The sequence below is a fragment of the Muscardinus avellanarius genome, assembly GCF_963383645.1.
Source record: "Muscardinus avellanarius genome assembly, chromosome: 18".
Lineage (NCBI taxonomy): Eukaryota > Metazoa > Chordata > Mammalia > Rodentia > Gliridae > Muscardinus > Muscardinus avellanarius.
The window spans coordinates 41,691,713-41,829,129 of record NC_137804.1 but is presented as its reverse complement, the minus strand read 5'-3'; the positions used below and the strand labels follow the sequence as shown (position 1 = coordinate 41,829,129).

General features: G+C 55.2%; 7 protein-coding genes across 12 annotated transcripts; 4 read left to right on the top strand and 3 right to left on the bottom strand.

Moving 5' to 3' along the window:
• Positions 1-2,425: 2,425 nt before the first annotated feature.
• UBA52 (ubiquitin A-52 residue ribosomal protein fusion product 1) lies at positions 2,426-5,701 on the bottom strand. Its single transcript, XM_080715307.1, has 4 exons — positions 5,679-5,701; positions 3,054-3,164; positions 2,801-2,887; positions 2,426-2,659 (listed from the first exon to the last, which is right to left on the bottom strand). Exons 2-4 carry the CDS (start codon positions 3,154-3,156, stop codon positions 2,463-2,465), a joined length of 387 nt encoding a protein of 128 aa, XP_080571433.1. The 5' UTR covers positions 3,157-3,164; positions 5,679-5,701; the 3' UTR covers positions 2,426-2,462.
• A 1,887-nt stretch (positions 5,702-7,588) lies between these two features.
• Positions 7,589-16,839, bottom strand: KXD1 (KxDL motif containing 1; the record flags this gene model as incomplete). 2 transcript variants are annotated; one of them, XM_080715306.1, is made up of 5 exons in its annotated part: positions 7,589-7,803; positions 8,478-8,524; positions 10,065-10,217; positions 12,448-12,572; positions 16,807-16,839. In XM_080715306.1, the coding sequence occupies 4 exons, from the start codon at positions 12,546-12,548 to the stop codon at positions 7,589-7,591; spliced, it is 516 nt and encodes a 171-aa protein (XP_080571432.1). The 2 variants fall into 2 exon arrangements, with proteins under 2 accessions (XP_080571432.1, XP_080571431.1); XM_080715305.1 differs by having other exon boundaries at positions 16,731-16,814.
• Positions 16,840-28,703: 11,864 nt separating this feature from the next.
• FKBP8 (FKBP prolyl isomerase 8) lies at positions 28,704-36,588 on the top strand (the record flags this gene model as incomplete). 2 transcript variants are annotated; one of them, XM_080715296.1, is made up of 8 exons in its annotated part: positions 28,704-29,010; positions 34,611-34,780; positions 34,855-34,943; positions 35,040-35,257; positions 35,437-35,609; positions 35,796-35,873; positions 36,202-36,333; positions 36,502-36,588. In XM_080715296.1, the coding sequence occupies 8 exons, from the start codon at positions 28,704-28,706 to the stop codon at positions 36,586-36,588; spliced, it is 1,254 nt and encodes a 417-aa protein (XP_080571422.1). The 2 variants fall into 2 exon arrangements, with proteins under 2 accessions (XP_080571422.1, XP_080571421.1); XM_080715295.1 differs by having other exon boundaries at positions 35,037-35,257.
• An 11,633-nt stretch (positions 36,589-48,221) lies between these two features.
• On the top strand, positions 48,222-97,689 carry ELL (elongation factor for RNA polymerase II; the record flags this gene model as incomplete). 2 transcript variants are annotated; one of them, XM_080715292.1, is made up of 12 exons in its annotated part: positions 48,222-48,413; positions 78,179-78,226; positions 85,641-85,762; positions 85,885-86,048; positions 87,359-87,624; positions 89,522-89,646; positions 93,436-93,532; positions 94,381-94,851; positions 96,277-96,374; positions 96,471-96,642; positions 97,291-97,335; positions 97,573-97,689. In XM_080715292.1, the coding sequence occupies 12 exons, from the start codon at positions 48,279-48,281 to the stop codon at positions 97,687-97,689; spliced, it is 1,860 nt and encodes a 619-aa protein (XP_080571418.1). The 2 variants fall into 2 exon arrangements, with proteins under 2 accessions (XP_080571418.1, XP_080571417.1); XM_080715291.1 differs by having other exon boundaries at positions 48,279-48,413; positions 94,381-94,867; positions 96,308-96,374.
• A 2,643-nt stretch (positions 97,690-100,332) lies between these two features.
• Positions 100,333-103,004, top strand: ISYNA1 (inositol-3-phosphate synthase 1; the record flags this gene model as incomplete). The annotated part of the gene is made up of 10 exons (XM_080715297.1): positions 100,333-100,490; positions 100,687-100,848; positions 100,981-101,113; positions 101,199-101,392; positions 101,517-101,666; positions 101,749-101,964; positions 102,047-102,211; positions 102,286-102,399; positions 102,501-102,718; positions 102,797-103,004. Exons 1-10 carry the CDS (start codon positions 100,371-100,373, stop codon positions 103,002-103,004), a joined length of 1,680 nt encoding a protein of 559 aa, XP_080571423.1. The 5' UTR covers positions 100,333-100,370.
• Positions 103,005-103,492: 488 nt separating this feature from the next.
• SSBP4 (single stranded DNA binding protein 4) lies at positions 103,493-114,741 on the bottom strand (the record flags this gene model as incomplete). 3 transcript variants are annotated; one of them, XM_080715299.1, is made up of 17 exons in its annotated part: positions 103,493-103,522; positions 103,851-103,958; positions 104,026-104,054; positions 104,148-104,226; positions 104,304-104,371; positions 104,442-104,493; positions 104,562-104,597; positions 104,688-104,733; positions 104,961-105,028; positions 105,108-105,175; positions 105,264-105,333; positions 105,407-105,466; positions 105,867-105,941; positions 107,952-108,036; positions 108,106-108,167; positions 108,271-108,343; positions 114,683-114,741. In XM_080715299.1, 17 exons carry the CDS (start codon positions 114,739-114,741, stop codon positions 103,493-103,495), a joined length of 1,068 nt encoding a protein of 355 aa, XP_080571425.1. The 3 variants fall into 3 exon arrangements, with proteins under 3 accessions (XP_080571425.1, XP_080571426.1, XP_080571424.1); XM_080715300.1 differs by lacking the exon at positions 105,407-105,466; XM_080715298.1 differs by lacking the exon at positions 103,493-103,522 and having other exon boundaries at positions 103,746-103,958.
• A 20,072-nt stretch (positions 114,742-134,813) lies between these two features.
• On the top strand, positions 134,814-135,602 carry LRRC25 (leucine rich repeat containing 25; the record flags this gene model as incomplete). The annotated part of the gene is made up of 1 exon (XM_080715440.1): positions 134,814-135,602. One exon carries the CDS (start codon positions 134,814-134,816, stop codon positions 135,600-135,602), a length of 789 nt encoding a protein of 262 aa, XP_080571566.1.
• Between the last annotated feature and the right edge of the window lie 1,815 nt (positions 135,603-137,417).

Here is a 137,417-nt window from a genome sequence, read left to right as displayed (position 1 = left end):
GCAGCCCCGCCCGCCCCGGAGCGCCGCGCGCTGCGCCCCCTGCAGGCCTGGAGGTCCCTTGTTCCCAACAGAGACCCAGGCCCCAGAGCCAGGACCTGCTCAGGTCCAGCTGGTCCCCGTAGGTCAGGGCTTGAACCCTTAGTCTCGTCCTCACATCCCGGCCCCACCGGAATAAGTCACTGCCCAGCTGCAGCCCAAGGACCCAATGCTGAGCAGGGAGCTCGATCCGGACAGTTTGAAGCCGGCCCCAGACCCAACCACACTTCACAGAGCCACAGGCTGAGTTGGCAGTGTCTGGCCAGAAGCCCCCTGACTCACTCACCCTGCGTAAGGCTTAGGTAGTAGCGACAGCAAGACTTTGGACTTCCTGGGGGACACACAGCCAGACTGCTATGGAAGGCATCCTCCTCCAGGACCACACCAGGAGAGGACGCCGGCGCCTACCTTAGGGAGAGGCGGCTGAAGGATGCAGACTGGGCTGCGTGGCCAGGACTGTGGACTTCCCATGACATCCAGGAAGGGTGCTTGCTGCTCAGGGGTCCCTGGCTTAGACACCGAGCCCCAGCCAAAACGCCACACTGGCCAAGCACCTGTCTGGCACACCTGGGATTCCACCCCCAGCACCACAGAGCAAAACACAGGCTGATGGCAGTAGTCTCCTATGTGCCAACGCTTGTTCAAAACTGAAGAACTGCTGGGCGTGGTGGCGCACGCCTGTGACCCCCGCGCTCGGGAGGCTGAGACGGGAGCCTCAGCTACTGAGTGAGGCTCTCAGCAACTTAGTGAGACCCTGTTTCCAAATAAAATATAAAAAAGGTCTGGGAGTACAGCCCAGAGGTAGAAAGCCCCTGGGTTCCAAAATAAATAAATAAATAAATAAATAAATAAATAAATAAATAAATAAACCAGGCGTGGTGGCGCACGCTTGTAATCCCAGCCAGCATTTGGGAGGCTGAGACAGGAGGATCACGATTTGCAGACCGCCTCAGCTACTCAGTGAGGCCCTCTGCAACTGAGACTGTTTCAAATTAAAGAAAAAATTGGGCAGGGGCTGTAGCTTGGAGGTCAAATGCCTCTGGGTTACATCCCCAGACCCACAAAAAAAAAAAAAAGTAAGTAGAAGCTGAGCGTGGTGGCACTTGCTTATAATCCCAGTACTTGGGAGGCAAGCCAGCCTCAGTTTAGTGAGGCTCTCAGCAACTTAGACTTTGATTCCAAATAAAACACAAAAGACACATCTGGGAGTATAGCTTAGCGGTAGAAAGCCCCTGGGTTCCACCTCCAGTGCCAAAAAAAAAAAAAAAAAAAAAAAAGGGCTGGGGTGTGGCTCAGAGGTAGAATGCCTGTGGGTTGTACCCCCAGTACCACTGAGAAGCCGGCGTAGCAATGCACACCTATAATCCCAACACCTGGGAGGCTGAGAAATTACGGAAGTTTGCAGGTTCAAAAAAACCTCAGCATCATAGTAGGACTGAGTTCAGCTTTTCTCGTTCCCCAGCCATCTTGGCGGCTGCTTGTGGTTGGGGGCCAACCCGGGCCTAAGGCAGGAAGATAGCGGCCACAGAGAAGACGAAGCTGTCCCTGGAGTCGATCAACTCCAGCTTGTCGTGAGAAGTGGCAAGTACGTGCTGGGGTACAAGCGCACTCTGAAGATGACCAGACAGGGAAGAGCGGAACTGGTCATCCTCGCCCACAGCTGCCCGGCTCTAAGGAAATCTGAAATGGAATACTATGCCATGTTGGCCAAACAGGTGTTCATCACTACAGTAGCAGTGACACAGAACTGGGCACAGCATGCGGAAAACCCTCAAGTGTGCACACTGGCTATCGCCGATCCAGGAGATTCTGCTATCATTAGGACCATGCCAGAACACACTGGTGAAAAGGAAACCATGCAACATTTTTCTTCAATAAAACTTGCCAGAGCTTGTTTAAAAAAAAAAAAGGACTGAGTTCAATCCCCAGCACTAAAAACAAAGGGCTGGGCACAATGGCATATAGCAGGTTTGAAACTATAGCCATAGTAATTCCAAGGCTCTCAGCAACCTAGTGGAACCGGTTCAAAAATCTATCTATGGGCTGGAGGTGTAGCTCAGAAGCGTAAGGTCCCTGGGTTCAGTACCCAGTACCACACAAGACAAAGTGTGCCCTGAAAAGGGCATGTAACACCAGGTGGGCAAGCCTACCTTTGTACCCACTCACAGACGCCTCCACCTGCCAACCTAGATCCTAAACGACTCGGCCGGCCTTCAGGCTCCAACCCCAGTCAACTGCTGCAGACAGACAGACCCCGAGGCAGCAGGCCGGATGCCAGAGAGGGCCTCAGGGGCAGCCAGCCTTCAGTCCCCGCCCCGGACAGAAGAGCCACACGGACACCAGTTGCTGCTCCAGTCGAGGTAGGGGAAGCTTTATTGAGGTCCCGAGGCCACCGTGGGGCGCAGGCGGGAGGCCTGCGGAGGGCTTTACTTGACCTTCTTCTTGGGGCGCAGGTTGTTGGTGTGGCCGCACTTCTTCTTGCGGCAGTTGACGGCGCGCGGGTGCAGGCGGGCGTAACACTTGCGGCAGATCATCTTGTCGCAGTTGTACTTCTGGGCGAGCTGGCGCAGGGACGGCTCGATGATGCCACCCCGCAGGCGGAGCACCAAGTGCAGAGTGGACTCTGCAGGGACAGAGACGGTGGCTGAGGACTGGCACTGCCACTGAACCCAGTGCCGGCACCGAGCTGTAGGAAAGGACAGCACACAGACAGACAAAAGCAGCCAGGGCGCCAGTGACCTGGCCAGGAGACCCCACATCTTACCTTTCTGGATGTTGTAGTCTGAGAGGGTGCGGCCATCCTCCAGCTGTTTGCCCGCAAAAATCAGACGCTGCTGGTCAGGGGGGATGCCTGGGAGGAGAGGGAAGCGCGATCACTGAGGCCGGCCGGCCCTTCCAGCAGCCCCACCCCATGGGCAGCTCAGGGCCACTCCCAGTCTCTCAAAACAAGCACTCTCAAGCAGAGGCCTGCCCCTACCTAGCACCCCCCAGCCAGGACAGAGCGGGACGCCACGCACCCTCCTTGTCTTGGATTTTGGCTTTGACATTCTCGATGGTGTCGCTGGGCTCAACCTCGAGGGTGATGGTCTTGCCCGTCAGGGTCTTCACGAAGATCTGCATCTCTGCGTCTGCGGGGAGTGTGGCGCGTGAGTACCCTTCTGTGCCTGAAGCCTGGACATACCCCACAGCCTAAGGCCATGCCTTCTCCATCCCACTCCTAGACCTCGTGGCTTGTTTGTTTCTGGGGTGCAAGGATTAGAACTCAGGTCCCCGTGCGTGCCAAGCCAAGCCGAACACTGAGCACACCGCCAGCCTCGCACGCGCTCCTCCAGCTGAGCACAGGAGGCGGCTCGTGTCTGCTGACCTATGTCAAGTATCCCGGGCACTTTCTCTCCAGACACCTGCCCAAGTATGGTGCAAACCTCCCCTGCCTCAGCAAGCATCTGCGGTGCCCACGGGTGCCCATGCCACCACCACCAACGGGGCTCCCATCTGAGCAGCCAGCCTCGCCAACACCCACGCACACCCCTCCTGGGCATGTTTTGGATGGTACTGGGACACTTGAACCCAGGGGCATTCTACCTCCAAGCTATGCATCCAGCCCTTTTTATTTTTACCGTTTCAAAATAAAAAATAAAACAGAGTTGGGGTATGGCTCAGAGGTAGAATATTCCTGGGTTCCATCCCCAGCAACACACACACAGTCCCCAACTTCAAACAGCTAGATGGAAAGTATCACATTCAAATCCGCACCACCACACCTTGCAGGCAACTCTGATGGCATACTGGGGACTGTTAAAAAAAAAACAAAAACTTGGAATAAAGGTGGGGAAGACTGCATGTGACAATTTTTTCCTCATGCTTTTATAGAAGTGAAACAGTTAGGGGCCCGTAAAAGGCCACTACCATGGAAACCTGACACCTCTGGATATTGAAATTATTTTTTCTCTGTAGTGGTAGGGATTCAACTTAGGGGCACTCTATCTGACCTACACTCCCAGCCCTATCTTAGGGTCACACAAGGTTGCTGAGTCTTTTAAAGCTGCTGAGGCTGATCTTGAACCTGCGATCCTGTCTCAGCCTCCCACATACTGTGACTAGACATGAGCCACCACACCCAGCAAGACAGCGAAACCGAGTGCCAAGCCGGCCAAATTCCAAAACCCAGGCCAGAGGGGAGACATTTCTGCTGTGAGGCAGCTGGAGGTCTGACCTCGTTAACGGAGCCACCCTAAAGACCTGGCTTTGGTGTACAAGCAGGCTTTCAATTTACAGTCACCTGTAAATATGTCACTGGAGAAATAAACACAAACCTCCTTCGGGTTTTTATACTATCTACTTATTCTGCTCTGTCGTTTTATGTTGTAACCTCACGACTTCCACCTACAAATATTAAAGTCAAAACCACAGAGGCGCCAGCCATGGTGGGGGCATGGCTGTAATCCCAATACTTGTGAGGCTGAGACAGGAAGATCTCTCCAGTTAAGACCAGCCTCAGCTAATTAGAGGTTTTTAAAATAAAGGGGAGGCGCATTGAAGCTCAGAAGTAGAAGACCTCTGGATTCAGCCCCCATGCTACAAAAAAAGGGGACAGAAGATCATTTTAAAATAGTCTGCTATCAGTGGCTAACTATGAAGACATTAGTCAAGTTAATGTCACTTTTATTTACAAAGACCTCAAGCACATTTTTCTCTTAAAAGAAAAAGCCTAGAGGCAGGTGTGGTGGAGCACACTTGTAATCCCAGCATTTGGGAGTCTGAAACGGGAGAATGGTGGGTCCCGGGCAGCCTCAGCTACTTGGTGAAGCTCTGCACAACTTAGTGAGACCCTGTTTCAAAATAAATTAGAAAAAAAAAAATAGAGCAGGAGGTGTAGATCGGAGGTAGGATGCCCCTGGGTTCCATCCCCAGTACCTAAAGAGGGGGAAAAAAAAAAAAAAAAAAAAAAGCCCAGAAAGCCAGGGGTGGTAGGGCACGCTTGTAATCCCAGGGGAGGCTGAGGCAGGAGGATCCCAGCGCACTGTCAGTCTCAGCTACTTAGTGAGGCCCTGTTTCAAAGGAAAGAATAAAAAATTGGGCCGGGGGTGTCTCGGAGATAGAATGCCCCTGGGTTCCATCCCCAATACCGCAAAAAAAAAAAAAAAAGCCTAGAAAGTGAGGCATGGTGGTGTACGCCTGTAATCCCTGTATTTAGTATTTAGGAAGCTGAGATCAGAGGATGGAAGGTTAGGGGGAGGCAGCCTTAGCACCATACACGGACTATTTTCCAATAAAATCTTTTAAAAAAGGCTGGAGGTATAATGACCCTGGCTTCAACTCTCCAGTACGAGATAAAAAAAATCCTAAGGGCTGGGCGTAGCCGGGCAGTGGCCCACACCTGTACGTCCAGCACTCTGGAGGCTGAGGGAGGATGGGAGTCCACACCAAGCTCAGCAACGCTGCGAGGCCATTTCTAACACATATATACACTGGCTGGGGGGACGGCGCGGGGCGGAGGCCGAGCGCCGAGGCTGTCGCAGCCGCTGGGGAAGGCGCCTTCGCCGGCCCCGCTCCCGCACCGAGGCCTCGTGGCCCCGCAGACCCTGCGCCGCGCCGACCCCGGCCCGCCCGGCGACCCCCGCCCCGCCGCGGCCCCGCACCACCTGAGCCTCCGACCCGCTCGGCCGCCTCGTTGACGAGAAAGGGCGGCGGAAGCGGAAACCGCCGCGCCGCCGCCGAGGGCGCATGCGCAGCCGGCCCGCCGCGCGTGCGTCACAATGCGCGTCGCCCGCCGGCCCCGCCCCGCCGCCATGCTGGGTGCGGGCGGGCGAAGCCGCCGCGGGTGCGGGCGAGCGTCTCCAGCCGCTTCCGGGGCGCCGCGTCTCTCCCGGTGTGGGCGACGCGCTGGCTCCGGGTATTTTGAGTGCTGCTGGCGCTTCGCCGACGGCTTGGGGACACTTGTTGCTCAAAGTAGGGAAGAAGTTACCAAGCCGGGCGTGGCGGCGCACGCTTGTCATCCCAGCATTCGGGAGGCTGAGGCCGGAGGATCGCGGTTCGCGGGCAGCCTCGGCTACTTACTGAGGCCCTCTGCAACTCAGTGAGCCCTGTTTCAAAATAAAGAAAAAATAAAGGCGGGGTAGCTCGGAGGTTGAATCCCCCTGCCCTATATTCCACATAGGACTGGGCGTGTACCTTGGAGTAGAATGCCCCTTGGTTTCATCCCCAGTACCGCCAAACAAATTTTATATATATTTAGCGCTGGAGGTGTAGCTCGGAGCTAGAATGCCCCTGGCTTCTATCCCTAGTACAGATAAAAAAAAAAGAAAAAGAAAAGAAAATTTCCAAAAGCTGGGTGTGCTGGCGCATGCTTGTAATACCACAATTTAGTGTGACCCTGTTTAAAAATAATAAAGCGGGGGGGGGGGGGGGGGCGCTTGTAATCCCTGAGCTTGGGAGGCTGAGACAGGAAGATTGCAACAGGTTCAAAGCCAGCCTCAGCTACTTAGTGAGGTTCTCAGCAACTTAGTGAGACCCTGTTTCCAAATAAAGTATAAAATAGGTCTGGGAGTATAGCCCGGGGAAGGAAGGGAGGAAGGGAAAGGAAAAGAGAGAGAGAAAAAGAAAGATGATAAATAAAAATAGGGCTGGAAGTGTAGCTCAGAGGTGGTATGCCCCTGGGTTCAATCCCTAGTGCTACAAAAAAATAAAAAGTAATAGAAGTGTTACTTGGAGGTAGATTCAATCCCTACTCCCCTCCCAAAGAGAGAGAAATAGAGAAAAAACAGGATTTCTCTAAGCTGTCTAGGTGAGACTCCTTTTGCTGGGCTCCCGGGTCCGGGGGGTGTTACTCTGGGATGGGAAGTGTGGCTGGCAGTGAGAACAGCCCTGTCCTCCCAGCCCAGGAGGCTGCTCATCTGCAGTCCCCGCCCATGGCCCAGCCCCAGTCTGCCCCTGGATGCTCAACCCAAGAACGGAAAGAAACCACAGCTAGGGCTCTTCCATTTCTAGTAACAGAATCTTTTTATTGATAACTTCCCAACGCATCTGTAAACATCGGGTACAAAAATATTCCGATAAACTCTGTTTTCCTGGTGGCTGTCTCGCCCCATGGAAGCCCCAGGAGATGCTTATGCGGCCTTGGGGTCCGCACCTGTTTAGACAAACACAGGCTCCACCAGAATCGGCCGCGGCGCCGGCTCGCCTCTGTCTTGAACCTTCTACCTGTCTCAGAAACCTTGAGATGCCACCTGGAGGAAGCATTCAAATCATGTGTCTGAGGAAGGGGCAGGGAGGCCAGAATTGATGGGTGAGGGGTAGGCAGGTGAATGCCCACCTCAAGATCCTGGCTGGGGGTAGGGGCATCTGGCTCTGGAAACCTTTTAAGTATCACGGAGAGCAGACCTGAGGCCCGGCTCAGAAAAGGCTCCCCAGTGCCCAGCCTCCCAGCTCCCACCGTGACGGTGTGCCCTGGCACAGAGGGGCCTGCAGGGCGCTGTACTCCGAGAGGGAAGCGGAAACTAGATACCCCAGGAAGTCCACACCCCTCAGAGGGAGCCCTGGCCACAGAGTGGGGCTACTCCCCCGCTGCACCCTCGTCATCCGTCTGGCTGTGGCCGTTGACCGCGGGGGAGCCAGGCCGGGTATGGGACAGGTCCTCGAAGCCAGGGCTTAGCGGGGGCGAGGTGGTGTCCGGGCTGGTGTCGCAGGAGCCTGTGCTCTGCTCCGAGGTCGCAATGGTAGTGGTGATGCTGGGCGGGATGGGGTCCTCATCCTCGTCCTCTGGGACATCTGGGAGGGAGGCCCCAAACAGGAGGGCACTCAGATGGGGGTCCAACAGGTCCCCACACCCTCCAGGGGCACAAGTGGGTCCACTTTACACAGGAGGAAATCACGGCCTGGGCAGGTGAAGGGGCCCTTCCAGCTGAGGAGACGCGTGGACACAGGCCCTGGGTAAGCCTGACTGTCCCACACCGTGTCACCAGGGCCTGCTCTGGGAAAGCCCTGCTGGTCAGCACCTCCAGGACAGACCACTGTGGCTCCGGGCAGCAGGTATGGAAAACCGAGGCCCAGCAGGCCCTGGAGGGGTGGTCCTGAGTCGCTGGGGCCCTGAAGCCAGACAGATGTGAACTCGACTCCGTCTCTTGCCCCTTCTGGCCACGATTCCCCCTGGGCCTTGGTTTCCCTCTGTGAAGCGGGGACATTCCGGTCTCCCCTCACAGGTGGCTTGGGAACGGCTTGGTTGCTGGGTTCACTCAGGGGCGCAGTGGAAGGGAACTGTCACCACTCCAGCCCACATCCCCAGGGAAAGGACCAGAGTCCCAGTACCCGCCCCGCCTGCTCTGGGTCTCTGAGAACCCTCTGCCCACCAGGGCTGGGCTGCTGTGGGGCCCTCCAGGGACCGCAGGAAGCCAGCTCCAGGCGAGGGTGGGCATGCTAGGGAACAGAGGCCCTGGGACACTTACGGCTGAAGGCCTCAGGGTGCTGCCTGGCCAGCTTGCCCTTCAGTGCCCTGCAGGGAGGGAAGGCACAGGCTGACCCCTGGAGCAGACAGCAGGCACACCCATCTCCCCCTCTGCCCAGCACACTGGCAGCACCTGGGCAGGCAGCCTCCACAGGAGGCCAGCTGCCTGGGCTTCAGGAGCCTGGGTGGGGCCCTGGGGCAGCGTCCTTTCCAGCGACTCCTCTGCTTTTGGGCAAGCTAAGAGCCGGCCTTCCCCCACCTCAGCAGTCCCTCCTCTGGGCACTGGGAACCTCCCTATCCTCTGTAGACACAGCTGCAATACTTGAGAAAAACAAAATATAGCCAGTTTAAAAAAAAAAAAAAAAAAAAAACAGCAGCTGGGCATGGTGGCACACGTTTGCAATCCTAGCGCTTGGGAGGCTGAGATAGGAGGATCGCACAGGTTCGAAGCCTGCCTCAGCTACTGAGTGAGGCTCTCAGCAACTTAGTGAGACCCTGTTTGCAAATAAAGTATAAAATAGGTCTGGAAGTAGCCGGGCGTGGTGGCACACGCTTGTAATCCCAGCATTTGGGAAGCTGAGACCGGAGAATCGCGGTTCGCGGACAGCCTCAGCTACTTAGTGAGACCCTCTGCAACTTAGTGAGACGCTGTTTCAAATTAAAGAATAAAAAATAGGGCAGGGGTGTGTGGCTCGGAGGTCAAATGCCTCTGGATTCCATTTCTAGACCCGCAAAAAAAAAAAAAAAAAAAAATAGGTCTGGAAGTATATAGCCTGGTAGAAAAGCCGCTGGGTTTCACCCCCAGTACCACTTTAAAAAAAAGAAATGAAGAAGGAAAAGAAGAAGCAAGCCAGGTCTGTTGGCACACACTTGTAACCCCAGTATTCGGGAGGCTGAGACAGGAGGATCACCATTCGAGGACAGCCTCAGCCAGCTACTTAGTAAGGCCCTTTGCAACTCAGCGAGACCCTGTTTCAAAAAAAAAAAGAATAAGCCGGGTATGGTGGCGCACACTTGTAATCCCAGCATTTGAGAGGCTGAAACAGGAGGATCATAATTCAAAGACAGCCCCAGCTAATACTTAGGCCCTCTGGAACTCAGTAAGACCCTACTTCAAAATAAAGAATAAAAAGTAGGGCTGGGGGTGTAACTTGGAGGTAGAATGCCCCTGGATTCCATCCTGGGTACCGCAAAATAAATAAATAAATAAAAGAGTAACAAATAGGGCTGGTGGTGTAGCTCAGAGGTAGAAGGCCCTGGGTTCCATCCCCAGTACTGGAAAAAAAAAAAAAAGAAAAAATGGTGCACGCATATAATCGTAGCGTTCAGGAGGCTAAAACAGGAGGATTAAGGATCCGGGCCAGCCCCAGCACCTTAGTGAGACTCTGTCTCAAATTTCTTAAAAAAGCGCTGGGATTATAGCTTGGGGGCACGGTACTCCTTGACTCCATCCCCAGGACTGTAAAATAAGTAAGTACAGCATGTCTTCCTCACTGTTTACACCTGGGCAGTCCCCGCTTGCTCTGGGCCAGGTGTGCTGGCCCCGCAGCACCTGCCGTCCTGGGCGGCGGCGGCGACCCGCACGCACCTGATCCTGCGGAATATGCTGTCCAGGTCCCGCTTCATCTCCACCAGCGTCCGCGTGTGGTGCAGGAAGCGCTCGCTCATCTGCTGCAGCCGCGCGCTGGACAGGTTGTTGAAGTTCAGCAGCATCTCATTGGTCTTCTCGAAGCGGTCCAGCCTGGGCAGAGAAGGGCACACGCTCTTTTCCCCGGCCGCAGGGCTCCTGCCAGTTAACTGTGCCGGGCACGTGCCTGCCTCACGGCCTTTGCACGTGCTGTTCTATGGCCTGCGCTGTTCGGACTGCTGTTGCAGTCACCTAGCAAACTCCTATTCAGTCTTCAAAACCCTGCATTATGGCTTTGACCTTACATTTCCCCCAAAAGCACACAGGCTACAGGCTCAGTGCCCAGCCTGTGGTGCTACTGGAAGATGGCAGGACCTTTCGAGGTGAGGCCTGGTGGGAATCCATTAGGTCATGGGAATATCACTGACAATGGAACTCTATCCCCAGGGTTACTGCCTAGCCGCCAGGAAGCATCCACAGGTGCCCTCTGCCATGATGTACCGTGCCACCGCAGCCCAGAGCAGTGTGGCTAAGCAACCTCGGACTGAAACCTCTGGGCCGCGGTAAGTTGGTGCAATGACACATAACTGTGACCCCAGTACTTGGGAGGCTGAGACAGGGGGATTGCAGGTTCAAGGTCTGCCTCAGCAACCTCAACCCCGAGGCCCTAGTATTGCCAAATACTTATATGCCCTGTTACAAAATAAACAACAAAATGGGAGCCGGGCGTGGTGGCGCACGCTTGTAATCCCAGCATTTGGGAGGCTGAGACAGGAGGATCGTGGTTCACGGACAGCCTCGGCTACTTAGTGAGGCCCTCTGCAACTCAGTGAAGCCCTGTTTCCAAATAAAGAATAAAAAATAGAGCAGGGGGTGTAGCTTGGAGGTTGAATGCCCCTGGGTTCCATCCCCAGAAATCTCTAGCACAACAAAAACAAATACCCCCCCCCCCCCGGCACTGGGAATGGAACCCAGAGGCATTCAACCTCTGAACAACACCTCCAGCCCTGTTTATTTTTTATTTTGAAACAGGGCCTCACTGAGTTGCAAAGGGCCTCACTAAGCAGCTGAGGCTGGCCAAGAATTGTGATCCTCCTGTCTCAGCCTCCCCAATGCTGGGATTACAAGCGTGTGCCACCATGTTAAGCTAAAAGTAACTTTTCTCCCTTTTATTTTTGCTTATTTTGGTACTAGGGATTGAACCCAAAGGCATTCTACTTCCAAGCTATAACCCCTGCCCTATTTTTTTGTTTTTTATGCCATACTGAGGATTGAACTCAGAGACATTCTACCTCTGACCTTTGAGCTACACCCCCAACTTCTTTTATTTATTTATTTTTTGCGGGTCTGGGGATGGAACCCAGGAGTATTCTACCTCCAAGCTACACCCCCAGCCCTATTTTTTATTCTTTATTTGGAAACAGGGTCTCACTGAGTTGCGAGGGCCTCACTAAGTAGCTGAGCTGGCCACAAACCTGTGGTCCTCCGGTCTCAGCCTCCCAAGTGCTGGGATTACAGGTGTGCACCACCACATCTCGCTGCCCCGTTTTAGTTTATTTGAGACAGGGTCTGCTAAGTTTTGGAGGGTTTTCATAAACTTCTAAGGCTGGAAATGAGTTCTATATTGGTCAAGAAGGGAGACTGGGAAGAACCTCTGGTTTAAGGACTCAAAACTGAAGCCCAACCGGGCATGTGGCACACGCTTATAATCCCAGCACTTGGGAGACCGAGACAGGAGGATTGCTAGTTCGCAGCCAGCCTCAGCTAGAGGCCCTCTGCAACTTAGTGAGACCCTGTTTCTAAATAAAAAATAGGGCTACAGGTGTAGCTAGGAAGTAAGAGTTCAATCCCTAGAATTGCCAAAAAGGAAAGAAAAAAAAAAAAAAAAACAAAAACTGAAGTCCTAGGCAGGGCATGGTGGTGCACACCAGTAATCCCAGCTACTTGGGAGGCAGAGGCAGGCTTGGAGGCTGAAAGCTAGCCTCAGCAATTTAGCAAGACCCTGTACTGAAATAAACAAATATAAGGGGCTGGGGTGCAGCTCAGTGGTGGAGCACTCCTGGATTGAAGAAAAAAAACAGAAAACTCTGCGGTTCCCCCAAGCCCCTACCCAGGCCTCGGGACAGGAGCCCTCACACCCCTGCCAAGCCGGCACAGCTGCAAGGCCTCGGAGCCTGCTTCCTTGCCAAGGCCTCGCCTCCAGGCCAGGAAGGAATTTACTGTGGAGCCAGCAGGCAGCTTTGCTCATTTCCTTCATTTTATCATCACTGTGGGCCGGCGGGGGCGGGCAGGGCAGGGCAGCCTTGGCCCCCACCCCCGCCCAGGGCCCGCAGCCGCTGCGCACATGTTCTTCTGGGCCAGGATGATGGCGTTGACGTCATCGGTGTTCACCATGCTCAGGATTCGGCTGCAGAAGGCCCTCGAGGCCGCGTCCGGGGGATCCATCTCTTCCTCCTCCTCCTCCACGGCCTGAAACAGGCAGGAAGATGTGGTCTGTGAGGCCCGGAGCCCGAGGCGGGAGCCCGACCCAACCATGGCCCCTGAGGTTAGAATGTGTGGCTGGCTCCACCTTGCCACCTGAGCCTCAGGTGTGTCACCCAGAATGTAGGGTGTTGGGAGAACTGAAAGGGGTCATTTTTTTTCTCCAACTGTCTTTTTGGTACCGGGGCTAGAACCCAGGGGCATTCTACCTCTGAGCTACAGCCCCAGCCCTTTTTATTTTGAGGCAGGGCCTTGCCACGGTGCTCAGTCTGGCCTCAAACCTGTGTTTCTCCTGTCTCAGCCTCCCAGCTGGGAGTCGTCCGCTGCTGCCCATGCTTCAACTCTTCCTGAAACTTTCTTGATTACCAGCTGGCAGGTTGGCCTGTGGACCTCACAGCCAAGTCAGCTCCGAGCGGAGGCTCCTCTGGATCCAGAGCCCAGCCCAGAACCTGGCAAGGTGGCACCAGAACCTTGTTTTGGGCGGACAAACAGGCCTTTTCAAACTCCACTTTGATGCCAGAATTTTATGAGCAAATTAAAGCCAAGAATTCCAGGCACTCACAGCCAGGCTGTGGGATCCAGCAACTCAGAAAGCACTGCGGTTCCCGGCTCGCTGGCGCGCGGACGGCCACGCCACCCAGTGGGCGGCGGCATACCAGACCATTCCAGCGGGGGGTGGGGGGCACAGCACTGACCCATGGGAGAGCTTAAAGAAAAAAAATCTACAATTCTGATACAGCTTGGCTCTGAGGCCGTGTTTAATGGCCAACAGAAAGGCCTATTTGCAGCCGGGCGTGGTGGTGCACACTTGTAATCCTAGCATTTCGGAGGCTTGGGAGGCTGAGACAGGAGGCTCACACAGGTTCGAAGCCAGCCTCAGCTACTTAGTGAGGCTCTCAGCAACTCAGTGAGACCCTGTTTCCAAATAAATTATAAAAATAGGCTGGGAGTGTAGCCCTGGTAGAAAGCCCCTGGGCTCCACCCCCTAGTACCACCAAAAATAAATAAATAAAATTAAAATTAAAATAAAGGATAAAAAATCGGGGTGGGGATGTAGCTCCGAGGTCGAATGCCCCTGGGTTCCATCCCCAGACCCCCACACACAAAGGCCTAATTGCAAATGAATAGGGTGCAGCTCACTGATAAGAGTACTCCGTTCAGCATGTGTAAGGCACTGGTTCCATCCCCAGCACTGCAAAACTAAAACAAAAACAAAACACCCAACAGGAAAGGGTTTTACAGTACAGTTGAGCACACTTAATCCACCTTTCCATTTATTGAAGTCGGCTGCACCCAGAAAAAAAGCACCAATCTCAAACACTGGGACTGTCAACATGCTTATTTATGGGAGAGGAAATAGGCACAGGGAGCCTCTTTGTCACCAGAATGACAAGGAACCAGGACCTGTCACACAGCCTGATCACAACTCAACAGCCCAAAGGTCCACAGAGGTGGGCCTCTGAACAGATATTCAGGGTGCACTGGACACAGAGGGGCTGTATCTTACAGCAGCTGAAATTAGCCTGACTTCCAATTCTTTCTTTCTTTCTTTCTGTTTTGTGTTGCTAGGATTATTGAACCCAGGGGCATTCTACTGGTGAGCTACACCCTGACCCCTACTTTATTTTTATTTTCAGACAGGGTCTCTAGGCTGGTGAAAAGTCTGTTTGCTATGGCTGGCCTCAAACGTGCTGTTCTCCTGTTTTAGCCTCCAAGTACCTGACTTCCAATTTCTTTACAGAAAAAGATTTTTTTTTTTTTTTTTTTGAGGTACTGGGGATGGAACCCAGGGGCATTCTACCTCCGAGCTACACCCTCAGCCCTATTTTTTTTTTCTTTATTTTTAAACAGGGTCTCACTGAGTTGTAAAGGGCCTAAGTAGCTGAGGCTGTCTGTGAACTGCAATCCTCCTCTCAGCCTCCCGAATGCTGGGATTAAAGTGTGTGTCACCATACCCGGCTACAGCAGAAAAAGAATTTAATAGACTTTTATATTCTTTCTTTCTTTCCTTCTTTTTGTAGTACTGGGGATTGAACCTAGGGCATTCTAACTCTGAGCTACACCCCCAGCCCTATTTTAATTTTTTATTTTTAAACAGGATCTCAATTGCAGAGGGCCTCAATAAGTTGCCGAGGCTGGCCATGAGACTGTGATCCTGCTCTCAACCTCCCAAGTACTGATACAACAGGTATGTACCGCTATGCCTAGCTGGGACTTCTGTTTCCCTCTCTGGAAACTGCTATATTTCCAAGTGTTAGCAACAAATACTTCCCCCCACCAAAAAAATATCTTGAAAACCAAAACTATCTATTTATGCCTTCAATACAGGTAGCAGTATGCAGTCTCTACATGCGGAGACAGGAGGATCAAAGGTCCGAGGACAGCCTCAGCAACTTAATGAAGAGCCCTTCTCAACTTGGTGAGGCCCTGTTTCAAAATATAGAATAGCTGGACACTGTGGCACATCCCTGTAATCCCAGCATTTGGGAGGTTGAGACAGGAAGATCCGGGTTCACAGACAGCTTCAGCTAGTTAGCAGGCTCTTTGCAACTCAGTGAGACTCTGTTTCAAAATAATTAAAAATAGAGCCGGGCGTGGTGGTGCACGCTTATAATCCTCGCCCTTGGGAGGTGGAGACAGGAGGATCACGCAGGTTCGAAGCCAGCTGTGCTGGCGTAAGAGACCCTGTTTCCAAAAATAAAAATAGGTCTGGGAGTGTAGCCCGGAGGTAGAAGGGCTTCCAGGAACCCCAGTACAACCAAAAATAAAAATAAAAATAAAAATAAAAAATAAAATAAAAATAGAGCTGGGGTTGTAGCCCGGAGGTAGAATGCCCCTGGTTTCCACCCCCAGTACCACACACACACACAATTAGTTGAGCCAGGCATGGAAGTGCATGTCTGTAACCCCAGTATTTGGGAGGCTGAGGCAGGAGGATGACAGGTTTGAGGCCAGCCTCAGCAACTTAATGAGACCTTTAGTAACTTAGTGAGATCACATTTCAAAATAAAAAAAAAAAGAAATGATAGAGGGTTTGGGGTGTAGCTCAGCGGTAAACCACCAGTACTTGAGAAGTTAACACAGGAGGGTCACAAGTTGGAGGACAGCAACTTAGAGAGTCCTTGTTTTGAAATGAAAAATAAAACAAGTAAAGGGATATAGTTCAGAGGTAGAAGGCCCCTGGGTTCAACCCCCAGTACAAAAACAAATAAGAAAAACTAAAAAGGAGGAGCTCAAGCTGGGTGTGGTGGTGGACGTTTGTAATTCCAGTACTTGGAAGGCTGAGACGGGAGGATCACAGGTTTGAAACCAGTCTTAGCAACTTACTGAGGCTCACAGCAACTTAGCAAGACCCTGTTTTCAAATGAAAAATAGGTCTGCTGGTGTAGCCTGAGAGTAGAAGGCTCCTTCCTTAAGTTCCATCCCCAGTACCACAAGAAAAAAAAAAGGGGGGGGGGGCTCAGAGCAAGCTATTCTTCCAATGAAATGTGAAGTCCCGAGTCCCGAGGGAAGCGTGCATGGTGGCTCACGCTTGTCATCCCAGCATTTGAGAGGCTGAGACCGGAGGTTCCAAGACAACCTCAGCTACTCAGGCTCTTTGCAACTCAGTGAGACCCTGTTTCAAAATAAATAATAAAAATCGGAATGCGGGCGTAGCCAGGGAAATCGCCCTGGGTTCCATCCCCAGTACCGCAAAAAATAAAAATAAAAATAAATTGATTTCCAGGGCGAGCCCGGAAATCGGCATTTTAACAGGCATCTCCCGGGTGCTCTGGAGATGGACGATCACTGCATGTGACTCTCCGCTTCAGTAAACGCTTCCTTCCCTTCTCCGTCATCACTACTAGGCAGACGCCATCATCTCGCAGGGAAACTCCGGCTCTCGGCTCGGTGGCCCAAGGTCACAAGCGCTGCAGAGACGCCGAAGCACCAGGTGATATAACTTAATTCAACAGGGCTGCCTGAGCGGAGGAAGAGCGCCGAGCAGGGAGAAGCAGGCCGAGGCTCGCCCCCAACACAGCGGGGAAACTGAGGCACACCACAGGCGCTGACCGCGGGCGGCCCGGACTCCCGCGCCCCGATTCCGGCCACTGCGCAGCGGGAGGGCCCAGACGTGGCCGGCGCGCGCCCCGCCCCGCCGCCGACCCGGCCTGGCTCCCCGCGGCCCGGCCGCCCCGACCCGCCCCACCCTCGGCCCCGGCGTCGCTGGCGGCCACGGCACCTGCACATCTGGCAGCCTTGCTCGCGCTTCCGGGATGGCGCTCCCGACGCCTTACGTCACCGCGCACCGTGCGTGCGGCCGCGCGTGGCCACGACGTACGCCGGCGGTGATTGGCATGCGTGGGGGGAGCGGCAGGAAGTGGCCCGGTGTTACGTCATTGCCGTTGGAAGTGCGTAACAAGGATTAACCAATCAGATGGCCCTCGGTGCGCAGGCTCGATTGTGCAAAGTCTGACCGCAGGATTCCGGAAGTGGGAGGGCTGAGAGCTGAGATCCCACTGTACAGATGTGAAAGCCGAGGCCTGAGGCTGTAAGCACAGCCTCCCAGCTCCTGAGCGGTCTCGTGGCCTGCGGCCCATCCTGACCCCTGCGTCCTGCTTTCCTCGAGGAGCTCAGACTCATTCCAACTCATAAATCTTTGAAACATGTGAAACATGTGTATAGGCATATAATCTGTTATATGTGTGTGTGTGTATATATGTGTATATATAGTATATATATGTATATTATATGTGTATATGTGTATATATGTGTATATATATGTATATATGTGTATATATATGTGTGTATATATGTGTGTGTGTGTGTGTATATATATATATATATATTTTTTTTTTTTTTTTGGCGGGGCTGGGGATGGAACCCAGAGGCATTTTACCTCCGAGCTACACTCCCTGCCCTATTTTTTATTCTTTATTTTTTTAAACAGGGTTTCACTGAGTTGCAGAGAGCCTCACTAAGTAGCTGAGGCTGTCCGCGAACCGCCATCCTCTGGTCTCAGCCTTCCGAATGCTGGGATTACACGCGTGCACCAGCATGCCTGGCTTAATATATATTTTATACATGTTTTTTTTTTCTACTGGAGATTAAACTCAGAGGCATTCTACCTCTGAACAAAACTCCAACCGGTTTTTTGTTTGTTTGTTTGTTTGTTTGCTTGTTTTTGGTGATATTGGAGATGGAATCCAGGAACTTTCTACCTCCTGGCCCTTTTTATTTTTGTTTGGAAACAGGGTTTCCCTAAATTGCAGAGGGCCTTGCTAAATTGCTCAGGCTGGCTGTGAAGCTGTGCTTCTACTGTCCCAGCCTCCCAAGTACTGGGATTACAGGAATAGGCCTAACGCTCCAAAACCCAGCTCTTTTATTTCTTATTTTGAAACAGGTTTTCACAAAGTTGCTGAGGCTGGTCTCAAACCAATGGTTCTTTCTTTCTTTCTTTCTTTCTTTCTTTCTTTCTTTCTTTCTTTCTTTCTTTTTTGGTGGTACTGGGGATGGAACCCTTCTAGCTTCGGGCTACAACTCCCAGGCCTATTTTATATTTTATTTGGAAACAGCATCTTTAAAACTAGCGAGGCTGGCTTCCAACCTGCAGGATCCTCCAGTCTCCGCCTCCCAAGCGGAATTACCACGCCCGGCCACCAGTGGGTCTTTCTGTCTCAATTTGCCAAGTACTGGGATTACAGTGTATGCCACCACACCCTGGTATTTTTTATTTTGGTAATGGGAATTGAACCCTGGAGTATTCAACCTGCAACCTACACTCCCAGCCCTATTTTTATCTTTTATTTTGAAACAGGGCCTTACTAGGTTGATGACAGTTTCACTATATGCTGACACAGTCCTCAAACCTATGATCCTTTTGTCTCAGCCGCTTCTCCCAAGTACTGGGATTACAGGCATACACCATCATTCCCGGCTTCAATTTTTTTTTAAAAAAAAAAAGGTCTCACTTAAAGCCGGGCGTGGTGGTGCACGCTTGTAATCCCAGCATTCGGGAGGCTGAGACCTGAGGATCGTGGTTCGTGGACAGCCTCAGCTACTTAGTGAGGCCCTCTGCAACTCAGTGAGACCTGGTTTCAAAATAAAAAAATAAAAAATAGGGCAGGGGGTGTAGCTCGGAGGTCAAATGTCCCTGGGTCCCGTCCCCAGACCCGCAAAAAAAAAAAAGGTCTTACTAAGTTGCAGAGGGCCACACTAAGTTACTGGGGCTAGCTATGAACCAGCAATCCTCTTGTCTCACCCTTCAAAGTACTACAATTATAAGCCTGGCCACCACCATACCTGGTTCCTGGCTACTCCCTTACATATTTTGGGGAGAGGTTAAGTTGGGGTGGAACCCAGGGGCATTCTACCTCCGTGCTACACCCCCAGCCTGATTTTTTTTTTTTTTTTTTTTGGTGGTTCTGGGGTTCCTGGAAGCCCTTCTACCTCCGGGCTACACTCCCTATTTTTACATTTTTATTTGGAAACAGGGTCTCCTAAGCCAATGTGTGTGGCTGGCTTCGAACCTGCGTGATCCTCCTGTCTCTGCCTTCCAAGCGCAGGGATTACAAGCATGCGCCACCACGCCCGGCCTGATTTTTTATTCTTTATTTTGAAACAGGGTCTCACTGAGTTGCAAAGGGCCTCACTAGGTAGCTGAGGCTGTCCGCGAACCGCGATCCTCCTGATCTCAGGATCTCCTTCTGGGATTACAAGTGTGAGCCAACACGCCCGCTGGAATTGAACATTTTTGAAGAGTGCTGGTCTGGCAGGATGTCCACCTGTGTGTGTTTGCCCCACATTTTCTTCTGAGCAGAGTGAGATGATGTCCTCTAGACAGAAATTACACAGCAGCTATGATGTGTTCTCAGGGGATCCTGCCAAGAGTCCTGGATGTCAGTGTGTTTTGTTACTGGGGAACTCGAGCTTGGTTATTTGCTTAAGGCAGTGGCTGCCAGTTTCCCTACTGCAAAATTACTCTTTTCCCTATTTGCAAATGCCCTATTTTTGAAATTATTATTATTATTATTATTATCATTATTATTATTATTATTGTTACTCTTTTAGGTGCGGGGTATTGAATCCAGGGACACACTTATCTCCGAGTGACACCTTTGGCCCTTTTTATTCTGAAAAAGGGTCTTGCTGATTTGCTGAGGCTACCCTCAAACTCACGATCCTCCTGTCTCAGCCTCCCAAGTAGTAGGATTACAAATGTGTACCACCATGCCGTTTTGTTTATATGTTTTACCTACTAATTTTATTTTATTTGGTCTTGCTTATCCTCAGCAACTTGGCGAAACCATGTTTCAAAATTAAGTACAGTAGTTGAGTGTGGTGCACGCTTGTAATCCCAGCACTTGGGAGGCTGAGACCGGAGGATTGCACAAGTTCGAAGCCAGCCTCAGCTAGTTAGTGAGGCTCTCAGCAACATAGTGAGACCCTGTTTCAAAAATAAAATATAAAATAGGGCTGGGAGTTATAGCCTGGAGGTAGAAAGCCTCTGGGTTCCCCAGACCTGAAAAAAAAAAAAATAGGGCTGGAAGTATAGCTGGGAGGTAGAATGGCCCTGAGTTCCATCCCCAGTACTGCAAACAAATAAAATAAAATTAAAATAAATAATTAAGCCGGGCGTGGCGGCACATGTTTGTAATCCCCGCGCTTGGGAGGTGGGGACTGGAGGATAGTTCAGGTTCAAAGCCAGCCATGCTGGCTTAGGAGACCCTGTTTCCAAATTAAAAAATATAAAAAATAGGTCTGGGAGTGTAGCCCGGAGGTAGAAGGGTTTCCAGGAATCCCAGTACCACCTAAATAAATAAATAAATAAATAAATAAATAAAATTAGGCTGGCAATATAGCTCAGAGGTAATATGACCCTAGGTTTGATGCCCAGTACCACAAAATTGAAGAGAGATAGCCGGGCATGGTCGTGCACGCTTGTAATCCCAGCATTCGGGATTACACGCTGTCGAGTGGACTGGACCCCCGACTCTAGGGCAGCCTGGGCTGCAGGGAGCTGGGCTGGGGCTGCTGGGAGATGCCAGACTGTTCAGGCCACAGCACTGGCCGCCCTGGTTGGAGAAACCGAGCTTTCAGTGGGTCCCCTGGGCCCTGCTGTGTGCCAGGAAACCTTTATGAGGGTCGGAAAGGGGAGGGGAGGGGCTGCACATCAAGTCCAAAAGGGACTTAGCCAGTCCTGAATTTTTTGTATACAATGGACGACAGATGAGAATTTTATTTATTTATATATTTTTTGGTGGTACTGGGGATGGAACCCTCCTACCCCGGGCTACACTCCCAGACCTATTTTATATTTTTACTTGGAAACAGGGTCTGGCTTCGAACCTGCACAATCCTCCTGTCTCCTCCTCCCAAGCGCGGGGACTACAAGTGTGCGCTACCACGCCTGGCTCCAGCCCTATTTTTGTATTATTCTTCTTTTTTTTTTTTTTTTTTGTACTAGGGATGAAACCCAGAGGCATTCTACCTCTGGGCTACATCCCCATCCCCAGCCTGATTTTTTAGTTTTTTATTTATTTTATTTCATTTTATTTCTTTTTTTTTTTTTTTTTTGCGGTACTAGGGATGGGACCCAGGGGCATTCTACTTCTGACCTACACCCCCAGCCCTATTTTTTTATTCTTTATTTTGAAACAGGGTCTCACTGAGTTGCAGAGGGCCTCACTAAGTAGCTGAAGCTGTCCACGAACCACGATCGTCTGGTCTCAGACTCCGGAATGCTGGAATTACAAGTGTGCGCCACCAGATCAATTTTTTATTATTCATTTTGAAACAGGGTCTCACTGAATTGCAAAGGGCCTCACTAAGTAGCTGAGGCTGTCTGTGAACCTGGATCCCCCTGTCTCAGCCTCCCAAATGCTGGGATTAAAAGCATGTGCGTAGGCCGGGCGTGGTGGCGCACTCTTGTAATCCCCGCGCTTGGGAGGCTGAGACAGGAGGATCGCACGGGTTCGAAGCCAGCCTCAGCTACTGAGTGAGGCTCTCGGCAACTTAGTGAGACCCTGTTTCCAAATAAAGTATAAAAAACAAGTTGGGAGTGTAGTCCAGAAGTAAAAAGCCCCTGGGTTCTACCCCAGTACCACCAAAAAAACAAAAACAACAACAAAAAAAAGCATGTGCCACCACGCCCAGCTTTTATTATTTTATTATTTTATTTATTTATTTTGGTGGTACTGGGGGTGGAACCCAGAGGCTTTCTACCTCCGGGCTATACTCCCAGACCATTTTTATATTTTATTTGGAGATAGGGTCTCACTAAGTTGCCGAGAGCCTCACTAAGTAGCTGAGGCTGGCTTCGAACCCGTGCGATCCTCCTGTCTCAGCCTCCCAAGCGCGGGGATTACAAGCGTGCGCCACCACGCCCGGCTTATTCTTTATTTTAAAACAAGGCCTCGCTAAGCTGCCGAGGCTTTCCAAGACCCGTGATCCTCCTGTCTCGGCCTCCCAAGTACGGAGATTACAAATGTTCCCTGCCGGCCGGGCGTGGTGGCGCACGCTTGTAATCCCCGCGCTTGGGAGGCTGAGACAGGAGGATCGCGCAGGTTCAAAGCCAGCCGCGCGCGCTGGCTTAGGAGACCCTGTTTCCAAAATGAAAATGTAAAAATAGGTCTGGGAGTGTAGCCCGGAGGTAGAAGGGCTTCCAGGAACCCCAGTACCACCAAAAAAAAAAAAAAACAAATGTTCCCTGCCACGCCCGCTACAGTTTCGTTTCTTACTTAGACCTCATCTGAGCTGCTATTAAATGCTGTCTGTCCCCTAGTGCAGGATCCAGGTCAGTTTCTAGGAAGAGAAACTCGTCGGGAGGAAGGACCAGGTCCATTTGGCCAGTCAGCACTGTGACCTCGGACAAGGCCATTGATGGCCTAGGACCTTGGTTCCCTCATCTATAAGATGAAAGCCAGGCGTGCTGGTACACTCCGGTAGTCCTGTGCTGATATGGGTGGAGAGCCTGAGCCCAGAGGTTTGAGACCAGCAAAAGTGCAGTGGCACATGCCTGTCATCCAGTACTTGAGAGAATCAGGTTCAGCGTGAGCTTCGGCAACTTAGCAAGGCCTTGACAACTTTTTTTTTTTTTTTTTTTTTTTTGCAAGTCTAGGGATGGAACCCAGGGGCATTGGACCTCCGAGCTACACCCCCTGCCCTATTTTTTATTCTTTATTTTGAAACCGGGTCTCACTGAGTTGCAAAGGGCCTAAGTAGCTGAGGCCGTCCGCGAACCGCGATCTTCCGGTCTCAGCCTCCCGAATGCTGGGATTACAAGCGTGTGCCACCACGCCCGGCTCCTGTACTATTCTTAATAACGAATAATAATTTAAAAAAATAATTAAAAAAATAATTAAAATAAAAAATAATAATTAAAAAAAATAAGCCCAGTATGGTGGCAAATACTTGGAATCCCAGCACTGAGGCTGGGAGGCTGAGATAGGAGGATCACAGGTTTGAGGGGCAGATTTAGCAAGTATTGAGATTTTCAAGCCGGGCGAGGTGGCGCACGCTTGTAATCCCAGCATTCAGGAGGCTGAGACTGTGGGATCAGTTCGCGGACAGCCTCAGCTACTTAAGTTGAGGCCCTCCACAACTTGGTGAGACCCTGTTTCAAAATAAAGAATAAAACATAGGGCAAGGGGTGTAGCTCGGAGGTCGAATGCCCCTGGGTTCCAGCCCCAAACGCGTGCACACACACACACACACAAAAAAAAAAAAAAAAAAAAGAAGTAAAAAAAAGTATTGAGATTTTCATCAACTTAGTGAGACCTGTTTTTGTTTGTTTGTTTGTTTGTGTACTACAATTGACCTTGGGCATTCTACCTCTGAACTACTCTCCAGCCCTATGTATGTATGTATGTATGTATGTATGTATGGTACTGGTGATTGAACCCAGGGGCATTCTACCTTTGAGTTATACCCACAGCTGCTCCTCCTCCTCCTTCTTTGCGGTACTTGGGATGGAGCCCAGGGCATCTACCATCAAGCTACATCCTCAGCACGATTTTTGATTGTTTTGAAATAGGGGCTCACTGAGTTGAAAAGGGCCTCATTAAGTAGCTGAGGCTCAGCTGGGCGTGATGGTGCAGGCTTGTAAACACAGCTTTTGGGAGGCTGAGACAGGAGAATTGCAATTCATGGACAGCCTTAGCTACTTAGTGAAGCCTTTGCAACTCGGTGAGACCCTGTTTCAAAATAAAAGAATAAAAGCCGGGCGTGGTGGGCACGCTTGTCATCCCAGCATTCGGGAGGCTGAGACCGGAGGATCACGGTTTGCAGCCAGCCTCGCTACTTAGTGAGGCCCTCTGCAACTCAGTGAGAGCCTGTTTCAAAATAAAGAATAAAAAATTGGGCAGGGGGTGTAGCTCGGAAGTCGGATGCCTCTAGGCTCCATCCCCAGACCCGCAAAAAGAAAGAAAGGAGAAAGAAAAAGAGAAAGAAAGAAAGAAAGAAAAAATTGGGCAGGGGGTATAGCTCAGAGGTCAAATGTCTCTGGGTTCCATCTCCAGACCTGCAAATAAATAAATAAATAAATAAATAAATAAATAAATAAATAATAAAAATGAAATAATAAAAATAGGGCTGGGGGTATAACTCAAGAGGTAGAATGCCCCTGAGTTCCTTCTCCAGTACTGAAGAAGAAGAAGAAGAAGAAGAAGAAGAAGAGAGGAGGAGGAGGAGGAGGAGGAGGAGGAGGAGGAGGAGGAGATGGATGGGGCAAGTGGGCCTATTCTGCAGACACAAACAATGAGGTTCAGAGATGGATGGGAATCACCCAGGGCCTTCAGAACTGAACTGGGACAGGGTTAATTTGCTGCCAACCCCTGGATGACCTGTCACACATCCTCCCTGCCCTTGCTCGTTTCCACGGTGCTTTACCCCCAAGCTGGGATTCAGCGGTTGCACCCTGCTATTCCAGTACTAGGGAGGCTGAGACGGGGGATCACAGGTTCGAGGAAAGCCTCAGCAATTTGGTGAGGCTCTTAGCAGCCTAGTGAGACCCTGTTTCAAAATAAAAAATCAGCTGGGCATGGTGGTGCACGCTGGGCATCCCAGTACTTGGGAGGCTGAGACAGGAGTATCACAGATTCAAGGACAGCCTCAGCAAGCAGTAAGGCTTTCATCAACCTAGCGAGAGACCCTGTTTCAGATTAAAAAATAAAATGGCGCTGGGGGTGTAGCTCAAAGGTAAAATGCCTCTGGGTTCAATCTCCAGTACCACCAAAAATAAAAAATAAATAAAAGTTTGGTTTTTTTTGGTGGTACTGGGGTTCCTGGAAGCCCTTCTACTTACGGGCTACACTCCCAGACCTATTTTATACTTTTTTATTTTTGGAAACAGGGTCTCTTAAACCAGCGCGGCTGGCTTCGAACCTTCGAACCTGCATGATCCTCCCGTCTGTGCCTCCCAAACGTGGGGATTACAAGCGTGCGCCACCACGCCCGGCATAAAAATAAATAAAATTTAAAAAATTGGTCTTGGGCTTGGTGTATAGCTCAGAAGTAGAATGCCCCTAGGTTTAATCCCTAGTATAAATAAATAAATAAATAAATAAATAAATAAATAAATAAATGGCTGGGGGTGTAGCCCAGAGGTAGAATGCCTCTGGGTTCAATCCCCAGTTCAGAAGAAGAAGACAGAAGAAACAGAAGAAGCAGAAGCAGCAGCAGAAGATGATGGCGACGAGGAGGAGGAGGAGGAGGAGGAGGAGGAAGAAAAAGGAGGAAGAGGAGACCCTGTTTAAAAATTAAAAATAGCCAGGCATGGTGGCATGTGCTTGTAATCCCAGCGCTTGGGAGGCTAAGACAGGAGGATCACGGTTTGCGGACAGCCTCAGCTATTTAATGAGGCCCTTTGCAACTCAGTGAGATCCTGTTTTAAAATAAAGAATAAAAAAATAGGTCTGGGGCTCAGGGTGGCGGCACACGCTTGTAATCCTAGCATTCGGGAGGCTGAGGCTGGAGGATCACAGTTCTCGGACAGCCTCAGCTACTTAGTGAGGCCCTTTGCAATTCAGTGGGACCCTGTTTCAAAATAAAGAATAAAAAATATGGTTGGGGCTGGGCATGGTGGCACACGCTTGTAACCCAGCATTCTGGAGGCTAAGACTGGAGGATCGCGGTTCACGGACAGCCTCCGCTACTTAGTGAGGCCCTATGCAACTCAGTGAGACCCTGTTTCAAAATAAAAGAATAAACAACGGGTAGGGGCTGTAGCTTGGAGGTCAAATGCCCCTGGGTTCCATCCCCAGACCCGCAAAAAAAAAAAAAAAAAAGGGTTGGGATGTAGCTAGAAGGTAGAATGTCCCTTGGGTTCTATTCCCAGTACCAAAAAAAAAAAAAAAAAAAAAAAGAAAAAGAAAAAAGAAAAAATTTTGGGAGTGTAACTCAGAGTCAGAGGTAGATTGCCCCTGAGTTCCATCCCCAATACTGCAAAATAAATAAATAAATAAATAACCACCACCAAAAAAAAAAAAAAAAAAAAAATTTTTAAAGAATAAAAAATTAGGGCTTGGAGTGTATAGGTCAGAGATGGAGTGCCCCATTCTTAGTACTGCAAAAAAACAAAATAAAAAAATAAAATAGGGCCAGGAGCGTGGCTCAGAAGAAAAACTCCTCTGCTTTCCATGCCGAGTACAAGGAAAAAAAGAACGAAAGAAAGAAAGGAAAAGAGGAAGAAAGAAAATAAAAAGAAAAAATAAAGCTGGAATCACAGGCACAGGCCTGTGATTCCAGTACTTGGGAAGCTGAGACAGGACTGCAGCCGGTTCAAGGACAGCCTCAGCAACAGAGACGCTCAGTAACCTAGGAGATCCTGTATCCAAAAAAAAGGATCAGGAGGTAGCTCAGAGGTAGAAACACTCCTGGGTTCCATCCCCAGCACTCCAGTACCCACAAAATAATGCAGATCATCCTAGAAGGGGTAACCTGCTGAGGAGGAGAGGAAACCGGGCTTGTGCGACCTAAGTGCTCGGTTTCAAAACACGAAACCCCACCCCACGAGGGCCCCTCTCCCCGGGGGCCCCTCGAGACCCTGTGGCTTCGAGGGCGGGGGCTTCTCCTGGGGGCTCTGCAAGCCTGGTCGCCCACCCTGCTGCGGCTGAGCCCCCCGGTGGCTCGGGGCCGCCTTCCTGACTTGGGGACCTGCGGGCGAGGCTGGTTCTGCGTGCCCTTGGCAGGGGCTCTCCCCCCGGGGCCGGCCCTCCGTCGGGGCTCCGCTGCTCACTCATCAGTCCCCCCGCGGCCGCTACCCTGAAGCCCGGGAGGGTTGTTTTCCCAACAGCCCCCGCGGTGAAGGCGCACGCTTGGGGGTGCTTATCCCCATCTCACAGACGCCCAGGGGTGACGTCCGCACGACCGCCTGGAGTCGTACCGAGCGGAGCTGTACTTTCTTCGCGTAGGGCTGGAAGTCGAGCCCATGATCCTCCGATTCCCCAACCCCCAACAGCCCGGACACCGAGGCCCCTTTAAGAACGTCCCTCCGAACCCAGCAGGAAGGGGGCGGCGCCCGCCCCTGGGATGGACGCGCGTACCAGCCAACCACCGCGTCAGCCGCGGCGGCGGCGGCCAATGAAAGCAGCGGGGCGTGTTCGGCGCCCGAGCCTGGTTCCCGAGGCGCGGCGGCCGCGGCTGGGGGCGGGGAGGGGGCGCAGGACCCCAGCTGGGGGTCCCGGAGCCGCAGGCACGTGTCCGGGGCGCCGTGGCTGTGCGGGTCGGGGGCACTGCGGGCCGCGCTGGCCTAGCGGGGGTCGCGGTGCTTGGCGGGGCGGGGGCGGCCAGCGGGTTGGGGGGTCGGGAGGCCAAGGCGGACCCGGGGCTGTTGGCTTCGGCGCTGGGGGGCGCCGGGCCCGGGGGTCGGGCTGGCGGCGTCGGGCTGTCCGGGGGCGTTGGGGAGTTTGAGGCTAAGCGGGCCGGGCCGGGGGCATCCGGGCCGGGGTGTCAGGGGACCGGGTGGGTGGGCGTCGATGTCGTCGGTGTTTCAGGGGACTGAGCGTCCAGGGAGAGCTCGCCCAGCCTGGGCCGGCGTTTGGGTGGGAGGCCCAGTGGTGCAGCGCGGGGCATTGTGGGGTGGGGGCTGGGAGGGTCTCGCTGTGCCGGATCCCGGAAGGAGCCGGGCAGGTGCGGATCGGGGCGGGGGCCTGGGAGCAGCCGGGGCTTGCTCAGCCCAGGTACCGCGGGGTGTGGGGTTGGGGGCTCCCTGCAGGCCTGGAGCCAGCTGAGCCTCTGTGGCCTGCCTCTGGGGTCTCCTCCAGTCCCCATAAAGGCTTAATTTGAGTGGGTGGGAGGGAAGGAGGCTCGGTGGCCACGGAGCCCCCATTACCACCACCACGTAGGGTCTGGGCCAGAGTCCCTGCTGTTGGGTTGAGAGGGTATCCTGCGCTTCAGGCTGTTGACAGAAAAAGGCTTAGGGATTTGGGCCATTGGGGCTGGTGCTGGTGACTGGGGAAAGGGAGGTTTCTTTAAGAGACAGGGCAGAGGCTAAGACAGCAGGATTACAGGTTCGAGGGCCAGGCCCTAAGAAACTTGCTGAGACCCTCTTTCAAAATAAGAGGCAAAAGAGGGCTGGGATGTAGCCCAGAAGTAGAATGCCTCTAGCTTCAATCCCCAGTGCAAAAGGACTGTTGAAGGGTAGGATACCCAGACCCCGAGGGGCCCAGAGACTGTAAAAATGGCTTCCCCCTCAGCCTCAGGGGCTTTCCTCCTCAAAAAAAAGAGAAAAAAACTCTATCTTAGCATTACTCAGATAGTCTCCATGGTTCTACCCTACCCCTGCTGTGGCTTGATTGATAACCTTGGGCGGATGGCTTTGCCTCTTTGGGCCTTAGTTTCCTTTTCTGCAGAATGTTGGGAAGGGGAGTTCCCTACTTCCTGGGTGTCTTACAAGATTAAATAATAATTAGTGCTAATAATAGCTAATACCGGCGAGCCTGATGCGTGGGTGGTTAATCTCTCTCAAGTCCAGGTTGTTGTTGTGCCCACTCTACAGAGGAGGAAACTGAGACGTCAGGCTCCTGAGTCACTCAGCAAGCCATCGGTGCAAGAGTGAGTGGAATGGGGAGGGTCTTGAGGCCAGGGCGTGCTGACCCCAGCCCTGCCCTCCCCCAGGGCCAGTCCCGTCCCCCCAGCAGCATGGCATCTCTTGAGCCCGCTGAGCCAGCAGCCCCGCCACCCGCTGGGGTCCCGCCACTGGAGGACTTTGAGGTACTGGATGGGGTTGAAGATGCAGAAGGTGAGGAGGAGGAGGAGGAGGAAGAGGAAGAGGAGGAGGAAGAAGAGGAAGATGAAGATCTGAGTGAGCTGCCGCCGCTCGAGGACATGGGACAGTCTGCCTTGGAGCAGGCTGAGCAGCCAGGAGCCCTGGCCCGAGAGTTCCTGGCCGCCATGGAGCCTGAGCCCGCCCCAGCGCCGGCCCCGGAAGAGTGGCTGGACATCCTGGGTAAGGAGCAGGGTGGCTTGGGTTGGCCCGCAGAGCCCAGAGGGCTCAGAGTGACCTCGGCCTTGGCCTCCTGTTCCCTGAGCGGCGTTTCCCCACTTCTGCTAGCAGGGTTGGCAGTCACCTGGGAGCGGTGGACATTGCCAGCTTAGAGGCAGCTGCCGAGACCTCGCGTTTCTGAACTTCATTCATTGTCTCCCAGGCGCAGACCGCGGGCTGTGTCTTGTCTCTGTTTGCCAGACTGTTAACAGCAGCTCAGAGAGGCTGAGTCACCTGCCCAGAGCCGCACAGCAAGCATGTCTGGAGCCAGCAGCTCCCAGCCCCCAGTGTATCTTTCTGGGCGTTTGATTGACACATGCTGGTTCTCCAGAAAAATGCATCCTGAGGACAGATATGTCTCGGGACTGTCCTCTTTTGTTTGTCCCCCTAGCTGGCTTACACATTCATTTTTTGTTTTTGTAGTGCTGGGGATGGAACCCAGGGCCTCATGCATGCTAGGCAGGTATTTTACCATTGAGCTGAACCCTGAGTCGGGGTCTTTTTCTTTTTTTTTTTTTTTTTTTCTTCTTTAGTACTGGGTATGGAACCCAGGGGCATTTCATCTCCAAGCTACATTCTCAGCCCTTTTTTTTTTTTTTTTTTTTTTGGTACTGGGAATGGAACCCAGGGGCATTTGATCTCCGAGCTACACTTCCAGCCCTGTTTTTTATTCTTAATTTTGAAACAGGGTCTCACTGAGTCGAAAGGACCTCACTGAGTAGCTGAGGCCGTTCACGGTCCTCCTGTCTCAGCCTCCCAAGTGCCGGGTTTACAAGCGTGCGGCACCACGCCTGGCTTGAGACAGGGTCTTACAAAGTTTCCCAGGCTGGCTTCAAACTTGTGATCCTCCCGCCTCAGTCTCCTGAGTCACTAGGATTATAGGTGTGTGCCACCACATCTGCTTCAGTATTTTTTTTTTTTTTTTTCTCAATACTGGGAAAGGAACCCAGAGGCTTTCTACCTTTGGGCTACACCCCCAGCCCTATTTTTCATTCTTTATTTTGAAAAAAAGGTCTCACTGGTTTGCAAAGGGCCTCACTAAATAGCTGAGGCTGTCTGCCAACCTTGATCCTTTCAGCCTCCCAAATGCTGGGATTACAAGCGGGCACCACCATACCCAGCTTCCGTATTATTTTTAAAATGCTTTATAACTATGAAGTTTTATTAGTAATTATTGTTATATTTGGGGGGGATTTTTTGAGGTGTTGCGGATGGAACCCAGGGCCTTGCATATGCTAAACAAGCACTAACCACTGAGCTACACCCAGCCCTTCATTATTATTTTTTTTAATTTTTTTATTTTTATGTGGATCATATTGAAAAGGACATACATTCAGACCCAGCCCTCATTCTTTTATTTTTCTTTCTTTTTTCCTTTCTTTTTCTTTTCTTTTTTCTTTTTTTGCGGTTTCTGAGGATGGAACCCAGGGGCATTTGACCTCCGAGCTACACCCCCTGCCCTGTTTTTTATTCTTTATTTTGAAACCGGGTCTCACTGAGTTGCAGAGGGCCTCGCTAAGTAGCCGAGGCTGTCCGCGAACCGCGATCCTCCGGTCTCAGCCTCCCGAATGCTGGGATTACAAGCGTGCGCCACCGCGCCCGGCTCCCTCGTTATTATTCTAAAGGCTCAGGGAAGTCCTGAAATGTAAAAAATCTAGGTGAATTCTCATACCTGCCCTCCTGGTCCCTATCACAATTCCAAAATGAGAGAAATGTTCGTATTCTGTGGAAAACACGTGGCCACCAATCCTGATATCCCGTATGCTAAATAATCCCAGTACCCATGTAATAAATAATATGTCTATGCCATATCATTATTATTATTATTTATCTTTTTTTTTTTTTTTGGTGGCACTGGGAATTGAACCCAGAAAGCATTCCATCTCTGAGCTATACCCCAGCCCTTTTTATTTTGAAACAAGGTCTTACTAGGTTGCTGAGTCTCGCTAAGTTGCCGAGGCTAGTCTTAAACCTGTGATCCTCCTGTTTCAGCCTCCCCAGTACTGAGATTACAGTCGTGCACCACCAGACCTGGCTAATAACTAGTATTTTGTTTGTTTTGGTATTGAGGATTGAACTCAGAGGCATTCTACCTCTGAGCTATACCCCAGCCCCCCCCCTTTTTTTTTTTTTTTTTTTTGCGAGTCTGGGGATGAAACCGAGAGGCATTTGACCTCCGAGCTACACCCCCTGGCCAATTTTTTATTCTTTATTTTGAAACAGGGTCTCACTGAGTTGTGGAGGGCCTCACTGAATAGCTGAGACTGTCTGCGAACCACGACCCTCTGGTCTCAGCCTCCCAAATGCTGGGATTACAAGTGTGTGCCACCACGCCCGGCTCCAGCCCTATTTTTTTTTTTTTTTTTGGTGGTACTGGGGTTCCTGGAAGCCCTTCTACCTCCGGGCTACACTCCCAGACCTATTTTTACATTTTTATTTGGAAACAGGGTCTCTTAAGCCAGCGCGCCAGGCTTCGAACCTGCGCGATCCTCCTGTCTCTGCCTCCCAAGCCCCGGAATTACAAGCGTGCGCCGCCACGCCCGGCCATCCAGCCCTATTTTTTAATGTTAATTTTGAAACAGGGTCTTGCTAGGTTAATGAGAGTCTTACTATTTCCTGAGGCTGGTCTCAAACCTGCAATTCTGTGTCAGCCTCCTAAGTACTGGGATTACAAGCTTGTGGCACCTTGCTGGTCTTAACAACCGGTGTTAACAATACTACTAAGTCAGATGCAGTGGGGAGCCTCTGCATTCCCCGCACCCTGGAGGCTAAGACAGGAGTCCAGGAGTTGAGGGCTAGCCAGGGCAGCCCAGAGAAATCTTGTCTCAAAATAATAACAACAGCAGTGCTTTAGCAGGAGTTTCAGGTATCACTGACATCGATAACACAGGAATGTTTGAATTTAACCACTAATAAAAATGTCACTCTCGATGGGCATGGTATACATGCTTGTTATTCCAGTACTTGGGAGGCCGAGGCAGAAGGATCAGGTCCAAGGCTAGCCTTAGCAACCTGGTGAGACCCTGAAGAACTTAGTGCAGTGAGGCTGTCTCAAAATAAAAAACAAGCCGGGCGTGGTGGCGCACGCTTGTAATCCCTGCGCTTGGGAGGCTGAGACAGGAGGATGGCGCAGGTTCGAAGCCAGCCTCACCTGCTTAAGAGACCCTGTTTCCAAAATAAAACTATAAAATAGGTCTGGGAGTGTAGCCTGGAGGTAGACGGCCCATGGGTTCCATCCCCAGTACCAACACACACACACACACACACACACAATAATAATAATAAATAAAAATAAAGTAGCTGGGCGTGGTGGCGCACGCTTGTAATCCCCGCATTTGGGAGGCAGAGACAGGAGGATCGCACAGGTTCGAGACCATCCTCAGCTACTTAGTGAGGCTCTCAGCAACTTAGTGAGACCCTGTTTTCAAATAAAGTATAAAATAGGTTTAGGAGTATAGCCCGGAGGTAGAAAAGCCCCTGGGTTCCCCCCCTTAGTACCACAAGAAAAATAAAGTAAAATAAAATAGAAGCCAGGCGTGGTGGCGCATGCTTGTAATCCCGGTACTTGGGAGGCTGAGATAGGAGGATCCAGGTTTGTAGCCAGCCTCAGCTACTGAGTGAGGCCCTTCTCAACTTCCTGAGACCCTGTTTCAAAGTAAAGAATAAAATGTTGGGCTGGAGGTGTAGCTCAAAGGTAGAATGCCCCTCTATGCCAGCACCACACAAAAAATAAAATAATTTGAGCCAGGTGTGGTGGCGCACGCTTGTAATCCCCGCGCTTGGGAGGCTGAGACGGGAGGATCGCACAGGGTCGAAGCCAGCCTCAGCTACTCCGTGAGGCTCTCGGCAACTTAGTGAGACCCTGTTTCCAAATAAAATATAAAATAGGTCTGGGAGTATAGCCCGGAGGTAGAAAGCCCCTGGGTTCCACCCCCAGTACCATCAAAAATAATAATAATAATTAATTAATTAATTAAAAAAATACAAGTTGGCCATGGTGGTGCATGCTTGTAATCCCAGTACGTGGGAGGCTAAGACAGGAGGATCACAGGTTCGAGGACAGCTTCAGCAGATAGTGAGACTCTCATCAACCTAGGGAGACCCTGTTTCAGAATAAAAATAAAATAGGGCTGGGAGTGTAGTGTAGAGGTAGAATGTTCCTGGATTCAGTCCTCAGCACCAAAAGAAAGTCTAAAAACAGCTAATGCCAGGTGGTGCTTAGCGCCTGTTTTGCACCAGGCCAGCGCCACACACCAGTGGGTCCTTCCAGTTCACCCCGTGGCAGTGTCTCCTCTCACGTAGATGGGGAGACCGAGGCCGGGCTGCGTGGCGCGGTCTCCTTGGCTGTAGCAGTGGACGGGAGGGTGTCTGGTACGGAGAGAGCTGCCGGCTCACCCTCTGAGCTTGTGCTGCCGTCTGTTTATATTTGACCAGATGAGAAGTGGCTTCAAGGTTAGGGGCGTGGCTCAGTCACAGAGCACCTGCCCGGCATGTGCGAGACTCTGGGCCGCATCTCCAGCTCTGCAGAAAGAAAGAAAACATTGGATTCCTACTTTACAGACAAGGGAACTGAAGCCTGTGGGTGGGGGCGGAGGGTTGGCCAGAGCCCATCTCATGAGGGAAAGCAGGGCCTGGCTGCCCGTCACTGTCGCCCACAAACCTCAGGACCCAGGGGTCGGCTGTGCTCGGGTTTCCAGGCTGGATGTGCTTGTGCTGAACTATTCCAGAATAAAGATGGTGATATCAGTGTCTATGACCTTGAGGCCCCGGTCCACTCTAACTTGTAAGGTGATTGAGGCCAGTAGAGTTGTGCAGGGTGCGGGCGTGTGGGAGTGTGAGTGGCTGCATGCTCCCTCCCCAGGTCCTGCAGGCCTGGCCCTGGCCTCCGGGGTCTGTGCCCCCCAGTCCACAGCGGCGCTGCCCTGCAGGCCCCGAGGTCACCGTGCACAGGGCGGGAGCCGCAGGGGCTCCTGCGAGCTGCACAGTGAGGGGCAGCTTTGGCCTGGGACACCCTGCGTGGTGGCCAGAGAGACGCGTCTCCCCTGTGGGACGAGGGCTTAGGCTGTGTGTGCCCATGGGCTCCTCAGGTGTTTGACATTTAAGCTCAGAGTCGGTGGTGCTTTGTAGAGACCCACTCTTGGTGTTGCAAGAGCTTACTGAGGGTCACCGGGAGGCCCCACAACCACCCCAGTTCATAGATGGGTAAACTGAGGCCCAGGTGTTCAAGGATTGGGATTCGCGCCCTGGGACACTGGCTTCTCCAGTGTGCCTTTCTCTGGGTCCCACATACTAGCCCCAGCGCCTTTGACCCTCTATGTCAGGCCTGGGCGCTACTCAGCACTTCGTGCTTGCCCAGCATTCCTGAACCCCTGGGTGCCATGCCCAGCATGCAAAAAAAACTGCCCTGTGTGCCCAGTGTCCACCTGCCTGGTCCCCTGGCCCATCAGGTAGAGTGGCTGGGGGGGGGGGTTAGTCCCCCTGCCCCCCGTGGCAGGAGACGGCGGGAGCCTCGGGGGCTGGGACCCTGCTGAGCCACCCCCGGACAGGTGGTATTCCGCCTGCAGGGAACGGGCTGCTGAGGAAGAAGACGCTGGTCCCTGGCCCGCCGGGCGCCAGCCGGCCGACCAAGGGCCAGGTGGTCACGGTGCAGCTGCAGATGTCACTGGAGAACGGCACGCGGGTGCAGGAAGAGCCAGAGCTGGTGTTCACCCTGGGCGACTGCGACGTCATCCAGGTGGGCGCCAGGGCGGGCGGGGCAGGGGGCCTCCGGGCTGGGGCGCCCCTGACCCCGCCACCCTGCCCACCCAGGCCCTGGACCTCAGCGTCCCCCTTATGGACGTGGGTGAGACGGCCATGGTCACCGCTGACTCCAAGTACTGCTACGGCCCCCAGGGCAGGTGAGCACCCGGGTCCCCGTCACCAGAAGGAAGCCGAGGCAGTGGGTGGCCCACACCACCCACTGGGTCTGAGTGCCACCCATGCCCCCTCAGCAGGAGCCCGTACATACCCCCACATGCGGCCCTGTGCCTGGAGGTCACTCTGAAGACGGCTGTAGATGGGCCTGACCTGGAGATGCTGACCGGGCAGGAGCGGGTGGCCCTGGCCAACCGGAAGCGGGAGTGTGGGAACGCCCACTACCAGCGGGCAGACTTTGTGCTGGCTGCCAACTCCTACGACTTGGCCATCAAGGCCATCACCTCGAGCGCCAAAGGTGACCGCTGCCTCTGGGTCTGACCCTGCCGCCTCCCCCAGGGTGCTGCCCAGGCCTCCCGCCGGGGACCCCTACCACGGGCTGGGGCCCAGAAGTGCAAGGGTTGAAGGGTCCGGTCGGGTCCTGGGCGGAACCGCGCGTGGTGTGGCCGGCCGCCGAGTGACCACCATGCCCCACAGTGGACATGACCTTTGAGGAGGAGGAGCAGCTGCTACAGCTGAAGGTGAAGTGTCTCAACAACCTGGCCGCCTCACAGCTGAAGCTGGACCACTACCGCGCGGCCCTGCGCTCCTGCAGCCTGGTGCTGGAGCACCAGCCGGACAACATCAAGGCGCTCTTCCGCAAGGGCAAGGTGGGCCGGGCCCCGAGTGCAGGCCACGGGGCCTCAGAGGATCCCCACGTTCACGTCCTGGTGCCCCAGGGGCCCCGCTGGCCTCACCCACCCCTCCCTGTGGCCGGCACCTTGGGAACCACCTGCCCGGTGGAGCTGGCGGTGCCGCGGGGTCTGTTTCTGCGGTGACGGTGCCCTTGCCCACAGGTGCTGGCACAGCAGGGGGAGTACAGCGAGGCCATCCCTATCCTGAGGGCGGCGCTGAAGCTGGAGCCCTCCAACAAGGTGAGCGGGATGGGCGCCCGGCACCCTGCCCCACTGGTCCAAGAGATCTCCCGTGGCCAGCTCCAGTCCATCTCGCTCCAGCTTTGTGGTGTCCCCTGGGCGGCAGCAGGGGGCAGGCAGCTCGCCCGGCCCTTGGGGCCCCCGTGGGCAGTCTGGACTCGCCTCCCCTGGTTACCGTGCTCTACTCTGTCGACCTACGATGCCGCGTGGGCAGCCCCACTTGGGAGAAGCCAGGGGCATGAGTGACCCTGCCTCAGGGTCCCGGCACCGGGCAGCCCAGGTTCCCGAGGGCGCAGCGCCAGTGCCACAGCCAGCCTGCCTCCCGCAGACCATCCACGCCGAGCTCTCGAAGCTGGTGAAGAAGCACGCGGCCCAGCGGAGCACAGAGACCGCCCTGTACCGGAAGATGCTGGGCAACCCCAGCCGGCTGCCCGCCAAGTGCCCCGGCAAGGGCGCCTGGGTGAGTCAGGCTGTGGAGAAGGGGCGGCGTCGGTGGGAGAGCGGCAGGAGTCTGCTCAGGCTGGGAAGGCACAGCCAGGCAGTGGCTCTGCCAGGAGGCTGTGTGGACCGTGTTGGGAACGGAGGCCCCGGCGGCTGGTCCTGACCACCCTCTGCCCTCTCTCCACAGTCCATACCCTGGAAGTGGCTGTTTGGGGCGACAGCAGTTGCCCTGGGAGGCGTGGCGCTGTCTGTGGTCATCGCTGCCAGGAACTGACCAAGCAGGCGGCCTCCACCCCCTGTGCGCCGTGGACCCCGTCCCACACCCTACCTCCCCAGTTCCTGCCCACTGCCTCTGTTGTCCAGCCCCCCTCCGGGTCGGGGCAGCGAGGATGGGCGTCACGAAGCCCGGCGAGCAGGAGGGCCTGAGGCCCTGTTGAGGAGTGGGGTGCGGCCCAGAGGGGGGGTCTCGCTCCCCCAGACCGTGCTCACCCCCGCCCTGCCCCTGGGGTTGGTCTCACCCAAGCTGCCTCAGTTTCTCCTCCTTAACAGGCTTGGGGAAGCCCCGCCCTTCCCCGTCCTGCCCCGTTGCAGCCCCGCCCCACCTGCCACCCTCTGTCAAGGCTCTCCCCACCGTGAATAAAGCCTTCCACCTGCACCCCGTCTGCTCCCGAGCTGTTCTCTGCGGCTGGGTAGGCTGGGCCAGAGATGGCCTGGATGGATCCAGGGGTGCACAGCATTGTGGCTGTGACTGCTAGGCCAGAGTCGGGGGTCTGTTCCTGGGGTGCAGCAAACCACTGGACAGTGGGGCACCAGGGTGAGGGGCCATCGGCCCCGCCCAGTGCCCGCCCAGCCTCGCTCAGGGATGGCCACACCCCGCTCTGGGCCTCTGTCTTTTCATCTGGAGTCAGGGCTGCTTGGATTCTGCGGGGTCACATCTGTGCAGATGTATGGTCACTCCCTTAAAGAGGTGGATGGGGGTTGGAGGTGTCCCTCAGTGGTTAGTGCTGGCGAGCGGGCACCATGTCTCGGATACTTTTCCTAGCACTGCAGGTTTCTTTTTTTGAGGGGTGGGGGATTAAGCCCAGGGGCATTCATTCTTCCTTCTACTGGCAATATTCCTAGTCCTATTTTGTTTTTATTTTTCAATAGGGTCTCACCACTTGCTGAGGCTGTCCTCAAACCTGCCATCCTCCTGTCTTGGTCTCTCTCTTTTTTTATTTTTTATTTTATTTTATTTTTTGTGATACTGGGGATGGAACCCAGGGGCATTCTACCTCCGAGTGACACCCCCAGCCCTATATTTTATTCTTTATTTGGAAGCCAGGTCTCACTGAGCTGCAAAGGGCCTCACTAAGTAGCTGAGGCTGTCCTCGAACCACGATCCTCCAGTCTCAGCCTCCTGAATGCTGGGATTACAGGTGTGTGCCACCACGCCCGGCCTTGGGGACAAATATTTTATTTATTTATTTTTGGTGGTACTGGGTATGGAACCCTTCTACCTCCAGGCTACACTCCCAGACCTATTTTATATTTTTGAAACAGGGTCTCTTATGCCAGCGCGGCTGGCTTCGAACCTGCGCGATCCTCCCGTCTCCGCCTCCCAAGCGTGGGGATTACAAGCATGTGCCACCACGCCCGGCTGGAAACAGAGTCTCTTAAGCCAGCAAGGTTGGCTTTGAACCTCCGTGATCTTCCTGTCTCTGCCTCCCAAGTGCTGGGATTACTAGCGTGCGCCACCGCGCCCGGCTGGGGGGCAAATATTTTAAAGAGACCCAGATGGTAGTCAGGTGTGGTGGCACGCTCCTCTAATCCCAGTACTTAGAAGGGTGAGACAGGAGGAACACAGGCTCCGGGTAAGCCTCAGCAACTTAGGGAGACACTGTTTCAAAGTAAAAAATTAAATATGGCTGGGTGTGGTAGTGCACACCTTAATCCCAATACTTGGGAGGATGAGAGAGGATTGCAGGTTTGAGGACCACCTCAGCAAGTAGTGAGATTCTCATCAACCTAGCGAGACCCTGTTTCAAAATAAAAACCTAAAATAAGGCTGAGGGTATAACTCAGATGTTGAATGCCTCTGGGTTCAATCGGTACTACAACCAACTAAATAAAGCAGAGCTGGGGTAGCCAGGTGTGATATGCACGCTTGTAATCCCAGCATTTGAGAGGCTGAGACAGGAGGATCACATGTCGGCGTCAGTCTCAGCTACCTAGACCCTCCACAATTCAGTGAGACTCTGTTTCAAAACAAAGAATTGATTAATCCAGGCACGGCGGCGCACAATTGTAATCCAGCATTTGGGAAGATGGGACAAGAGCATCAATCAGTTTGCAAGAGCATCAGTACCTAGGCCCTTGGCAACTCCCTGAGACCCAGTTTCAAAACGAAGAAAAACGCCAGGCATGGTCTTGTAATCCCAGCACTTGGGAGGCTGAGACAGGATCACACAGGTTCAAAGCCAGAAAGTACAAAATAGGTCTGTGAGTATAGCCCGGAGGTAGAAAAGCCCCTGGATTCCACCCTCAGTAACACACACACACACACACACACACACACACACACACACACACACAAACACACACGAATAAAAAAAAAAGAAAAAACAGGACTGGGAGTATAATTTGTAGGTAGAATGCCCCTGGGTTCCACCATAGGAACACACACATACACACAAACACACCCAAAACTCCAAAGAATTAAAAAAAAAAAATGGGGCTGAGGATGTAGCTTGGTGGTAGAATACCCCTGGGTTCCATCTGTACCCCCCAAAAAAAAAGCTGGGCACGGTGGCCAGCTGAGTGGGAGGCTTGAGAAAGGAGGATCCGATCGAGGAGGTTCGAGGACAGCCTCAGCTACTTAGGCCCTTTGCAATTCAGTGAGATCCTGTTTAAAAATAGAGAATAAAAATAGGGCTCCGCGTGTAGCTCGGAGATAGAAAGCCCCTGGGTTCCACCCCCAGTACTGCAAAAGAAAAAATTGTTAATAAAAATAAAGCTGAAGCCGGGCGTGGTGGTGCACGCTTGTAATCCCAGCATTCGGGAGGCTGAGACCAGAGGATCGCGGTTCGGGGACAGCCTCAGCTACTTAGTGAGGCCCTCCGCAACTCAGTGAGACCCGGTTTCAAAATAAAGAATAAAAAATAGGGCAGGGGGTGTAGCTCGGAGGTCAAATGCCCCTGGGTTCCACCCCCAGACCCACAAAAAATAAAAAATAAAAAAAAATAAAGCCGGACATGGTGGCACACGCTTGTAATCCCAGCATTCGGGAGGCTGAGACTGGAGGATCGTGGTTCGCAGACAGCCTCAGCTACTTAGTGAGGCCCTCCGCAACTCAGTGAGACCCGGTTTCAAAATAAGGAATAAGCGCCGGGCGTGGTGGTGCACGTTTGTAATCCCCACTCTTGGGAAGCGGAGACAGGAGGATCGGGCAGGTTCAAAGCCAGCTATGCTGGCTTAAGAGACCCTGTCTCCAAATTTTAAAAAATGTATAAAATAGGTCTGGGAGCGTAGGCCAGAGGTATAAGGGTTTCCAGGAACCCCAGTACCACCAAATAATAATAATAAAGAAAGAATAAAAAAATAGGTCAGGGGGTGTAGCTAGGTCGAATGCTTCTGAGTTCCATCCCCAGACCCGCAAAATTAATAATAATAATAATAATAATAAGCCGGGCATGGTGGCACACGCTTGTAATCCCCGTGCTTGGGAGGCTGAGACAGGAGGATCGCACGGGTTCGAAGCCAGCCTCAGCTACTTAGGCTCTCAGCAACTTAGTGAGACCCTGTTTCCAAATAAAATAGAAAATGGGTCTGGGAGTATAGCCCGGAGGTAGAAAGCCTCTGGGTTCCACCCCTAGTACCACAAACACACACACACACACACACACACACACACACACAAATAATAATAATAATAAATAAATAAATAAATAGGGCTGGGCTGAGCAGGGCAGGTAGCTTGGACTTAGAAAGCCCCTGGGTTCCAACCCTAGTACCACAAAAGAAAAGAAAAAAATAGTGCTGGGGTATAGCTCAGAGGTAAAACACCCCTGGGTGCACTATCTAGTTTTTTTAAAAAAAAAGCACAGATGGGACCCAGGGGAGGAGCTATGAGCAGCTGGGCGGCGCAGTTACTGGGGGTGCAAGGAGGCCTGGCCCAGGAACCTGTGTGCTGAGAACTCTGAGTGAACTGACCTGTGCGACGGTGCTAGGCAGAGCCGGTTTCCTAATAAAAAATAAAATCTGAGCCTGGTGTGGTGGCGCACGCTTGTAATCCCTGTTCCTGGGAGGCTGAGCCAGGATCTTGCAGGTTCGAAGCCAGCCTCAGCTACTTAGTGAGGCTCTCAGCAACTTAGTGAGACCCTGTTTCCAAATAAAGTATAAAATAGGTCTGGGAGTACAGCCCGGAGGTAGAAAACCCCTGGGTTCCATCTCCAGTACCACAGAAAATAAAAATAAAATAATAAAATCTGGAGCTGGGCATGGTGGTGCACTCTTATGATCCCAGAACTTGGGAGGCTGAGACAGGAGGATCGCACAGGTTCGAAGCCAGCCTCAGCTACCTAGTGAGGCTCTCAGCAACTTTTTTTTTTTTTTTTTTTTTTTTTGTGTGTGTGTGTGTGTGATACTGGGGATGGAACCCAGAGGCTTTCTACCTCCGGGCTATACTCCCAGACCTTTTTTATATTTTATTTGGAAACAGGGTCTCACTAAGTTGCTGAGAGCCTAAGTGGCTGAGGCTGGCTTCGAACCTGCGCGATCCTCCTGTCTCAGCCTCCCAAGCGCGGGGATTACAAGCGTGTGCCACCACGCCCGGCTTGCTCTCAGCAACTTAGTGAGACCCTGTTTCCAAATAAAATATAAAATAGGTCTGGGAGTGTAGCCTGGAGGTAGAAAGCCTCTGAGTTCCATTCCCGGGACTATGAAAAAACAAAAATAAAATCTGTCTAGGGGTATAGCTTGGAGGTACGATGCTTCAGGGTTCAATCCTCAGAATCACAGAAAAGGAAAAAAATAGGCTTCGGGGACACGGGTGAGCTCTGCTGACCCCGCTGGCCTCTCCAATAATCTCTACCTCCATCCTGCCTCCAGGATCCCCAAGAATGACCACCATTGCTCCCACTTGCCGTGGCCACCCAGAAGTGGTCCTCAGGCCTGGGACCTGAATCTGTTTCTGGCCCTCCCGGGAGGCTGTATCACTCTGGGGGTCTGAGTACCTCCTCAGTCTCCCGCACTCTGGCTTCCGCCCAGCAGAGGCAGGAGGGGCTTTCCTGGAGCTGTAGGTGAATGCTAGGGGTCCCCCAGGCTGGACACCCCCAATCTTTTCAGTCTTAGTGGCAGGCACTGGATGTTCTATGGATGGCCGGGTGACCTTCAGTGTGGTCCCGTGAGACCAACCCCCAGTTGCTGATTGGGCCAGGGTCCCCTCAGTCCACTGGGTCGCCAGTTTGTGCCTACGTCCTATATTCTGGGGACAAGTCTTGTCACAGGTGTGCTAGGACTGTTTTTTTTTTTTTGTCTCTGGCTCATTTTCGGTTTTCTCAATAGAGTCTCAAAAAGCAGATATTATTCCTGAAACGCAAGGGCTCAGGAGGCTGAGACAGAAGGATCACAGTTTGCGGACAGCCTCAGCTACTTAATGAGGCTCTTTGCAACTCAGTGAGGCCCTGTTTCAAAATAAAGAATAAAAATCTAGAGCTGGGGGTGTCGCTCAGAGGTAGAATGCCCCTGGGTTCCATCCCCAGTACCTAAAAAAAAAAAAAAAAAAAAAAAACAAAGGAAGCTGCCGGGCGTGGTGGTGCACGCTAGCAATCCCCGAGCTTGGGAGGCTGAGACAGGAGGATCGCGCAGGTTCAAAGCCAGCCTCAGCTACTCAGTGAGGCTCTCTCTTAGTGAGAGCCTGTTTCCAAATACAGTATAAAATAGGTCTGGGAGTATAGCCCGGAGGTAGAAAAGCCCCTGGGTTCCACCCCAGTACCACCAAAAAAAAAAAAAAAAAAAAACAAGAGCCTGGCTTGGTGGCGTATGCTTGTAACCCCAGCATTCAGGAGGCTGAGACAGGAGGATCCGGGTTTGGGGACAGCCTCAGCTACTTAGTGAGGCCCTCTATAACTTAGTGAGACCTTGTTTCAAAATAAAGAATACAGCCGGGCGTGGTGGCGCACGCTTGTAATCCCCGCGCTTGGGAGGCAGAGACAGGAGGATCGCGCAGGTTCGAAGCCAGCCGCACACACTGGCTTAGGAGACTCTATTTCCAAATAAAAATGTAAAAATAGGTCTGGGAGTGTAGCCCGGAGGTAGAAGGGCTTCCAGGAACCCCGGTACCACCAAAAAATTAAAAAATAAAAATAAAACAGAAGCCGGATGTAGTGGTACATGCTTGTAATCCCAGCATTCGGGAGGCAGAGCCTGGAGGATCGCGGTTCGCGGACAGCCTCAGCTACTTAGTGAGGCCCTCCTGTCTCAGCCTTCCAAATGCTGGGATTACAAACTTGCACCACCACACCCGGCAATTTTTTTTTTTTTTTAATGCTGAGGATAGTACTTGTGTCCACTAGGCAAGCGCTAAACAATGAATTGTCCCTTGGCCCCTGCATCAGTTTTTAGGAATCCCGGAGGCCACTACTCTCCTTTCCTCAAAGGTGGCTGTGATCCTGCTCAGAAGAAGAAAGCTAATGCCCGGAGCCCCAGCCTCTGGGACCAACAGGCAGCTTGTGCCCAGGTCAGCCGCCCACACCTTCCTGCCCTCTGACCTTTGCCCTTTCACACTTCCCTCCTGAACTTTGTGCTTTCCTTCCTGCATCGTTCATCTTTTTCCCTCCATACTGGACTCCTGAACCCAGGGCTGTTCCTACTCTGAGCTCCACCCCCAGCCCTTTTTTTTTCTTTACTTTTTTTTTTTTTTTTTGAGGTACTGGGGATGGAACCCAGAGGCATTCTATGTCTGAGCGACAATCCCTGCCCTATTTTTTATTCTTTATCTTGAAACAGGTCTCACTGAGTTGCAGAGGGCCTCATTAAGTATCTGAGGCTGTCTGCAAACCGCAATCCTCTGGTCTCAGCCTCCCAAATGCTGGGATTACAAGCATGTGCCACCATGCCCATCTTATTCTTTATTTTGATTTGATTTTTTTTTTTTTTTTTTTGGTGGTACTGGGGGTGGAACCCAGAGGCTTTCTACCTCCGGGTTATACTCCCAGACCCATTTATATTTTATTTTGGAAACAGGGTCTCACTAAGTGGCTGAGAGCCTCACTCAGTAGCTGAGGCTGGCTTCGAACCTGTGCGATCCTCCTGTCTCAGCCTCCCAAGCGCGGGGATTACAAGCGTGCGCCACCACGCCCGGCTTATTCTTTATTTTGAAAAAGAGTCTCACTAAGTTGCTGAGGACCTAAGTAGCTGAGGCCGGATGGGAACTTATGATCCTCTTGTCTCAGCCTCCCAAGAACTGTATTATTGTAATTTTGAGCTGAGGTTTTGCTGTATTGACCAATCTGGTCTTGAACTGGTGAGCTTAAGTGATCCTGAGTATTGGGAACCACAGGTTATGTGCCACCACGCGGATCCTGTTTTTATTCCTCTTGTATTTCCCAGGGAATCCGCAGAGCGGCCTGGTACTTTCCCAAGGCTGCACATCACGCTGGTCTGCAACTGAGTAAGGCTCCTCCTGCACTCCCTCTCCTCCACTCCGCAGCCTGGCTGGCCCCACCCTCCCAACCTCTGCTTTGGGCTTCCTGTGCCCCAGGTGTCCTGTGTCCGCCCATTTGCGGCCCTCCTGGGCAGCACAGCCCCGCTGGCCCCAATATTTACCCTGGCCCAGCCTCTCGATAAACAGCTGCTTGTAGACAGTGCCCAGGTCTGCAGGTCTGAGTGAGTGTCGGCATCCTGGCTGATCCCAGGCCTGGGGTGCAGCTGGGGTGCAGAGCCAGCGCTCGGGGGTGGAGCTGCTGTCATCTCTGAGGCAACGTGGGAGTGCCCGCGGATCCTTAGGCTTTTTTTTTTTTCTGCTTGGTACTGAGAGTTGAACCCATTCTACCTCTGAGCAACATCCTTAGCCATTTTCATTTTTAAATTTTGAAACAGGGCCTTGCTATATTGCCCAAACTGGCTTCCAACCAGCCAGTCTCTGGAACAATACAGGCGTACCACCATGCCGTTTGGCGCTCTCTCTCTCTCTCTCTCTCTCTCTCTCTCTCTCTCTCTCTCTCTCTTTCTCTGTGTTGTGTGTGTTACTAGGGATTGATCCTTGGAGCGACACCCTCAGTCCTATTTTTACTTGGAAACACTTCATCGAGTTGCGGATACTGGCTTTGCGGATACTGGCCGCAAGCCTGTGATCCTTCTGTCTCAACCTCCCTCTTACTGGGATTCCAGGCTTGCACCAAAACACCCAGCTTGCTCTTATCTTCTTTTCTCTCCCTCCCTCCTTCCTGCCTCTCTGATTTCGAACTTGTGATCCTCCTGTCTCCGCTTCTCAGGTACTTGGATTACAAGCATGCCCCCACCACACCCAGTTTCAGGTTTCTTATAAGATGGCATAGCAGGCCGGATGCAGTGGTGCACACCTGTAATGCCAGTACTTGGGAGGCCGAGAAAGGAAGATCGCAGGTTCAAAGCCAGCCTCAGCAACTTAGTGAGGCTCTCAGCAATCTAGCAAGACCTTATTTCCAAATAAAAAATAATAAAATCACACTGGGGGTGTAGCTTGGAGGTAGAATGCCCGTGGGTTCAATCTCTAGTAACACACACACACACACACACACACACACACACACACACACACACACAGAGGATATCATTCTTATATAACCTATACACATTTCCCATTACTTATTTTATTTTATTTTATTTTTGGTACTGGGGTTCCTGGAAGCCCTTCTACCTCCGGGCTACACTCCCAGACCTATTTTTACTTTTTTTTTTTTTTGAAACAGGGTCTCCTAAGCCAGCGTGCATGGCTGGCTTTGAACCTGCGCGATCCTCCTGTCTCTGCCTCCCAAGCGTGGGGATTACAAGCGTGCGCCACCACGCCCGGCTCCCATTACTTATTTTTAAGTTATTTATTTAAGCGAGAACTATAAGCATGTACCATTGCATCCTGCTATTTTGTTTTCATATTTTGCTATTTTTTTGTTTTCATATTTTGCTATTTTTTGTAGTACATGGAATGAACCCAGAGTCCCTCACATGTTAGGTAAGCACTCTACCAGTGAGCTACATTTTGAATTCTTTTTATTTTCTAAAATTCTGAGGCAGAAGCCAGGCATGGTGGTGCATGTTTATAACCCCAGTAGTGGGGAGGCTGAGACCACAGGTTTGCAGCCAGCCTCAACTGCTTAGGCACTTTGCAGCTTAATGAGATCTAGTTTCAAAATAAAGAATAAAAAATAGGGCTGGGGTGTAGCTCAGAGGTAGAATGCCCCTGGGCTCCAACCCCAGTACTGCAAAACAAAAACAACACCAAAACTAAAAACAAAAACAAAACCCCCACAAAATAAAAACAAGATACAAGGGAAGTACTGGGAATTACATTGGCCAATTATGTACGCGTACAATGTGTAACTTGAAGTGTAATTATAATGTACTAGTAAAAGAAACAGAACAAAAACAAACCCGTGTAAACAGAGGGTAGTGTTCACTAGTAAGAGAACAAAAATATACAATGTAATATTATCCAGCCGTCAAAAAGGAAGTACTGATATGTGCTATGCAATTCTTTTTTGTGGTACTGAGGATGGAAAGCAGGGGCATTTTATTGTCAAACCTCACCCCCCAGCTTTATTTATTTATTTATTTTTGTGGTACTAGGAATGGAACCCCGGGCTTTCTACCTCTGGGCAACACTCCCAGACCTATTTTATATTTTTTTGTTTGGAAACAGGGTCTCACTAAGTTGCTGAAAGCCTCACTAGATAGCTGAGGCTGGCTTCGAACCTGTGTGATCCTCCTTTCTCAGCCTCCCAAGTACTGGGATTACAAGCGAGCACCACCACGCCCAGCTTGTTTTTTTATTTTTATTTTGAAACACGATCTCACTAGGTTGATGAGAGTCTCACTACTTGCTGAGGTTGTCCCCGAACCTGCAATCCTCCTGTCTCAGCCCCCCAAGTATCGGGATTACAAGCATGTGCTACCTTGCATGGCTCTTATTTGTATTTTATTTATTTGTTTATTTATTTATTTATTTATTTATTGCGGGTCTGGGGATAGAACCCAGGGGCATTCGACCTCTGAGCTACACCCCCTGCCCTTTTTTTTTTATTCTTTATTTTGAAACAGGGTCTCACTAAGTTGCGGAGGGCCTCACTAAGTAGCTGAGGCTGTCTGTGAACTGTGATCCTCTGGTCTCAGCCTCTAGAATACTGGGATTACAAGCGTGCGCCACATTTCATTTGTATTTTAAACAGGTTCTGGCTAGGTAGATGAAAGTCTTACTTGCTGAGGTTGGCTGACTGTGAACCTGGGATTCTCCTGTCTCAGCCTCCCAAGTACTGAGGTTACAGAAGTGGCCACCCTGCCGGGTTTAGGATGTGCTGTGGACTTGAAGAAACTGGAGAGCATACTGAATGAAAGAAGCCAGTTTGGGGGTGGTGCCACATGCTGGCAATCCCAGCATTCGGGAGGCTGAGACAGGAGGATTGTAGTTCCTGTACAGCCTGGGCTACTTAGCGAGGCCCTTTGCAACTCAGTGAGACCCTGTTTCAAAATAAAGAATAAAAAATCGGGCTAGGGGTGGAGCTTGAAGATAGAATGCCCTGGGTTCCATCTCTAGTACTGAAGGAAAAAAAAGAAGGTAAAGATGAAGCTGAGTATTTGGGAGTAACTTAGACCCTTCCCCCCCATTTTGTGGTACTGGGTTGTGGCCTAGGCAAAAAAAAAAAAAAAAAAAAAAATTTGTGTGGTACTGGGGGGATTTTCTACCTCCAGGCTATAATCCCAGACTTACTTTTTATACTTTATTTGGAAACAGGGTCTCACTAAGTTGCTGAGAGCTTCACTAAGTAGCTGAGGCTGGCTTCAAATCTGTGGGACCCTCCTGTCTCCCTGTCTCAGCCCCCCAAGCGCTGGGATTACAGGCCTGCGCCACCACGCCCGGCTCCCCTGACAAATTCTACCTGGGATCCACACCCTAGCTCTTCCTACTTCCTATTTTGAAATAGAGGCCATGCCAGTCGGAGGTGGTATGCCCCTGGGGTCAATACGCCTGCCCCCCAAAAAAGAAAATGAAGCGTGACCGCACTATCGATCAAGGGCTGTGGGGATATTGTAGTGTATCCTACTAAAAGTCGACTCTTACTTATAATAAGAAAAGTTTACTCTTATAATAAGAAAAGTTTACAACCCTAGAGGGTTGGAAGAAAAAGGACTCTTGATAGGCCCACCTTAAAGTAAATCAGAGGGCTCAACCCAGCATCCAACTCGCGCCTTGTTTGCATAACCACGCCCACCGCTCGCGTCACACGCGGGCCCCGCCTTCCACGTGTTTTGCGTGGGCTCCGCCCCTTCCACGCCCTCGCTGCGGTTTTCTACAGAAGCCAAAGACGGAAGACTGACGAGATCTCATAAATAATGCACTACGTCATAGGCCGGCGGGGCGGGGCTTTTGGAAGCTCTATAGAGTCAGGGCTTATGAATTTTATATATATATGAATTATATTATATATATATATATATATGGAGGCGGGGCCTGAAAGGCGAGCGTGTGGAGGTGGAGTTGGTGTCCGGAAGCGGCCTCCTCTAGGCCTTGGAGAGGCGGGGTCCTGAGCACGTCATGAATATGCAGATAGAGGGGCGGAGACGACGGGCGTGGCCCGCCCCGCGGTGGGCGGGGCCGTGCTGCGTCATGAATAATGCCACAGGTCGGCGAGCAGTGCGGCGGCGGCGGTTGGCTGCGCGGCCGCCTGGGGGGCGTGGCCGGCGCGCCGGCGCTGGAGCCGGGGTGGGGGGGCGGGGAGCGATGCTCGCAAGATGGCGGCGCTGAAGGAGGATCGGAGCTACGGGCTGTCGTGCGGGCGAGTGAGCGACGGCAGCAGGGTGTCCGTGTTCCACGTGAAGCTCACCGACAGCGCTCTGAAGGCCTTCGAGAGCTACCGCGCCGGCCAGGTGAGCGGCGCGGGGCCGCGGCGGCCGTCGGGGCGCGGGGCCGCTCGCGCGCGCCGCTCGTCGCGGCGTCCCGTGGGGCGGCGCGGGGTCCCGGCGGCGGCTCGCGGGCCCCGGGGTCGGCGGGCTGCGGGCCGGGGAGCCGCGGGTCCCTTCGGTGCCTGGCGGCCGGCCCGTGTCGGCCGGGGCCCGAGCTTGCGCGTCGGCCCGGGGGGGCGTCAGGGGTGGCACCTGGCGGCGGCGGGGCCTTTGCCCGTTCGCCCCGCACCTGGCAGGCGCTGGTCCGCACACCTGGCGGCGGGGGCCGCCCCGCTCCGCCTCGGCGTGGCGGTGGGGACTTGGGCTTCTCTGTCTCCGCACCCGGAGGGACCCTCGGTTGGGGGTGAACCTGCCCGCCTTCGTGCCAAGCCGCTTTCTACATGCCTGGCTCGGTGGGCTGGGGGGCACAATTGTCCCCGCGCGTACTTATGGCGGTCAGTCAGTCTGTCTACACTTGGGGGCTGTGTGTCAGGCTTTCCCGTGAGGCCCCTCAGGTGGGGCTCACGCTTGACTCTTGGAAGGACTAGTTTGGGCAGAAACCGGCAGCCTGTCTGTCCCCAGCTCCCTCCCTCACCCGGTCTCACTAGACACCTTGAAGATGAATGCGTCGGGAGGGACTGCGATGTTTTCGTGAAGGCCCCCGTGATGGGGGCTGCTAGCCGCGGCACCTTTCTCTGGGAGCATCCGGCAGTGGTCACCTAGGAGGACACTGCGTCTGCCACACCGGGTGGCCAACTCTCAAACTGAACTTGAACTTCTCTGGCAGATTCAGGTCCATTTGGGGAAGTTTGAGGCCTTTCAGGGTTGCCACCTGGCTGGGTAGTGGGGGTGGGGAGACTGCTGTGTACCTTCTTTGAGGCACACCTGGAACCCTCTCAGAAGTATGTTATCTTTCCATTTCTGTTTGTGTCATGGCGCCCTTAGAGCTGGGACAGCTCAGATGTCCCAGTGGTTCAGGACCCAGGAGGAGGGTGTGGGAGCATTTTACCTCCTTTCTTAGAAACTGGGCGGGGGAGCTTCATAATCACATGGTAGTTGGGGCTGGGGGAGCCTGTCTTGAGTTTTGGAAAGCTCTGGGTGTATTTGTATATAGTGGGGTGGGGGGGCAGCAGGCAAGAGAGGAGAGAGAGTAACCAGGAAAGAATGTGGCTTTCTTCCTGCCCCAGACTTGTTCAGCACCATTAGCTCAGCGGGGAATTTCTTCCCCTGCCCCGAGTTCCTTCCCTTGCCCCAGAGCCCACCCCTGCCCTCCGTTCTTCCCACTTCTTTGGGTAATTTCCCGCCAGTCCTGGTGTCTCATTGTTCCCCTTCAGAAAATTGGGATTGCATCTTTTTTGGAAGAGCTAGTTCTCTTGTGGAAAAGGTTCCCAGGATGAGGCTCCGGCGCCCCTGCAGGTGAGGAGGTGAAGTTGGTGATGGCTGGCTGTGGGCGGTGGCAGAGGCTGCTGATGACCGGCTTGGGCCATTCTTCTGGTGGAATGCCAGCCAGAGTCTTTTCCCCATGCCGTGTGTGTGTGTGTGTGTGTGTGTGTGTGTGTGTGTGTGTGTGTGTGTAGATTAAATGATCAAATCCAAGAGTGCCATACCATTAAGTTAACATATTTAACTCTTTTTTTGGGGGGGGCATACTGAGTGATTGAACCCTGGGGCATTCTACCTCCTAGCAACCCCCAGGACAATTTTTTATTTTTTATTTTGTTATTTACTTTTTTGTGGTACTGGGGGTTGAACCCAGGGGCTTTTCTACCTCTGGACTATACTCCCAGACCTATTTTATACTTTATTTGGAAACAGGGTCTTATTAAGTTGCTGAGAGCCTCACTTAAGTAGCTGAGGCTGGCTTCGAACCTGTGCTGCGATCCTGCTGTCTCAGCCTCCCAGGCACTGGGATTACAAGCGTGAGCCACCATGCCCGGCTCGATTTTTTTTTTATTCTTTATTTTGAAACAGGGACTCACTAAAGTTGTAGGGGGCTTCACTAAGTAGTCAAGATTGGCCTCAAACCTGCGATCCTCCTGTTTCAGCCTCCTAAATACTGAAAATATAAGTCTGTGCCACCATGCCCGGTTTTATTTTATTTTATTTCTTTTTTAAATCTTGAAGACAGGATCTCACTGAGTTGCACAGGCTGGCCCGGAGCTCGCCATCCTCCTGCCTCAGCCCCCTGCGTTGATGGGACATTAGTGCACCTCCACACCCGCTCCCCTGGGCAATTCTGACTTGTCTTGCAGGAAGGCGGGTTTTCCCAGAAACAGCTGGGGAAGAGGTCATGAGTCATGTAAATAAGGTGGACTTGGTACCTGGTCCCAGGAGCCGGAGCCACGCCTTCTTCCCAAGTTGCCGGCCTGTGTGTGCACCTCCTGTCATCACACGCTATTTTTAATTCCGGGTATGGGTTACCTCCCGTAGCTCGGCTGGACCGTTCTCATGTGAGGGTGAAGGTAACTGGAGGCTGCTGAGCTGCTGTATCGAGTTGGTTGTGCAGAGTGCATGTGGACCAGCCAGGAGCTCCTCCCTGGTTAACCTCTCCAAGCTGTCCAGAGCGCCCTGGCCTGCTGGGTTAACGTTTGGGGGCAGTTCAGACTAACTAGCCTTTTTCTCAAAAGCAAATTGGGCTGTCTCTATTTTTGGTACTGGGGACTGAGCCATTTGGAAGAAGTAGGGGCATTCTACCTCTAAACTATACACCACAGACCTTTTTTATTTTTTGTTTTGGAAACAGAGTTTTCCTATGTTGCTGAGAGTCTTCCTAAGTTGCTGAAGCTGGCCTTGAACCTGTGAGCCTCCTGGCTCAGCCTCCCAAGTACTACTGGGATCACACACACATGCCACTATGCCCAACTGTGTTTTTATTCTTTTTTTATTGTGTTCCTTGGAGTTGAACCCAGGGGTATTCTATCTCTGAGCTACACCCTCAGCCCATTTATTTATTTTATTCATTTATTGGCACTGGGCTTGAACCCAGGGGCATTCTACCTCTGAGCTACATTCCTAGACTTTTTTTCCCCCCAGTACTGGGGGTTGAACCCAGGGGCACCCTACTTCCGAGCTATGTCCCAGCCTATTTTTTTCTTTTTTTTTTTTATGGTCTGGGGCTGGAACTCAGGGCCATTTGACCTCTGAGCTACACCCCCTACCCTATTTTTTATTCTTTATTTTGAAACAGCGTCTCACTAGGTTGCGGAGGGCCTCACTAAGTAGCTGAGGCTGTCTGTGAACCGTGATCCTCCTGCCTTGGCCTCTCAAATGCTGGGATTACATGTGTGCACCACCACAACCGGACTCCAGCCCTATTTTTAATTCTGAAACAGGGTCTCACTGAGTTGCAGAAGGCTTCACTAAGTAAGTAGCTGAGGCTGGCTGTGAACCTGCGATCCTCCTGTCTCAGCCTACCAAGTACCATGATTATAAGCATACACCATCACGCCTGGCTATCCCTAGTCTTATTTTATTTATTTATTTATTTGGTGGTACTGGAGGTGGAACCCAGGGGCATTTCTACCTCCGGGCTACACTCCCAGACCTATTTTATATTTTATTTGAAAACAGGGTCTCACTAAATGGCTGAGAGCCTCACTAAGTAGCTGAGGCTGGCTTCGAACCTGTGCGATCCTCCTGTCTCAGCCTCCCAAGCGCGGGGATTACAAGTGTGCGCCACCACGCCCGGCTTCATTTTACTTTTTACTTGTGAAAAGGCTTTTGCACATTCAGGTTGGGGTGGCTGGAAAGAAATCCTGTGGCACTTTCTCTATGGCTCCTGGTTTGGGCGGCCTGGGCAGGAGTGGAGTCCCGTAAGAGTGGAGTCCGAGCTTCCTTGGAGTTGTGTGGTCAACCCCTCCCTTTGACTGGGTACAGCTTCTCTTTGCATAAATGGCCCAGTGGCTCTGGGCCTCCATTCCTCTGGGCCTCTATTTCTCTGGGGCCTCCATTCCTCTGGGGCTCCATTCCTCTGGGGCCTCCATTCCTCTGGGGCTCCATTCCTCTGGGCCTCCATTCCTCTGGGGCCTCCATTCCTCTGGGCCTCCATTCCTCTGGGCCTCTATTTCTCTGGGGCCTCCATTCCTCTGGGGCTCCATTCCTCTGGGCCTCCATTCCTCTGGGCCTCTTTCTGGCTCTGCTGGCTTATTTCCAGGAGAAGAGAGGAAGTGGCTACAGCCGTGCTTCTAAGATGCTGCTCAGAGAAGTCTGCCTTGAAGAAGCAGTGGCTGGGGCCTCGCCTCTCCGGGGCCGAGTGGGCTCTGTGGCCAGCTGCCCTTCTCTCTTCTGGGTGGAGAGGGGCACGCCGCTGGGGCAGGGAGCCCGGAGCTTGGATTTGAGTCTTGAGAGACTTGGATTTGAGTCTGGGCCCTGCCTGCCTCTTGAGGCTTCAGAGTCCGGACTTCTCCTTGTTCCAGATCCTCTACCTCAGAGCCACAGGGCTCCCAGTACGCGGCCACCCAAACTGCAGGTCCTTCTCTCCAGTTGTGAGGGCCATCCCTCCAGCGCTCGGTCTGGCCCGGACCTGGCTCCTGTCTTGGGTCCCGCAGGCCTCAGAAGCAGGCCCCGCCTGTGGAGAGGGCACGGCTCACTCAGCTGCCCCATCTGATGGAGTGTCAGGGTCAGGACACCACATTGGCCTAGGCCGAGTCAGATATCATTAGTGATATCCCAAAGTCCTCAGCTGACAGATAACGAGAGGGGGGATTGAACAGAAACCAGCAGGAAAGACAGACTCCGTCCGTCATGGACAGTGTCAGAGAGGAAATGAAATGAATGATGGTGAGGGCCGGGTGGGTTGGCATTCCACAGGTGGTTCTGGAGGTAACAGCAATGGTGTTGATGGGTGGAGGGTTCCCGGCAGGCTGTGCCCAGGCCTGGGTGTAGAGGGTGCTGGGACCTCAGGTCTGCAGAACCCGGAATCTGGGGGCCACAGGTACCTGCTGTCCTGCGGCCCTGCGAGCCCTGCTGAGACTCCTGCGTTTGCTGGAGCATCCTCATCATCCTGACCACCATCTTGTTTGGGGCTGGCAGAGGACCAAGTCGTGGGCGACACAGCTCTGAAAGGGAGTCACACTGGCACTCCAGCCTCCATCCCCCAGAGGCCCCAGATGTTGGCGACACGGGTGGCTAGTGCAGATCCCTGCACCCATCCTGGAAAGAGCCACCAGTGGAAGGGCCCTGGACCCGAGGAGGGGGTCAGGAGTGGCTGGGGCGACAGGTGACCACCCTACCTGCGATGTGCCACTCCTGTGCCAGCCACTGGATTCTGTCCCTGTCAGCCTGGGTGGGATCCTTGTGGCTCGAGTGAGGAAATAGGGTAGTGACTGGGGTGACTGAGTCACCTGCAGGACCTCCCATGGGGCAAAGCTGAGCACCTGCCTGGAGCTGTGGCCTGCTGGTCAGGCCCAGCAGCATCATGCCCCTACCTGCTGGGCATCCAGGCCTTGGGCTGGCCTGTGTGTTGGTGCTGGGCCATTCTAGGCGGGGGTGAAGGAGCTGTGGAGCCAGCCTGGGGCTGAGGAGTCGTGAGGGAGGGAGGGAGCCCTGCCCTAGTCACGCCGACCCTTGACCCTGCTTCCTGCTCTGCTGTGGTGACTGTGTAAACAGCAGGCCGCTGGGGATACCCACCCTCTGTTGACTCATGAGCGGCCAGAGTTCACCACCCTTCCAGCCGCCGTTGTGACATCACTCAGGGATTGTGACATTGCCAGCCAGTGTGAAAGCAGGAGCTCTGTCCACTCGCATCCTTGGCCAGAGCGCAGAGCCTGGCTGTCTCGGTTGGCTCGGGGCAGCACCTGTGTGCAGAGCCGCAGGGCGCAGACAGATAATTAGCTGCCTGCAGGGCTTGGCCTCTGCCCGTTTTGGGTCTCCCTTCCTCCTGTGACGTCTGCCTTTGTGACTTACCTGTGTTTTCTCCTTGGCTTGTCAGTCACAAGATTTGTGTGATTTCATCTCTGCAGTGAGCTACAGAGAGAAGGGACACTTAGAACAGTGCCCCCAAATGACTTCTGATCTGTGGGCACAGTGACTGTCAAGGACAGGCGGCTGTGTGCTGTAAAAAAGGAAAATTGTGCTGAGTGTGGTGGTGGCCCCAGTACTTGGGAGGCTAAGACAGGAGGATCACAGGTTCGCAGCCAACCTCAGCTCCTTAGGCCCCCTGCATTTTAGTGAGATCCTGTTTCAAAATAAAGAATAAAGCCCAGCGTAGTGTCTCATGCTTGTAATCCCAGTTTGTAATCCCAACATTCCAGAGGCCTCACTAAGTAGTTGACAGCCTCAGCTACTTAGGCCCTTAGCAACTCAGTGGGACACTGTTTCAAAATAAGAAAAATGGGCTGGATGTAGCTCAGAGGTAGAATAAAAAATTGGGCTGGGGTATCACTCAGAGGTCGAATACTCCTGGGTTCATTCCCCAGCACCGTATCCCCAAACCCCAAAAACGTCTCCTTCACTTTTTTTTTTTCCAGTATTGGGGATAGAACCCAGGGGCATTATACCTCTGAACTACACCCCCAGCCTATTTTTTATGCTTTTGAATTTTTGAAACAGGGTCTCGCTGAGTTGCAGAGGGCCTCGCTAAGTAGCTGAGGCTGTCCGCGAACCGCGATCCTCTGGTCTCCACCTCCCCAATGCGGCAGCTCTGCTCCTGGCCTCCCAGTGCCTCTGGCATCAGGGTATCAGGATGGTGCGCCATGTCATCTGTGGCCTTTCTTCCTGGCTAATTAAGGTCTTTTTTCTCCAAAATTTTACATGCGCACATGCGCATATGTGTAAGGATGGAGCTCAGTTCCACAAATGCTAGACCATATATATATATTTTTTTTTGGGCGGGGGTACTGGAGATGAAACCCAGGGGCATTTTACCTCTGAGCTACACCCCCAGCCCTATTTTCATTCTATTTATTTATTTATTGTGGTCCTGGAGATGGAACCCAGGGGCATTCTACCTCCTTGCTACACCCCCTGCCCTATATTTTATTCTTTATTTTGAAACAGGGTCTGAGTAGCTGAGGCTGTCCTCGAACCATGATCCTTCTGTCTCAGCCTCCCAAATGCTGGGATTACAAACATGTGCCACCACGCCTGGCATTTTTAAAATTTTTTTTATTTTGGGGATAGCAGGGCCTTCTACCTCCAGGCTATACTCCCAGAACTATTTTATATTTTATTTTGGAAACAGGGTCTCACTAAGTTGCTGACGGCCTCACTAAGTAGCTGAGGCTGGCTTCAAACCTGTGCGGTCCTCTTGTCTCAGCCTCCCAAGCACTGGGATTGCAAGCATAGAGCCTCGCTAGTTACTGAGACTGTCCTTGGTCTCATGATCTTCCCATCTCAGCCTCCCAAGTACTAGGATTAAAAGTGTGTGCCACTTAAGCCCATCTGTTTCCTCCTCCTCTTCTTCCTCCTCCTCTTCTTCCTCCTCCTCCTTTTCTTTCTCCTTTTTTATTTTGAGACTGTGGTACTGTGTGGCCCAGGCTGGCCTTGAACTGAACTCAAACATCCTGCCTCAGCCTCCCAAGTGACTGGTATGTCAGCTTGCACCACCATGCCCAGCTCAAATTTGCCTTTTTCCCTCCCTCCCTCCCTTCCTCCCTTCCTTTCTCTTTCTTTTTTTTTTTTTTTTTTTTTGCGGGTCTGGGGATGGAACCCAGGGGCATTTGACCTCCGAGCTACACCCCCTGCCCTATTTTTTATTCTTTAATTTGAAACAGGGTCTCACTAAGTTGCGGAGGGCCTCAGTAAGTAGCTGAGGCTGTCTGCGAACTACGATCCTCTGGTCTCAGCCTCCCGAATGCTGGGATTACAAGCGTGCGCCACCACGCTCAGCTCGCTCTTTCTTTCTTTCTTTCTTTCTTTCTTTCTTTCTTTCTCTCTCTCTCTCTCTCTCTCTCTCTCTTTCTCTCTCTCTCTCTCTCTCTCTCTCTCTCTCTCTCTCCCCCTCTCTCTCCTCTCTTGTGGTTCTGGGGATTGAACCCAGGGGCCTTCTACCTCTGAGCTACAACCCAGCCCTATTTTTTTTTTTTTTTTTTTTTGTGGTACTGGAGATGGAACCCAGGGGCATTTGACCTCCGAGCTACACACCCCTGCCCTATTATTTATTTTTTTAAATAATAATAATAATAATAATTATTATTATTATTAATTTATGGTACTAGGGGTGGAACCCAGGGGCTTTTCTACCTCTGGGCTGTACTCCCAGACCTATTTTATACTTTATTTGGAAACAGGGTCTCACTAAGTAGCTGACACTGGCTTTGAACCTGTGTGATCCTCCTTGTCTCAGCCTCCCAAGTGCTGGGATTACAAACGTGTGCTACCACGCCTGGCCGTGAACCGTAATCCTCTGGTTTTAGCCTCTCGAATGCTGGGATTACAAGTGTGGGTCACTAAGCCTGGCTCCCAGCCCTATTTTTTATTCTTTTTTTGAAACAGGGCCTCACTGAGTTGCAAAGGGTCTCACTAAGTAGCTCAGGCTGTCTGAGAACCCAGAACCCAGCTCCATACCAAGCTCTTATTTTTTATTCTTTATTTTGAAAGAGTGTCTCACTAAGTTGCAGAGGCTGGTTAGAAATTTCAGTCCTCCTTTTTCAGCCTCCAAAGTACTAAGATTACAAGCATGTACTATCATGCCTGGCTTCCAGTTTTTATTTGTTATTTATTTTTTTCTGTACTGGGGATGGAACCCAGGGGCATTCTACCTCCAAGTGACACCCCCAGTCCAGTTTTTAATTTTAATTTTAATGTTTTTTGTGGTATTAGGGATGAAACTCAGGGGCATTCTACCTACGAACTACTCCCCCAGCCCTATTTTTATTTTTTTTTAATGGTACTGGGGATGGAATCCAGGAGCATTCTGCCTCCAAGCGACACCCCCAGCTGATTTTTAATTTATTATTTTTATTTTTTGCAGTACTAGGGATGGAACCCAGGGGCATTCTACCTACGAACTACACCCTCAGCCCTATTTTTTTGTCTTTGGTTTTTTTTTTTTTTTTTTTTTTTGGTGGTACTGGGGATGGAATCTGAGCTACACCCCTAGTCCTATTTTTTATTCTTTATTTTGAAGCAGAGTCTCACTGAGTTGCAAAGGGCCTCACTAAGTAGTAACTGAGGCTGTCCTTGAACTGCGATCCTCCTGTCTTAGCCTCCCAAATGCTGAGATTAAAAGTGTCCCCAGTACCACAGAAAGAAAGAAAGAAAGAAAGAAAGAAAGAAAGAAAGAAGAAGGATCTCACTAAGTTGTGGAGGGCCTCACAAAATAGTTGAGGCTGTCCTCGAACCTGTGACCATCCTGCTTCAGCCTCCCAAGTGCTGGGATTGCAAGCACGTACCAGCACACTCGACTGGCCTCACAAATGTTTGGCGAGTGCTTTACTGCTGAACTGTGGCCTCAGTCCCCCAAACTTTTGCTGTTTTAATGTCTTTATCTTCCACGTGGTGTGAACCCTAAAGTTCACGATTCCTTGATCACGCACGTGTCCTGGATGCTGTCCGTTATCTGAATTCTGGGTGCTGGGCGGGCTGCTTCCCTGGGGAGGGCCAGTATGTCAGAGGGCCTGGTGGCCTTCATTCCCTCACGGAGCCAGACGCCACGGCCGCTGAGAATTCTGTTCCAGGATGTGCTGGCTCTTGCTGGGGCGCTGCGGTCGCGAGGGCCATGTGAACGCAGGGAGGCTGGAGGAGGCTATGGATGGAGGCTGCACAGGACAAAGGTGGGAAGCGCGGGGGAGGCCACTGCCTGGTTGGAGCCTTTGCTGTGGAAACTTCTTGGCCTCCCCAGCCTCGTTGTCGTGCTTGAGCCAGAGGGCGAGTAGCAGTGGAAATGGGGTCCTGCAGGGCCCGATGATGCGCTGGTGCAGGCTCTGGGCTGTCACCACAGGTGAGAGGCCCTCCGGTGCCCGTGTGGTGTGCATGCAACATTATCGCGTTGTCGTCATGGCTAGGCTGCAGATCTTGGGCGCCCTACTGTGGTGATGCCAGCCCGAGCCAGGTCTTCCTCACTGCTGGCCTGGTCCCAGAGTGTGGATGTCCTGAGGTCCCTGTGGACGCCTGCACGTGCCCTGGAAGATGGACTTGAGTGGCTGTGGTCACTCTGGAAGCCTCTGGCCTTTATTCTGGTTCTCGGGTTATATCCGGGCGCAGGGCACTGGAATGCCATGCTTCCCCAATGGCCCTGCTCTCCAGCCCCATGGCAGTTTCTGGATTGGGGGTGCTCTGGACACCAAGAGTTCAGGTTGGGCTGGGGTTGTCTTTTGAGAGAGTGCCTGGAGTCTGTGTCACCCTGAGTCAGCCTTACAGGTGGGGTGCAGAGTAGATGGTAGAGGTCCTAAGTGGAAGCCGGGCGTGGTGGCGTACACTTTAATCCCAGCATTCGGGAGGCTGAGACAGGAGAATTGTAGGTTCACAGCCAGCCTCAGCTACTTAGTGAGGCCCTCTGCAACTCAGTGAAGCCCTGTTTCAAAATAAAGAATAGCCGGGCGTGGTGGCGCACGCTTGTAATCCCCGCGCTTGGGAGGCTGAGACAGGAGGATCGCGCAGGTTCGAAGCTAGCCCCGCGCGCTGGCTTAGGAGACCCTGTTTCCAAATAAAAATGCAAAAATAGGTTTGGGAGTGTAGCCCGGATGTAGAAGGGCTTCCAGGAACCCCAGTACCACCAAAAAAAAAAAAAAAAAAAAAAAGGAATAAAAAATAGGGCTGAGGGTGTAGCTCGGAGGTAGAATGCCCCTGGGTTCCATCCCAGTACTACAAAAAAAGGGAAAAAAAGAAGGGCTAAGTGGCCTTTTGGTGGCTGTGTTGAGTGTTAGGCTGTGCTCCTGAGCAGGCTGCTGGGTGGGGCCGCCCACCTTGGAGCGCTAGAAAAATTAAGGTGATGGAAGTCGTCATCAGTGCCCCCACCCCACCTTCATAGGCGAGAGAGGCCAGGGCTCCCGTGGGGCCCTCCCTGGTGTCAGCAGAATGAATGTTCAGGCCTCTTCAAGGACATTGATGATGTGCTGGGCTGAGGACAGCTGGCTCCAGTGCCCCCAGCACACGGGCTGGGCCACAGGTCCTGCCTGCTGGCCTGCAGGAGAGGCTGGCTGCCCTCCTGCTCGTCCCCTGTGACCTGAGAAAGTGATGCCCTTTGAACTTGGCTCTGTTGATGGTTTTGCTTTTGTCTGCCGTAGTGCTGAGGATGCACTCCAAGGCCTTGTGCATGCCTGGCCAGTGCTCCAGCCCTCATTTAAAGTTTCATTTTGAGACAGGCCAGCCTTGGACTTGTGATCCTTCTGCCTCAGCCTCCCAAATAACTGGGATTACAGGCATGCACCACTGCAGCTGCCTTCCATGTATGGGGGTTATAGATGTGTGCCGCCATGTCCAACTTTTTTATGGGGGGAGGTGGTCTCTGAGCTTATTATTTTTATTTTTTGTCGTACTGGGGATTGAACCCAGGGGCATTCTACCCCTAAGCTACTCTCCAAATCCTATTTTATTCATTTATTTTGTGGTACTGAGAATGGAACTAGGAACATTCTACCCAGCCCTGTTTTATTTCTGGTTTTTTTAATTTTTTTCCCCCCAGTACTGGGGATGGAACCCAGGGCCATTCCACCTCTGAGTGACACCCCCCAGCCCTAATTTTTTATTCTTTATTTTTTGAAACTGGGTCTCACTGAGTTGCAAGGGGCCTTACTAAGTAGCTGAGGCTGTCTGTGAACCTCGATCCTCCGGTCTCCACCTCTTGAATGCTGGGATTACAAGCATGCACTACTACGCCTGGCTCTCTTCTTTATTTTGAAACAGTCTCACTGAGTTGCAAAGGGCCTCACTAAGTAGCTGAGGCTGTCCATGAACTGCGATCCTCCTGTCTCAGCCTCCTGAATGCTGGGATTACACGCGTGCGCCACCACGCCCGGCTCTCTGAGCCTGCCATGATGTGTACCTGACTTGTAGTAGGAGTTAGGGTCTATGGAGCTTGTGACACTTGGTTGACCACAGATAGACCCAAGAGTTACCTGATTGCAGGTGAGACCCCCACCCCATGTGCCTGCCATAGCCCTCCTGGAGGAGTTGCTTTGGGCTGACTTTACTGAGGGCAGGCGAGTTGAGTCACCTGGGACCCGAAGGGGAAGGGGCTTGGGCTGTTGTGGCGCGGTGGCTGGAGCCTCGTCTGGCTGGTGGTGGTGCAATGTGACACTGCGCCCTATGTGCAGAAAGCAGCGTGCGGCCCTGCTGTTAGGCATAGGCTGCCTCTGTAGCCTGGAGACTTGGGGAAGGAAGGGGTTCGCAGCTCGAGACCCCAGCCTCCCAGGGGCAGGACCCCTTAACGACACAAAGGCCCCAGAGACTCTGGAGAGCAGGGACTGAGGCCGCATCTAGTGGAGGAGGCAGAGCCTACTTGTGTGTGTTTAGCCGTTTGTGTCCCACCTCGAATTCAAAGATAACTTTTGTGTGGGGTACTGAGAATTGAACTCAGGGACATTCTACCTGTGAACTGTAGCCCCCAGCCCTTTATTTATTTGTTAGCACTGAGGATTGAACCCAGGGGTATTCTACTCCGAGCTATACTCCTAGCCCATTTTTTAATATTTATTTCGAAACAGGGTCTCACTAGGTTAATGAAGAGTCTCACTATTTACTGAGGCTGTCCTCGAACCTGCAATCATTCTGTCTCAGCCTCCTGAGTACTAGGATTACAAGCCTAGGCCATGCCTGGCTTATTTTCATTTTGAGAAAGGGTCTCCTTAGGTTGATGAGAGTCTTGCCATTTGCGGAGACTAACCTCAAACCAGTAATCCTCCTGTCTTAGCCTCCCAAGTGCTGGGATTCTGGGCATGCAGCACCATGCCAGCTCAGATTAGCTATTTGGAGATGGGTGTAGCTCAGTGGTCAGTGCTGGAAAGAAAAAGAAAGAAAAGGAAAAAGGTGACCAGGTCCTGGTCCCCGCTGCCACCATGTTGTGGAACTGGACTTTTTTCCTGGCAGGAAGCCTGGAGGCCTTGTGGGGGGCACTTGGCCTCTGCCTGGGGGGGCCTAACCCCTGCACAGCCCTCCTCTGCCCTGAGGCCTTTGCTGAAGGGGGATGGAGGATGGAGGAAAGGTTTTCTGACCCTGCGGGCAGTTGCTGCCCACCTGCAGGGTATCCTGGGCCTCCAGCCACAGATGGAGTGTGTGGGGAGCGTGTGCAGGTCGTTGCTGGATCCTGACCTTGCTCACCTTGGAGTCCCCAGGCCCAGCCCCCAGTGCAGGCTCAGCTGCTCTAGGGGCCTCTAGGCCGAGGGCCAGGGGAGCCTGCCTGCCTTGCTGCCTGGGGGACCCAAGGACTCAGGGCCAGCTCCGCTTGCCTCCTTGCCACTGCCGTAGGAGGCTTTCTTTTTCTTTCCTCTTTTTACTTTTTGGTCCTGGGGACTGAACCCAGGGCGTTCCACCTCTGAGCTACATTGAGTTTAGGAACTATGTCTCTCTGGGTTGCTGAGGCTGTCCTGGAACCTGCAGTCAAGTACTGGGATTATGGTGTGGGCTACTACACCTGGTTCCTTTTCCTCTTTTTTTGTGTACTGGAGATTGGACCCAGAAGCATTCCACCTCTGAGCTACACCCCAGCCCTATTTTACTTTTATTTCAAACTGGGGTCTTGATAGGTTGATAAGTCTTACTACTTAATTAAGGCTGTTCTTGAAACTGGGATCCTCCTGTCTCAGCCTCCCAAGTACTGGGATTACAGACATGTGCCACCACACCAAGCATTTTCCTATTTATTTATTCATTCATTTATTTATTTTTTGCGGTCCTGGGGATGGAACCCAGGGACATTCTACCTCCGAGCTAAACTCCCAGATCTATTTTATATTTTATATGGAAACAGGGTCTCACCAAGTTGCTTAGAGCCTCACTAAGTTGCTGAGGCTGGCTTCGAACTGCTATCTTAGCCTCCCAAGTTGGATTATAAGTGTGTGCCGGCACCACACCCAGCTTTTCCTCATTTTTAAACAGTGACTTTTGGGGGAGACCCAGCTTCTGCTGTGATTCCCTGTGTGTGGAGGGACTGACTTTGGGGTTTCAGAGACTCAGGGGTGAAGAGAGCCCCGCGTCTATTCCGAGCGCCAGGTGGCAGGTGTGCTTCACCCCATAGGACAGTGGGAAGGGTCCCAGGAGGGCTTTCCGCCCTGCACTTCCAAAGTACTGTGCCCGCCTCCCCGATCCACGGCTGTGGGGAGCTTGCTTCCGTGAGCAGCAGGGAGCTGGACCCGGAGCCACGCAGCGGGCTGCTAGGGTGTGTGTGTCCTCAGCTCAGCCCTAGTGCCCAAACAAGTCCATTAAGTCATGGTCTGCGGGCCAGGTCAGGCCACCACCTGTCTCTCTAAAAACAGTTTATCTGGACGTAGCCTGCTGGTGCAAGACAGACCTGGAGAGCCTGAAACACAGTTTCTTTTGCCTTTCCCAGGAAAGCTTCTAGTGGTCAGTCTAGATGGTTGGCCCTCGAGCAGGGCCTACAGCCCCTGGAGCCTCGCTCTTGGGCAGGCCTGGACCAAGACTTTGGAGAGTCGCTTTGCCCTGGCTCCTTCCTTCCACCAGTGGGACAGTGGGAGGTGATACCTAACTCGAGTCATGTGGTCAGAGAAGATGCAGTTAGCCTGGGAGCAGGGGCGCAAGCCTAAAACCCCAGTGACCCCCAGCAACTTGGGAAACTGAGGCAGGAAAATGGCTAGTGAGACCTGTGTCCAGAAACAAAGGCTGGGAGTACACCTCAGTGGTAGAGCCCCTGGGTCCCATCCCCAGCAGCACACGACACACGCACATAGAAGTCGGGCCTATAGGCCTGGGTCCTCTGGCCACCCTCCCAGCTGACTCCTGCATCCCACCAGGCGACTCTTGAGGCTTTTCAGGAGGTTTCTTAGGTTTGCCACAAACAAGCCTGGCATAGATTGTGAGACTAGCCTCTTTATTTGTGACCTATGTGTGACCTTTGGAACTGAAAATGAAACACTGACCGGAAGGGCCAGAGTGCATGTGTGTCCCCTGTGGAGCTGGGAGCAGCTGTAGTCTCCCAAGTCCTCCCACTTCAGCCTGCGGGCCCTGGGCATAGTCCCTTGTCCCTGAGGGCTCTGCTCTGTGGACCTGCTGTCCTGTGCGGAGGAATGGCGGTCACATGCGTGGCCACCTCATGTCACCCTCCCCCATGGTAGATGGGGTGCAGGGCCCGTTCTCACTTGGCGGACTTCCCCACAGGCCAAGGTGCAGTGAGCCCAGAAGAGCCAGACCTGGGTCGTGGTGCAGAGATGGCGAGCCCCTTGTCTGGCTCTCCTGAGTGGCCCTTCCTGAGCAGTTACCACCCTGCACCGGGCGCAGAGCACCTGCAGGGCTTCCGGCTTCGGCCTGGGTGTTGATAGATAGGCAGGCTTCTCAGGCTCTGCTAGCCCCAGGCTCCAGCAGCCCCCAGGCTGTGCACGGCTCCGGGTTTCTGCCACTGCAGCAGCCTGGCTTTGGCCAGAGCCTCCCTTTTGAGCTGTGTGTATATCATCAGCTGCTGCAAGCCAGGAAGGACCTGGCAGGGAGACTTGTGCAGGCAGGGGCTGGTTGCTGCAAGAAGAGCTTGTTCCTTCTCCTGGTGGCACTATTTTTGGAGTTCAACGCTCAGCGACGTCTGCTCGTTCCAGGGAAATATGCCCAGTGCACAGTACATCTGGTGAGGGACAGACACTGCTGTGCCCACTGTCGCTCATTGCCAGCCTGCTCTGGGCTTGGGCCGGGCAGGCCGGCTCCCGCCCCCAGGATGTGGGGCCACAGGGCCAGTCCCCCATCAGGCATAGCTAGAAGAGCATTCCAGTTGAGGCGGCCTGGCCCTGAGGGGCGGTGAGGTGCGGCCTGCCCGCCCTGTTCTTAAGCCCAGCGCAGCAGGGTCTGACCGAGCCTGGGTGGCAAAGCAGATCTGCTGGCCACAGAACAAAGCTGACGTGCCTTACACAGGCACGGACAGGGCTTTCTCTTGGGGGTGGGATCTGGATGCGGCCTGGGGCCTGCACGCTCCCTGTTCTCAGCATGTGAGTTTGTTGGGGCCTGGCCCCTTGGTGGCAGGAGTGGTCAGTGAGCGTGGCTCTAGCCCCAGCAGTGCAGGAGCGCATACCCTGCCTGCTGTAGGCCGACCAACCTCAGTGGTACCTCATGCCCCGGAGCGTGTGGGTCAGTGTTTGTGCTGGAGTGCAGGCTACCTGTGGTGAGGAGTCTAAAGGGGCCACAGGTGGGTCTCCAGAGGATGAAGGAGCAGGACCTGCATCCTGCATCCTTGGGCCATGCCAGCAGAGCCGTCACCTTGTGACCGCACCCAGGCTGGTTCTGAGCCAGTCTGCAGACCAGGTGGACTGCCTGCAGCCTGGCCTGGGGGGCATGGCCCAGAGGCTGCCATGGCCTATGGCCACATGGAACCCAGGGCTGGGAGGGGGTCGAACAGCTTTCAGGGCTGGGAGGGGGTCGAACAGCGTGGCAGAAGAGAGGCAGGCTGCCACTTCTCCTTGCTGGGTATTGGGTGTAGTGGTATCACCCTGGGCCTCAGTTTCCCCTGCAGCATAGAGTTATTGTGTAGTGACGGCACAGGTTGGCCAGTGTGTGTGGCCCAGGCTGTGCGCAACCCTCGGATCCTGCCCTGCGTGTGGTCACAGTCCCCCTGCACCTGTGGCATGTTTGTGGATGCAGATAGGGTGTCGCAGGCCTCTGGTAGCTGGTGTCCCATTCCCTTCCCGTTTCCTGCCACAGATGCTGGCTGTGCGCTCTTCCCTCCCATGGTCCGCTCTGTGCCCGTCAGGTGAAGAGCCCACTTCATCCGGGGTAGGAGGAGCAGGAGTTAGGACCAGGGGCTTGGTGAGGGCGCACACCTGTGACCCCAGCATCCAGAGGCTGAGGCAGAGGGGTCGCAGGCTTGAGGGTTGCCTCAGCATTGTAGCAAGACCCTGTCTCTTCATTGTCTTTTTTTATTTTTGGGTGGTATTGGGGATCAAACTCAGGGACATTCTGCTTCTATTTTATTATTTATTTATTTTGGTATTGGGGATCAAGGTAGCTCAGTGCTATACCTCTAGCCCTTTTTTTTGTTTTGTTTTGTTTTTGCAGTACTAGGGATGGAACCCAGGGCCATTCTACCTCCAAGCTAGGTCCCCAGTCCTATTTTTTTATTTTGTACTTTATTATTTATTTATTTATTTATTTATTTATTTATTTATTTATTTATTTTTGGTGGTACTGGGGATAGAACCCAGGGGCCTTCTACCTCCGGGCTACACTCCCAGACCTATTTTATATTTTATTTGAAAACAGTCAAACCTGCGCGATCCTCCCGTCTCAGCCTTCCAAGCGCAAGGATTATAAGCATGCACCACTACGCCTGGCTTTATTCTGTATTTTGAAACAGGGTCTCACTGAATTGCAAAGGGCCTCACTAAGTAGCTGCGGCTAGCTTTGACCTGCGCGATCCTCCTGTCTCAGCCTCCCAAATGCTAGGATTACAAGTGTGAGCCACCACACCCGGCTTATATTTTTTTATTTTGAAACAGGGTTCCACTGAGTTGCAAAGGACCTCATGCCGGCTCCAGCCCTGTTTTTAAATTTTGAAACAAGGTCTTTCTATGTCAGGGAGGGCCCCAGTAAGTTGCTGAGGCTAGCTGTGAACCTCTGATTCTCCTGTTTCAGCCTCCCAAGTACTGGGCCATCGCTCCTAGTTTATAACAAATTACAAATTTTACTTTTTTGCTTTGATGGTGCTGAGGATTGAACCTAGGGCCTCATGCGTGAGAGGCAAGTGCTCTACCACTGAGCTACGTTTCCAGCATCCACCACCTCTTGAATCCTGTGGCATGTCAGACAGACCAGCAGGAAGGCCTGCGCTTTGGCTTCTGGTGTGCATTTCAGCTTCTGAGAGGCTGGATCACAGGTGTGTGCCACTGCGCTTGGCCTGATTGTTCTTTTCTTTTCTTTTTTGTGGTACTGGGGGTGGAACCCAGGGGCTTTTCTACCTCCAGGCTCTACTCCCAGATTTATTTTTTTATATATTCTTTACTTGGAAACAGGATCTCACTAAGTTGCTGAGAACCTCACTCAGAAGCTGAGGCTGGCTTTGAACCTGTTCGATCCTCCTGTCTTAGTCTCCCAAGTGCTGGGATTACTAGCATGGCCACCATGCCCGGCATTTCTTTGCTTTTTTCTTTTATTTATTTATTTTTTTTTTGCAGTACTGGGGATGGAACCCAGGGGCATTCGACCTCTGAACTACACCCGCAGCTCTATTTTTTATTCTTTATTTTGAAACAGGGTCTCACTGAGTTGCGGAGGGCCTCGCTAAGGAGCTGAGGCTGTCTGCGAGCCACAATCCTCCTCCTGTCTCAGCTTCTCGAATGCTGGGATTACAAGTGTGTGTGCGCCTCCACTCCTGGTTTATTTTTTATTTATTATTGTGGTACTGGAGATGGAACCCAGGCTACACCCGCAGCTCTATTTTTTATTCTTTATTTTGAAACAGGGTCTCACTGAGTTGTGGAGGGCCTCACTAAGGAGCTGAGGCTGTCTGCAAGCCACGAGCTCTCTGGCTCAGTCTCCCGAATGCTGGGGTTACGAGCGTGCGCCACCATGGCTGGCTGGCTTGGTTTTTCTTCCCGAGTGTTTTATCTTCTGAAGTGACTAGGCCACAGTGAGAGAGAGCTGTGCTGCCCGCCTGGTCCTTGGTGCCTCCTCTGGTCACGGATCCTGTGCAGACCACGGCAGCCAGGGCCTCACCAGGCCGCTGTAGGCGTCGGTCCCCCTCCTGCGCCGCCTAGCCCAATGGCTCGTCTGTAGCTCTTGCTAAACTACACTTTCCTAGAAATGAGGAAAAAGTCACTTCCTGCGCGCAACCTGATTTTATTTATTCTCATGCTCAGGAAGATAGGCTGCCGCCCACAGGAAATAGAGGAAGTGCTCCAGGCCTGGCAGGAGGCACCTCTCCTCAGGCCCAGTCTCCTGGGCACCTCTCTGGAGGGTGCCCCTGCCCTGGACCACAGAGCAGCCCTGAACTCTTTCTGCTTGCGGTTTTGGCCCGAGGCATAGCCTGTGCGGCTCCCTCACCAACAGCCCCCACTCCCGTACCCCCACATTGCTTTCCCATGTTGAGATCAGAAGTGCTGAAGGGCGCTTTGGCGGGCCACAGGCACGGTCCCGCCCGGGCCTCAGTTTCCCCTGTGTAAGGAGGAAGTGGTTCTGTCTGTCCAGATGCTGTGGAGATTGGGTAGAAAGTGAGTGAAAGCCAGACAGGTGCGTGGTGGCTCTGCTGCGACAACCCCCCCCCCCCCCCCGTTCTCTGCAGGACATCTAGACACCTGTGGCAGGAGCAGGCAGCAGGCCCTGGGGACAGGTCCTCTGGCATGTGTGATGGACTCTATTCCCACCTGACACGGGCCTATAGCGGTGGTTCCTGCAGTGCCCACACCTTCCCCACAGCCCACGCTGGGTTCCAGAAATCAAGGAATGCTAGGACAACCTGCGTTACCCCCCCATCAGACTCTCAGGGTGGCCGTGTGTGCTCGGAGCAGCCCGTGCTGCTGATCAAGCCCAGGGCTGGAGCCCATTCTTCCCCTGGTGGGGCAGCCGCTACCTCTAGTTACCCATCTACTGCCCTTTCTCCATAGCCTGGTTCTTCCCAGCCAGTGCCTCCCGCATGCCCTGTGTCCAGTAGGGCCCCAGAGACCTACTGGAGGGCAGCTCAGGCCCTGGGGACCAGACTACAGTGCCTCACCCTTTGCTGTGGCTGTGTGTGAGTAGGGAATGGTTGGGCCCACCCCCAGTATGTCCTGTGGTTCCGAGCGCCTTTGTACCTGGCAGCCGTGGGCCAAGGCTGTCCCCAACACACCTGCGCCATGTTGTCCCCACTGCCAACCTGCTCATGGTGTTTCTCCTGCCCGTCCAATTCTCGATCCCGTGTGCCTCTGAGACGGCGCTTTTGGGGGGGCCGGGTGGGGTGCTTAGGAGCACCTGGCACCCGGGAAGTGAGGAGGGTGTAGTGCATAGGCCTGGCACTGAGGACAGCAGAGAGGGAGTCAGGAAGGTCCCTGTGGCCCTTCCTGGCGGGCAGCAGGGGGCAGGGTGAGGCCGTGCAGGAGAAGGGCGGAGCTGGGAGCTCGCTTTACCGTGCCAGGCTGGGTGGCTCCTGGGAGTCTGGGACTGCCCCAAGGCACACCTGTGCAGCCAGGAGAGCTGTGCAGAGGGCCAGGGCCTGGGTTGTGGCTGGCAGACCTGGAGGCTGCCTCTGTCACCCTCCGGGAATTACCCTGACCCACTGCCCTCCTGCGTGGGGCTTCTCCCTGGTCTGTGGTCTAATTTCCACCCAGGACAGAGTGGCCTGCACTCCCGCTCTGGCCACAGTGGCGAGCAGCCTCAGGCTGAGGGGACTTGCCTGGCGAGCGCTTGGAACTGGAGCTGGGCCGAGCACCGGCCGGCCTGGAGGGAGCTCTGCAGCCCTGCAGCCTGCGTTCCCCTTGCTGCCTGCACCTGCCTTTTCCTGTCGGTTTTCTCGGGTGAGCCAAGGCAGGGCCTGTGCTGGCCTCTGTCACTGACAGCTGCAGGAGCCACACTGCCTGGGAGCAGGGTGGCAGGTGGAGGTTTTAGTTTAGGAGGTGAGAGGATTTGGGGGAGGGGTCCTGACTGGGGGAGTGTACCTGTTCCAGCCTTTCCTGGTGTCCTTCTAACTTGCTGGTGGGTCTGAAGAGAAAGTCCTCCACCTGCTTTGGTTTCATTCACCTTCTTCAAGAAGATCGGGAGCCGGGCGTGGGGGCGCGCGCTGTGATCCCAGTACTTGGGAGGCGGAGACAGGAGGATCAGAGACTCATTCATGGCCAGCCTCAGCTCCTTAATGAGGCCCTCAAAACTTAGTGAGACCCTGTTTCAAAATAAAGAATAAAGAGCTGGGCGTGGTGGCGCACGCTTGTAATCCCAGCATCTGGGAGGCTGAGACAGGGTTGCCGTTCTTGGACAGCCTCAGATACTCAGTGAAACCCCGTTTCCAAATAAAGAATAAAAAATAGAGCTGAGGGTGTAGCTTGTAGGTAGAATGCCCCTGGGTTCCATCCCCAGTACTGCAAAAAAGAAAGAAAAATAAAGAATCAAAAAAATCAGGCTGGGGCTGTAGCTTGAAGGTAGACGGCTCTGGCTTCAATCCCCAGTAGTGGGGAAAAAAGGGGGGAGGGGTCAGGACGATGGCCACAGCTGAGTGGGGCCTTGAACCCCTCATGGTGCCAGAACCTTAGGGTGGGTCCCCAGGAAGGTGGGCTGAGTCAGGAGTGAGTGCCAGGCTATCACTCCAGAGTTTACAGGTGGTGATGTGTTCCTGACCACTGGCAAAGGCAGTGCTTATGCCTCTAGTAATCAGGCTCGTGGAAAGCGGAAGCTTGCAAACACTTGCACACTCACATGGGGGGGCGGGGCATGCACACTTAGGGATTCGCCCAAGCAATGGTGGGCAGTGGGCCCCAGGGCAGGATGGACTGCCTCCAGCTTCACCTCGGGGACTTGTGGACTCAGCGTGGTCTCCACAGGGCAGGGGTGTGAGGGGTTCCACAGGAAGAGGTGAGCCTGGCGGCCAGCAGGAGTGTTCCAGTTGGCGGCCAGCAGGAGTGTTCCAGATGGCGGCCTAGGTCAGACGTGTTCTGTGTGGGCGCTGTGCAGGATGTCTGTGCCCTGGGAGCACAAGGCCCAGCTCTGGTCCTGTGGGCCGCAGCTAGAGCCTCCCTGCGTGCTGTGACAGGTGCCTGGACAGGAGCCCCAGGAGGAGGTGGAGATGCTGCTGCAGCTGGCTGGTGGGGCCTTTGAGATCCCGGCAACACCGGGCATGGTGGCGCGTGCCATTCTGTAGTCCCAGAATCGAGGAGCCCCACTCACCATGAAGATGGTGACTCAGGGCCCTCTAGAGGGGCAGCTCTGGGGAGCACTAGGGAGGCTGAGACAGGAGGGTCGCAGTTCACAAACAGCCTCAGCTGCTTAGTGAGGCCCTTTGCAACTCTGTGAGACTCTTTTTCAAAATAAAGAGCTGGGTGTGGTGGCGTACGCTTGTAATCCCAGTTGGGAGGATGAGACAGGAGAATCATGCAGGTTTGAAGCCGGCCTCAGCTACTTAGTGAGGCCCACAAGTTAGTGAGACCCTGTTTAGAAATAAAAGAAAAAATAGGTCGTGGGGGTGTGTGTGGCCTGGAGGTAGAAAGCCCCTGGGTTCCATTCCCAGTAGCACACACACACACACACACACACACACACACACACACAGAATAAAAAATAGGGCTGGAGGTGTTACTCGGAAGACTGCCCCTGGGTTCCGCCCCCAGTACCACCACCACAACAAAAGATCCAGGCAGAGTGAGCCTTGGAGCAGGAACCCAGTATGGCGGATGAGCACAGCGCAGTGGGGTGGTGAACCCCAGGAGCCCCCAGGCAGTGCTCCAGGCCTGGGGTTGCGGGCCCTGGCGGGTCACCTCTCCAGCAGGTCCCTGCCCTGCGTCAGGCAAGCACTGGATGCTTATCTTGTCACCTGGAACCCAGCAGCAGCTCACAGGTTCTAGATTCCTGCTCCCTCCCACCACCAGGCAGGGCACCCTATTTGGCAGGGAGGTTACCGCAGGACCCAAGACAGAGGAGACCAGTGCCTTTTGAAGGAAGGGCCCTGGGTCTGAGTCTCCTGGGTGGCGATGAGCGGGCAGCCGAACGGCTCTGGCCTCCGTTTCCTCCTCTGCTGGCTTCCTGCCCTCCTCAGGCATGGTCCTGTCTGTGGAAACTCCAGAGACGCTCCAGGGCATGTGGGTGCCTGAGGAGGACGGAGGGGCTGGGTGCAGCAAGGCCTGGCTTTGGGGCTATACCGTCCAGTGCACTTGGGTCAGTGTCTCCTCCGCCACTTTCCTGTCACTGGGCAGCGGGTACCCTCAGTAGGGCATCAGTGAGGTCACTGCCAAGTCACAGTGTACCCGGTTGTCCCCAAGCCACAGGGATCTCCTGAGGCTGCACCCCTGCTCCAAACACAGAGTCTCTGTGTGGACAGGCTAGGCTGCGAGGACCAGGCAGTGGGCCAGCAGCCCTGGGCAGCCTTTGTACCCCTGCTGGGCTTCCCAGGGCAGCTCCTCCTGGACTTCAGGCGCGGCCCCTGGGGAGGCAGTTTGGTGTGTCTGCCAGCAGCCTGGGGGTGTCTATGCCAGGAGCTGTTCGAGGCAGGGGACAGATACTGTACCTGGGGGTATATGAAGGCCAAGTCCTCCCAATAGCCAGGGTGGGCATGAGTGTGGGCTGGTTCACCACCCACCTCCCCAGCTGCTGGACGTGGTGTGGACCACCTGGGCCCTGTCAGAATGCCATCTCTGAGTGGCGCTTCCTCACTCCTGTGGGGGTGCTCACGGTTGGTAGGGAGTGGGAGGGAGAGGCCACCATTACCCAAGGCAGCTGGGAGTCCCGGGCGCACTGGTGTGCGGGAGGGGAATTCAGTCAGACAACCCAAAGAGTGGCCGGGCACTAAAGCAAGACTGCTAGCCAGCGGGCCCTGCCCACAGCCCCACCGGTGTGTGGTTGGTGAGAAGAAGGGGCCACGTCTGTGCACCTGCAGGTGGGCTCCCCGTGGGGGTGGGCTGAGAAGTGCAGGGGGCAGGACCAGGACCCAGTGTGGGTCCCGGCTGTACCATGGAGGCCCAGCCTGGCTCCCAGGAGGAGGGACGGCTCACGTGGCCACTTCAGATGCTTAGGCATCCTAGCAGCTCAGGAGGCTGAGGCAGGAGGGTGACAAACTCAAGTGCAGCCTGAGTGATGTAGTAAGATCCTGCCTGGAAAAAAAGTGAAAAGGGTGTGGTTCCGTAGTAGAGCATCCTGGGTTCACTTCCCAGTACCACAGAAGGGGGCTGCAGATAGAAGAATGCTGTCAAGTGGGGCTTGGTAGCGCATGCCTGTAACTCCAGGAGTTGGAAGGCTGAGGCAAGGAGGATCCCAGGTTCTAGGATAGCCAGCAAGCAGTGAGACCCTCATCAACCTAGTGAGACCTTGTTTTGCTTTATTTATTTATTTGTGGGTCTGAGGTGGAACCCAGGGGCATTCGACCTCTGAGCTATTTTTTATTCTTTATTTTGAAACAGGGTCTCACTAAGTTGCGGAGGACCTCACTTAAGTAGCTGAGGCTGTCCGTGAATTGCGATCTTTCTGTCTTAGCCTCCCAAATGCTGGGATTACAAGCATGTGCCACCGGCTGAGGCCTTGTTTGTTTTATTTATTTATTTATTTATTTATTTATTTATTTATTTATTTATTTATTTTGCGGGTCTGGGGATGGAACCCAGGGGCATTTGACCTCCGAGCTACACCCCCTGCCCAATTTTTTATTCTTTATTTTGAAACAGGGTCTCACTGAGTTGCAGAGGGCCTCACTAAGTAGCTGAGACTATCCGTGAACCACGATCCTCCTGTCTCAGCCTCCGGAATGCTGGGATTACAAGCATGCACTGCCACGCCCAGCTTGGGACCTTGTTTTAGAATCAAAATAAAATAGGGAGCCAGGTGTGGCTACAGCACACTTGTAATCCCAGCATTTGGAAGGCTGAGATAGGAGGCTTGTGGTTCATAGACAGCCTCAGTTACTTAGGCCCTTTACAACTCAGTGAGACTCTGTTTAAAAAAAAAAAATAGGGCTGGGGGTGTAGCTCAGAGGTAGAATACTCCTGGGTTCCATCCCTAGTGCTGCATAAATAAATAAATAAATAAATAAATAAATAAATAAATAAATAAATAAATAAAATAGGGCTGGGGTATAGCTCAGAGGTACAATGCCCCTGGGTTCCATCCCCAGTACCATAAAAGAAAAAATTTGAAAAGGGCTGGAGTTGGGCATGGTGGCACACGTTTGTAATCCCAGCATTCAGGAGGCTGAGACAAGATTGCAGTTTGCGGATAGCCTCAGTTACTTAGCAAGGTTCTTTGCAACTCAGTAAGACCCTGATTCAAGATTAATGCCAGGCGTGGTGGCGCACGCTTGTAATCCCCGTGCTTGGGAGGCGGAGACAAGAGGATCATGCAGGTTCGAAGCCAGCCTCTCTGGCTTAAGAGACCCTGTTTCCAAATAAAATATAAAATAGATCTGGGAGTGTAGGCCAGAGGTAGAAGGGTTCCAGCCCCAGTACCACCAAAAAAAAAAAAAAAAAAAAAGAATTAAAAAAAATAGGTCTGAGGTGTAGCTAGGAGGTAGAATGCTCCTGGCTTCAATTCCCAGTAACACAAAAGAAAAAAATAAAGAAAGAAAATAGGGCTGGGGCTGGAGGTGTAGCTTGGAAGTAGAATGCCCCTGGGTTCCATTCTATCTCCAGTACCGCAAAAAGAAAGAAAGAAAGAAAGAAAGAAAGAAAGAAAGAAAGAAAGAAAGAAAGAGTAAAGTCAGAAAGAAAATAGGCTGGGGTGTAGCTTTGAGGTAGGCGCCCCGGGTTCAGTTTCCAGGCACTCACCGTGATGTCATCGGGAAGACGTAAATTCAAACCACAGCATTCCGCACGCCTCCCAGAACAGCTGAAAAGCCCCAGAGTGAAGCAGACAGCGAGATGCCAGTGCACACGAGCCGCTGGGACTCGCGCCTTTGCTTTGGGGATGTGGCTGGCGCTGCCGCTCGGGGTGTCAGCGGGTGGTCCATGAAGCTGAACCTACAGTCCCCCTGGGACCCCGCGAGTCTCGTCCTAGGCAGACCCCGCGTGAGGGAACTGGACAGCCCGCGTCAGCACAGGGACCTTGTGGATGCTCGTGGCAGTAGGGTGATCTGGCTCAGCCCGCTTGTCACCCATGTGCCCTATGAGGAAAAGGGAGGGAGGTCTGACCCAGGGGAGAGACCAGAGGCGGTGGAGGGTACAGTCAGGACACCTGGGGCAGGTCGCGAGGCCAGAGGATTGCCCAGCCCCAGAGGAGGCCCTGCCGGCACCTGGGCTGCAGCCCGAGCACGCAGGCTCCGGACCTGCGGGGCAGGCTCCTGGGGCGGGCGTCAAGCCGCAGGCTCAGGGGCATTTGTTAAAACAGCCACAGGACACTGTGTGAACCCTTTTACATGGCTTTTTGGAAAAGACAAATCACCAGGATGGAAAAGCGATGGGGATTACTGGTGGCTGAGTGAGGGAGGCTTGGGCTCTGGGCAGGAAGGTGGGTGGCCAGTAATGCCCAGCTGTGTTTATCTGCTGACCCGTGAAAGTCGTGCGGAGCGGGGGGAGGGTGGCACGGCATCTGTTTTTCTAACCCACGGAGTTTAAGACTTTCTTATAAACAGCTCCGTGAGTTCAGATAGCACTCTCTGCTGCACTGGTGCTGTCTGGTCCCTGGCTTGAGGCAGGCAGCTTGGATTCCCTTTGCCAGGTCCCACCGGCTGTCCACAGTGGGCGCTAGCCTCCCAGCCAAGGGGAGGGGATGCTGGGGACCCTTCTCTGGTGGGACCCCAGCTTCCCTGGCGCGGAAGACACATACTTCAGCGTGTGTGTCCAGGGTCCCCTCACCGGCCAGGTCTGCGGCCCCACCTCCAGCTCGTGGCTCTCAGTCCATGTCTAGACTGTCCTGGCGCCCGCTCAGTCCTGCCAGGAAGGTGGGGGGGGGTGGTTCCTGAAAGACGTTTCTCAATCGCTTTGCTTTACGGGAAGGGGCTGGCCAGGCTCTGCCCGGGGCTAACCTTCTCCAGTCCCTTGTCTCTGGGAAGCCAACCAGCTGTGCGGTCAGCGCCTGGGAGGACGTGCAGATGTCTTCCTTCCCTGGTCCCCGCCATGGGGTGGGCTGTAGAGCAGAGGACGGCGGGGAGGTAGCACTGGGCAGAGCTCACCAGGAGCCCAGCAGGGCCCTGTGGGTGCCTACTGCTGAGGGTCCCACTGCGTCTAGGTTGGCAGAGGTGGCCTGGGGCTCTGTCCAGACCAGCCCCTTCTGCTCACGCGTCTCCTCTGTTCCACTCACCAGATTCAGTTGGAGGTTTTCTTTTTTTTCTTTTTCTTTCTGTGGTGCTGGGGATTGAGCACAGGGATAGTCCATCTCCACCCTGGGCAGCCCCAGCCCTTTTTAGTTTGTCTGTCCTCCCTCCCTCCCTCCCTCCCTCCCTCCCTCCCTCCCTCCCTCCCTAACTGGGAATTGAATCCAGGGGCATTATACCTCTGAGCTGCACCCCAGTCCTATTTTTTATTCTTTATTTTGAAACAAGGTCTCATTAAGTAGCTGAGGTTGGCCATGAGCCTGTGATCCTCCTGTCATCTTCCCAAGTACTGAGATTACAAGCATGTGCCACCATGCCTGGCTCGTTTTTCCTTTTGAAACAGTCAGGCTGGATTGCTGAGGTCTCAGGAAGTTGCTGAGACTGGCCTCCAACTTGTGACCCCGTCTCACCTCCCAGGTACTGGGATTGGAGGTGTGCACCACCAGGCCGGGCTTGGAGCACTTTGTTTGTTTGTTTGCTTATTTATTTATTTATTTATTTTTAATGTATTTATTTTTGTGGCACTGGGGATGGAACCCAGAGCCATTCTACTTCCGAGCTACACCCCCAGCCCCCTTTTTTTTCTTTTGCCGTACTGGGAATGGAACCCAGGGGTATTCTACCTCTGAGCTATACTCCCAGTCCTATTATTTATTTATTTAATTTTTTGGGTGGTACTGGGATTCCTGGAAGCCCTTCTACCTCTGGGCTACACTGCCAGACCCATTTTATACTTTTTTATTTTTGGAAACAGGGTCTCTTATCCTCCTATCTCCGCCTCCCAAGCGCGGGGATTACAAGTGTGCGCCACCACTCCCGGCTTTATTCTTTCTTTTGAAACAGGGTCTCAGTGAGTTGCAAAGGGTCTCATTAAGTAGCTGAGGCTGGCCACGAACCGCGATCCTCTTGTCTCAGCCTTCCGAATGCTGGGATTACAAGTGTACGCCACCACGCCCGCTTGGCTTGGAGCATTTTAAAACCAATCTTGCATCTTTTCATTCCACCCTTGACCTTTCCAGTGACAAGATCCAGCATCAGTAGATAAGGACCTATCTTGAAGTCTCTACCTCCCGCCTAGGGCCCAGCAGCTCTGAGGTGCCCGTCCTCTGCACCTGGCCTGGCCCCAGCGGCCTGTCATCAGGCACTCGCTGTCTTGCTCCCTCTAACCTGGGTGAGGGTTGTGCCTGGCAGGGGAGCCCAGGCTGGGCGTGAAGCAGCCTGGCCTCCGCCCCGGATACAGACTGGCCAGTGCCTGATGTGGCTCCACCCTGGGCTGCACCTTCATAACCTGGTGCTGGCCTGCAGAGCGATTTCACAAGCTGCGTCCTGTTGCTTTGCTCTCAGAAGGACCAGGTGTCTGGGTCGTGCAAGAGTTCCCCCTGGCTCATCCTTGTCTCAGAAAAGGAGGCTGAGGCAGGCACCTCGAGGTTGCCACCCGCCCCCCTTCTCTCCCTGTCCCGAGGCTCCCCATGCCGAGCTGCCTGAGGTGGCTGTGGAGTTTGTGCTCCGCGGCCTGGGGCTGAGGGTACCCAGGCCTGGCAGGATGCCACGTCCGCTCTGCCATGTTGAGGCTGCTCTCCAGGGCCGGGCAGCCAGGAGCGGGCCTCTCAGCCTCCCCACAGCCAGCCTTGCTCCTGGGGTGAGGACGGCGAGCCAAGCTTGGGTGCAGCTCCGCGGCACCGTGAGCCGAGCATGTGCTCCCCAGTTTCATCCCCAGCACCCAGAGAAAAAGGAGAGTGGATAGGACCATCTGTGCCTGTCCAAAAATTTGCCCGTTCTCTGAGATTATCCAGAGAATGTTGCTCTAGAACCCCAGACTTGGTGGAGCCCTGCTGCGGGCCAGAGGGCGGGGTGTCCTCAGCGTCCCTGATGCACAGCCCCGCAGGTGGGCTGGCCTTGGTAGCCCCTTCCTGCCCCGCCCTGCGTCCAGACACACACTTGTGTGCTTTCTGTGTCTGCCTCAAGCTTTTCGGTATATTTTTTCTTTGGAAACACTGCTGTCCCAAGCGTGCTGATAGTGCTTGGAAGTCATGGAGGCTGACCAGGTATGGGACTGCCCAGCTGGCTGAGGCCACCAGCCTGCCTCCTCCCAACTCTCCACTCCTGGTTCTATCTGTAGGGGCGCATGAGAGGCAGGACCAAGCTGGCTGAGGGTTTCTGGGGACTCAGTGGGGCTGTGAGGACAGCAGGACCGCCTTCACCCGTGTGGGGCCTAGGGCAAAGTGTATGTGGTTGGGGTGACCCTGCAGGCCGGGGCCCCGGGCACTTGGAGCCCTGCCGTCCTTCTCTTCAGCTGTAGGAACTACTGCCAGCTAGGCTCTTGAGAGAGGGAGCCCATTCCTGCCTTGGATGCCAGCCTTCTGCCAGCCTTGCCCCTGGGCTGCCTGTACCTTGAGGCTCTGGCTCTCCATTCTGTCTGTACCTTGAGGCTCTGGCTCTCCATTCTGTTGTAGCCGTGGGGAAGAACTCACACAGCTCCTTCAGTACCCCGAGCCAGGTGCGGTGGCACCTGTAACACCAGTTCCTGGGGGCTAAGACAGGAGGGTCGTAGGTTTGCAGCCAGCTTCAGCAAGTTAGCGAGGCCCTTCGCAACTTAGACCCTGTTTCAGAATGAAACAGGGCTGAGGGTGTGTGTGCCCCTGGGTTCCATCCCCAGTAACACCCCCCTGCAGTGGCCCGTCTTGAAAGTTCTAGACCCGTGCGCGTTTTCTCCCACCTCCCTGGAGGCGCTGTCCTTACCCTGCTCCTTTGGTAACTGAAATGAGTTTGAATTTCTAGCGTGTTTACTGGTGTTTTCCTGTTTTGTGTTTTGTAGGACTCCCTTTCCCTGAGACCGTCCATCCGATTCCAAGGAAGCCAGGGGGTAAGCCTTTGTCATGGCGCAGCTGTGCGTGGCGCGGGGGCCTCTGGGGCTCTGGCCTTGCTCACCCGGGCACAGCGGCCAGATCCCGGCAGTTCCTGGGCCCCGTGCACTTCCGGCAAGGTCGCGGCCCTGCCAGCTCTTGGTGGCCGCTGCCTGCAGTCTGCCCCCTCCCTGCCTAAGGCCAGACCGGAAGCCATTGCCTGGAATTTGGTGGTCGAGGGTCATGGCAACCCAATACCCCCATCTTGTCTGAAACCTGCTTTTGTGTGTGTTACTAGGAATTGAACCCTGGGGTGTCCTGCTTCTGAGATACTTGAAGCCTGCTTCCTTCTTTTCTTTTCTTTCTTTTTTTTTTTTTGTGTGTGTATGTAGTACTAGGGATTGAACCCAGGGCATTCTACCTCTGAGCCACACCCCCAGCTCCATTTTTTATTCTTTTATTTTATTTTATTATTATTATTTTTTGTGGGTATGGGGATAGAACCCAGGGGCATTCAACCCCTGAGTTATACCTCCTGCCCTATTTTTTATTCTTTATTTTGAAATAGGGTCTCACTAAGTTGCGGAGGGCCTCACTATGTAGCTGAGGCTGTCTGTGAATTGTGAGCCTCTGGTCTCACCCTCCCAAATGCTGGGATTACAAGTGTGCGCCACCACACCCAGGTTTTTATTCCTTTATTTTAAACAGTGTCTTACTAAGTTTTAGAGGGCCTCACAAATAACTGAGGCTAGCCGTTAACCTACGATCCTCTTGTTTCAGCTTCCCAAATACTAGATTACAAGTGCTTGTCACCACGCCCAGCTTTTATTTTTATTTTTGAAACAGGGTTCCACTAGGTTGATGAGTGTTACTATATGCTGAGGCTGTCCTTGAACCTGCGATCCTCCTGTCTCAGCCTCCCAAGTGCTGGAATTGCACCCATACACTACCGCGCCCAGCTAAGATGTAATTTATATCATAAAATTCATCCATTTAAATTCCCTGACACAGTGGCTTTTACTATATTCACAGAAATGATCAGCCATTGCCACTGTCTAATCCCAGAACATGTTCATTACCTCCAAGAAGAAGCCCTGTCCCGTGACATTCACGGCCCATCCCTTCCCAGCCCCGGCCCCCAGCATGCTTCCCCCCCCGTGGAGGGCCTGGACGTTTCTCAGCGTCTTCACCAGTGACCTGGGACTGTCCCCATGGTCTCTCCTGCTTTGCTTGGCTGCCATGTCCTGGGGCTCATGCAGCCTCTGCTTAGACACCGTCCTCATCCTCCTGGTGCTCAGGGCCTTTGTAGGAGGGGCCTCTCTCGGGGGCCCAGGACCCACCTGATCCGCACCCTGTAGGCTCAGCACTGCGGCCAGCTCGCCCTCTGTTCCTCCACCTGCCAGCCACTGTCCAGGACCCTGCAGGTTGAACTTGATGTTGGGAAAACCAGAACCAGTTTTGCCCCTCCTGTGCTTCTCCAGGGTGGGTGTCGACACCTTCTAGGGTGGACACCAGCTCTCTGCCCAGCCATCCCCCGTGCGGGCGTGCGCTGCAGGCCACTCGTGCAGATTCGACGGAGCCGCTCTGGTGTTTGCTCGGTGCCTGGAGGCCCCAGAACAAGTGGCCTGCTGGTTCTTTCTTTGCTCCCTTTGGGCTCTGTCCCTCAGCTATCCGGGGCGTCTTTCCAAGTTTTAAGCCCCAGAGGAGCAAAGAACCCCAACCTGGTGGCCCACCCCAAAAAGTTTTCGGCAAAATCCCAGTAGACAGGACAGAAAGAAAAGTACCAGTGGGTGTCCAAGGCGGTCCTGGGTGCTGGGAACACATGTGGCGCAGCCAAGAGGCGGCCCTGGAAGGAAGCCACGGGGCTCGCCATGCCGGGCAAGGTGGAGCCCCAGGCGAGCCTTTAGACAGTTTAGAAACAACCTAACAAGTGTTTCCAGTGAGGGGTCATCAGAATCAGGCATCTGTGTGGGGAGGCCAGCACCTGGGGACGCCGCATGGCTCCCTGCAGTGGAAGTAGGTACGTGGGGTGGGGTGCAGAGGAGGGGCAGCTGCTCCCAGACTAAAGACACACGTGCTTTCTAATGAGTCACTGAGAACCAGAGCTATCAAGGAGAGCAAATGTTACCTGAGACGCCCTTTGGCCAGAGGCCCTGCTCGGTCAGCACTGGGGTTCCCGTGTGTGGGTGGCATCTGCGCACACACAACCACCTGGTTTTATTTATTTTTTTGGTAGTGGGGATTGAACCCAGGGACAGTCTACCTCTGAGCCACACTCTCAGCCTCCCTAAGTAACTGAGGCTGGCCTTGACCCTGTGATCCTCCTGTCTCAGCCTCCCAAGTACTGGATTACAGGTTTATACCTGTAATAAATAAATAAAAGCTGGGTTTTATTTTTATTTATTATGTATTTTTATGGTATTAGGGATCAAACCCAGAGGCATTCTACCTCTGAACTATAGCATCAGTCCTATTTCATTTTTTGTTTTGAAACAGGGTCTCACTAAGTCGCAAGGGACCTCACAAGGTTGCTGAGGCCGGCTGTGAACCTGCGACCCTCCTGTCTCAGCCTCCCAAGTACTGGGATTACAGGTGGGTGCCACCATTCCTGGTTTGTTTTGCTTGCTTGTTTGTTTGTTTGTTTATTTATTTATTTTTGCGGTACTGGGGATGGAATCCAGGGGCATTCTACCTCAAGCTGCACCCTCAGCCCTATATTTTATTCTGCATTTTGGAACAGGGTCTCACTGAGTTGCAAAGGGCCTCACTAAGTAGCTGAGGCTGTCTGCAAACCGCAATCCTCCTGTCTCACCCTCCCAAATGCTGGGATTATAGGCATGCACCATCATGCCCAGCTTTGGTTTTATCTATCTATCTATCTATCTATCTATCTATCTATCTATCTATCATCTATCTATATCCATCCATCCATCCATCCACCCACGTATTGTACTGGGGATGGAACCCAGGGGCATTCTCCCTCCGAGCTATGTGCCCAGCCCTATTTTATTTATTTATTTATTTTTTTGTGGGTCTGGGAATGGAACCCAGGAGTATTCTACCTTGAAGTTACACCTGCAGCCCTATTTTTAATTCTTTATGTTGAAACAGGGTCTCACCGAGTTGCAGAGGCCTCACTAAGTAGCTGAGGCTGGCTGCAAACCACGATCCTCCGGTCTCAGCCTCCCAAATGCTAGGATTAGAAGCCTGCGCCACCACGCCTGGCTTGGTTTTTTTAAATTAAAAACATTTTTTTAAGTCGGGTGTAGCTTGGAGGTAGAATGCCCCTGGGTTCCATCCTGAGTACTGCAAAAAAAAAAGGGGGGGTTTTTTTTTGGAGGGGGAGGGATGGAACCCAGGGATACTCGATCTTTGAGCTACATCCAGCCCTTTTTATTTTTTAATTTTTTGAGACACGGTTTCAGCTAAGTCTCCCAGGATGTTTAAGTGGGATCCTTCTGCCGCATCCTCCTAAGTTGGATGACAGGCATACCCACAGCACCCGGCCCTTTGTCTTGGTTTTAACTGAATAGAACATTGAGGGTTCAACTGTTTCACCGCCCTCCTCCACACTGGAGCCTAGGATTCCGTTCAGAACCCCACTGCAGTGCAGGTCCCCAGATCTCATCTTGGGGCTGTGACTGGGAGGCAGGGCTCTGGTAGGGACCCGCCTGCCCGCAGCGTCCAGCACCCCCTGGTGGCTGGGGATCCTAAATGGCTGGGGACTGTGGCCTCAGACAGGGATGCAGGGCTGACAGAGCGGGAGGCTCTGCCTGGGTGCTGAGGCCACGTGGACCCAGGGCTGCTGCTTTGTGGGCAGAACCAGCAGGACAGCAGCCTGTGCCGGCAGACTGCTGAACCATGTGGGCAGTGAGAAGCCACCGTTCTGGCCCTGAGCAGAGCTGCCCTGCTCCTGCGTCAGCCTCGTGTCCCATGCCACCCACTGCCCTCCCACATTCCCGCGGCCCCTCAGCAGCCTCGGCTGGTTCTTGAGGTGCTGACAGCGCACAGCTGCCCGTTGCCATCCACAAGGCCCCTATCTGGCAGCGAGGGGGTGGGCCTGGAGTGTGGGTGCTCTGCTGGAGCCCAGCTGTCCCTGCCTGGCCTGGTGGTGTCTAGGTTGGCCTTGGTGGGAGTGCACCCGGCGTCCAGTGGTGCTCCCTGGGGGCAAGAGCCACCAGTAGCCTGGTCCGGGCCAGAGCCATCCATGTGTGCTAGCAGGGTCAGGAGCGCACCCAGGGCAGGTGCAGCCCTGCAAGGACTTCCTGCTTCTGCTGCACACTAGTAAACGTACCTCACATGTGCTCAGTCATGGACCTGAGCCCAGCCTCTGGCTGGACATGTCCTGCTACTTTATCATTGGGACAGAAGTGACATCCAGGAGCCAGGCGTGGTGGTGCATGCTTGTAATCCCAGTGCTTAGGAGGCTGAGACAGGAGGATTGCACAGCCTCGAGGCCAGCCTCAGCTACTTAGGCTCTCAGCATCTTTGTGAGAACCTGTTTCCAAATAAAATATAAAATAGTTCTGGGAGGTGGAAAGCCCCTGGGTTCTATCCCCATTACCACGGGCGCGCGCGTACACACACACACACACACACACACACACACACACACACACAGAAGTGACATCCAGGAAGGGCCACTCTGTCCCAGTGGAGGCCATGTAGCATGCATGGTCAGTGTCCTCCCTGGTGACCACTTTCATGGCTCTCATGGGGGGATGCTGACAGCCAAGTTGCCATGGCCACCTGGAGACGAGGTCTGAGGCGGCTCCTCTTTGGCTGCTGTGTCTGCCTAGCTGGGAGGAGCTCAGGTGTTCACCCAGAAGGAGTTAGCACGGTGAGCCCTGCTGCCCCAGCTCCGGGGCCTACCCTTTCACCTCCTCTAACCTGTACTGAGCCCTAGGTCTGGGCCCAGGCCAGTATCTCCAGCTGTCTCTGCACCCTGCCTGTGCCTGGAGGACTGCAGAGACGCTGCCATGGCCAGGTTCATACGCACTGTCACACACCGTCTGTGACCAGGTTGTGGGCCACTGCTGCCGCCCAGCCTGTCTGGCCTGCAGCTTCGTGGCTCTGTGGCTGTGAACTGTGAAGAGTGCTGAGAGGGTCTGCCAGTGTCCCCTGTCTGCCACTGTGTCACCAGCCCCCTAGAGCCATGTCATTGGAGGAAGTCCTGCCTCAGGATGGCAGTGGGACTCTGTCCTCAGGCTGGGAGGCCATCATAGCTAAAAACCCAGACATTTGCTGGACATGGTGCTGTAAACCTCTTATCTCAGTACTTGGGAGGCTGAGACGAGGATCACAGGTTTGCCCCCAGCCTCAGCAACTTAGGCCCTCTGGAATTTAGTGAGGCCCTGTTTCTTTCTTTTTTAATTAATTAATTAATTTTTATTGGTGCATTATATTCATACATCATATTGGGGTAAAAAAAACTTGTGTGTACATACATGTACACATGCTACGGCTTGCTCAGTTCTGGGCACAGTAAATCCAGGCACTGAGTCTGCTCGGGACCGAGATTCTCAGAAAGGTGGGCAAAGGCTTCGGTTGTAGTTCTGCAGAGACTTCTCTACAGCGATTTTTCCCTTTTTATGAAATAAACTTTAAGTTTCTGTTTACGGCGCTAAAAGTGGAGATTCCTCTCCAGGAAAAATCTGAAATGACTGACACGGACAATTGCCTCCTCTCGCATGCAACTAACTGCTTTATTTTAGACACACGATTTTTTTATATTTCCCTATTTTCCAGTGATTCCCTAGCAGAAAAGTGTAAACACCAAAAAACAGTAGTGAAATATACATGTAAATCACCAACCCTGAACAAGACAAAAGTAAGGCCTGTGACATCACAGGTCTTTGTGATTGAAATCAGTCCCATGACCCTGCAGGTGGGTCTTGTGCTTTAAGTCAGCCCCTTTGGCCTTGCCTTGGCCTTGCAGCTGCAGAGGCTTTTAGTGGGCAAATTCCAGAAGAATAAAAGTCACACCCAAAATCACTTGAAGAATTCAGTTTTTAAGGGTTTTCTTTAACCCTTTCGGAACTTTTATTCCTAGGGTTTAGTCCAATGTCCTTCTCTATCTAGCAACCTCCTTTGAGCTAAATGGGGACGAAGTCCGAGATTCCAGCTTTCATACATGTAGTTGGCATAGGGAAATCCGTGTACGTTTATGATGATTTAGAGGAGTTCGATGGATGTCTGCTGGATTTTGTCTGCAATACCATCTGCTGTCTGAACGCTTCACCCTATTAAACACTTAAAATATATTTTAGCAGACAGGGCCCAAAAAACAACATGAAATTTTTTATATCTGTTTTTCGTTCTGTCACAACTATTTTAACCAGGTGGTGTCGCCCTGTCTCCAGGCAGTGCTATCACTAGGTGCAGAGGTCAAGATTCCCCCTAGCCCTCAGCTCTATTGTAATGATTAGAATGAAGGTCAAAGATAGGGAGGAACTTCGCATCCCCTCCCCTACCTAAATTCTTTCACAGCACCTAGATTACAACTTAGAGTAAGGCAGAGGAAGTCTGAGGGCTCAGACATTTTACTAGGAAATTTATCTTTCACGGACTCAACTTCTTCCACAGTCCTAATTCTTGGGATCCCGTTTTACATCATTGGAGCTTATTAGCATAGAAATCTAAGAGCAAGGAGTACTTTTGCCACAGATGACGCTTCCTTTTTGGGGCTTGCCTCCATGAAGCATTTGCCGATCATACGAGCGTTTGTCATGCGTGTATATGCCGGGAAAGGGCCTTGGCACACACATCTCTGATTTAACCCCTACCCAGTTCCCACCCCGTTCCCTCCCCATCCGTCCTTCCCTTGCTTAGCTTAGTGGTTGACTTCGATATGTTTAGGTACATTGTGTGTTTTAGAGAATTTCCTTCTTCCCCCCTCCCATCTCCTCATTTAGCTTGTGGCCCTGTTTCACAATATAAAATAAGGCTGGCCAGGCATGGTGGCACATGCTTGTAATCCCAGCATTTGGGAGGCTGAGACAGGAGGATCGTGGTTCGCGGACAGTCTCAGCTACACAGTGAGGCCCTTGCAACTTAGTGAGACCCTGTTTCAAAATAAAGAATACAAAATAGGGCTGGGAGTATAGTTTGCAGGTCACATGCCCTGGTTCCATCCCTAGACCCACCAAAAAATATATATAAGGCTGGAGTATAGCTTAGAGACAGAATGCCCCTGTGTTCAATCCTCAGTACCGCAGATGTATAAAAGCCCCCAGACCATGTCCCTTTGTCCCTTTGCCTGGGAAGCTCAGGCCCCTCTCTCAGTGCTGCCAGGACAGGAGGTGGGGGCAGCGGTCACCTGCCAGCGCCAGCAGAGTGCTGCCTGTTCTGGAAGAGTGTGGTGGCTGCAGGTCGCGTGGCCCTGGTGGAGCGAGGCTGCCTCGGGTCGTCAGTGCCCGCTGTGTTTCCCCACAGCACATCTCCATCCCCCAGCCTGACTGCCCCGGGGAGGTGCGGACCTTCTCCTTCTACCTCTCCAACATCGGCCGCGACAGCCCCCAGGGCAGTTTCGACTGTGTCCAACAGTACTTCTCCAGGTGAGGAGCCAGCGCACGCGCTCGCACCCAGCCCTGCCCAGTGTGCCTGTCCCGAGAGCCTTATCTGCTGGGTGTAGGCCCGGCCTTGGACCCTGACCACGTCTGCTCCTTGTGTCTCACAGCCATGGGGATGTCCACTTGGACTGCCTGGGCAGCATCCAAGACAAGGTCACCGTGTGTGCCACTGACGACTCCTACCAGAAGGCGCGGGAGAGCATGGCCCAGGCAGAGGAGGAGACACGCAGCCGTGGCGCCATCGTCATCAAAGCCGGAGGCCGCTACCTTGGTGAGCAGCGGGCCCGGCAGGCTGGTGGACGCGCTGGGCCAGCTCCTGAAAGGGGCCTGCCACCCTTGTTCACTCGCTTTTTAAACACAGTCAAGCTAGTGTCGGGCGTGGTGGCGCACGCTTGTAATCCCCGCGCTTGGGAGGCTGAGACAGGAGGATCGCACAGGTTCGAAGCCTGCCTCAGCTACTCAGTGACATTTTCAGCAACTTAGACCCTGTTTCCAAATAAAGTATAAAATAGGTTTGGGAATATAGCCCGGATGTAGAAAGCCCCTGGGTTCCACCCCCAGTGCCACCAAAAATAATAAATAAAATCAAGCTAAGCTGGGCATGGTGGCACACGCTTGTAATCACAGCATTTGGGAAGCTGAGACAGGAGGATCTGGGTCCCTATTTAGCCTCAACTACTTAATGAGGCCCTCTGCAACTTAGTGAGACCCTCTTTCAAAATAAAAAGAATAAAAATAGGGCTGGGGATGTAGCTTGGAAGTAGAATGCTCCCGGGTTTAATTCTCAGTACTGCCAAAATAAAGAAAGAAAGAAATAATTTTATTATTATTTTTGGGTCTGGGGATGTAACCCAGGGGCATTCAACCTCCAAGCTATACCCCCTGCCCTATTTTTTCTTCTTTATTTTGAAAGAGTTTCACTAAGTTGTGGAGGACCTCACTTAGTAGCTGAGGCTGTCTGTGAATTGCTATTCTCCAGTCTCAGCCTCCCAAATGCTGGGATTACCAGCGTGCGCCACCATGCCCAGCTTAATTAATTAATTAAATAAAATAAAAACCATCAAGCTAGGTGTTGGTGGCCCACATTGGTAATCCCAGTACTTGGGAGGCTGAGACAGGAGGATCGCAGGTTTCTGGCCATCCTTAGAAACTTAGTGAGACCCACAAGGGAAAAAAAAATAGGCCCAGGTGTAGCTCAAAGGTAGAATGCCCCTGAGTTCAGTCCCTAGTACCACAAAAACAAATATCACCCTGTGGGGGTGCACCGTAGGGTGCAGGCTCCCTCCCATGCGGTTAGGGCCCCCATTTGAACATACAGGGATTCTAGGTCCCCACCACGTGATGGCCGGTGGGCTCTAGCGTTTAGGCCATCCATATGAAGGCAGTGAGGTAGGTTCCTAGGTATGCTCTGCCTCCTCCACTTGGGCGTCCGAGGCCAGGGCCCTGCAGGTGCCCCGCGAGCCAGTGTGGGCAGCAGGTGGCGCTCTCGGTCACCAGAACTCTGCTTTGCCTTGGTTTTTCTCTGAGCTGGCAGTGTCCTGTGCCCTGTCCCTTTTCCCTAACACCCAGGCCCTCTCGCAGGCAAGAAGGTTCACTTTCGGAAGCCAGCCCCTGGGGCCACAGATGCTGTACCCTCTCGGAAGCGGGCCACCCCCATCAACCTGGCCAGTGCCATCAGGAAGAGCGGCATGAGCGGGGCGGGTGGAGTGTCCCAGAGACCCTTCCGGGACCGGGTTGTGCACCTGCTGGCCCTGAGGCCCTACCGGAAAGCTGAGCTGCTGCTGAGGCTGCAGAAGGATGGGTTGGCTCAGGCCGACAAGGATTCACTGGACGGGCTGCTGCAGCAGGTGGGTGCCTTGTGGGCTGGCACCAAGGCTGGGAGGTGGGGTTGTCTGGGAGAGCCTTCCCGGACCTCCTGGGCGCGGACACGCTGGGGGCATGGACACGTCCTCCTGTGCACCTTCCCACAGGCCTGACAGGCCCAGGTTCCTGTTGCAGGGTGCAGAGCTGAGGCTGAGAATGCTGCGGGGATGTGAAGCGAAGCTCCCTGCCCTCCCTGCTCAGAGTGCAAGGGGCCTTACCCAGGATCCTCAGACTTCCTTAGTGGCAATGAGAGGGCTTTCTGATCAGAGGACTTTTCCGGTACTGTGAAGGCTGAGACAGGAAGGCTGCAGCTGGGAGGACAGTGAGCAGTTACGTAGACCCTGCTTCAGAGTAGAAAGGGCTGGGGTATAGCTTGAAGGTAGCCCACACCTAGGTTCATTTCCCAGTACCACAGAAAAAGGAAGACAAGTGCATCAGGGCATTCCCTTGGTACCCACACCAGTGCGGTTCCCCAGGCCTTGGGAAGCTGTGAGGGGCTCCCCTGGATGCCCAGACCTGGCACTATACCAGCCTGGCCAGCACGTGCCTGAGCCTGGCTCTCCACCCAGGTCAGAAGCCGGTGGTGCCGGGTCCTGTCTTCCTGGGGCCTTTGGCTTGGCCTCCTGACTGCAGCCAGCCAGTGTGGGTAGAGAGAGTCCCTGGCTGAACCCACCTGTGGCGTCCAGCGGGCCCCTTTTGCTCTCCTCTCATCTCAGTGTTTACTATGGGCTTGTTCTTCCTGGTGACCATGGGGACCACAAGACCCCACTAGCTTTCAGAAGCAAGGGTCTCAGGAAGCGCCTCCTCGGTCTGGGCAGTTCAGCCTTCGCAGGTCACAGGATCCCCAGGACCACCAGTGGCCACCTGCGTTCTCCCAAGGCACCCTCCTCTGTAAGAATTTTGGGAACAAAGACAGAAAGCATGCCTGTTGGGACCCACTGGGCCCTGGAGAACCTAGAGGCTTATCCTGGGGTAGAATTGGGGATGTTCAGGCCGACTTAAGTCATGAAAATGTTTAGAGCCACAGGGCGTGGTGCGCACGCTTGTGAACCCTGCGCTTGGGAGGCCTCTGAGTAATACTTGTAATCCCAATACAGGAGGATCGCAGGTTCGAAGCCAGCCTCAGCTACTGAGTGAGGCTCTCAGCAACTTAGTGAGACCCTGTTTCCAAACAAAATATAACCTAGGTCTGGGAGTGTAGCCTGGAGGTAGAAGGCCCCTGGGTTCCACCCCAGTGACACACACACACATAAAAGTTTAGAGCCTTTGCCCCACTGATCCTGCTTTGGGAAGCCAGCTGAAGAAACTGATGCCAGCATGGGAAATCTTGCACATGGCAGCAGCTGTTTGTGCTGCAGACAAACTGAAAGGCTTCAGTATCTGCAGAGAAGTGCTTGGGTTAGTACCCATGCCGTTGCTGAGCGGAACATTACTCAGTTCATAAAAATGCTCCCTCTGGGAAGCAGTGGACCTCAGACCCCTGGCAGCACGAGCCACTGTGCAGAGCAGCGGCTGCCACGCTCTGCGCTGGGGCCTGGGGGCCTGCCGGGCAGAAGGGCACGGTGCTCCAGCTCCTTCAACCCCCAGAAACACCCTCTGAATCCACATTGGCCACAAGTCTGGAAAACTCGGCTCTGAGAGCCAGCAGGAGCTGGCTGGTGGGAGGCATAGGCTGGTCCTGCCCCAGTATGCCCATATGGCTCTCCAGCCCGCAACGGCTAGAATGGGGGCTACGGACTGGCCGGGGTCCTGGAGGAGCAGAGCGGCCCTCTGCTCTGAGGAGCGCCTGAGCCCAGCCTCTGAGACAGGACCCCAGCGAGCCCCCCCACCCCCACCCCGGCAGCGCCTCCCGTCTTCATGCGGTGCCTGCCTGTCTTGCAGGTGGCCAACGTGAGTGCCAAGGACGGCACCTGCACGCTGCAGGACTGCATGTACAAGGACGTGCAGAAGGACTGGCCCGGCTACTCCGAGGGCGACCAGCAGCTGCTGAGGCGGATGCTTGTCCGGTAATGCCCCCGTCTCCTCCACAGCCTGGCGGCCCTCGGTGCCCACAGAGGGCCTCTGTGCTGGGGCGGCGCCAACCAAGTGTACGCCCCTGCCCGCTAATTGGGCAGCCCGGCTCGGTGGCTGGGGAAGGCAGCGCAGAGGCTGCTCCGGCAGTGGCTGTGTTGACATTCTCAGTGACTCCCCGGCCCCGGCACGTCCCGGGTTCGTTGCTGTTCTCTTTAAGTTGGGCGGTTTAAAGCATCAGTGTATCTAGCAAGCAGCGAGATTGCGGCTGCTCCAGAGAGCCCAGAGCGTGGTGTCGGTGCTTCTGCCTGGCCTGGCCCAAGGAGTCACCGCCCTGGCTGGAGCCCAGACCTGCAGCCCACTGGGCGAGCGGATGCAGTGTTGGTAGGAGCCTGGTGACCATTCCCAGGCCTGTTACTGCAGCTCCAGGAGCTTCCAGCCGAAGTACGAGCATGAGTCCAGGACACACGTCCCCGCCCAGGAGGGAGGGGCGGGCCATGCCCACCTGCCCTTCCTTCCCTCGGCCGTGCCCTCAGCACTGACCCCCGGGGCACTGGGCTTGCTGGCTGGGCCCAGAGCCAGCGAGCCCACACGCGTGGGTGGGCAGGGGCGGAACTCCCCCCTGCAAAGCTCTGTCCAGAGAAAGCCCATCAGCAGAGGTCCTTGAGGCTCCCGGGAGTCATCTGTCCCCGCACACACTCCTGCCGCCCAGGGCTTCTCCATGCCCTTCCCTCCTTCACACTTTCTGTTTCCCTTTCTCTCTGGGAGATTACTTCAACCCTCTCATCCTGTCTGTGTTTTGCCATCACTTTATTTCTCAAAGTCTTTTCCTATTGCCTTGGTGTGTGGGGGGGGGGGAGGGAGGAGGAGAGAGAGACAGACAGACCAGGGGCATTCTACCTTTGAGCTACACTCCCAGCCCTATTTTTTATTTTTTTATTTTATTGGTGGTACTGGGGTTCCTGGAAGCCCTTTGACCTCTGAGCTACACCCTCTGCCCTATTTTTTATTCTTTATTTTCAAACAAGGTCTCGCTGAGTTGCGGAGGGCCTCACTAAGTAGCTGAGACTGTCTGTGAACCGCGATCCTCCTGTCTCAGCCTCCTGAATGCTGGGGTTACAAGCGTGCGCCACCACGCCCGGCTTTCTTGTTGCATTCTTGTAGTGTCATGTTCTTTCTTGTTTCACGGAAGTCATGTCATTTCTAATGTACTCTTTGGACATTTAAAAAGTACCAGCTTTGCCGGGCGTGGTGGCGCACCCTTACAATCCCCGTGCTTGGGAGGCGGAGACAGGAGGATCGCGCTGGTTCGGAGCCAGCCTCGCTGGCTTAAGAGACCCTGTTTCCAAATAAAAAATATAAAAAAATAGGTCTGGGAGTGTAGCCCAGAGGTAGAAGGGCTTCCAAGAACCCCAGTACCACCAAAAAAAAAAAAAAAGAATACCAGCTTTACGGCAGGCGTGGTGGTTGATGCACACCTGTAATCCCAGTGCTTGGGAGGCTGAGACAGGAGGATCGCAGATTCAAGGGCAGCCTCACAACCCAGGAAGACCCTGTTTCCAAATGAGAAATAAAATTTTGCTGGCGGTGTAGCTAGAAGGTAGACTGCCTCTGGGTTCCATCCCCAGCACTACACGCACACAAAAAAGAATACCAGCTTTGTGGGCAGGCAGTTCACATAACACAAATCACCTCTTTAAAGTGAACAGTCTAGCCGGGGGTGGCGTGGTGGCGCGCGCTTGTAATCCCAGCATTCGGGAGGCCGAGACCAGATGATCGCAGTTCCCGGACAGCCTCAGCTACTTAGTGGGGCCCTCTGGAGCTTAGTGAGACCCTGTTTCAAAATAAAGAATCAAAAATAGGGCAGGGGGTGTAGTTCGGAGGTTGAATGCCCCTCGGTCCATCCCCAGACCCGCACACACAAAAGTGAACAATCCATGCAGCCCGACTCAGCAACTTAGCCCCCTCCCACAACTTAGGTCCTGTTTCAAAGTAAAATAATAAGTGGGGTGCGGTGGCGCACACCTGTAATCCCAGTAGTTGGGAGGTTGGGACAGGAGGATTGTAGGTTCAAGGACAGCCTCATCTGTGAGAGTGTCATCGACCTAATGAAACCCTGTTTCAAAGGATAAAAATAAAATAGGACTCGGGGTATAGCTCAGAGATAGAACTCCCCTAGGTCCAGTCTCCAGTACCCCACACAAATGTAAAAAGGAAAGTAGGGCTGGGGATGTCGCTCAGAGGCAGGATCCCCGAACTCAGCCCAGTGACACGCGGCACCTTCACCGTGTGCGCAGCCGTGTGGCTGCATCTTTTTTTTTTTTTTTTTTTTTTTTGGTGGTACTGGGGCTCCTGGAAGCCCTTCTACCTCCGGGCTACACTCCCAGACCTATTTTTTAACTTTATGTGGAAACAGGGTCTCTTAAGCCAGCGAGGCTGGCTCCGAACCAGCGCGATCCTCCTGTCTCAGCCTCCCAAGCGCGGGGATTACAAGCGTGCGCCACCACGCCCGGCTTGGCTGCATCTTCTCAGAAGGTGACTCTCCATCAGCAGCTGCTCCCCCTTCCCGCCCCCGAGCCCCGCAGTCCCTGGTCTGCTTCCTGGCCCCGGGTGCTCCTGTTCTGGGCGGTGTCCCTTGATGGGATCATGTGCCCTGTGGCCTTTTGCATTGGCTTTGATGTTTCCAAGGTTCCTTTTTAGCCAGGTGTGCTGGTGCGTGCTTGTAATCCCATATGTGGGAGGGAGGCTGAGACAGGAGGATCGCAGGTTTTCGGGTAGTCTCAGCAAGAGTAGTGAGACTCTCATCAACCTAGTAAGACCATTTCAAAACTACCAGCCGGGCGTGGCGGCTCACTCTTGAAATCCCAGCATTTGGGAGGCTGAGACAAGAGGATTGCAGTTGGCAGACAGCCTCAGCTACTTAGGCCCTTTGCAACTCAGTGAGGCCCCCTTTCACAATAAAGAATAAAAATAGGGCTGGGGATGTAGCTCGGAGGTAGAATGCCCCTGGGTTCCATCCCCAGTACCACAATAAATAAATAGAATAGTATAGCTGAACCCAGGGAATGCCCCAGGGTTCAACCGCCGTGAGAGAGAGCGAGAGTGACACACACACAGTTCCTTTTCATGTGTTCTGTCTGGATGGACCATGTTTGTTCATCTCTCCCCCACTGGCGGGCCTCTGAGGTCTGTCTTTTGGTGATGGTGAATCACGCTGCGGGTAATACAAGAGTCCTCTGCAGGGTCTCAGTGTGCACCTGAGTGTCGTGTCTGTTTCCTGTGACCGTGGTCTCCATGGCAATGAGCAGGCAGCCCTCCTCAGGTGGAAGGACACGTGGGGCTGGTTGGCATCCCATGGCAAGATGCCTGTGTCTGGGCTATGGCGATAGCAGGCCGGCGCCGGCCTCTGCAGCACAAGGTCAAGGGCTGGACAGGAATGGCCTTCTCGCCGACTGGTCCCTGCACTCAGGGCGCGTATCCTCGTGTGTTCCTCTCCCCTCCTGTCAGGCCCCAGCACTCCATTGTGGGGCTTGCTTCGCCATCCAGGGGCCGCTCCACACAGGCAGGGCTTAGGTTTCCTTTCACCGCTCTCTGGAGACTGAATCCCAGCCGGGGGGAGGCTCTGCTCTGGACGAACCAGGCCCAGTGCTCAAGCTCAGGCTTTTCCTGCCCGCATGGCCCCCTTTCTGCACTCAGCAGCTGTGGTTTCAGGGTGGCCCCTGGGCGGGCTGGGGCACTGCTGGCACTGCATGGAGTCTCCTCACCCACCTGCTTCTCCCTCACAGGAAGCTGTGCCAGCCACAGGGTGCGGGCAGCCTCCCCGGAGACCCTGCTGCCGCCAGCCCTCCAGGGGAGCATGGGCGCCCAGCTTCACCGCCTCAGGTAGCGGGCTGTGTGGGGGTGAGCGCCTGCAGGGCCCCACGTGCCAGGCCCCTGCCCAGCTCCCTGTAGGTCCCCTGCTCTGTCCCCATACCTGCCCCATATAGTCCTTCTGCAGGCCCGCTGCTCAGACAGGTGAGCAGGGCTGCCCCTCCTGTGCCAGTGGCCACCAGGCTGCTGCAGGGCTGGGCACCACCAGCAGGGGATGCACTGGTGGCCAAAGCTGGCTGCATGTCCGCCGCTCCTATTTGGCTAGAGTGGGCCTTGCAGGCGGGCTGGGCTTCCCTAGGACCTGAGGGACTGGCTGTTCTTGGTTACCTCTAAAACCCTCTGTTCACCAGGCATGGTGGTACATGCTTATAATCCCAGTAGTTGGGAGGCTGAGGCTGAGACTGAAGGATCGTGCAGGTTCAGACCAGCCTCAGATACTTAGTGAGGTTCTCAGCAGCTTAGGAGACCCTGTTTCCAAGTAAAATATAAAAGAGATCTGGGAGTGTAACAAAACTCCCAGGGGGAAAAAAAAATAGGTCAGGGAGGTAGAAAGCCCCAGGGTTGCTGGGGGCGGTGGCACACACTTGTAATCCCAGTGCTTGGGAGGCTGAGACAGGAGGATCACACAGGTTCAAAGCCAGCCTCAGCTACTTAGTGAGGCTCTCAGCAACTTAGTGAGCCCCTATTTTTTTCCAAATAAAATAGAAAATAGGTTTGGGAGTATAGCCCAGAGGTAGAAAAGCCCCTAGTACCACACACAAAAAAGAAAGCCCCAGGGTTCCATCCCCAGAACCACAATAAATGAATAAATAAATAAATAAATAAATAAATAAATAATAAATGCCCTCTGTTTCCTGCAGAAACGGCCGCAGCCACCTGACTTCATTGACCCCCTGGCCAACAAGAAGCCCAGGGTGTCACACTTCACCCACAGAGCCCAGCCCTCCCTGAACGGGAGGTCCAGTGCACCTGACGTTCCAGAGGCCCTGTTGCCCACCCCTGGGGCCCCCAGCGCTGACACCCGCAGTTCCAGTGCCCTTCTGCCTCCGCGGCTGCAGCCCCCTCGGGCCCACGACCCCCTGGCAGATGTCAGCAATGACCTGGGCCATGGCAGCCAGGACTGCAGGCGAAGGGAGCTGGCCGCCCCTGGCCCCGCCGAGCGCCTCGGCCTCCCCCTGCTGACAGACTGCACCCACCCTGACCGGCCGAGTGATGGCCCTGCGCACAGCAAGCCCAAGAAGAAGTCCAAGAAGCACAGAGACAAGGGGCGGGCCACGGAGGAGCGGCCCCAGGCCCCGCAGTCAGACCCCACCCCCGCCCCCCACAGCGCTGTGCTTGAAGCAGCGGGTAGGTGCCAAGAGGCAGTTGCAGAAGGGGTGCCAGGACCCAGACGGCAGAAGAGCAAGCCCCAGGCTGCAGCTCTGCTCTGGAGCCCCTGGATGCTGAGGAGGGGACACGGGCAGCCACGCAGCTGGGCCCCTAGGGGTGGTGTGGACCGGTGCTGTGCACCAGGGAGCCAGGGCTGGCTCTGGGTCTTCATCAGGCCTGAGCCCACAGCCCAGGCACCAGAACCCACAGGCCCAGGCCCGTCCGGCTCCGTGGCCACCACCGCTCCATGTTCCACTGTGCCGGCTGATGGTCATTCCCCGGGTGGAGCGCACCAGGCTAGACCGAGTGCCAGTTGGGTAGCATACCACAGCCGCTGTCCCCAGCGCAGGTCGCCTGACTCACATGGCCACTGCACTCTCGGGGCACTGGCCACACCCTTTGACCCTAGCTAGAGCCACCAGGCCTGTGCCCTAGGAGTCCCTGAGCCTCGGCTGGAGGTCGCGTCTCCTAGTGACCACACGTGTGCATGGCTGATGGGCATCTTGAGGGCTGTCCTGCTTCAGGGACCTGGGCTATGGGCAGCTGCAGCCAGGAAAGCACACCCTTCCAGAGGCTGCTGCAGGCCCACTGGCCGCCTCCTTCTCCAGGAGGGAGATTCCATCTTGAGAGCCTCTGCTGAGGTTCTGGTACCAGAACTGCGAGCTGCCCTGTGCTGTTGCGAACCTGGGAGCCCAGGGGTGCTGCACCCCATAGGTGCCTCTGGCAGGCGGCTCTGACCACAAGACCCCAGGAAAAGCTAGTTTACTCCTCTTGCCCTGCTTCCCAGGAGCCAGCCTAGAGTCCTCTAGGGCCATGAGCCTCAGGCGGAAGGCTCTGCTGGAGTGGGAAAGGAGTATACAGACTGACCGGCAAGTAGAGGCAGGGAGCCTGGGCGCCTCCCCGTGCTGCTAGCAGGCGGAGGGCCTGAGAACACAGGCGTGATCGCACATCGAGGGGCTGAGCAGGCCGCAGCCTGGGGCAGCTGGCCGACCCTGGTTTGCAGACTGGCTTCTTCAGGAGGAAGCCTTCTGGAAACAAGCCAAGTTCTTGGTGCCGTTCCCTGGGAGGGATCAGTGCCTGAAGCTAGTGGGTGTATTGGGGCGCCCGGGCGCCCAGGTCTTCCCGCCCTGACAGCCCGCACCCTCACTCCCCGTGGCCCACCATGCGGTGCGCTGGCCAGGGTGTCACTGGGGTGGCCGGGCTGCCCGCCCTTTGGCAGCAGGGGCTGTGGGCTCTGGTGGCTGTTCTGGCCTTGGCCAGGTGCAGGTGACATGGCCGCACAGGCATTTCCCTGCTCTGCCGACCAGCCTGACACCTGGCCCCACGTAGCCGGACAGCTCCTGCCAGACTCTTGCCTGCCCGCCCGCAGCACATCTGACATCCCGCAGCGAGCACTCAAGGCGAGCCTCTGTCTCCTAGGCCTGAACGGGACCTGCAGCAGCGCCGGCGCGCCCACGTCCACCTCAGAGACCCCTGACTACCTGCTGTGAGTACCTGCGCCCTTGGCCTCTCAGCCCCAGGAAAGCACTGGAGGCCCTGCTTAGAAGCCCTCGAGCCATGACGGCCTCTCCTGTCTCCTCAGGAAGTACGCAGCCATCTCCTCCTCCGAGCAGCGCCAGAGCTACAAGAACGACTTCAACGCGGAATACAGCGAGTACCGGGGCCTGCACGCCCGCATAGAGCAGGTCACACGGCGCTTCACGCAGCTGGACGCCCAGCTCAGGCAGCTGTCGCAGGGCTCCGAGGAGTACGAGGTGGGCCGGCCCCCTCTCAGCCCGGGACACTCCTGGCCGCTCTGCTGTGGGGTGGCCGTGAGCCGGCTCCCCTGGGGAGAGCATCCACACCCATGGAGGGACAGGCCTGCCCCAGTCGCAGGCCTAGTGGTGCTGAGGGGCAGCAGGGTACAATTGAGACCTGGGTCCCACTCAGCACCACAGCATGCAAAGGAGACCGCCATTGAGGGCCGCTCGTTAGGCAGGATCGGGGAGGCCTCGGGCTGTGGGCTCGGGCATGTGGGGTGGGGGTGGGGGGTCTGGCCAACCCCGCCCCACAGGGTTCTTGGTGCAGACGGCCTGGGGTGGAGGAAGCCATCAGGGTCCTGTAGGCTCTTTGCTGAGACCTATTTCCTGAGGAAGCAGAGGCCTGGAGCCGGCTGGAGCTTGGCCGCTCCGCCCCTTGCAGAGTCCTGGAGCCGCGGGGCCTCTGATCTGGGACCCTCCCGCAGCCTCACATGACCTTGGGGCAGCATCCTCGTCCCACAGCCTCCTGAGGCTGCCCCTCAACACTGCCGCCTCTGGCCGGCCCTGCTCCCACACAGGCCCCTGGGGGTCACCAGGGCCCCTGGTCAGCTGTCCTGCAGAGGGAGACGCTGTGGTTGGTCTTCTCTCTTGTGTTCCTTCTAGACCACCCGTGGACAGATTCTGCAGGAATATCGAAAAATCAAAAAGGTGGGTCCTGGTGTGGCAGTGGGTCAGCACAGCTCCACTGAGCCTGGGCACTGGCCTCTGCCCAGCTGGGCCCAGCAGATAGCCGGCCGCCTTGCAAGCGGGCTCGGCACTGCAGCCTCCAGCCCCGGTGCCACAGCGCGGTCCTTGTGCCCTGCTTCCCGGCCACCGGGCGGGTGTAGGCGGGGACCCTGCTCGTTGGTGAACGGGGCCCAGGCCTGAGCACGTGGTTTCCCACAGACCAACACCAACTACGGCCAGGAGAAGCAGCGCTGCGAATACCTGCACAGCAAGCTGGCGCACATCAAGAGACGCATCGCCGAGTACGACCAGCGGCAGCTGCAGGCCTGGCCCTAGCCCGCGGGCGCCGAGGAGACGGCTCTGCAGCTGCGCTGGCCCGCTCCTCCCCACTGCCCGAGACTCCGCGGCCAGCTGCCCGCCTTTTCTAGTTTTATACAGTCAGCCACTTTTAGCTATTGCTAAAGAGACTCCAGTCTATTTTTGTACAAAAGAGCGAATCTTTTTCTAAACCTGTGCCTCTCCTTGGATGCCCGGGGTCTGGATGCAGCCCTGTGTCTCCTGCAGTATTACAGATGCCCCCAAAGGCGTGGAGAGGTGGGCACAGGCCCCGACAGCCGAGGCCCACGCCTTGCCCTGGCCTGGCCGTCCCTGCTGTGCTCCGCGCGGGCCGAGGCGCATCAGGTGGACGTCAGGAGACTCCGTCCCCACCGCTGCTCTTCACTGCGCACTGTCGAGGCCGCGGCCTCGTGCCCACGACCTCGCTCCGCCCTCCGTCCTGTGGGTCCTGGGTCGTCTCAGGCCACTGCTGGGGTTTGCACTCAGGGAGGCCCCAGCCCGGGGCAGAGCCACTGGACCCCAAGGATGGCGCCCGCCTGCCCTGTGGGCACAGGCTCCGTGGACACCGTTGCTGCTTTGTTGCTGTGCCTAGCTTCCCCGTGTCCCCACGCACGGGGAGGGGTGTGTGTGTGTGCGTGTGTGTGCGTGCGCGTGTGTGTGTGGACACTTGGGGCCAAGCCACGTGCCCGGGAATGCCGGGTCAGCCGCAGGGGCCGCGGCGCCCACAGCAGTTTGGTGGGAGGGTGGAGCCGGGAACACAGAGGCTTATTTTTCTAAACTGCAGGCGGCTTCCAAAGTGTGACCCTGGAGGCGCCAGCCTGCCCCACCGGCTCTCCTTCCTCCGGCCTCCTGGGGTCCCCGGCTTGGAGCTGTGTTCTGGCCTGTCGTGTTCGGGGCCCCGCGGACCCCTCCCCACCTCTGTTGACTGGTGTCATTGTGTCCGTCTGCTTCTCTCCATAGTGAAGCCAAGGAGGGTCGGTGGATGAAAGTTCTAGCTGATTAAATATGATCTAACTTATTGATACTGTTTATTTTTTCCCCTTCAATGTTGTACTGTGGAGAAAAACTATTTTGAGCCATGAAGTTGGTGTTTACAAGAATTTTTCACTTTTGCCAAAATGTTACAATTGAAAGGCATCCGCATCTTCAGTTTCCTGATATTTTCTTAAAACATCTAGTGTCCTTTTTGTACACTAAACACGTGAATGCTGAATTTTTTCAACCTACAATAAATTTCACTGAACTGAACCCGGCTGCCCTGCACCTGGCTAGCTTAGTTCCCGGGTGGGCTGGGCGGGGCCAGGAGGCACAGAGGCCTGGGGGTGCCGGGGAGCTGTGCTGGGGTTCCCACCCCACAAAGGTGATTTGCGGGCCCCTGCCATTCAGCTGGCCTCCCTGGCTCCCCCACTTGAGGGCCTCCTGAAGGTCCCTGTAATCCCTTCTCTCACCCAAGACATGACCACCAGGGGCTGGTGTGGGGCGCTTCCCTGGGGCCTGGGTTCCTTCCCCAACAGTGACAGAAAAGCACAGAATCGTCATCAGCGTCATGTGACCAGGGCCCTTTGGGGTAGAGATCCAGGGACAAACCTTCCTTCTTAGGCTCCATGACCTGCTGACAGCCCTGTAGAAAAGTGACTGGACCCCCTTGCCCTGGGGAGGTCAGAGGCCTTGCTTCTGAAGCCTTTCAGGCGTGAGTTCAAAGTGCTTAAGCACCAAAGTGCCATGTTTGGGGTGCTGTGCTCAGTCCCAGCTCAGACCAAACAGCCGCTTCAACCAATCAGGGCCAAAGACCAAATGACAGCCCGCTCCTGCTACCCTGCCCAGCCCTGAGGGTCTGCCGCCTCGCCGCCGCCCTGCGGACCACCTGGTCGCTCCCCGCAGGGTGCTGTCGGGGTGACTCTTGTTGCTCTGCAGACAGTGTTCTCTCGGTGAGCCCCTGGCCTCCAAGCCCCTTCTCGCAGGCCCACCTGTGAGTTGGGGGGTGTGTGCCCCAGTCCTCTTCCCACAGCTTCAGGGCCGGCCTGGAGGCACGCGCTGCAGCCCAAGGCCAAGCCCCGGCTCCTTTCTCCGCGGGACATTCCCAACTATCCACCTTCTGGGCCAGCGCCAGCGGTGGAAACTTTTCGGCGGAGGAGGCCGCTTGTTTTGGAAAGTTCGAGGGGAGCCGCCCCGCCTACCCGCTGGGTTCCCACGCTCCGCTATCGCCGTGCCCAGCCGCCCCGCACCCCGGCTGTCGGTCCCGCGCTGCAAGCGAGGGCTGGAGCCGCGCGGGCGGTTTGTGCTCCCGGGGGCTCGGGCGGGGGGCTCGGGGTGGGCTGTCTCCGTTTGCCCCGCACATCTCCCCCGGCCCGGCCTCCCAGGCCCGCTCTGCGCTGAAGCTCGTGCGGCAGGGAGTAAAGGACCCGCGCCCTCGGGGCGACCCCCGCCCGCTTCCGGCGGGGCGGACCCTCGCGAGCGGCGGCGCCCTCCCCCCCTCCCTCCCGGCGGGGGCGGGGCGGGGGCGTGGCCGCGGCTCTTTTCTCCGAGGCCGCGCGCCGGGAGCCCGCGCCGTCCGTCCCCGCCGCTGTCGGAGCCGACCGAGCGCTGGTGAGCGTGGCCCGGGCGGGGTGCGGGCCCCGGGGACGCGGGCCGAGGGCCCCCGCTGACCTCCCCTGCCCGCCCCCCGGCCGCAGCTCGCCGCGATGGAGGCCCCCACCGAGTTCGTGGTCGAGAGCCCGGACGTGGTCTACAGCCCCGAAGCCATCGAGGCGCAGTACGAGTACCGGACGACGCAAGTCAGCCGCGAGGGCGGCGTCCTCAAGGTGGGCGGGGGGCGAGCTGGGAGGGGGGCCGGGCGGGCGGGGGAGGGGGCCGGGCGGGCGGGGGAGGGGGCCGGGCGGGCGGGGAGGGGGCCGGGCGGGCGGGGGGGGAGGGGGCCGGGCGGGGGGGAGGGGGCCGGGCGAGCTGGGCGGGGGGTCTGAACGGGCGGGCCGCTCACGCCGCCGCCGCCGCCCCCAGGTGCGCCCCACGGCCACGCGCTTCACCTTCCGCACCGCGCGGCAGACCCCCCGGCTCGGCGTCATGCTGGTCGGCTGGGGCGGGAACAACGGCTCCACGCTCACGGCCGCCGTGCTGGCCAACCGCCTGCGCCTGTCCTGGCCCACGCGCGCGGGCCGCAAGGTGGGCGCGGGCGGGCGGGGGGCGGGCGGGCGGGGGGCGGCTTCCGCCCGCGAGGGGCCGGAACTGGAAGCGCGGGGGGCGGGGCTTGAGGGCCGGCCACGCCCCCGCTCACGCGCCCCGTCTGGCCCCCAGGAAGCCAACTACTACGGCTCGCTGACCCAGGCGGGCACCGTGAGCCTGGGCCTGGACGCCGAGGGCCGGGAGACGTTCGTGCCCTTCCGCGCGCTGCTGCCCATGGTGGCGCCCAACGACCTGGTGTTCGATGGTGGGCGGGGCCTCGGCCCGGGCGGGGGGGGGCTGGAGGGGCCGGGGAGCGAGGCCGAGCCCGAGGCTGTCGCCCCCGCCCCCAGGTTGGGACATCTCCTCGCTGAACCTGGCCGAGGCGATGCGCCGCGCGCAGGTGCTGGACTGGGGTCTGCAGGAGCAGCTGTGGCCGCACATGGAGGCCCTGCGGCCGCGGCCCTCGGTCTACATCCCCGAGTTCATCGCGGCCAACCAGGGCGCGCGCGCGGACCACCTCATCCCCGGCACGCGCGCGGAGCAGGTGCCGCCCCCGCGCACCCCGCGCCCCCTCCCTGGGGCCTCCTGCCCGCAGCCCACCTTGCGCGGGGAGAACCGCTGACCCCGGCCCCCGCCAGCCCCTCTGTCCTCTCCCGCCCTCCCGCCAGCTGGAACAGATCCGCAAGGACATCCGCGACTTCCGGTCCCGCGCGGGGCTGGACAAGGTCATCGTGCTGTGGACAGCCAACACCGAGCGTTTCTGTGAAGTGGTTCCGGGCCTCCACGACACCGCCGAGAACCTGCTGCGCACCATCCAGGTGGGCACGCCGGGCGGGCGGGGTGGGCGGCCGGCCCGCTCCGCTGACCGCCTGCCCCGCTGACCTGCGCGCCTGCCTGCAGCTCGGCCTGGAAGTGTCCCCGTCCACGCTCTTCGCCGTGGCCAGCATCCTGGAGGGCTGCGCCTTCCTCAACGGGTCCCCGCAGAACACACTGGTCCCCGGCGCGCTGGAGCTGGCGGCGCAGCACCGCGTGTTTGTGGGCGGGGACGACTTCAAGTCCGGCCAGACCAAGGTCAAGTCTGTGCTGGTGGACTTCCTCATCGGCTCCGGCCTCAAGGTAGGGGGGCCCGGGGGCGCGAGGTGCAGGCCCCGGGGGCCCGGGCTGGGCGCCGAGCGCTGCTGCCGTGTCTCCGACACAGACCATGTCCGTCGTGAGCTACAACCACCTGGGTAACAACGACGGCCAGAACCTGTCGGCGCCGCCACAGTTCCGCTCCAAGGAGGTGTCCAAAAGCAGCGTGGTGGACGACATGGTGCAGAGCAACCCCGTGCTCTACGCGCCGGGAGAGGAGCCCGACCACTGCGTGCGTGGGGACGGCGGGAGGGGGCAGGGGGCCGGGGCGGGGCAGAGGGACCCACGAGACCGCTGCGCCCCTAGGTGGTCATCAAGTACGTGCCCTACGTGGGCGACAGCAAGCGCGCGCTGGACGAGTACACCTCGGAGCTCATGCTGGGAGGCGTCAACACGCTGGTGCTGCATAACACCTGCGAGGTGCGAGGGCGCAGGCGCGGGAGGGCCTCGGCCCCGCCCCCTGACCGCAAGCCCCGCCCCGCCCCAGGCCTAAGCCCCGCCCCGGCCCCGCCTCCCCGCAGGACTCGCTGCTGGCTGCGCCCATCATGCTGGACCTGGTGCTGCTCACCGAGCTGTGCCAGCGCGTGAGCTTCTGCACCGACACCGACCCGCAGCCGCAGACCTTCCACCCCGTGCTGTCCCTGCTCAGCTTCCTCTTCAAGGCCCCGCTCGTGCCGCCGGGCAGCCCCGTGGTCAACGCGCTCTTCCGCCAGCGCAGCTGCCTCGAGAACATCCTCAGGTGCGTCCTCGGCAGGCCCGGGCGCGCGCGGGGGGGGGGGGGACGCCCGAGCTCAGCTGAGCCCCGTCCTCCCCCCAGGGCCTGCCTGGGGCTCCCGCCGCAGAACCACATGCTCCTGGAGTACAAGATGGAGCGTCCGTGCGCGGGCGTCAAGAGAGGCCGGCCTGTGGCCGCCACCTGTCCTGTGCCGTGCAAGAAAGGCCCGGTGACCACGTCACCCAACGGCTGCACCGGGGATGCCAACGGGCACCCGCAGGCCGAGGCCCCCCGGATGCCCACCGCTTGAGGCTCCGTGCCAGCCCCAGCCCCAGCCCCTCTGCCCTCCCTCGGCACCGCCGGGTCAGTAAAGCCACAGCCGCCAGCACACCTCCCTGGGTCCTGTGCCTTGTCTGCGCCACCCCCAAGCTGCTTGTCCCCCACGCCCTTCACTGCATCCCAGGCCCTGAGGGCGGAGCTCAGCCTGGGTGCAGGATGCGCCAGAGAGAACAGACACCAGTTACCAAAATCCAAAACCAGGTACTTTATTGACCAGGCCCACGCCGCGCTCCTGGCGGGGAGCCCCTCGGACCAAGCACAAGCAGCAGAAGGGCCAAGTGGAAAAGGTCTCTGAGGTCCTTGCGTGTTTTTTTTTTTTTTTTTTTTTTTTTTAAATGAAAGTCCTTCCTGCGCGGCTACCTAGCCGAGCCGCTCGGGTGGCCAGGACTCCGGGTGCCAGAGGTGTGACCTCGGAGCCTGGCGCCGGACTGCCCGAGGCCGGCAGGGGCCGGGGCCCCTTCACACGCTCATGGTCATCCCTGGGGAGTACTGCGGAGAGAGGGCGCGCAGGGCGGGCTCAGCTCCGGCCTCGGCTGGGACCCGCCCCCCCCCCAGGGCCATGGGGGACGGGACGGGGCGGGGCTGGGTCCAAGGCAGGGAGGAGGGTGCTGGGGGCCGCTGGGTGGGCTGGGGGAGGACGGGCACAGGCAGGGTGGGGACTGGGGGAGAAAGGAAGGTTGCCGCGGCCGCCCCCCCACCTGGCCCGCCGCGGTCACGGTCTTGCTCTGGCCCCCCGGCCGCCCCGCCGGGGCCTGCCCACCAGGCCCCTCCGGCCCGCCGCCGCCGCCGCGGGGGGAGAGTCGACGCAGTCGCTTACGCTTTCGCTCGGGAACGGGTGCAGGAAGGTCCCGGCGGCCGCCATCTCGCTGTCATCCCGCGGGGTGCCCGGGGCGTTGCCCAGGCCGGCCACGGCGCCGGGGGAGCTCTGGGGGCGGCCGCCATCAGCGCAACGCGCCGGCCCCGCCCGCCCCACCCACCGGGGGCGCCCTCACCTTCGGCAACCCGTCCACGTCGCCCGAGCCTGCGGACGAATCACGCGGGTCAGGCCCCGCAGAGCGGGGGGCGGGGTCGGGGGGCCCGGGGCGGGGCCGCCGCAGGGGGGGGGCGCGCTCACCCAGGGTCCCGTTCACGTGGTGCGGCTCCATCGCGCTCATGGCGGCCATGGGGCCCTCGGGGCCAGCGCCCAGCGGGAACTGCGGGCACAGGGCAGCGTGGGCTCGGGCGGCCGCGCCCCCCGGCCCCCCGCGAAGCGCCCCGCACCCCCGCTCACGTTAGCCCTGCCGGCGCCCGGCCCGATGGGGTTCATGATGGTGTACACGGTGTCGCTGGAGTTGGAGTCTGGGGAGACAGCGGCGGGTGGGCGGGCGCTGGGCGGGGGGCTCCCCACCGTCCCCCGGGACCTCCGTACCTCCAGGGCTGGGCATGATGGGCGTGCCGGGGGGCCCGCCTCCCGGAGGTCCCTGCAGGAGGGGAAAGCCACGTGAGAAGGTGAGAGGCCGCCCCGCCCCGCCGCCCCGTCCCAACTCACCGAGTAGCTGCCGGGCGAGGAGGCCGAGTAGGGCACCTGGAACCGGGGAGCTCGGTGAGTGCGGGCGGTGAGTGCGGGCGCCGGCGGCCCGCCCCCCAGGCCCGCGCCCGCCCGCCCGCCGCTCACCGAGCTGCCGCTGGGGCTGGCCCAAGGGCCGCGCGTTCCGGGGCCCCTGGAAAAGACGGAGGCGGACCCTGGGCCCAAGGCGGCCCACCCGCTGTCCCACCCCCCACGGGCCAGCGGAGGTGGTCAGCAGGGCTCAACCCCAGCCCGCAGTCTCTAGAGGCTAGCTGCTACTGGAGACCTCGGTCTCCGCCTAACAGTAGCGGGAATACAGAGGCTATCCTGCAGCAGCCGCGGGTGGACACGCCCGGCCTGGGGACATGCTCGGGGCCTTACATGTTCATGGTGGGCAGGCCCGGGCCTGCAAGGGAGTTGGGCGGGGGCCGCAGGCCGCCTCCGTAGCCCTGGGAGGCAGAGCAGTGGTGAGCCGACAGGGGCGCAGCCTCCCCCACCTCGCCTCCCTCGCCCAGCCACCACGCTTACCTGGGGCCCCACGCTGGCCAGGCCGCGAGGCGGTGTCACCCGCTGCAGCGGGCCCATGCTGGGGTGCCCTGGGGGGCGGAAGGAAGGGGCTCGGACCAGGGGAGGCAGAAGGTTGGGGTGCTCTGAGCGGGGACAGCCGCTGGGCTTTCTACTCACCCTGAGCGCGTGGGGAGACGTCCATGGCGCCGGGGATGAGGGACTGGGGGCCAGCGAGGCCCACGGGAGGCTGCGGAGGAGCGGCAGCTGAGTAGAGGGCCCCTCCCACCCGGCACCTGCCCCCACCCACACCCTGCTCTCACCTGACTCGGCATCCTCAGGGTGGGCCTGGAGCCCCCTGGGAAGCGCTGCGACATGAAGGGCTGGAAGAGGTGGGTGGGGATCAGCACCTCCCCCCAGAAAAACAAGCTGCCAGTTCCCGCTGCTCCTGAGCCCCTGTGGACAAGCCCCTTCGGGATCCGGAGCCAGGCAGCCAGGGCTGAGCTGCGCTGGGAGCTGGGGCAGGTGTGGGGGGGCACCTGGAAGTCAAGGGGCCCCAGGAATCCTGGGGGGCAGGAGCGTGTACAGCCAGCTGGAGACAGGGCTTGTGGCTCTGCAGTCACCAAGACCAGGTGCCATTCCACCCCAAAAGCCCTGTGCACGCGTGCAGAGACTCCGCCATCACGGCCCCCACTGCCTGCATGCACGCGTCCCCGTGTGCAGCCCACCCACTCATCCCCAGCCTGGGTCCTGGTCCCCAACGCCCTGCTCAGGCTCCCCTACCTGGAAGAAGCCGGGCGCCATGGCGTCGCTGGGGGCCATGCTCCCCATCACCGGGCTGGGGGCCGCAGTGGCGCCCTGCAGGGCGAGAGCCAGGTCAGATGCTTCCGGTCCTATCCCCCCTCCGCCCACAGGCGCCAGGGGCAGGACTGAGCCAGGCTAGCTGATCTCTGTCCACCATAGGGGTGCACAGAGCCCCACAGGACTGCAGCCTCATCCACTGGCACAGGGGCCCCACTCTGCTCCAGGCCACCCCAGCCTGCCCCAAATAACACAGCACAAGTCCCACCCCATCCAGAAAGTTCCTTGGCTGCCACCCCACCCCTCCTGCAGGCTCTTCTCAGATGAAGAGGGAGAAGACAGGGTATCAGAGATGGGGGTTCCTAGCCAGGCCTGGAGGCGCAAGCTTGGAATCCCAGCATTGGGGAGGCTGGGACCAGAGGACCACGGTTCGCAGACAGCCTCAGCTACTTAGGCCCTCCGCAACTCAGTGAGACCCTGCTTCAAAACTTAGAGGACTAAAAAAACAAATAGGGCAGGAGTTGTAGCTCAGGTAGAATGTCCCTGGGTTCCATCTCCAGTACTGAAAACAAAATGGAGATTCCTATAGCAGGCTCAGAGCTGGCAGGGAAGGCTGGCATGCCAGTCCTGTAGTCCTGAGCCCCACACCGGCCTGCCTTTGGGAGCCCAGGGACCAAGGGAGAGGCCCAGTCTGAGGACAGAGGGGCAGAATTGGCAGGGGAGGGGGCTTCTTTCTTCTGTTGCACCACCCCCTCCCTGGCCAGGCCAAACCTCCCAAAGTACTGTGCCAGCTGGTGGTACTGGGGACTGGTCTGCAGACGCCTGGGTGCAGAGGGGTTAAACACTCTGCCTGCGGCCACCCAGTGCAAGGGGCCCTGGCTGATTCAGAGCACAGGCCCCGGTGACCTGCCCTCCCAGGACTGCAGCCTGCTCCCTTCCTGACCCTTCTCAAAGCTCAGCCCCCGAGCTCCAGCCCAAGCCCAGGGCGAGGGGGTGGACAAGAGGAAGCCTCTCCCAGGCTGCCAGACCGTGAGGGCACTCCTGAGTCCCCAAGTCATTGTAGCGCCCAGATGACTCGGGGATCACAGGCCTGCACCCCCACTCCTGTGTCCTGTGTCCGGTTCCAGATAGTCAGGTCCCCTCAGGCCCTCACCCACCGGGGCACACTCAGCAGAGGGAGCGCAGCCTCCCTTTGGCCAGCTGCGGGGCCTGGACACTTCCTGAAGGGAAACCACGGGAAGAGGGGCTCAGGACGAACCCCACCCCGGGCCTTCAACTCGAGGCCTCCGGGGCTGGTGCACCATCCCCGGCTGGAAGGAGCCAGAGCCCCGCCCGTGTCGCCATGGCGACATTTCCGGGAGATGCGAAAGCCGCTTGGGAGCCCCAAGCCGGAGAGGCAGGCAGGGCCATCGCGGGGCGCAGGATGCCCCCAGTAAGAGCTGCGCACAGGCCTCCCCTCCCACACTCCCCGAGGCGCCCTTGTTGCCTTGGCAACCGCGCCTGAGTTCACGCTAGCACTGAGGGCGGCGGTGGGAGTCGAGGGGCAGCAGCTGGGGCTCCGTGGAGAAGGGAGTCACCCTCATACACAGCTCTAGTTCCAGAGACACTGGCAAGGGGGGGCCAGAGACCTCAAGGGACGCTGGAAGCTGGGAGGTCGGCGCCCCGGGTTCCCAGGCACCAGGGCAGTCCCCAGAGGCAGACTCCAGGCTCAAGGGAGGTTAGCTGCCGGCCCCTGGCGGCCAGCGAGGACACTTCCCCCTCAGTTCCACAGGGAAACTGAGGCCCAGGTGGCCCGCAGGTCCTCACGGAAAGCTAGCTATGCCCAGTGCTGGCCCTCGAGCTCCAGGCCGGAGGGGCCCACAGCCTCTCCACCCCTACGTGCGTTGGGCTCCACCTCCCCAGCCCAGCAGCAGGGGCCAAGGGGTGCCCACCCCACCCACAGCACAAAGGGGAGGATAGTCCCATGATCGGGAGTGAGGGAAGGGAGAAGCGGACCCAGTCCCACGGAGCCAGGGCCCCCCGGGCCCCCCCGGAGCGCCCCGCTGCCCCCTGCCCGGCGGCGCTCACGTAGTCCTGGAAGGCCTTGGCCTCGCTGGGGTGCTCACAGGCCTCTCGGCGGTCAGGCGCTGCGCAGTACAGGTCCCAGAACACGCTGTGGGCAGAGGGAGGCAGGTTGCTCGAGCCCCGAGGCGCCCCGCCACTGCCCCCGCGCCCCACGCACCACCACCAGGAGTGCAGGAAGCCCGGCGGCTCTCCGAGGGTGATGTTCTTCTCCCATCGGATCTGCGGGCAGAGGGGAGGCAGGTGAGGCCTCGGCGCCAGGGCATCGGAGGGCCGCCCCCGCCCTGGCCCCAGTGAGAACAGGGTGGGGAGGGGCAGGCCGTACCTCGGAGAGGAAGGTCTGGGCTGACTTCTGGGCGCCCGCGTGCAGCAGGTACTCGTACACATACAGCGCCAGCCTGCGGGGCGGGCGGTGGATCAGCTCTCCAGAGACCCGCCCCGCAGCCCTCCCGCTGGGACCCCGCCCGATGGCCCCGCTAGGCAAGTCCCCATCCTCACGGAACATGGCTTCCCTGCCAGTTGTTCAGCCAGGCCAACTCCTACACACCATCAACACCAACCCTACCAAGCCTCCAACTCCAGGCCCAGTTTGCTCAGCCCTCAGTGTCTTTTCCTAGCTCCACTCCATCGACACGGAGCCTCCAGACTGACCTCAGCCCCAGAGGCCTGCCCAGAGGGCTCCTAATTGCCCCCTCCGCCTTATGGAGGGCCCTCCAGCCCCCAGCTGGAGCAGCTCTCCGTGGACGAGGCAGGAGGGCGGGGCCACCACGGTCAGTGTTCCCCGGGACCTCTGGAATCACCTCCCAGTGCCTGCTGGCCCGCCTGCGGCCTGGCACTGTGGACCACAGGAGACCAGGCCACCCAGCCCTGCAGTCGGCCTCCCACTGCAGGGCTCCGGGGCAAGCACACCCAGGGCCCTCCGGACTCCTGAAGTGAGCAGCTCCAGGGTCTTGCCGGGCCCAGCCGGGCAGCTGCCTGCGGACGCCTCTGCTCAGCTGTCCTCCCCCGGACAGTGGCCCCATCCTAAAATAACCTTCTTCTGACTCAGGCTCTGCTCCTTCTCGCCTCCTTCCATTTCACCCTCCCGCCCCAGAGCCCCTAGCTCAGACCCCCATTTTTTTTTTTTTTTTTTTTTTTTTTGGTGGTACTGGGGTTCCTGGAAGCCCTTCTACCTCTGGGCTACACTCCCAGACCTACATTTTCACATTTTTTAAAATTCGGAAACAGGGTCTCCTAAGCCAGCGCGCACGGCTGGCTTTGAACCTGCGCGATCCTCCTGTCTCTGCCTCCCAAGCGCGGGGATGACAAGCGTGCGCCACCACGCCCGGCTCAGACCCCCATTTCTGCTCTCAGCCCCTCAGACCTCTAGCCTTCTGCCAGAGCCATGACTCCTGGGGAAGGATGTGGGGCCCTCCCCAGCCCACCCCTCCCATCCTGCCCTGGCCCTGGCCCTCGGCACCCCTGCCACCCTGTGCAACCCACCCAGCCCTCCTGCAGGCGCCTCTCTCCACCCCAGACTCTGCAGGGCGAGCTGGAAGGGGCTGAGGCTGCAGGTGGGGGCCAGGCAGATGGCCAGCTGGAGCAAGGGGTGGACCCGACTCACACTGCCCCCAAAGCCATGAGGCCATTGAGGGACCCAGGACGCGCAGCCGGCAGCTGAGTGTGTCCCTCCAGCCAGTTACCCATTACCACTGCTTGGACTCTACCCTGTACCCCAACACTGCCCAGTGCCTGTCCTCTCACGCCTGTGGCTGAGTTCTAGAGGCTTCCTGAGCAGCCCACACCCAACAGACCCACATGGGTCCATGAAGGGAGAACAGGACAGTCACGGGCAGGCCTGGGCCAGCCACCCTCCTGGTCAGAAGAGGCTGGGGAGGTCGGAGCGCCAGCCAGGCTGCTGGGAGGGCCGAGGGCAGCAGGCAGGCTCGGGCTCCCTCCCAGGGGTCAGGCGATGTTACTGGAGGTAGCGCCGACGCTGCCAGGCTCGCCAAGGGCTATGATGACCCCGTCCCCTTCCTGAGGGTGCCCCGGGGAGTCCCGGAGCCCACCCACCCTCTTCCAGCCTTGATAACACCCTCTCGCAGAGAGGCCCACGTGAGCTACTTCCTGTCCACCTGCAACTACAGACGCTGCCTTGACTTGCGCGGCCCCAGCTGCCCGTCCTACCTGCACCCAGGGGACGCAGCACACAGCTTAGCACCCCAGGTCCAACAGAGTGCAGGGCCCGGCCCGGCCGTGGCCGGGTGGTCTCAGAGAGCGGCACCCCCAGCCTCACTACACCACCCAGCTACTGGGAGGCCCAGGCAGGAGGACCCGGAGGTCAGGGGCTCAGGACCAGGCTGGGTGGCGTGCTCAGTAAACTGAAGCTTGAAGGAAAACCTGTCTTCTATCCCTACCACATGCCCAGGACCATGGAGGACGGCATCAGGGCCTGTGCGCACCCCGGCCCCAGGGCCTTTGCATAGCTGCCAACTCACCCCGACTCCAGAGTGGCCTCTCAGAGGCTTCCTGCCACACATCTGCTCGTGTCCCCTGAGCCTGTTTACCGGCACTGGCATGCCTCTGCCCACAGGCCCCTCTGGAGCCCTGCCTTGGCCCTGGGGTTCACAGGTGCAGGCCCCAGCCTCTGGACCTAAGTCCCACCCTCAGGACCCAGCTCCATCTCAGAGCCTGCCCTGGCAGGTGGAGAGAGGAAAAGTATGGAGGCCCAGGGGGCACCAGGCCTGCGGGCAGGGGCACGGGACCGCAGCAGGCTGAGCCGCAGCTAACGTAGCACCAGTGACTGTGGACAAGCAGCACCGTAATCATGGCGCACTACTGTAATTACGGAGCATTACCGTAATGATGGAGAATTACCGCGCAGGGCCCCCGCTCGGCGCCCCCTTGACACACAAGCTGCCAGGGCTGAGACACCTCCACTCAGCAGACTGTCCTGCAGCCATCCTCCTGCCTGCGCAGGGGCCTGGCCTTCAGCAGTGCCCGCCTTCCCCTGGGGTCCTCTCGAGACCCTCCTCCGCTCTGGGCTACTGATGGCGCCGCCACCACCTCAAAACCACCTCGGGAAGAATCCACAAGGTGCCGCGATCCGGCCCAGACCCAGACCCAGTGCTGACACGGCAGGCCCCCGGAGCCTGGCCAGGAGGAACGGCCTTGCCTTCAGGAGGCTCCAAGCAGGGAGGGCAAGGTGCTGGGGGGGCAGGGACAGCAGCACCCTCTCCGCCCCACTGCACAGAGGCCAGAGGCCCGGCAGGAGGCGGCCTGGTCCTGAGCGAGGTCTGCCTGGGCCCTCTCTATTCTGAGAGCCCTCCGGTGCCAAGACACCAGGCTCTGGGCAGGCTGCTTCCTCCCCAGCCACTGGTGTCATCCAAACTTGAGCACAACACTTGTGACGGGGATGAGCCCAGTGAGCGCAGCGCAGATGGGCCTAAAGGGCCTCCCGCCTCCCCTCGGTGCTGGCCATTCCCAAGGGTCCTGATGCCGAGGAGTGAGGAGAATCGCCTCGGCCGCCTAGGTCAAAGGCCCGCCACTGCCCAGGGGCTGCCCGCTCTCTCCACCCTGCTCTTAACCCCCGCCCCATCAGAGCCACCAGCCACGCACCCTGGACAGCTGTGCCTGCCTCCCCCAGGAACACCCCGCCTCTCCATTTTGTGGTACTGGGAATTGAATCTGGGGCCATTCTCCCTCTAAGCTAAACCCCAGCCTTATTTATTTATTTTTTTCATTTTGAAACAAGGTCTTGCTAGGTAGCTGAGGGTCTCTGTTGCTGAGGCTGGTCTCGATCCTGCAATCCTCCTGTCTCAAGCTCCTAATACTGAGGTTACAGGCTTGCACCACCACACCTGGCTTCTGGCCTCTCTTCTGACACCCCATAAGCCCCACTCCATGTGGTGCCTGAGTGCCCTTTGCTAAACACAAGCCCCTCTATGGACCTCGCGACACCCCCAAGGGCTGCCCCTTCCCACCCAGGGCCCAGCCTTGCCTGGTCCAACCCCAGGGCTTCTGGCACAGGGGACATGCCAGGAGGGGCAGGGTGACCAAGCCACGCACCGCCAGGTGCCAATGTCAAAATGTCTCGAATAGTCAGGTGTAGTGGCACACTGTAACTCCAGTACTTGAGAAGCTGCAAATGGAGGATCACAGGTTCAAGACCAACTAACGCAATTTAGTGAGGCCCTCAGCAACTTAGCAGGCCGCTGTTTCAAAATTTAAAACAGCCTGGTGTGGTGGGCACGCTTGTAATCCCAGCATTTGAGAGGCTTAAACAGGAGGGTCACAGTTCGCGGCCAGCCTCAGCTACTTAGTGAGGCCTCTGCAACTCAGTGAGACCGTATTTCAAAATAAAGAATAAAAAATAGGGCTGGGGGTGTAGCTCAGAGGTGGAATGCCCCTGGGTTCAACCTCTAGTACCTATCCCCTACACACACACAACTGTCTTAGATCCAGGTGTGGTGGCATATACCTGTAATCCCAGTACTTAGGAGGCTGAGACAGGAAGATCACAGGTTGAAGGCAAACCTCAGATATTTAGTAAGACCCTCAGAAACCTACTGAAACCCTGTTTCAAAAATAAAAAATAGCAGGCATGGTGGCACACGCTTGTAATCCCCGCGCTTGGGAGGCTCAGAAGGATCGCAGCACAGGTTGAGGATGGCTGAGCCAGGAGGATTGTGGTTCGCGGCCAGCCTCAGCTACTTAGCGAGGCCCTTCGCAGCTCAGTGAGACTGTTTCAAAAATAAAAGGGCCAAAAAACTAAGGCTGGGGGTGCAGTTGGAGGTACAATGACCCTGGGTTCCATCCCAAGTACTGCAAAATAAATAAATATTAAAAAGACTAAAAAATAGCTGGGCATGGGGGCACACGCTTTTAATCCCAGCGCTTGGGAGGCTCAGAAGGATCGCAGCACAGGTTCGAAGCCAGCCTCAGCTACTGAGTGAAGCTCTCAGCAACTTAGTGAGACCTTGTTTCCAAATAAAGTATAAAATAGGTCTGAGAGTATAGCCCTGAGGTAGAAAAGCCCCTGGGATCCACCCCCAGTACCACACACACAAAAAAAAAAACCCTAAAAAATAGGACTAGAGGTGTAACTCGGAGGTAGAATGCCCTGAGTTCCATCCCCAGTTCTGCAAAAATAAATAATAAAATAAAATGGGGCTGAGCTGGGTGTGACAGTGCACACTTGTAATCCCAGCTTTTGGGAGGCTGAGACAGGAGGATTGCTGTTTGCAGACAGCCTCAGCTATTTAGACCCTTTGCAACTCAGTGAGACCCTGTTTCAAAATACAGAATAAAAAATAGCCAGGCATGATGGCGCACACTTGTAATCCCAGCACTTGGGAGGCTGAGACAGGAGAATCACACAGGTTCGAAGCCAGCCTCATCTACTTAGTGAGACCCTGTTTCCAAATAAATGATAAAATAGGGCTGAGAGTATAGCCCGGAGGTAGAAAGCCCCTGGGTTCCACCCCCAGTACCATGAAAGAAAATGAAAGAAAGAAGGAAAGAAAGAAAAGAAAGAGGGCTGGGAGTGTAGCTCGAAGGTTCAATGCCCCTGGGTTCCATCCCCATTACCAAAAATAAATAAATAAAATGGAACTGGAGATGTAGCTCAGAGGTAGAATGCCCCTGTGTTCAATCTCCAGTAGTGCCTCCCCCCAAAAAGTGGGGGGGCCTGATGGCGCACACTTTTAATCCCAACATTTGGGAGGCTGAGACAGGAGGATCCTATTTTATGGCCACCCTCAGCTACTTGGTGACGCCCTTTGCAACTTAGTGAGACCCCTTTCAAAATAAAGAATAAAAATAGAAGCCGGGCACGGTCAGCATTCGGGAGGCTGAGACAGGAGGACAGAGGTTCGAAGACGGCCTCAGCTACTTAGGTCCTTTGCAACTCGGTGAGACCCTATTTCGAAATAACAAAAAATAGGGCTGAGGGTGTAGCTCAGAGGTAGAATGCCCCTGGCTTCCATCTCCAGTACCGCAAAAAAACAAAACAAAACAAAACAAAAAAAGTACTGAAGCTGAAGGGTGCCTGGAAATACACCTCAACCCTGTAAGCTTGCGGACGACAAGACAGGCCTGGAGGAGCCCCGCAGCTTCTGGCCGGTCACTTCTCCCCAGTGACCCCGAGAACGGGCAGAGGGTGGACGCTCCTCTCTGTGGAGCGGAGCTAGGGCTCTGATGTCAGCCAGGTCAAAAGACAAGAGAGCAGGGGGAGGGAGGGGGCGACCCACACCCCGGCCCCTCGCTGATGCGCGCGCCTCCCCTGCCCGCCGGACTCTGCAGAGCTGCGGCCGCGCGCCCCTTCCACGTGCTCCCAGACCCCAGGGGCCGCCCCGCGCGGGTGCTCCCGAGGGGGAAACTGAGGCCCGCCTGGGCTCGGGGCGCGGGCAGTGCGCCGGGGGCGGCCATGGCCGGGCCCCCTCCCCACGAGGGCGAGGGTGCGGGGCTCGCGACCCCCGGCGGCCGCCCCCCAGCCGGGAAGCTCGGCGGAGGGCCAAGGAGCGCGCCGCCCGACCCCCGACCCCCGACCCCCGACCCCGGCCCCGACCCCAACCCCCGACCCCGACCCCGGCCCCGACCCGGCCCCCGACCCCGGCCCCGGCCCCGACCCCGGCCCCGGCCCCGGCCCCGGCCCCGACCCCCGACCCCGACCCCGGCCCCGGCCCCCGACCCCCGACCCCGACCCCGGCCCCGGCCCCCGGCCCCGGCCCCGGCCTCGCGCGGGCCGCGCCACTCACTTCTCGCGGGCCTGGCCGTCGGAGGGCACGGCCGGGCCCTTGCCCGCCTTGGCGTACATGCTGCTCGGCGCCGCGGCCCGCACCTGTCAGGCGGCGCGGGGGGCCGTCGCCATGGCTACGCCGGGCCCCGCGCGGGCGCCGCGGGCAGCGTCCACGCGGGGGGGCCCCGGGCGGCGCCGGCCGCTCCAGCTTCGGCTCCGGCCGCGCGGCGGATCCCTTTTTTTCTTCCCCGCTTCCCTCCGCGCGGGCTGTTCCGGGAAGCGCGCGCCCCCGCCCCGCGCGCCCCCGCCCCGCGCGCCCCCGCGCCCCCGCCGAGGGCGCCGCTCTTAAAGGGGCGATGGCGGTGGGCCCCGCCGCCGGGCGCGCACGCGCAGTGCCGCGGGGGGCGCGCGGCTGGGGTCGACCTCCCGGGAGCGCTCAGCACCCGATGGGTGTCCGGCCTCCGCCAGCCCGCCCTGCTGGCCAGCGGCCTGGACACGCAGCTCGGACAGCGACACGCCCTGCCCGGGCAGGGCTGGCCCCGAGCCCTCCCCCCCCACTCCACGCGAGGCCCCCGGGCACGGGTCGCGAGCCCCCCGAAGCGGCTGTGCACGCCCTTGGGTGTTACGGGGCCACCCCTGATCCGGACCCGCCGGGCACAGGACAAGTTTGGGGGTTCGCTGAACCCACCCGGCGCCCCCCCCCCCCGGCGTCCACGCCGGCGCCGGGACCGCCCGCTGCCTTTGTTATCAGCCTTGGCCTCGCCAGCTGTGAACGGGACCACCCACCGCGGGCGTGGGCGTGGGGGTCGACGCCTCCGACCTACGCCCCAGCCCTGTCTCATTTTTTATGTGGAAACGGTCTCGCTAAGTCGCTGAAGCTAATTTCAAACCTGCGATCCTCCTGTCTCAGCCTCCCAAATACTGGGATTATAGCTGTGGGGCACCGTGCCCCAAAGGCACACCGCGCGCCCCTGTGCGCAGCGCTGGGGTGGGCGGGCCGCAGCCCCGTGACGGGGCGCCGGCAGCTGCGCGCTGGCCCTGCTCCCTCCTGAGTCCGCCCGCACCAGGGCCAGGCTCTGTGCACGAGTGTGCGCGGACGTGCGTGGGCAGATCGCCAGCGCCGTGGGAGCTGCGTTGTGTCTCTGCGCTCCCGTTTCGTGTGTGCGTGTGTGTGCGCGCTCCATACCCAGCTGAGCCACAGCTGGCCTCCCTCCAGCGGTAGACCCCCCCAGTACAAGACGCCGCCCACCCCCACTCCGGGCAGTCTAGCGGCGGGAAGTCGGGAACCGGGTTCCAGACGGACCCAGAGGAAGGGCCGGGCTGGCGGCCCCAGCCCCGCCTCCGGCCCCCCCCCGGGGGGGCAGCCTTCCCGTTTCCTGCCCCCCCCCCGCCGCCCCCTCCCCCAGCTTCCTCTGCTCGGCGGCCCTGGTGCAGGAACAGCCGGCGCCTGGGCTGGCGACTGCCGGGCGCTTGGGGAGCCCTGGGGAGCGGGGCAGGGGACCCCGCCTAAGTACCCCGCGCCCGGCTGCAGCGCCTGCCCCGAGGGGCGGGAGCCTACCCACAGAGGCCTCGGCCCACCCTGCACCCCACTTCCCACCCACGGCCCTGAGGCTCCCGGGCTGTGTCCCCGGCCCTCAGAGCCCCTATTCCTTGAGGCAACGTGTCTGCATTCACCCCTCAACCATTTGTGGAGTGCCCACGTCACCAAGTGCGGCGCTGGACAATTCCAGAGAGGGCCATGTGCTGGACGTAGGAGTGACCACGGAGGGGCAGGGGGCTAGGTGCGCCGGCCTCGCCTGTGTGGCAGGAAAATAGGTTTTATTCAAAGGCAGCTTTGAAGGAAGACAGGAAACTTTCTTGTTTCAAAACTCTTATTTTCCAAGAACTCAGGGCAAGGGGAAGCTGTGTGTGTGTGTGCATGTGTGTATGTGTGTGTGTGTGTGTGAGTGTGTGGTACTGAGGGTGGAACCCAGAGGCTTTCTACCTCCAGGCTATACTCCCAGACCTATTTCATATTTTATTTGGAAACAGCTTCTCACTAAGCTGCTGAGAGCCTCACTAAGTAGCCGAGGCTGGCTTCCAACCTGCCCGATCCTCCTGTCTCAGCCACCCAGGTTTACAAGGATTACAAATGTGCGCCACCACGCCCAGCAAAGAGAAGCTTTTATAAAAGAGACAGATGGACAGAATGAAGGAAATACACAGGTGTAGGGATGGAGGGAACCTGGGTCTCAGCCTGCTCAGCTTCCTTGGCCAGCATCATGCCTATGGGGTTGGGGTTGGGGGTCAGCATTTCCTCCTAGTGAACTGGCGGTTCCTTACTGTCTGCGGCAGTGACACCCGCAGAGGGCAGGAAGGGGAGTAAGAAGTTTATTGGAAACAGCAGGGAATAGGGAAAAGTGGCAGAACGCCCCTAAGGGCTGTTGGCCACAAGATCTGCCAGAAAAGTGCAGGTCACCCCTAGGGGCCCTGGTCGGCCTTGATGTCCAGCAGAGGCCTTCAGGTCACTACCTGAGTGTAGCCCGGGCCAAGTGCCTTCAATTGCACCCCACCTTCTCTCAAAGCCAACGCGACCTGCAACCCGCGCGCGGGTGGGGAGGGGTTCCCAGAGTGGGTAACCGTCCTGGTGACTGTTCTAGGGGTTTATATATCTCTGCGTGAGGGGTCTCCTTTCAGTAGAGGTGTCAGACTTGCTCCAGGGATGTCTCCTGGGTTGTTGATTAGTAAACAGATGGTTTTGTGAAGCTTTGGTCATTCTTATCTCTGAACCTTGGAAGAGCTGGTCTCTTTTAGGAGCCTTGGAAGTTAATTAGTATTCCTCCCCCCTCAGGAAATTAAGTTTTTCTACCGAGGCCTCTTCCCTACCTGCCTGCTTCTCTTCTGCCTCCTCACTAGCAAGAAAAAAAATGCAGAACAGGTTATCAGTAAGTTGTTAATTTTAGGGAAAGTGTTTTTTATTTTTATTTTATTTTTATTTATTTTTTGTGGTACTGGGGGTGGAACCCAGGGGCCTCCTACCTCCGGGCTATACTCCCCGACCTATTTTATACTTTATTTGGAAACAGGGTCTCACTAAATCTCTGAGAGCCTCACTAAGTTGCTGGGGCTGGCTTCGAGCCTGTGTGATCCTCCTGTCTCAGCCTCCCAAATACTGGGATCACAAGCCTGTGCCACCATACCCGGCTTTTTTTTTTTTTTTTTGGTACTGAGAATTGACCCCAGGAATGTTCCTTCTCTGAGCTACATTGCCAAGCCTATTTATTATTATTATTATTATTATTATTATTATTATTATTATTATTACTACTACTATTGGTACTGTGGATTGATCTCAGGGGCATTCTACTTCTGAGCTACACCCCCAGGCCTTTTTTTTTTTTTTTTTTGTGGTACTGGTGATGGAACCCTTCTACCTCCGGGCTAAACTCCCAGAACTATTTTATATATTTTTTATTTGGGAACAGGGTCTCTTAAGCCAGCGAGGCTGGCTTTGAACCTGCGTGATCCTCCTGTCTCTGCCTCCCAAGCGCGGGGATTACAGGCGTGCGCCACCACGCCCGGCTACCCCCAGACCTTTTATTTATTTATTCATTTATTTATTTTTATTTTTTTGCTGGTACTGGGGGTGGAACCCAGGGGCTTTCTACCTCCGGGCTATACTCCCAGACCTATTTTTTATTTTATTTGGAAACAGGGTCTCACTAAGTTGCTGAGAGCCTCACTAAGTATCTGAGGCTGGCTTTGAACCCGTGCGATCCTCCTGTCTCAGCCTCCCAAGCGCGGGGATTACAAGCGTGGGCCACCACGCCCGGCCTTATTTTTATGATTATTCTTTTAATGAGTCTCACTAAGTTGTTGAAGGCCTCTATAAGTTGCTAAGGCTGGCTGTGAACCTGTGATCTAATTGTCTCAGCCTCCCCACTACAGGGATTACAACACTGCCACCATAGCTGGCTTATTTTTTATTTTGAAACAGAGTCTTTCTAAATTGCTGAGGCTGAGACAGGAGTTCCCTGAGTTCAATCCCAATACTGAAAATATATATATATATATATGGCTGGGGAGCAGGGCGTGACGGCGCCCACTTGCAGTCCCAGTACTTGAGAGGCTGAGACAGGAGGATCACAGGTTCGAAGCCAACCTCAGCTACTTAGTGAGACCCTATTTCCAAATGAATGATAAAATAGGGCTGGTAGCTCAGAGGTAGAATTCCCCTGAGTTCAGCCCCAGTACCACGGGCAAGAGCTTGTTTCAAAATAAAAAATAGAAGCCGGGCGTGGTGGCGCACACTTGTAACCCCAGCATTTGGGAGGCTGAGACCGGAAGGTCACAATTCTTGGACAGCCTCAAGTTACTTAGTGAGGTCCTCTGCAACTCAGTGAGACCCTGTTTCAAATTAAGGAATAAAAACTAAGGCAGGAGGTATAGCTCAGAGGTCGAATGCCCCTGGGTTCCATTCCCAGAACCGCAAAAAAAAAAAAAAAAAAAAAAGAATAAAAAATAGAACTGGGGGTTATAGCTCAGAGATAGAATGCCCCTGGGTTCCATCCCCAGCACCAGAAAGAAAGGAAAAGAAGAAAGAAAGAAAGAAAGAAAGAAAGAAAGAAAGAAAGAAAGAAAGGAAGGAAGAAAACAGGGTCTCACTAAGTTGCTGAGAGCCTCACTAAGTAGCTGAGGCTGGTTTCGAACCCGCGCGATCCTCCTGCCTCAGCCTCCCAAGTGCTGGGATTACAAGCGTGCGCCACCACGCACAGCTCATTATTATAAGTACTGAAGCTGGCTGTGAACCTGCAATCCTCCTGTCTCAGCCTCTCAAGTATTAAGATTACAAGTCTGTGCCACCACGCCTGGCTCTGGATTTATTTATTTATTTATTTATTTATTTATTTATTTATTTCGTGTGTGTGAGATACTGGGGAGGAACCCAGGGGCATTCGACCTCTGAGCTACAACCCCATCCCTATTTTTTATTCTTTCTTTCTTTCTTTCTTTCTTTCTTTCTTTCTTTCTTTCTTTCTTTTCCTTATTTATTTATTTGTGGTACTGGGGTTCCTGGAAGCCCTTCTACCTCTGGGCTATACTCCCAGACCTATTTTATATTTTTTTATTTGGAAACAGGGTCTCTTAAGCCAGCGCGGCTAGCTTCGCACCTGCGCCATCCTCCTGTCTCTGCCTCCCAAGCCCAGGGATTACAAGCGTGCGCCACCAAGGCCCGGCATTGGCTATTCTTTATTTTAAAACAAGGTCTCAGTTACGAAGGGCCTCACTAAGTAGCTGAGGCTGGCCGCAAACCTGTGATCCTCCTGTCTCAGCCTCCCGAAGGCTGGGATTACAAGCATGCGCCACCGCGGCAGGCTCATTTTTTATATTGAAACAGGGTCTCGCTAAATTGCTGAGGCCGTCCTCTAACCAAGTACTGGCATTAGGAGCCTGCGCCCAGCGCCGGCTGACTGGCCACACGCCCTGCCCTCTGTGGACAGCTCGCCCTCCCCGCCCGCCCTGCACAGCGACAGGCCCAGGAAGCCTCTGAGAGGCGGAGTTGCAGGACCCCGTCCTGGGAAGGAGGCCGGTCTGTTCCTAATGATGGATGGATTCCTCTCAGTAGGAGGTGGCTTTGGGGTCCCCACCCCGTCAGCCCCTTTCCAGCTGTGCGTGGGAGGCAGCCGCAGCTGGGCCCCGGGTCTTTGCTCCTAGACCGTTTCCTCTCCAAAGATATAATTATGGGTAATTTTCCAAATGCAACACAAAAATTAAAACCCAAACACCGGGAAGGGAGCGGCCGCCGCCGCAGCTGGTGAAGACAGAGGAGAAGGTCGCGGCTCCATGGGGGGCTGGAGGGCTAGTATTTCTAGCCTAGTTTTCCTCTCCTAGTATTTCTCTTGGATTATACCCCCACTGATCGCCCGGAGGCAGCAGCCGGGATTTGAACCCTGGCTACCCCTGAGCCTGGGCGACCTTGATCAGGGGCCAGCTGCCCGCTGGTGACCTTCCTGAACATTTGACCACGCTCCAAGCCTGCCCGGCCCCAGGGGCTTCAGGCAAGAGAAGGAACACTGGACAGGGCGGCCGCAGAGGGGCCAAGCCTGGGCTCCCGCTTCTAGGCCTGCCCTGCTGCTCTCACACCTTCTGTGGCTCCCACTGCCCACAGGCCAACCCCCCCCCCCAGAACTTCAGAAGCCAGCCAGCTTCTGGGGACTGCTGCATCCAGCTCTGGGCATCTATCTGTACAATCCCTCCCCCAGGGCCCTGGAAGACAGGCAGCGTTTCTTCTCCCCATGTTACAGATGGGGAAACTGAGGCTCAGAAGGACAGCTTTGCTGGGGTCAGCAGAAGGCACCTCCAGCCTCCTGTGTGGGCCTGAGATAATCCCCAGGGGAAGCTGGAGGTATTCTGTGGAAACCCAGGCTGGAGGAGCAGGGGGAGGAATGAAGTGGCCGGCTCCACCCTGGGGCTGGCTCCCGTCAGCCTGGTTTTCCTCCCGCCAAGCTCTCCAGGCAACAGAGTCCTCTGTGGATATGCGCTCCCTGGGAATTCAGCTGGTGCCAGGCTGGGGTGATAAACAGCCCCTTAAAGGAAAAGAGCCGGGCGTGGTGGCGCACGCTTGTAATCCCCGCGCTCGGGAGGCGGAGACAGGAGGATCGCGCAGGTTCGAAGCCAGCCGCGCGCGCTGGCTTAGGAGACCCTGTTTCCAAATAAAAATGTAAAAATAGGTCTGGGAGTGTAGCCCGGAGGTAGAAGGGCTTCCAGGAACCCCAGTACCACCAAAAAGAAAAAAGAAAAAAGAAAAAAAAAGGAAAGAAAGAAAGAAAGAGAAAAGGAATGAAAGAAAAGAAATAAAGGTCTTGCTAAACTTCTGGGCTGGCTTCAAACCTGTGATTCTCCTGTCTCGCCTCCCAAGTACTGAAGTTATAGGTGTGAATCACCTGCCCAGCGCCCATCAAATCTTTGGGTTTTGTTTTGTTTTGTTTTGTTTTTTTGCAGGTCTGGGGATGGAACCCAGGGGCATCCGACCTCCAAGCCGCACCCCCTGCCCTATTTTTTATTCTTTATTTTGAAACCAGGTCTCACTAAGATGCAAAGGGCCTCACCGAGTAGCTGAGGCTGTCCGCGAACCGCGATCCTCCGGTCTCAGCCTCCCGAATGCTGGGATTACAAGCGTGCCCACCACGTCTGGCTCATGAAGTGTGTGTGTGTGTGTGTGTGTGTGTGTGTGTGTGTGTGTGTTATTGGGATGGAACCCAGGGACATTCTACCTACGAGCTACATCTCCAGCCCTATTTTTTATTTTAAAAGAGGGTCTCACTGAGTTGCAGAGGGCCTCACTAAGTAGCTGAGGCTGGCGGCGAACCGCGATCCTCCGGTCTCAGCCTCCCGAATGCTGGGATTACAAGCGTGCGCCGCCACGCCTGGCACCCATGAGATCTTGTGTGTGTGTGTGTGTGTTGCTAGGGATGGAACCCAGGGACATTCTACTTCTGAACTATACCCCTAGCTCTATTTTTTATTCTTAATTTTGAAATAGGGCCTCACTAAGGATTGCAGTTCTAAATATGGCCACGAGATGGCGGCAAATTCAAGGCCTGGACTGAAGGCTGGAGACTCCTACCCAACACGCAGGCGTGGACTCCCTAGCCCTCGCTCAAGCTCCCAAGCCGGCCTCCAAGTATGTTTTGAATTCTTTTTCTTCCTCCCTCCCTCCCTCCTTTCCTTCCTTCCTTTTCTTTCTTCTTTTTTTCTTGTGTGTGGTACCGGGTATTAAACCCAGAATCATTCTTTTAAAAACATACCCAGCCTTATTTTATTTATTACTTTTTTTTTGTGGTACTGGGGATGGAACTCAGGAGCATTCTACCTCCGAGCTACACCCCCAGCCCTATTTTTTATTTTAAAACAGGGTCTCACTGAGTTGCAGAGGGACTCACTAAGTAGCTGAGGCTGGCCAAGAACCGGGATCCTCCTGTCTCAGCCTCCCGAATGCTGGGATTACAAGCGTGCGCCACCACGCCCGGCTATTTTATATTTCATTTGGAAACAGGTTCTCACTAATTTGCTGAGAATCTCACAAAGCTGCTAAAGTTGGTTTCAAAGCTGTGATCCTCCTGTCTCTGCCTCCCAAGTACTAAGATTACAAATGTGTGCCGCCACACCCGGCCTTTTTTTAATTCTTACTTTTTTGTGTGGTACTGTGGATGGAACCCAGGAACATTCTACCTCTGACCTACTACTACACTTCTATTTTATGCATTATTTATTTTGCAGGTCTAGGATGGAACCCAGGAGCATTCGACCTCTGAGCCACACCCCCTGCCCTATTTTTTATTCTTTATTTTGAAACAGGGTCTCAAGTTGCACAGGGCCTCACTAAGTAGCTGAGGCTGGCCAAGAACCGGGATCCTCCAGTCTCAGCCTCCCAAATGCTGGGATTACAAGCGTGCGCCACCACGCCCGGCTATTTCTGTTTTTTGTTTTTTGTTTTTTGTTTTTTTAATTTATTGCATCTCTCTTTCTTCGGAATGTAAGCTTCCAAGGAGAGTTTTACAGCCTCCTATCGGTGCTCAGTAAATATTTGTGGGAAGAGGAGAATCTCTGCGTTTGTGTGTGGTACTGGGGATAGAACCCTAGAGGCGTCCTGCCTCCGGGCTACATCCCAGCCCTGCTTTATTTTCTGTTTGGAATCGGGGGTCTCACTTAGCTGAGGCGTCTCACCACCTGCTGCGGCGGCTGTTCCCGAACTTGCATTTCTCCTTCTCGGCCTCCCAGTTACTGGGCTTATAGGCATGTGCCATCACACCAGCTTGAAAGGAAAGCACTGCACCTTTATTTTATAGGACCAGGGATTGAACTCAGAGCATTCTATATCTGAGTTACATCCCCAGCCCTGTTTTATTTATTTTTTATTTTGAAACAGAGTCTCACTGAGTTGCTGAGGCTGGCTACAAACCTGCAATCCTCCTGTCTCAGCCTCCCAAGTGCTGGAATAACAAGTGTGCCCAGCTAAAGGAACATATTCTTACCAAAATTTAAAAAAAAATAGCAAAGAAGTTCAATAGAATCATTTCTTCATATCCACCTGTTCCACATCTGCAGATCAACTCATTAGGTTGAAAGTATTCAGAGGATAATTACGTTGGAACCACGCTGAACGCCACAGCGATTGTCTTGTCTGTGCGTGCGTGCGTGCGTGTGTGTGTGCGTGTGTGCGCGCGTGGTGTGAGAGGTTGAGCTGAAGAGCCTTCTACCTCCATGCTACACCCCATGATTTAATTTATTTTTTATTTGGAAAGAGGTTCTTGCTGGCTGGGCGTGGTGGTGCCCTCTTGTACTCCCAGCATTCGGGAGGCTGAGACAGGAGGATCGTGATTCCTGGACAGCCTCAGCTACTTAGTGAGGTCCTCCGCAACTCAGTGAGACCGTTACAAAATAAAGAATAAAAAATAGGGCTGGGAGTGTAGCTTGGAGGTAGAATGCCCCTGGGTTCCATCCCCAGTACTGAAAAAAAAAAAAAAAAAAGAGGGTCTTGCAGAATTCTGAGGCTGGCTTGCTGACCTTGAATTTGCAATCCTCCGGTCTCAGCCTCCCAAATACTGGGTAGTGTGCCGCTACGACACCCAGACCCTGTTTTTATTCCCTAAACAATACATTATAACAAATATTTATATAACATTTACATTCTATCAGATAAGCTGTTTACATTGTATCAGGTATAGTATTTACACTGTGTCAGGTATAACATTTATGTTGTTTCGGTGTTTTTTTTTCTTCTTTTCTTTTTCAGAACTGGGGATTGAACCCAGAGACATTCTAACTCCGAGCTACACCCCCAGCCCTATTTTTCGGTCTTTATTTTGAAACAGGGTCTCACTAACTTGCAGAGAGCCTCAGTAAGTAGCTGAGGCTGGCCCTGAACCTGTGATCCTCCTGTCTCAGTACAAGTGTGTACCACCAAGCCGGCTTTTTTTTGTTGTTGTTGTTATTTTGTTTTTTGCCCCTGGAGAGATAGAAGTTCTCTGCTACTGAGAAACACACATTTATTTATTTATTTATTTATTTATTTATTTATTTTTGCACAGGGTATTGAGTCCAGGGAAGCTCTGCTTCTAAGCCATATCCCCAGCCTATTTTATTTATTTGTTTTGTTTGTTTTTTTTGTTTTTTTTGGAAACAGGGTCTCGCTAAGTTGCTGAGAGCCTCACTAAGTAGCTGAGGCTGGCTTCGAACCCGTGCGATCCTCCTGTCTCAGCCTCCCAAGCGCGGGGATGACAAGCGTGCGCCACCACGCCCGCCTTATTTATTTGTTTTGATCGAGTCTCCGTTGCTGAGGGCCTTGCTAAGTTACTGAGGCTGGCCTAGAACCTGAAGTCCTGTCTCGGCCTCCCGAGTACCCGGATGACAGGTGTTAGCCCCTACTTCTGTGCGACGCATCTCTCTTACCCTGGTGTTCCCGAGAGGCAGGCCCTGAGGCTGGAATCCAAAGGCATGATTTATTTGGAAAAATGATTCCTGGGCACCTCATGGGGGGGGGCTCCCTGCAGGGGGCGCCAACCATCGGCTCCTGCTGCGGGGCTGGACCTCAGCCCAGAGCACCTGCGCCTTGAGCATTCCAGGGCCGCCGCAGGTGTGACCAGCCCTCTGCACCTGTATTCGAAGGCTGCTCCCCAGAGAGCCCTGCGGTGGGTGACGTGGCCCCCTGCAACCAGGTGCGCCTTCAGCGGAGAAGCGCGGTCTCACCGGTGCGCCTCGCATGCCTGGCCAGCCGTGGCTGCCTGGCCACCACATCTAGTGAGCCCATTCCGCTCCTAAAAGGGGATTCGTGGCTTCTAAAATTTTACTATAACCAGTGGGGCGCGATGGCACATGCTAGTCACCTGTCATCCTAGTGCTTGGGAGGCTGAGACGGGAGGATCGCAGGTTCGCGGCCAGCCTCAGCTACTTAGTGAGACCCTGTTTCAAAATAAAAAATAGCCGGGCGTGGTGGCGCACGCTTGGAATCCCCGCGCTTGGAAGGTGGAGACAGGAGGACCGCACGGGTTCGAAGCCAGCCTCAGCTACTTAGTGAGGCTCTCAGCAACTTAGTGAGACCCTGTTTCCAAATAAAGTACAAAATAGGTCTGGGAGGTAGAAAGCCCCTGGGTTTCACCCCCAGTACTACTAACTAACTAACTAAATAACTAAATATAAATAAAAAGGGCTGGGAGTGTAGCTCAGAAGTACAATTCCAAGCCTGGCGTGGCGGTGCAAATTTGTAATCCCAGCACTGGGGAGGCTGAGACGGGAGGATCATGGTTCACAGACAGCCTCAGCTACTTAGTGAGGCCCTCTGCAACTCAGTGAGACCCTGTTTCAAAATACAGAGTAGGGCAGAGGGTGTAGCTTGGAGATCGAATGCCCCTGGGTTTCATCCCCAGACCCACACACACAAAAGAAAGAAGTATAATTTCCTGGGTTCAGTCCTTAGTAAAAATAAATAAATAATAAAATAAGACCGGGCACAGTGGCGCACGCTTGTAATCCCAGTCCTTTGTGAGGCTGAGACAGGAGGATCGCAGATTCACAGCCAGCCTCCGCTACTTAGTGAGGTCTCTGAAACTTAGTGAGACCCTGTTTCCAAATAAAGAATAAAAAATAGGGCTGGGGCCGGGCGTGGTAGCACACACTTGTAATTCCAGCATTTGGGAGGCTGAGACAGGAGGATTGTGATTTGAGGACAGCCTTACCTACTACTTAGTGAGGCCCTTGGCAACTCAGTAAGACCCTGTTTCCAAATAAAGAATAAAAAAATAGGGCTGGGGATGTAGTTCGAAGGTAGAATGCCCCTGGATTCTACCCCCAGTACTACACACACAAAAAATAAATAAATAAATAAAATAAAATAAATAATAATAAATATGGCTGAGGGTGTAGCTCAAAAGTAGAATGTCCCTGGGTTTAATCCCCAGTACTACAAAAAATATAAATAAATAAATAAATAAATAAATAAATAAATAAATAATAAATAGGGCTGGGGGTATAGCTTGGAAGTAGAACGCTCCTGGGTTCAGTTGCAATAATAATAATAATAATATTGCTGTTGCTTTGAGGCTGGGGTGCTGCCCAGTGGTTAGTGTATGCGGAGCATGCAGGGGGCTCCAGATTTTATCCCAGCACCACAAATAGTAACAATTATAATCATACCAATAAGGACAGCAGCAGTAATAATGCTTGGCCTCCCAAATTCAATTTTTTATTTTTATTTTTATTTTTATTTTTTTTTGCGGGTCTGGGGATGGAACCCAGGGGCATTCGACCTCCGAGCTACACCCCCTGCCCTATTTTTTATTCTTTATTTTGAAACTGGGTCTCACTGAGTTGCAGAGGGCCTCACTAAGTAGTAGCTGAGGCTGTCCTCGAACCGCGATCCTCCCCTCTCAGCCTCCAGAATGCTGGGATCACAAGCGTGCGCCACCACACCTGGCCTCAATTTTTATTTTTAGTTTTTGTGTTAAGGTGATGGAACTCAGGGGCATTCAACCTCCAAGCAACACCCCCGGCCCTCTTTTTTTAATTCTTTATTTTGAAACAGGGTCTGAGTTGCAAAGGGCCTCATTGAGTAGCTGAGGCTGTCTGCAAACCATGATCCTCCTGTCTCAGCCTCCCAGTAGTTCCTTTTTTCTTTTTTTTTTTTTTTTTTTTTTTTTTGCGGGTCTAGGGATGGAACCCAGGGGCATATGACCTCCAAGCTACACCACCAGCCCTATTTTTTATTCTTTATTTTAAAAGCGGATCTCAGGATCTCACTGAGTTGCGGAGGGCCTCGCTAAGTAGCTGAGGCTGTCCACGAACCGCCATCCTCCTGTCTCAGCCTCCCGAATGCTGGGATGACAAGCGGCGCCACCACGCCCGGCTCTTTCTTTCTTACTCATGTTGAATTCAGGGAAACTCTACCACTGATCTACATCCCCAGCCCTTTTCTGTTTTTGGTGTGTGTGTGTGTGTGTGTGTGTGTGTGTGTGTGTGTGTGTGTGTCACTGCGGATGGACCCAGGGATATTCTGCCTCTGAGCTACACTCCCAGCCCTGTTTTATTATTTACTTTTTTTGTGTGTGTGGTACTGGGGGTGGAACCCAGGGACTTTTCTACCTCCGGGCTATACTCCCAGACCTATTTTATATTTTATTTGAAAACAGGGTCTCACTAAGTTGCTGAGAGCCTCACTAAGTAGCTGAGGCTGGCTTCGAACCCGTGCGATCCTCCTGTCTCAGCCTCCCAAGCGCGGGGATTACAAGCGTGCGCCACCACACCCGGCTATTTTTTACTTTGAAAGGAGGTCTCACTGAGCAGCTGAGGCTGGCCTGTGGTCCTCATGCCCAGCCTCTCACAGTCGCTCGGATCACAAGCGTGCGACGCCACACCCGGCTGTCTCTGGGCATCTCTGGTGTTTCTGGGGAGATCTCCGGAGGTCTTGGAGGTCTCTGTGCTGAAAGCTTGGGCTTGCCTGGGACTCTGGAGGGGCCCGTGACAGGGGAGTGACCACAGAGACAGACCCTCCCCCACTAGCTCCCTCCATGGCTGGCGGTGATCAGCAGAGGCCTGAGCCTCCCCGAGGCTAGGCATGGTGTCCCCCGCTGCAGACAGAAGGCCCAGACCAGAGTCCTCCGGGACTCAGACCCTGCTCTGTGTCCAGACCCCCTAGAGCCCTCTGTCTCAGACCTGCCCCCCGCCCCGCTCCCCACCCTGGACCCTAAACTTCCTCTTTTTCTTGGTTCCTCATTTCCCAGAGGCCCCAGCCGGACCCTCCTCGCAGCGCGTCCTGCTGGGTTGAGCTCCAGGCTTGACCCGAATGGGCCCTCGTGATTCCCTTTCACAGCAAGAAAACTTATAAAAGCCGGGCGTGGTGTCCACGCCTGTCATCCCAGGACAGGAGGATCAGAGGTTCAAGCTCAGCCTCAGGAATTTAGCGGGACCCTGTTTCAAAATAAAGTATAAGCCGGGCGTGGTGACGCACGCTTGTAATCCCCGCGCTTGGGAGGCTGAGACAGGAGGATCGCGCAGGTTCGAAGCCAGCCTCGGCTACTTAGTGAGGCTCTCAGCAACTTAGCGTGACCCTGTTTCCAAATAAAAAATATAAAGCGGGGCTGGGGATGTAGCCCGGAGGTAGAAGGCCCCTGGGTTCCATCCCCAGTACCAGCAAAATAAAATAAATAAATAAATAAATAAATAAATAAATAAATAAATAAATAAAATATATAAAGAGCAGCAGCGGGTTGGGGATGTAGCTTGGTTGTAGAATTGTATAAAATACGTATAAACCAGGCCTGTAATACCAGTACTTAGGAGGCTGAGACAGAAGGATTGCAGGTTTGAGGACAGCCTCAGTAAGTAGTGAGACTTTCATTAATCTAGTGAGATCCTGCTTCAAAATAAAATACCAGCGCTTGGGAGGCTGAGACAGGAGGATCGCGCAGGTTCGAAGCCAGCCTCAGCCACTTAGTGAGGCTCTCAGCAACTTAGTGAGACCCTGTTTCCAAATAAAGTATAAAAAAGGTCTGGGAGTATAGCCCGGAGGTAGAAAGCCCCTGGGTTCCATCCCTAATACCATAAAAAACAAACACATAACCTACATTTTATCATCTGAAGCAGCTTTATTTATTATTTATTTATTTTGTGGCACTGGCGATTGAACCCAGGGGCACTGTACCTCTGAGCTATACCCTCAGCCCTATGTTTTCTTCTTTATTTTGAAACCAAGTCTCACTGAGAGACCTTGTCACCGAGAGACCTTGCTGAGGCTGGCCGCGAACCGCGATCTTCCGGTCTCAGCCTCCCAGGTACTGGAGTTGCAAGCGTGCGCACCGCGCCCGGCTCAGAAGCCACTTCCAAGTCAACAGCTGGGCCCAGGGTGTGGTCAGGGATGGAACATGTGTTTTGCATGCAGGGGAGGCCCTGGGTTCTATTCCAAATAAATAAAGAGAGCAGTCCAGTGGCTTTTAGCACATTTACAGAAACCATCACCCTGGTCTCATTCTAGAACATTCTCGTCACCCCAAAAGAAGGCAAATCCCAGTCAACAGTCGCCTCCCCGTTCCTCTCTCCAGCCCCTGCGGCCCCTGACCTGCTCCCTCTGTCTGCAGTCTTGCCGGTTCTGGGAATGGAATCCAGGCGCATTCTACCTCCGAGCTACACCTCCAGCCCTATTTTTTATTCTTATTGTGAAACGGGGTCTCACCAGATTGCTGAGTCTCAGTCCTTGCTGTGGCCGTCCTCAGACCCGTGATCTGCCTGTCTCAGCCTCCCCAGCCCTGGGATCCCAGGCGCACGCCGCCATGCCGGGCTGACATCTGGACCCATGGGATCAGACACCGTGCGGCCTTGGTTTCTGACTCCTCATTCAGCGCCCCGTTTCCAGTGAGGTAGCTCTTGGCCGAGCTCGGTTCCTTTTCAGGGCTGGGTAATACTTCAGGACACAGAAGCACCGAGTGTGTTTTCTGATAGGTCGGGTCCCCCCCTTCCCCTCTGCGTCCCTGCAGCGGGGACAGGAGGTGGAACCCCAGAAGCCAGAAGCAGAGATGTCCCGAGAGTCCAGGTGCATCAGACTCCAAACATCACGAGACAGACTCCAGAGGTCGCGAGACTCCAGATGTCGGTCGTGAGAGAATCGGCATGCCCGTAAAACGTCGGCGCTTCCGCTCCTCCACGTGACTCTGCCGGCCGACCAGGACTACGCGGGACCCTCCGGACGCATGGCTGTCGGTCCCTTTCCCCATGCCCCTGACTGCCCAAGGGTGCTGTGTCTCTTGATTAAAGCTGTTGTTAATAACCTGGCTCTTGCCTGCCTCTTTCGCAATTCCCCCAAGCTCTCATTTTTAGGTTTCAGTTTCTCTATCATGGGTTCACACGCCCCTCGTTTTGCAAACGTGACTGGCAGGAGTCCCACCCAGAGGCTGTGCCGCAGGACCCCCAGCCGCGCCCTGGGGTGCCCGGGCCCCCACAGCCAGCGCGGAGTCCTCACGCTTTGGATTCTTGACAGTCTCATAGGTGAAAACAAACTATTGCCAGACTTGTGATTTCGGCTCTCACCAGAAGCAAGCGGGATTCATTTATTTATTCTGGTCCTAGAGATCGAATTAAGTTTCTGTTCCAGAAACCTCCCCTGAGCTAAGCGTCCGTTTCCTGAGAGGCCCTGGTCAGACCAGATAAGCCACCACCCGCTCCGGCCGGTGCTTACCAGCAGGACCTGCCCTCTCCTGGTCCACCCTGGCCAGTCAGGGCAAAGGGCATCCCCGCTGACCCCATCACCCGGCCACACGACCCCCGCCCCGGCCAGTTAGTTCAAAGGGCATCGCTCCCAGCCCATCACCCCGACACGGAGCCCCAGCCGCTTATAACCCTGACCCCGGCCAAGCGCGTGCTCTCTTCTTTTTCTCTCTTTCCCCCTCTGCTCCTCTCTGTCTTTCTCTCTCTCTCTCTCTCTTTCTTTCTCTCTCTTTGTTTCTTCCTTTCACGCCGGTCCCGCCAATAAATCTCTTGGCTACAAGGCGGTCTCTGGTGTGGTCAAACTTTGTCCTTTCATCCAGTCCTCCTCCTCCTCCTCCTTTTATTATTATTATTATGATGATGATGATGATGATTATTATTAATTATTATTAATTATGTGTATGGTACTAGGGATTGATCCCAGGGGCATTCTACCTCTGAACTACACCCCCAGCTGTTTCTATTCTTTTTATTCTTTTTCTTTTTTTTCTTTTTTGCAGCACTGGGGATGGAGCCCAGGGGCATTCAACCTCCATGCTACACCCCCTGCCCTATTTTTTATTCTGTATTTTAAAACTGGGTCTCACTGAGTTGCAAAGGGCCTCAGTAAGTAGCTGAGGCTGTCTGCGACCACAATCCTCCGGTCTCAGCCTCTCAAATGCTGGGATTATGAGTGTGTGCCACCACGCCCGGCTTATTCTTTCTTTCTTTTCTTTTCTTTTCTTTTCTTTTTTTTTTTTTTTTGTGGTGGTACTGGGGTTCCTAGAGATCCTTCTACCTACGGGTTACACTCCCAGACACCTATTTCTTATATTTTTATTTGGGAGCAGGGTCTCACTAAGTAGCTGAGGCTGGTTTCAAACCTGCACGATCCTCCTGTCTATGCCTTCCAAGCACGGGGATGACAAGCGTGCGCCACCACGCCCGGCTTTATTCTTTTCTTTTCTTTTCTTTTGTGCGGGTTTGGAGATGGAACCCAGGGGCATTTGACCTCTGAGCTACACCCCCAGCCCTATTTTTCATTCTTTATTTTGAAACAGGGTCTCATTGAGTTGCGGAGGGCCTCACTAAGTAGCTGAGGCTGTCCGTGAACTACAATCCTCCGGTCTCAGCCTCCCGAATGCTGGGATGACAAGCATGCGCCGCCACGCCCGGCTTCTTATTCTTTATTTTGAAACACAGTCTCACTAAGTTGCAGAAGGCCTCACTAAGTAGCTGAGGCTGTCCTCGAACCTGTGATCCTCCTGTCTCAGCCTCCAAAGTACTGGGATTACAAGCGTGCGCCACCACACCTGGCTCTGATTTTATTTCTTATTTGGAAAAAGGGTCTTGCTAGGTCGATGCGAGTCTCGCTACTTGCTGAGGCTGTCCTTGAACCACGATCCTCCTGTCTCAGCCTCCTGAATGCTGGGATTACAAGCGTGCACCACCATGCCTGGCTTAAAAGTATTTTATTTGTATGTACTCAAATTTATCTTTTTTTTTTTGTAATACTAGTAATTGAACCCAAGGACATTCTACCTCTGCCCGGAATCTGCGATGTGCTGACTCCGCCACTTGCAGCCGTCCCCCAAGCCCCACTGAGGTCCCCTCCCCGGGAGCCTTCCTCACAGCCCCCTGCTGGACACAGGCACCCCCGGACCTCTGAGCCTATGCAGGAGACCAGGACCTTGGAGAAGCAAAAAGCAGGCGTTAGAATCCTTGGCAAACTTCTGCTCGCGTGTCAAAGCCCTAGCCGGAATGCCCTCTGCTCCAGAAAGCATTCCGGGTTCCTGTCCCTTCCTCTGGCCCTGCCCACATTCTAAGTGACCCGGGGTGTCTGTGTCCAGCTCTGTCCTCTCCCAACTCTGGGTGCTCGCTGAGGACACGGCCAGGGTGGAGTTCTCTATCGGAGCCCTGCATGAGTGAGTTTGTTGAGTGAATAACCGAACGCAGAGTCGGGAGGCAGTTAGTAGGTGACAGCTGGCTGAGGTGCAGGATGAGGGATGTGAAGTCATCGGGTCCGCAAGAGGGAAGTGGGGCCGGGGCTGCCCCTCCTCCCCCGTGAGAGGCCCGGTCTTGCGAGGGCGGACCTTCGAGTCTTCTTTTTTTCCCCATCTGCACTCTACCCGGACGCGAGTTCCTCTTCCCCCTCAGTTGCTGAGCGGGGTGCAGAGCCCCGGGAGCTCCAGACACCACCGCTGAGCAGAGCCCCTGATCTGGGTGTCGGCCTGGACGGCAGACCAGAGAGGTGAGACTGAGGGTCTGCGACTTGGGCCAGGGCGGCAGCTATGAGCTGGAACTGGGGATTTCTTCTCCCCCTTTCTCTCCCTTTCTCTCCCTTTCTCTCCCTTTCTCTCCCTTTCTCTTTCTTTCTTTCTTTCTTTCTTTCTTTCTTTCTTTCTTTCTTTCTTTCTTTCTTTCTTTCGGTATTGGGGATTGATTCCAGGGTTGTTCTATCTCTGAGCTACACCCCTAGCCCATTTCATTTTTTATTTAAAAACAGGTTCTTTGCTAAGTTGCTAAGAGCCTCTCTGACTTGCTGAGTCCGGCCTCAAACCTGCCATCCACCTTTCTCAGCCTCCCAAGTACTAGGATTAGAGGTACGCGCCACCCTGCTCCTCTTTCTTCCTTTTTACTAAGGATGGAACCCTGGGGCTGGCGCATGCTAGGCAAGTGTTCTACCTCTGAATTATACCCCCGGCCCTTTTTATTTTATATTTATTTATTTGATGGTACTGGGGATTGACTCCAGGGGCATTCTATCTTCAAACTACATCCCCAGCCTTATTTTATTTTTATTTTTGAAACGATCTCAGCTGAGTGTGGTGGCGCGTGTTTGTAATCCCGGTACTTGAGAGACTGAGACAAGAGAGGCACAGATCTGCAGCCAGCCGCAGCAGCTTGTGAGGCCTCCTGCAACTCAGTGAGACCCTGTTTCAAAATAATGCCGGGTGTGGTGGCGCACGCTCGTCATCCCCGCGCTTGGGAGGCGGAGACAGGAGGATCGCGCAGGTTCGAAGCCAGCCGCGCGCGCTCTGGTTTAGGAGACCCTGTTTCCAAATAAAAATGTAAAAATAGGTCTGGGAGTGTAGCCCGGAGGTAGAAGGGCTTCCAGGAACCCCAGTACCACCATAAATAAATAAATAAATAAATAAATAAATAAATAAATAATAAAATAGGGCCGGGAGTATAGCTTGTAGGTAGAATGCCCCTGGGTTCAATTCCCAGTACCACAAAAACAGGATCTCACTGTGTTGATGAGAGTCTTACTATCAGTTTGGGGCTGTCCTCAAACCTGTCATCCTCCTGTTTTAGCCTCCCGAATACTGGGATTACAAGCACGTGCCACCAAGCTGACTTTATTTTATTTTGAGACAGGGTGTTGCTAAGTCACCCAGGCTGGCCTTGAACCTGTGACTCTCCTGCTTCGGCCTCTCGGTCGCTGGGATCGCGGGCTTGCAGGGCTGGGAACCCTTCCCCATCTCATCCCGGGAGGCGGGCCTCGGTGCTGCCTAGCAGCCGCTCATTTGCATACGAGCCCGTCTTGACCAATGGGTGCGCAGGGTGGGAGGGCGGAGGATGCTGACCTCTCTGCGCCGGGTTTATCCATCCTCCGAGGCTGGGGCTGCCTGCAGTAAACCGGGCGCGGTGGCGCACGCTTGTAATCCCCGCGCTTGGGAGGCGGAGACAGGAGAGGAGGATCGCACGGGTTCGAAGCCAGCCTCAGCTACTTAGGCTCTCAGCAACTTAGTGAGACCCTGTTTCCAAATAAAATATAAAGTGGGTCTGGGAGTATAGCCCGGAGGTAGAAACCCTCTGGGTTCCACCCCCAGTACCACCAAAAAAAAAAAAAAAAAGTAGTAGTAGTAGTAATCATAATAATGATGATGATGGTGATACCCCACAGGCGGTGAGGGTCTCTGACCTACGCTGTGTGAATGGGGGCCGCCCAGGCTCTGGCGCTTTTGCTCCTGCTACTGCAGAAGCCAGAAAACCAGGGATTTTCCTGCACCGTGTTCTCTGGAGATGTGGACTGGACTAAGGAGTTCACCGGCACGTGCCTGAATTTCAGCGGCCTGGGCCTGAGCCTGCCCTGGAACCAGTCCCTGCGGGCCCGCGACGTGCAAGTCCTTGACCTGTCCGGGAATGGCCTTCGGGAGCTCCCGCTCCTGTTCTTTGGTCATCTGGAGAAGCTGCGGCTCCTGGCCGTGGTGAACAACTCGCTGGCCGGTGTGGACGGGGAGCTGGCTGCTCGCTGCGGCCTGGACCTCCAGGCGGACTGCAGCTGTGTCCTCACCCCCTGGAACGACGTCCGGAGGAAAGGCAACTGCTCCGGCCAGGAGCCCCTGCGCTGCCTGCTGCCGGCCTCGGGTGCCTGGCAAAACCTCTCTGCCTTCCTGGAGACCAGCTGTCCCGTGGGGCTGGCCCCGGCCACCATCGGGGCCGCCGTGGCCGGGGGAGTCCTGTTCCTCGGGCTGGCCGTCGCTGGTCCCCTGCTCGCCTGGAGACTCCGGGGACGCCGAGGTGCCGGAAGCCAGAACCTGGGCAAAGCTTGGGGTGCTCAGGAAGCCCCCAGACCCGGCTCAGGCTTGCAGCCACGATACGGCAGCCGGAACCTCAGCCCTAAGCCCCCAGCGGTCACTCTGCCCAGCACCGTCACCCCTGACTATGAAAACATATTCATCGGCCAGCAAGCTGAGGATGACCAATGGGCTGGCCACAGGTGAGTGACCCAAGGACATGCGCCCGTGGTGGTGGTCAGGAGCAAGGTTCCCACCCAGATGGCCGAGGTGCAAGTCACAGCCCTGCCAGCCACGTGCGGGGACGCACACCTGTGGTCCCAGCCACTTGGGAAGCTGAGGCGGGAGGACCGATTGAGCCCGGGAGACCCTGGACGACTTAGCCAGACCCCGACTCGAAACAAAACAAAATCCACAAAAAGCTGGGCGCGGTGGCGCACGCCTGTAATCCTCTAACTTGGAGAGGCTGAGACTGGAGGATCAAAGGTTAGAGGCCGGCCTCAAGCAACTGAGAGCCTGTTTCAAAGTAAAATTGGTCTGGAGGTGTAGCTTGGAGGTAGAGCATCCTTGGGTTCAATCCCCAATACCACAAAAGCAAAATGACCAAATCAAACAAAAAAACCAATGCCAGCCCTGCCTCGTGCAGGCCCCATGATCTGGGGCAAGTAGCTTACTCCTCTGAGTGTCTGAGTCTTTTATCTGGAAGATGAGGGCGATGGCCGCCCTGCCTCAGGGTGTTGGGGTTTAGATTTAAACAAGTTCCTGTGTCTGGACTAAGCTCCCTTCTTAGGACCCGTAAACCTACTTTCTGGCTTCCAAGATGGGGAGAGAGGGTGTGAGGGAAGGAGGGGGTCCTGCTGTGAACATGCCCATAATCTCAGGGCTCAGGAGGCTGAGACAGGAGGACTGCAGGTTCGAGGCCAGCCTCAGCAATTTGGTGAGGCCTTCAGCAACTTAGCAAGACCCTGTTTCAAATTTAAAATAAAATAAAATAGAGCCGGGTGTGGTACCACACGCTTGTAATCCCCGCGCTTGGGAGGCTGAGACAGGAGGATCGCACGGGTTCGAAGCCAGCCTCAGCTACTGAGTGAGGCTCTCAGCAACTTAGTGAGACCCTGTTTCCAGATAAAATATAAAAAAAAGGTCTGGGAGTATAGCCCGGAGGTAGAAAGCCTCTGGGTTCCACCCCGAGTACCACCAAAAAAAAAAAAAAAAAAAAAAAGAAAGAAAGAAAGAATAAAAAATAAAGGCCGGGTGGTGCACGCTTGTAATCCCCGCGCTTGGGAGGCAGAGACAGGAGGATCGCGCAGGTTCAAAGCCAGCCTCGATGGCTTAGACCCTGTTTAAAAATAAAAATATATAATAGCTCTGGGAGTGTATCCCGGAGGTAGAAGGGCTTCCAGGAACCCCAGTACCACCAAAAACAAACAAATAAATAAATAAATATAAATAAATAAATAAATAAATAAAAATAAAAACGACTAAAAATAGGGCTGGGGGTGTAGATTGGAGGTAGAATGCCCCTGGGTTCCATATCTGGTACTGTAATAAATAATGATAATAATAATAATAATGATGATAATAATAATAATAATACCTGGGAGTCAGGTTTGGTGGTGCACGATTGTAATTCGAGTATTTGGGAGGCTGAGATAGGAGAAAATCAATAAAAAAAAAATAAGGTCTGGGGGTGTCGTTCAGTGGGGGAGTCCGGGTTCAGTCCCCAGCATCAGCAGCGGGGGGAGTGTGAGAGCAGAGCTGGGGGTTCCAAAAAAGGAAGGGGACGGCCGGGCGCTGTGCCGCCGCCGACGGAGGCCGAGACGGGAGGATCACAGGTTCAAGGCCAGCCTCAGCTACTTAGGCCCCGGGCAACTTAGCCAGAGACTCTGTTTTCAAATAAGAAATAAAATAGATCTGGGGGTGTAGCCTGGAGGTAGAAGGCCCCGGTATCAAAAAAAAAAAAAAAAAGAAAGAAAAAAAGAAAAAAAGAAAAAAGAGAAAGAAAGGAGACATAGTCAGGGC

Excerpts from the sequence above, each read along its gene's own strand:
- UBA52 (XM_080715307.1), bottom strand. The coding sequence starts at position 3,156 with ATGCAGATCTTCGTGAAGACCCTGACGGGCAAGACCATCACCCTCGAG. Across the intron at positions 2,888-3,053 it reads CAAAATCCAAGACAAGGAGG|GCATCCCCCCTGACCAGCAG; the intron begins GTGCGTGGCGTC and ends CTCTCCTCCCAG. Across the intron at positions 2,660-2,800 it reads AGACTACAACATCCAGAAAG|AGTCCACTCTGCACTTGGTG; the intron begins GTAAGATGTGGG and ends CTGTCCCTGCAG.